Consider the following 120,338-nt stretch of genomic DNA (forward strand, 5'->3'; position numbering starts at 1 on the left):
CCGCAGCGTCTCCTGCAGCTCCAGCAGCTCCAGCAGGAGGTCAGAGGCTAGGACCCCACTGAAGTTCTTGGGCCCCAGGAGCAGGGAGTCGTAGTGGTAGCTGGGCCGGTTGGGAGCCGTCAAGATCACCTGGTTGGTTCGGAGGAAGGGGCCAAAATGCTGGTCGTGGAAAGCCTTCTCGCTCCGGGCTTGGCTGCTGGGGGCCGACCACAGCTCCACTGGGTCCGTGGTCAGTTCCACAAAGGCCAGGCCTCCTGACAAGGCCAATACCACGGCGATGGACACCAACAGGATGGTCAGCGGCCATGAGGCCACCCATGTGCCCCAGTTCTGGAAGCACTGGCTAAGGATGACGTTGGTGGAGAGGCTGAGTTTGTCAGACAGGCTCATGCCTGCCTTGGGGTCTGGCGTCTTGTCCTTGCCACAGGAGGAGGCCAGGCGGGTACCCACCAGGAAGGTGGTAAGCAGGGCAAAAGCAGAGCAGAGGATGATGACAAGGGCCAGCCCACCTTCCAGCCCGCCCAGGTAGAAGGTGGAGTCCAGTGCCTGGGGCTGGGGGATGGTGGGGCAGGACGCAGCACAGTCCTGGCAGGAGCAGGCCACCGTGCCATTGCCCTGGGACTCGTTGCAGGGCCTGATCTCCCCGGTCAGAGCCTGCATCCCACTCCCTAGGGCCTGGCCGGGCTCCATCAGGTGGAAGGTGATGTCCAGGGGAGCCAGGCCATTCGAAGTGTCCCCCTGGAAATTGAGCCAGCGCTGAGCATTGCAGAGGGTGGAGCCGTAAACGCCACACATGGTGCCCACGGCCAGCGTGGCAGCCGCAGGGATGCGCACCCGGCTGCAAGAGTCGTAGGTCTGCTGGGCAAAGGTGTCCTGGTAGAAGGCCTCATAGGCCACCACAGCCTGGGGCCGGCCACCCCCGCCCCCAGCCACGCGGGTCACGTTGATGAAGAGACTTTGGTTGGGGCTGCAGGTGTTTTGGCAGTGCAGGTTCACAAAGTTGTCGGAGCAGGTGGGGCAGCGGGTGAGGAGGGCCTTGGTGACCGCCAGGCTCGTCTCCAGGGACAGCAGCTGCTTGGGGGAGCAGCAGGCATAGGTGGTGGTGCCCGTGTAGAGGCGGGGGCAGATGCGCTGTAGGAGGGTCAGGTGCTCACCAGTGACACGGGGGGCGGGCGTGTTGGACAGGCAGGACACATTAGACAGAGGCGCCAGTCCCCCAGACAGCTCTGGGTTCTTCCCACACTCGTCGTAGAAAGCGCAGTAGCCAGGCTGGTGGATGGGTGTGTACAGCTCACTCTGGGCCTGCGGGGCGGGATGACATCACTGCAGGCCCCGGCGCCAGGCAGCGCTTCGGGAGCCTCTGGGCAGTGGGGGCAGGTGCAGGGTGCCCAGCGGGAGGCCCCGGCAGGGGCAGGGTGTCTCCACGGTATCTGGGGGCCATGGGTGACAGGCACCGCCAGGCCTTCATCCTGAGGAAGGGGGTCACTGAAGAGGGGGAGGGGGCCGGACGGTCACATCGGACGATAAGGGGACAGGTGGGGAGAGTGGGATGGGCTGGAGGCGGCTCTGTAGTCCTGCTGAGACACGGTGGCCCGGGCCAGGCTGGGAACTGAGTCCAGGTGGCCCTGTGCCCTTGGGGCGGTGTTGCTTCGAAGGTGGCTGCCATTGCCCGAGCTGCAGCCCACACCCGGGGGCCCAGGGCCCCTCTCAGATGTTCTGTGCAGAGCTTTCCCTGCTCTCATCTGCTTGGGGCAGAAAGCCTTCACCCATCCTCCCAGACTTGGGAGTCACAGAGCAACCTGAGGTAAGAGCCCCCAGAGCTCCCCCAGGAACTAAAGGCTCACCAGGTGATCCCCCCGAGCCCACCCCAATAGCCTTCCAGGACTGGACCCTCCCTGACCCCTCTGCTGGCCACCTCAGGCCAGGACGCCCACGGCGCACCGGTGATGGGAGGCACTCCGTCATCCCCAGGCCCCAACTCTTGGGTCCACCTAAGCCATGACCTGGGGATGTGGGCCACCCAGGACCCCGCCCCGCACCCCTTTCGGGAGCACCGAGACTCACCACGTGCAGGAGCAGTGCCCATAGCAGCCAGCCCCTCAGGCCAGTGTCCGCCATCCCTGTGCAGGGAAGGGGTCCGAGGGCAGTGGGCCCAGGCCACAGGGACAGCCGGGGACAGCTAAGCTCTGGCTCTTGGGGACACAGAGTGCGTGCCTAGGCAGCTCATGTACTTAAACTGGGGGTGCGCAGCAAGGCAGCCTCCCCATGAGGGACAGCCTGGCCTGACTTGTCTGGGACCAATGGGGCTGAGCCCCACACCTCCCGTGGCTGCCAGCTAGTTAATGATCCACCTTCTCTGTCCTGGCTTTGTCTCACCCTCTTGATGAGCCTCCTGGTGACATTGTCCTGGCTTTGTCTCACCCTCTCAATGAGCCTCCTGGTGACATGCGGTGGGGGAGGGGTCTCCCCTTCACCTACTTCCTGAATCGAGAACTGGCCCTCCACGCCCCCACGCTCCCACCCCGCCCAAGTGCAGACCGCCCAGCCTCAGAGCCCCTCTGTGCCTGGCCCCCTCCTGGGACCAGGCCAGCTCCTGGGACACACCTTGCACTGCCAACCTTAGCAACTGTTGTTAATTAATATTAACAGCCTGATAACAGAGGGGGTAGTTAGAGGTGGAGTGACCAGTGACAATCATCCTCCTCTGGGTGGAGGGGGAAGTTCAGTTTCCCAAGGCCTGACAGTGCACAGAGATCCCAGATGCAAAAGCCTCCTCCGCCTGCCCGGCTCCTCTGCCCCGTCCCCCTCCCTCCTGTCCCTGGGCCAGGCCTGTCCCCGCCAACCCTGCAGGAGCACAGTGTCCCGGGGAGCCCCACGCAAACAACACAGGTGCACCGTACTCACCTTCTGCTCCCTCCCTCGGGCTCTCCCTATCACCAGGTGGACCAGACCTTGGCCCCCACGGCAAGGCTGAGCTGATAAGCGAGTCTGTGCGAGCACCTCCTGTGTGGCCGCCTACTGGAGACAGCTGCAGGAAGAGCGTGCTATCTGCCGTGTGGACCCTAGCCTGACTCAGAGGAACCACCCCAGATGTGCCAGGGAAGACAGAAGCCGAGAGGGGCTCAGGCCCACCCCTAAGCCCTGAGTGAGCTGCAGGTGGGGACAAGAGTCAAGGGCCCAGGGCTGTCACGTGTGCAGTGGCCACTGTCCAGTCCCCTGCCCCTGTCCACCTGGCTGGCCAATGCTGAGACGCCAGCCCCCATTTGGGATTCCTGCCTCTGCTCCTGGGTGTCTGCCCCCATAACAGAGCCTGAGTCAAAGATTTCACTGCAAACAGTTTATCACAGGGTGGCCCCAGATGTACCAGCAGGGGCACGGGACGGCCAGGGAATGGAAGGAAGACTGTGTGGTCTCCAGGGTCTTCCCTGGCATACCTCCAGGCTGACAGCAGAAGACCAAGGTGCTCCCCACAATCCATGCACTTCCCGCTGGGCTGTGTCCTGTCACCCACAGGTCCAGCTCCTGGAGCCAGAGGCCAGGAGGTCCCAGTGCGTCATGACTGTACCTTAGTATCTGGTTTCTGTGTTCATGCCCAACAGTATTTCCTCGGTTTTGCATTGATTCAAACCGAGATCCTAGAGATGAGATCAGTGCCAAAAGGCACCCGCTTTATGCGGTAGGTGCACACCCCTGCGCTCTTCCCTTAGGCTAACAGGAAGCACATCAAAAATCTTAGCGTGTCCAGTGAAGGGTTCAGATGATTAACACCCCCCCCGCCCCCGCCAGGACTAAAATGCTTTCCTACTGTGGTGCTCAGCAGCCCCCGGCACGGCACCTGGCTGGGTGTGCGTGTAGTGCTCTGACCAGCCCAGGCGGCCATGGTGACCCCCTGGGCTGCCAGCCGACACATTGAGATTTGGGGTCACCTGGGGCACCCCTCATCATCCCTGTTGTCACATCTTGATGCTATTTGCTTCTTTGCTCTCCCAGCCTGCTCAGGACCTGTGATCCAATTCTGGCCAGTGTGAAAGCTTCCTTTAAAAAAACAATAATAAGGGGATCCCTGGGTGGCACAGCGGTTTGGCGCCTGCCTTTGGCCCAGGGCGCGATCCTGGAGCCCCAGGATTGAATCCCACATTGGGCTCCCGGTACATGGAGCCTGCTTCTCCCTCTGCCTGTGTCTCTGCCTCTCTCTCTCTCTCTCTCTCTCTCTCTGTGACTATCATAAATAAATAAAAATTAAAAAAAAATAAGTGTCAGTTTTTGGAGCAGTCTGCTCTTTACAGAAAAACTGGGCAAAAAGTATAGGAGTTCCCAGATACCCCTTCACGTCCCCACAGCCCCCGTTACTAACCTCCTGCATGAGTGGGGCACATTTGCCGCAATCGATAAGCCAGTGTTGACACATTAAGTGAAGTCCACGGTTTATGTGAGAGTTCACGTTTGGTGTCATATATTCTACAGGATTTACAAACATGGAATGCCACATAACCATTTCGTATCGTAACCACGATACCATTTTAGTATCATATGGAATAGTGTCTCTGCCTAAAACTCTTGTGCTCTACCCTATCCATCCTTCCCTCTTCCCAAACCCCTGACAACCCACAGCTCCTTGGGCAGATGTTATTTTGTGTGGTGAATACACACAACACAAAGCTTACCATCTTTACCATTTTTCTGTGCACAGTCCAGCATGTTAAGTACATTGACACTGCTGCACTGACATCACCACCATCCATCCTCTAAATAGGAAACTCCGTACCTGCTAAACCCCAATTCCCCGGCCCCCCACGCCCAGCACTCCACGTATGTCACATTAGTACAATCACACGTCTTTCTTGTGACAGGCTTATTTCATGGGACATAATGTCCTCACGCTTCATCCCTGTTGGAGTAGGTGTCAGGAGGCCGAGCTTCTCTGAGCCTGAACGATTCTTCAGTGTGTGGACAGACCACATGTTGCTTACCCATCCATCCCCTGATGGATGCCATGGTGCTTCCACTTTTGGCTGCTGTGAATCATGTTATGAACATGGGTGGGCAGCACGTCTTCCAAATCCTGCTTCAGTCTTTGGGGTATGTTTCTAGACATGCAATTGCTGGGTCATATGGCAATTCTGTTTCAAACTTTTTGAGGAACCAGCATACTGGCTCCTACAGAGTCTGCGCCCTCTCACACCCCTGCCAGCAGTGCACTTCCACACGTAGTTTGCCGCTGTTTCAACGGCAGCCGTCTGGGTGGGTGCACGGTGCCAGCTTATCGACGTTTTGATCCGCAGTTCCCCGATGATCAACGACACTGAACATCTTTCATGGGCTCATTGGCCATTTGTACATCTTCCTTGGACACAGGTCTACTTAAGATCTTTGCCCATTTTGAAATCAGACCGGGTGTTTTGTTTGTTTCTTGTTGTTGTGTTCAGGAGTTGTCTACAAAGTCTGGATATTAATCTTTTATTAGATATGTGGTTTGCAAATATTTTTTCTCATTTCTGTAGGTTGCCTTTTTATGCTGTTGACAGTGACCTTTGATACACAAAATTTTTTAATTTTCATGAAGTCAAATTTGCCGATTTCCTAACTGTACCTTTGATGTCATTCATAGCCAATGACTCACAAACGCCATGTCACAAAGCTTTTGTCCTGGTTTCTTCTAAGAGTTTTATAGTTGTAGTTCTTTTTTTAAAAGTAGGCCCCATGCCCAATGTGAGGCTTGAACTCACTCCCAATCTTGAGATTGAGAGTTGCATGCTCCACCAACTGAGACAGTTGGGCACCCCTATAATCTATGATCCAGTTTGAGCTAATTTTTATATACGGTGTTAGTAGGGGTCCAACTTCATTATTTCACAAAGTGGATATCTACTATTCCAAACATTTCATGAAAAGACTATCTTCTCTCCATTAAATGGTCTTGGTACCCTTGTCAAAAGTCATTTCACCATATATGCAAGGATTTGGTTAGGAGCAGTTTATTCGGGATCCCTGGGTGGCGCAGCGGTTTGGCGCCTGCCTTTGGCCCAGGGCGTGATCCTGGAGACCCGGGATCGAATCCCACGTCGGGCTCCCGGTGCATGGAGCCTGCTTCTCCCTCTGCCTGTGTCTCTGCCTCTCTCTCTCTCTCTCTCTCTGTGACTATCATAAATAAATAAAAATTAAAAAAAAAATTAAAAAAAAAAAAGGAGCAGTTTATTCTGTGCCATCCCACTGGTCCATATAACCATCTTATGCAAGCACCACTGTCTTGATTACTGCATTTTTTTAAGGAGTGGGGGAGACTAAATGGGCTCCACACTCAGCATGGAGCCTGATGTGGGGATCAATCTCATGACCCCTAAGATCATGATCTGAGCCAAAATCAAGAGTCAGATGCTTAACCAATGGAGTCTCTGATTACTATATATTCATGGTAAATTCTGAAGTCAAGAAATGTGATATCTTCCAACTTTGTTCTTTTTCAAGTATTTTTTGTTTATATTTGTTTGTTTTTTACTTTTAGATCCCTTGAAATTCCAATATGAATTTTAGGATAGATTTTTTTTTCCATTTCTGCAAAAAGTGACATTAAAGGATTGCATTAAAACAATGGCTCACTTTGGATAATAACAATACCAACTATTTTGACCCATCCATGAACATAGGGTTCTGTTCCAGTTATGTCTCCTTTCTTTTAGCAATGTTTTCTCATTTTCAGTGTATAGATCTTTCACTTCCTCTGTGAGGTTAATTCCTAAGTATTTATTCATTTTGATGCTATTACAAATGGAATTTCCCCCTTAATTTCCTTATCAGTTTGTTCATTGTTCTTGTATAGAAATGCAACCAATGGGTGGCAATGGGTGCATGGGTGGCTCAGTCAGTGAAGCATCTGCCTTCAGATCTCAAGCGTCATGATCTCAAGGTCCTGGGATTGAGCCCCATGGTGGGCTCCCTGCTCAGTGGGGAGCCTGCTTCTTCCTCTGCCCCTCCCCCACATCTTTTTTTTTTTTTTAAAGAAATGGAACTGATTTGCATGTGTTGACTCTGCAACTTTGCAAATTTGTTTATTTGTTCTAATAGGTATTTTTGGGAAACTCTTTAAGGTTTTTTTGTCTGTTTGTATATTTGTTTGTTTGTTTTTAACATACAAGACCATATCATCTACAAAGAGCATTTTGCTTCTTCCTTTCCAATCTGGATGCTTTTTTTCTTTCCCCCAGTCACTCTGGCTGGGGCTTCCAGTATCCAGCTTCATGGAAGCAGTGATGTGGGCCTCCCTGTCTCACACCCCTGAGTGTGACATTTGCTGGGGGTTGTTTGTATGTGATTTTTATTATGTTGAGGTATTCCTTCTACTCCATCTTTGAGTGTTCTTTTTTTTCTTTTTATCATGAAAGCATGTTGGATTTTGTCAAATGCTTTTTCTCCATCAATTGAGATGATTATGTGGGCTTCCCCTATATTTTGTGATGTGGCCTATTATGCCAATTGACCTTTGTATATTGAACCATCCTTGCATTTGTTGAATAGTCATGGTATTTAATCCTGTTAATATGAGCTGAACTCTGCTAGTATTTTGTTGAGGATTTTTGCATCAATATTCACAAGGGATATACACCTGTAGTTTCTTTTCTTGTAGGGTCTTTGGCATCAGGGAAATGCTGGCTTCTTAAAATTGAGCTAAATATGTTCTCTCCTATTCAATTTTTAGGACAAGTTTGAGGAGTATTTATGTTAATTGCTCTTTAAATGTTTGATAGAATTCATTTGTGAAGCCCTCAGGACCAGAGCCTTCATTTGTTGGGAGATTTTTTTTTAATGTTTCCAGCTCCTTGCTAGTGTAGCTATTGAGATTGCCTATTCTCTCCTGATTCAGTCTTTTTTTTTTTTTAAGATTTTATTTATTTATTCTTGAGAGACACAGAGAGAGAGAGAGGCAGAGACACAGGCAGAGGGAGAAGCAGGTTCCATGCAGGAAGCCTGATGTGGGACTCCATCCTGGGACTTGGGATCACACTCTGAGCTGAAGGCAAACACCCAACTGCTGTGCCACCCAGGCATCCCTCTCCTGATTCAGTCTTAGTAGGTTTTGTGTTTCTAGGAATTTGTCCATTTTATCTGGGCTCTTCAATTTGTTGTCATACAATTGTTCATTTTGCTTTCTTATAACACTTCATATCTGTAGAACTGGCAGGGCAGCCAGGTGGCTCAGTGGTTTAGCACTGCCTTCAGCCCAGGGTCTGATCCTGGAGGCCCGGGATCGAGACCCATGTCAGGCTCCCTGCATGGAGCCTGCTTCTCCCTCTGCCTGTGTCTCTGGCGCTCTCTCTCTCTCTCTTTCTCTCTCTCTCTGTGTCTCCCATAAATAAAATATTTAAAAAAAAGAACTGACAGTAATGCTCTCATCTTCATTTCTGATTGTAGTCATTGGAGGCTTCTCACTCTCTCTCTCTTTTTTTTTTTCTTAGCCCATCCAGCTACAAGTTTGTCAATTTTGTTGATCTTTTCAAGAACCAACCTTAGGGTTCATTCATTTTCTGAACTGTTTTCCTACTATTTCATTATCTCTACTCTAATCTTTATTATATCCTTCCTCTGGCTAACTTTGAGTTGCGTTTGTTCCTCTTTTTCTAGTTCCTTAAGCTGTAAAGTTAGGATGATGATTTGAGCTTTTTAAAAAAATGTAAACATTTAGAGTTATAAATTTCCCCTTTAGCAACTGCTTTCACTGCATTCCCTAGGTTTTAGTATGCTTGTTTTTATTTTATCTTAAAGTATTTTTTCTTTTCTTTCTTTCTTTCTTTCTTTCTTTCTTTCTTTCTTTCTTTCTTTCTTTCTTTCTTTCTTTGATTTTATTTATTCATGAGAGGCAGAGAGAGGGGCAGAGACATAGGCAGAGGGAAAAGTATGCGGGACTCAATCCCAAGACCCCGGGATCATGACCTGAGCCAAAGGCAGATGCTCAACCACTGAGCCACTGAGCCACAGGTGCCTCTTTTTCTTTCTTTCTTATCTTTTCTTTTGAGAGGGAAGAGGGCAGGCAGAGGGAGAGAATCTCAAGAAGACTCCCCACTGAGGGCAGAGCCCAATGGAGGGCTTGATCCCACAACCCTGAGATCACAACCTGAGCTGAAACCAAGAGTCAGACACTCAGCTGACTGTGCCCCCACCTCCATACCCCAATCTTTAAGTAGCTTTTTGTCCTTATTTTCTGAATTCCTGTCTTCTGTGTTTAGATTTTATTTTATACTGACATTTTTAAATTCCTCTCTCATTTCCTTTTGTGTATATTCTATAGCCATTTTCTCTGTGGTTACCATGGGAATTACATTTAACATTCTAAAGTTATAATAACACTCTGACTTGAATTTATGCCAGATTAATTTCAATAATATACAAAATCTCTGCTTCTTTACAGCTCTACCTCCTTCTTTTTCAGTTGCTGATATCACAAAATTACACCTTTATACATCATGTGCCCCAAAACATAAGCTTATCATTCTTTACAATGCCTTAATCTATTAAATTATGCGGAAAACAAGGGTGACAAAATATATAGTAGTACTAAATATATAGTACTAGCTTTTCTGCTAATAACTGTTATTTAACTTAAATTTATTAGCCTATTAAATCATGTATAAAACAAAAAGTGAAAGTACAAAGCATTGTTATAATGAAATAGCTTTTATAATTACCCCTATTTCCCTTTATTGAAATCTTTATTTCTCCATATGGCTTTAAGTTACTGTCTAGTGACCTCACTTCACTTTGCAGAACTCCACTGAACATTTCTCATCAGGCAGATCTAGTGGTTACAAACTCCATTAGGGTTTATCTGAGGATGTCTTAATCTCTCCCTTACTTTTTAAGGACAGTTTTTCCAGATATTGATTATTGTTCATAACTTTTTTCTTTTAGCATTTTAAAAAGATTGTATTTATTTGAGAGAGACAGAGAGACAGCATGAGTAGAGAGAGGGAGAAGCAGACTCTGTGCTGGTCAGGGAGCCCAACAACATGGGACTTGATCCCAGGACCCTGAGATCATGACCTGAGCTGAAGGCAGACGCTTAACCTACTGAGCCACGCAGGTGCCCCTCTTTTTGCATTTTGAATATAACAGCCCACTGTCTTCTGGCCTCCAGTTTCTGATAGAAAATTTGCTGGTAATCTTTTTGAGGATCCCTTGTGTGTGAAGATTTGCTTCTATCTTGCTGCTTTCAAGATGATCTCTTGGGCTTTTGTAAATTTGATTGTAATGTGTGGTGTGTGTCTCTTAATGGAGTTCACTGAGTTTCTTGGATGTTAATATTCATTCCTTTCACATGTTTGGGAAGTTTCCAGTCATTATTTCTTCAAATATTCTCTTTACACCTCTCTTTCTTCTGCTTCTGGGACTCCCATAATGAGTGTCAGTTTGCTTGCTGATGACCTAGAAGTCCTTTAGGGTCTATTTTCTTTCTCTGCCTCAGACTCAGTAAGTCCCATTGTCCTGTCTTCAAGTTCACTGACCCTTCTGCCTGCTTAAATCTGCCTTGAATTCCATTAGTGCATTTTTCATTCCAATTACTGTACTTTTCAGCTCCAGAATTATTTTTGGGGGGTTCTCTATTTCTTTATTGGTATTTCCATTTTGTTCACACAATACTCTCTTGATTTTTCTCTGCATCTTCCGTTAGTTCTCTGACAGTTGTTTTGAAGTATTTGCTTAGTAAGTTTGCTGTTAGGTCTTTTTCAGAGACAGTTTCCGTTTATTTTTTCCCCTTTAAATACTTTCCTGTTTCTTTGTATGCCTTGCAATTTTTGTTATTGTTGCACACTGGAAATTCAAAACTAGTAATGAAATAACTGGAAATCAGTTTCTTTCCCTTCCACAGGGTTTGTTGGTTTTGTTATTCTTTTTATTGGGGTTTGTTTGATTGATTGTTGTAGGCTGTCTCTGTGCCAAGGGTCAACCTGAGGCATGAATGTAATGTCTGCTCACATCTTTTCTGAGCCCTTCCCTGGACATGTGCACAGTCACTTTCTAATTTCCCTGTAAATTCACGTGTTTTTGAATGTCCTAATTCTTAAAGTCTAGCTCCTAAAAGGGGAAAAAGCAAAAAAAAAAAAAAAAAAAGGAAATGAGGGAGGGTGGCTCAGTGGTTGAGCATCTGCCTTTGGCTCAGGGTGTGATCCCGGGGTCCTGGGATCGAGTCCCATATCAGGGTCCCCACAGAGAGCTTGCTTCTCTCTCTGCCTGTGTCTGTGCCTCTCTGTGTTTCTCATGAATAAATAAATAAAACCTTTATTTAAAAAATGAAGTTGAGGAATAAAGGGCCCCGGTAGAGGCCCCCACCTCTAAATTCACTGGTAGTCACTTCAGCTGGACAGGAGAGGCTTGCCACAATAACTGGCCACCTGCCTCTGTGTCTGTACCTCTGTGATCAAAAGCGGCAATAGCCATCTGAGCAGAGATCCCTGATATCTGGACGACAATGTTCTTTTTCCTCACTGTGGCTCCCACAAGCTGCGTGCAAGCTGCTCCACGACTGTGTGCCTGCCAGGATTCTAGGAGTGCAAGATGGCTAGATGCTACTGTGCTAAGAGCTGAAATTAACCAATTTTTTAAAAAAGATTTTATTTATTTATTCATGAGAGACACAGAGAAGGAGGCTGAGACACAGGCAGAGGGAGAAGCAGGCTCCCTGCAGGGAGCCCAATGTGGGACCTGATTCCAGGACCCCAGGATCACGCCCTGGGCCAAAGGTAGGTACTAAACCACTGAGGCCCCAGGGCGTCCCTGAAATTAACCAAATTAACCACAAATGTCCTCTGGCAGTTGCAAGCCTTCAACCAACTCCAGAGTACACAACAGTTACATCAAAAAGACTCTACCAGTGCAGTTGTCCAGGTTGGGAGACAGATTCCCGGTGCTTCCAACTGCACTATCTTCCCCAAATCCCCTTTCCCAACATGAAGGCTTTTGTTTTCCTCATGATAGGGTATTGTATGCAGTTGGCATGGTACTCTAGCCTTCCTCTCTTTTCACAGCCCAACACATAGATGGATGTCTGGAGCTGTATCAACCATCTTGTGGTCCTGAGGCATCAAACATGAAGAAAGTGACAAGATGCACGAGATCACAGAGGGAGTGACATCAGCAAAGTGGTGGACTAGGAATCCTCAATCTCTTCTTTCCCCACAGAAACATTAAAAAAAAAAAAAACAAAAAAACAAAAATGACAACAACAGCAAGCAGAGTTAGGGTGCCTGGGTGGCTCCATCAGTTAGGCATTGGCTCTTGATTTCAGCTCAGGTCATGTTCCCAGGGTTGTCAAGTTGAGCTCATGCTCAGCATGGAGTCTGCTTAGATTCTCTCCCCATCTGTCCCTCCTTCCCCCCAAAAAACAAGTAGAACTCTCAGAACCAACTTCATAGGAGCTCTGGAAAAATAGTCAAATGTCTACAGCAAAAAGCAAAGGCTCAACCTAGAAAAATCCATCTTCAAAACAGTGGGAACATTTTGTGGTGTTTTTATTCCACAAAACTTTATCTAAGGTGCAGAGGAGAGGCTTGGAAAGTTAGGACATTCAAAAGCAGCTATGTATACAGGGGTATTTAGAAAGCCCCATGCAAAAAAGAAGAAGAAAGAAAGAAAGAAAGAAAGAAAGAAAGAAAGAAAGAGAGAAAGAAAAAGAAAGAAAGAAGCCCCATGCATACCCAACAAAAGACATACTCAGAAAAGACCTGCAAAGACCTGAAGCTTTCACCCTGGCTAATCCTGAGGCTCAGAGCAAGCCTCACTCACTGAACCAAACTGAAGAGGATGGGAAAGAAGGGTTTGTTGTTTCTTTGTTTTCCTGTGTGTATATGTGTGAGTGTACTCACACGCACATTTGGTTTGTTTCTTTAGTTCTTGGTATTCAAGGAAACCTCTGCCAAATATTAGCTGAACAGGAGATAAAGGAGCAGGGACTTCAGTAAGCACACACAAGGAACAGTCTTTGCAAAGATAAATACTTATGAAAATATGAAAATTAACAGACTGCTGCAGCCTTCAAACAAAAAGCAAATGCTGGAAAAGAATAATCTTATTTCCATATTTACCACCTTATAATAGTCAAATGTCCTGTTCTCAACAACAAAATGTACACAAAGAAACAAGAAAATATGCCCATTCAAAGGAACAAAAATAACTTGATACAAACCATCCTCAAGGAAGCCCACAGACTAAGACTTAGAGCAATCATCTAAAATATATTCCAATGAGAAAGGAAAAAGATACAAAGACTAAAGGAAGCCAAGAAAACCGCATATGAATAAAATGATGTTATCAACAAAAGATAGAAAAGAAATTCCAGAGCTGAGAAGTACAACCCCCGGAATGGAAACTTCACTACAGGGCTTAACAGCATGTATAAGCAGGCAGAACAAAGAATCTGTGAGCTCAAAGACAGAACAACTGAAACAATCAAGTCGCGAGGAACAGAAATTAAAGAAAAAAAAACATGAAAAAAAAATGAACAGAGTCTAAGAGGCTTTAGAACACCACTGAGTAAAGTGATATGTGTATCACGGGAGTCGAGGAAGGAGAGGGGGCCAGAAAGATTATTCAAAGGAATAATGACTGAACACTTCCCCAGTTCAATGAAGAATGTGAACGTATCAATCCAAGAAGCTCAATGAATTTCAAGTAGGATAAATAGACATAATGAAAACACAATATACCAAAACTTATGGGAAACCAGTGCACAGAGAAAGTTTTATAGCTATAAATGCATATCTGAAAAAAAAAGATCTCAAAAGAAAAATAAAGAAGGATATCAAATCAAAAACAGTTGTACACCTTATGAAACTAGAAAAATAAGAATAAATAAAACTCAAAACTGGCAGAAGGAAGGAAATAATAAAGATTAGAGCAGAAACAAGACCGGGAACAGAAAACAGTAGGAAAAAAAAATCAATGAAATCGAGTTAGTTCTTCAAAAAGAACAGCAAAATTGATACTTTAGGTAGACTAAGAAAAACAGAAAGAGAAGACTGAAACAGTTAAATCAAAAATGAGAGAAGACATTACAACAAATTTTAGACAAATAAAATGGGCAACATAAGGATACCAGAAACAGATTAGATGACCTCCCTGAATAGAGAAGTTCATAGAGACACAGATCCTGCCAGATTGAATCACGAAGAAACAAAAAATCTGAACAAATCTACAACTACTAAAGAGATTGAATCAGTAATCAAAGCTCTTCCAACAAAGAAAAACCCAGGACCAGATGGCTTTACGTTGAATTCTAACAAATATTTAAAGAAGAATTATCACCAATCCTACTTAAACTCTTCCAACAAATCGAAGAGGAGAAAATACTTTCTAACTCATTCCATGAGGCCAGTGTTACCTTGATAACAAAGCCAGACAATGACATCATAAGAAAGGAACATTATGCCAACATCCCTTATAAACACAGATGCAAAAGTCATGAACAAAACACTAGCAAACTAAAGCCAATAGCACATTAAGAGGATTTTATGGGGACGCCTGGGTGGCTCAGAGGTTGAGCGTCTGCTTTCGGCTCAGGGCGTGGTCCCGGGGTTCAAGGATCGAGTCACACATTGGGCTCCCTGCATGGAGACTGCTTCTCCCTCTGCCTGTGTCTCTGCTTCTCTCTGTGTCTCTCATGAATAAATAAATAAAAAATTTTAAAAAGAGGATTTTACGTCATGACCTAGTGGAATGCACAGGTGGTTCAACAGAAGAAAATCAATCAGTATAACATATCACGCTAATAAAATAAAGGGAAAAAGTTATCTCAATTGATGCATACAACATATTTGACAGAATCAAAGACCCTTTTATCATTAAAAACACTAGGAATTTGGGACACCTGGATGGCTCAGTCCGTTAGGCATCTGACTCTTGATTTCGGCTCAGGTCATGCTCTCAGGGTTGTGAGATCGAGCCTCGTGTTGGGCTCCATGCTCAGAGCAGAGTCTCTTCAAGATTCTTCCCCCCCTCCCTCTCTCTCTCCCCTCCTCCCCCTACTCTCTCTTAAATAAATAAATAAATAAATGTAAAAAAAAAAAAGAAAGAAACCCAATCTACACACTAGAAAGAGAAGGGAACTTCAACATGATAGAAGACATCTATGAAAATCCCACAGCAATCATCATACTGAGTGGTGATAGTCTGGGAGTTTCACCCTGAGATCAGAAACAAGACAAGGATGCTGTTCAGCCCTGCGATTTGCCATGGTACTGGATGTTTCAGCCAGATTGGGGAAATAATATGAACAGAAGGCATCCAAACTAGAGAAAATGAAGTAAAACTCTCTCTATACACAGATGACATGAGCCTATATATAGAAAATCTCAAAGAATCTACAAGAAAGTTACCAAGCCAATAAACGAATTCAGTGAAGTTGTGTAAAATATCAATCAGTTGCATTTTTATACACTAACAATAAACACATTAAGAAAATTCCATTTGCGGGATCCCTGGGTGGCGCAGCGGTTTAGCGCCTGCCTTTGGCCCAGGGCGCGATCCTGGAGACCCGGGATCGAATCCCACATCGGGCTCCCGGTGCATGGAGCCTGCTTCTCCCTCTGCCTGTGTCTCTGCCTCTCTCTCTCTCTCTCTCTCTCTTTCTCTCTCTCTCTGTGTGTGACTATCATAAATAAATTTAAAAAAATAAATAAAAATTCCATTTGCAATAGCATCAAAGAGCATAAAATAGGAATAAATTCAAGGAGGTAAATGACTTACACACTGAGAACTACAAAACATCACTGGAAGAAATGAAAGAAGGCACAAATGATGGAAAGACATTTTATGTTCCTGGACTGGAAGACGTAATATTGTTAAAATGTCCAGACTATCCAAAGCGATCTACAATCTCAAAGCAATTCCCATCAGAATTCCAAGGATGCAGGATGCCTGGGTGGCTCAGTGGTTGGGCGTCTGCCTTCTGGCTCAGGGTGTGATCCTGGAGTCGCGGGATCGAGTCCCACACTGGGCTCCCTGCATGGAGTCTGCTTCTCCCTCTGCCTGTGTCTCTGCCTCCTTTTCTCTCTGTGTCTCTCATGAATAAATAAATAAAATATTAAAAAAAAAGAATTGCAAGGATGCTTTTGCAGAAATGCATTGGAAATCCAAGGGCTCCCCAGTATCCAAGGAATCTCGACAAACAAAAACAAAGTTGGAAAACTCACACTTCCTGTTTCAATAATTACTGCACAGTTATCAACACAAGTGTTTTACTGGAAGGACAGACATACAGACCAGGGACAGGCTTTTCAACACATAGTGATGGGAAAACTGGAAAAAGAATGAGGTTGGACCCTTACCTCTCAACCACACACAAAAACTAACCCAAAATGGATCAAAGATCTAAATGAAAGATGTAAAACTATAAAACTCTGGAAGAAAACTTATGGGGTAGTCTTTTTTTGGGGGAGGGGTAGTCTTTAAAAAAAAGATTTTATTTATTTATTCATTAAAGACACAAAGAGAGAGAGAGGCAGAGACACAGGCAGAGGGAGGAACAGGCTCCCTGCAGTGAGCCCAATATGGGACTCGATCCCGGGACTCTGGGATCACCCCCTGAGCCGAAGGCAGCCGCTCAACCGCTGAGCCACCTGGGCGTCCTAGGGGGTAGTCGTTCTGATGTTGAATTAGGAATGGTTTCTACGCTAGGATGTCAAAAGCAAAGGCAAAAGAAAAAATAAATAAAGGATCCCTGGGTGGCTCAGCAGTTTGGCATCTGCCTTTGGCCCAGGGTGCAATCCTGGAGTCCTGGGATCCAGTCCCACATCGGGCTCCCGGCACGGAGCCTGCTTCTCCCTCTGCCTGTGTCTCTGCCTCTCTCTCTCTCTATGTCTATCATAAATAAATAAATGAATGAATGAATAAATAAATAAATAAATCTTAAAACTAAATAAATAAATAAATAAATTAGAATTTATCGGCACTTTGTGCATCAGAGGACACCATCAAGAGTGAAAAGGTAATCTGCAATATGGGAGGAAATATTTGCAAAACACGTATCTGATAAGGGATCAATCCACAGTATATAAGGAGGACCCACAATTCAATAGCCAAACAACATACTCAATTTAAAAACTGGCAAAAGACTTGAACAGACTTCCTGCTGGAGAAGACACACAGAAGGCCAGTTGGCTGGGAAGAGATGGTCAGCATGTTAGTCACTAGCATAATGCAAATCAAACCACATGGCAACTGGGCCTTGCTCGCCCATCAGCCAGGCTGTTACCAAAACAATGGACAATACCCAGCATCATCTGGGAGCCGGTGCCCTGCTGGTGAGAGCTCGTCCTTAGAAGATTAAACAGCACTCGAGGGCATTATTCACAACAGCGCAGAGCTGGAAATGAGCAGGTGCCCGACACCAGACAGGGGGTAACACAGCCGACCCGTACCACGGACCACCACCCAGCCACAGAACAGGACGTTCTGACACCTGCTACCACACGGATGGACCTCAGACACGACACTGGGTGGAATGAGCCAGACACGGGAGGACACACCGTGTGGCCCCACTACACGAGGCCCCCAGCACGTCAAATCCACGGTGGGTGGCGGGCGGGGGGGGCGGGGAGCGGTTGCTGGGGAGCGGGGAACTGGTGTTTTGGAGTTTCAGTTCAGGGAGAAAGTTCTGGACATGGATGGGGGTAGGACCACACAGCAACGTGAATGTCCTTACCGATACATTTTATTTTCTATATGGTGGTGGTGGTGGTGGGGGCAGACTTTGGGGCGCTAATGGCACAGATGGTCCGCAGCCTTCCTGACGCCTAAGAAAGGAGCCACACCTCACATCTGCCAGTCGCCTGGCTTCTTACTGCAGCTGTGCACACCCCAAGGCCATGGGCCCCAAGACCACCGCCCCCTCCCGCCTGGCTGCCAGCGTACCCACAACTGTTGCTCTGCGGGCTTCAACCTCCTCGGCCAGGACTCTTCCTGTGGGGCCTGCTCTGGCCATTGGTTTCAAAGGCATCCCTGGCTTCTGCCCAGTACACGTAGGTGGCACCCATCCCCTGCCATCACCTGACTCATCTCCACTCCTCCCTCAAGAGCATATTGTGCCAAGAACCACTGTCCTACAGAAGCCTCTCCTAAGCCCACCGTTCTGCTCACTGCTGTCGGTGTGCCCGACCATGTACCCTCCTCCAGCTCCACTGCGACCCCACCAAGGCCCCTCTGGGTTTTCCCCAACCCTGCCTGCCCTTCACCATTCATGCCAGATCCTCCATCCGTGGGGGGATGGCACGGACTTCAACCACCACCTCCCGCCCGAGGGCTGCCCCTGCTCCAGCCATCACGGTGCTTGGCCTGTTGCCTTCTGTGTGTTTGGCTCCTGGAGGCCAAGTTGCTGGTTCCAGGGGGCAGGGACGCTTAGCACTTGGAAGGGTCCAGTCTATACAGTTCAGTGCACATGGCAGATGGCTTGTCCCTGGAGCTCAGCAGTGGTCAGGACTGGCCGCTGCACAAGCCCGGATGCTTGGGCTGTCTGGCCTTTCGTTCCTGGCGGGGCAGCCACCAGGGTCTTGGAGCCTGCTACTCCAGGCCACTGCTGAAGTGGGCAGGCAGGGCCTGCAGGCCCACAGAGACGACGACCCTGGCCTGCGGCCCACAGAGGCCAGCCGTCTGCTGTACAGAACCCCTCTATGGACAGGACCCCCGGGCCCTCTCAAGGGCTCCCTTAAGGGAGCAGGTGGGCAGCCCAGACCATCTGTCCCTCACTGCTGCCTCCGCAGGCACCTCTGACCCACCTCCAGGACCCAGCTAAACACCTTAGATGTCCATACACTGAGAAGTGGGTAAGGAAGCCAGGCCACCAAGCGGGGGATAGGAGGCGGCTGTGGGGAACAGGGACAGGCGTTCAGGCCAAGTGGGGACTGAGTCTGGAAAGCTGAGCCTGGATGCTTATCCTCTGCTCCTCACATTCTTACCAGCCATGTGAGCTGGGGGGTGTCTTCGCAGAAGCCTGTCCCCGGTGGTCCCTCTGGGCACCGCTTCTGCACTTCCTAACCTAGGTCCAAGGAGTCGGACGCTGAGCTGTAGGAGCCAAAGGAGCCTCGAGAAGAGGTGTGAAGCATGATCCCCAGGTGGGGGGGGGGGGGGGAACAGCCCCTGTGCAGGGAGCAGGTGAGGGTAGGAAGGGATGGGCCTCTGACTTCACCTGAAACCCGACAGCCTTGGCAACCAATCCCAGCCAAGGGCAGCCCCGGTGTCTGCCCTGAGTCATGGAGGCGACAAACAGGGTGCGTCCAATATGTTGTGTCAGGGGACAGAGTCCATCCTGGTCAGTACATCCTTTTCTTCCACTTTTAACTGGAAATAGTGAAGAGCCTCAGGCCTCAGGGCCATTCAGGAAAGAGCTTCACCCTTTCCGAGTCCCAGCTAGGCCAGGACTGCACTTGGCACAGCCCCTGCCTCCAGACCGCTCAGACCACAGAGATGTGCTCCATGGGGTCAAGGCAGTATTAAGGACACACAGAAGAGGGTGCCCAGCCCAGGCAGGGAGCCAAGACAGCTTCCAGGTGTAGCGAAGGAGCAGGTCACCCATCCAGATTTCAACCTCAAACGAGTAACTGAATAACTTTTTAGTGTCTCACAGACATCGCTTGGGACATACTTATGCTAACAAGTGACACCATTCATCATTGCTCCTTGCAGATGATCAGGCTCAGAGAAGGGATGGGACAGGGCCAAGCCAAGTTCTCACCTTAGGTTCCAGAGTGGTGCCCACAGGTCTGAGCACCTGCCCACTCTGTCCCTTAGCTGGTGGCACTAGCCTGGCTCTGTTGGGGCCTCAGCTTCCTGGTCTGTAGAATGTGATAGAGCAACACCCCCCAGGAGAACCACAGGCCCCGACCAAGACCTGCTGGCTGACACCTACATTGCAGGGACAGGCCCCTGTGACTGGAGTGTGCTCTTAAGTCTGAGGGCCACTGTGTGCAGAGCCACCCCCAGGGGCGGTGGCGGGGGGGTGGGGTTGTAGGTGGGCTCATGGGGGAACAGATGCCGAGCCCTAATGCCTGGCCTGTCCCCAGTGGATGAGCAATGCTTCCTTCTCCAGGTGTGAGCAGCTGTGATCCACACCTGTGACGTGCTGCCCCAGCCGAGGCAGGACCTCCGGACGTTCCCCCCAGTGTTTGGTGGGGCACCTCCCTGATAGCCACTGCCCCTGGAGACCAAAGTGCCTCAAGCAACAAATTCCCCTGAGTCACTGATCCTCAGCAGATGGGGGAGTTAGCAGCAGTCGGAAATGCACCTGAGCGGCTTGTGCTCTGGGTCCAGAGGTTTCTAGGAACACGATGTTCCCCCACCGTTATCACTGTGGCGGCCTAGCTATCTGATCAGGGTGCTCCTCAGCCTGAAAACCACCTGCTCGTTTACCTTTTGAATTTTTAACAAACGACTGTGTTTATCTCTGAAATAAGTCCATTTTGCAGCCTTTACCTGTTTTGTTGACGACCACTTTTGGTTCTTTTCATCCTCAGCCAGGCCGGGCCCCTCCCACCAGGAGGACGTGTGGATGCTGTTCCCTGGCTATGGTCACCTTCCAGCCCTCTTGCTCCCGCTGGGTGCCTGCACCTGGCAGCCCCACAAGTGTGCAGTCCACAGCTTGGGTGCCTCACGGCCAAATGTCACGTGCCTGCCTTAACAGCAGCACCCACTCAGGCTTCAGCCGGGACACAGGGAGGACATGGTCACCGCCAGCCTTCCCATGGGGAGCCTTATGCTGCGCGCCCCTACCAGGCTCACCCCACCCCACCCCTTCCAGCCCAGGGCAGGGCCGGTCTGGCCCGTCTGGACATGGATCTGACGGACAAGTCCAGCCCCCGAGGGCCTCAGTTTCCCCCTACATAAATTAAGTGGACACGAGGCAGGGGTCTATTCCCAGGGTGGGGTGGGAACTGAATGAGGTATCTGGGCCCTGGACACCTCTCTGCAGGGCCAGGGCACAGGGACACAGGAGCCTCTCCACTGCCCTGGTCAGTTCAGACCACACCAGGTGCCAGGGCCTGTTGTAGCTCAGGGAGGGGCACGCAGGCAAGGCCCAGTTCCCCAGATGGCACCCGTCCCGTGCTGTGACAGTGCCAGCTACTGCTCTGCGGTGGTGGATAGCAGGGCCAGTACTGACGTCTACATCCTGCCCTGTGAGCTCAATGCTGCAAGATCTCCTCTGGGCCTCAGCCCCCCCACCCAGAAATGTGGGTCACGTTCCTCCAGGGTTTGCTGAGGAGGATGGGTCCACGGCCCCAGCTCCATTCCCAGGCAGGGACAAAGGTCCAGACCAGTTCCCTTGGGCCCCAACTCTCCTGTGTCTGGATCTGGGCTAGTTCTGGGCCATGAGCACATGGAGGTGGCAGGGTGAGAGGGACTAGAACCACAGGGAGAAGCTAGCAGAGCCTCTCAGAGCAGACGGCCCCTGGTTATCCAGGGGCCCCCTGTCCTCATGGCCAGGCCTCAGCTCCTCACCTGCCTCACACAGCAGGTGGGATAGTCGAGGCCTGCTAGAACCCCAGTGACCTACCTGGGCTTGCTCACAGAGCCCTGCCAGAGCAACCCTGGTGCAAACCCCCGGTACCCAGAAATCCTCAACCATGGGGAGGAGACGTTGAGGCACTACCACACCCAAACAGCAAGTGCAGCCATAGCCTCCTCCACCCACAAGTCCTCTCCCAACCAGCCTGGCCTCACAACACCCATAAGCAGGTGCCAGGAATACTAGGACATGGCGCCATCGAGATCCTGCCTTCCCACAGCAGCAGGAGCTGGGATGTGCTAGGCCCCCTGGCTCAAGGGAGGGCACCCAACAGCTAGTACGTGCATCCCACCACCACCCGTGTGCCTAGTGGAGTGGGGCAGGAGCTCAGGGGACGGCTGGCTCTCCTGGCGGCTCTCCTGGCTCTCGGGCGGAGACTGAGACTGAATTTACATCACACCCAATGAAGTGGAAGGCCCATCTTCTCTGAGCTTCAGGGGAGGGAGGCCTTGGGCGCGGCAAGGGGCTGGGCCAGGCCCAGAAGAGTTGCTGCAGTGCCTCATGGCTGACCTCTGCTGGCCAGGCGGGCATCACGCACACAGCCAGCAGAAAGCCAGGCACCAACTCCCAGAAGCAGTTTAATTCCCCAGATCTCCAGGGACAGACATCCCTTTCTACTTGCAGGAAGCACAAGGCAGGATGGCTGGAATCTAGTCCATTAGGAAGCAGAAGGCCAGCCTAGCAGCACCACAGGTCGGCCCCAGAATCCAGTCCGGCCAGGGTGGGAAGCCAGTGTCCGCACCCCGCACAGCGCTCAGCCCTGGAAAGGGCCTGGGACACAGTGAGGCTGCCCAGATGACTTCAGGAAGGCACGGCTGTGGGTCTGCGTCTCTCTTTTCTGTGCCTGAAGCTGCGCAGGGGATTCTGGGTCTTGGCTTTCTGCAGGGCAAAGTTGCAGGTTAGCCGAGGGCATCGGATATCTGTCCGCCTGAACGGAGAAACGCTCAGGGAAGTAAGAAGTGGGGCCTCTCAGCAAGACCCTGCAGGCCACAAGCCAAGGACAGAGGCCGCCATGGTCACTGTCCATGGCCCTCTAGGCTCCTGCCTTCCTCCTCCTCCCACCCCCTGGAGTGGAGAGTGGGCAGGGCTGACAAAGAAGCAGACCGCCCTATGGTCCTGAAACTGTCTGAGGAGGCCCGGGGCGTGTCTGGCCTCCACGACTTGGACCTGCAGCCCAAGAGTTTAGGGCCGGGTCTCGGGGCCTCTCTCCTCCCTCCCATGGGCAAGGTGATGACGAAGGAGGAGGGGAGCCCTGAGGCGTGGCCGAGGCTGCAGGGGACATACCTTGACCTTCTTAGAGGCCAGTTTCTTCCGCTTCTTGTGAGGGCGGACGAGACCACGCAGAGCAGGAGGAACTGGAGAGACACACAGACTGAGCGGCGGCCAGCACCCCTTGCCACCCACACCCCCTGCAGCGGGCGCCCTGAGCGCAGCAAGGTAACCCCACCCCAGAACGGCCACCCCTGAGGTAAGGCTGCGGAGACCTTAACTAAGTCACTCCCCTGCCGAATTTAACTTGTAAAAACAACGTGGCAATAAAAAAAAAAAAACCTTGCGTTTTTTAATGGAAAAGGTTACCCCTAAAACAAAACAAAAGCTTCCACGTAACTTGGGTCATATATGGTCCATGATAACAAACCCAGCGCACCCTGGGGGCCTCTCCCCACGGCCTTCCTACACCCACCTGGCCACATGATCACTGCACCTGTTGCACCCCCCCACCCCCAGCCTCACTTATACCTGACCCTGATAGGGTCTGCACACCCTGCCTTCGCCCTCTCCCAACTCACCCCAAACCCCAGGCCCCCAGCCTCACACTCCTACCAAACACTTGGCTCCTATAAGACAGAGAACGGGGTTCCCCGACCCCATGAGATTGAGAGGCCTATTTTCTCCCTGCTGCCTGCCTGCAGCTCACTTGGTGACTGGCCTCATGCCCCCAGCACGGGCAGCACCACCTACTGCCCACGACCCTCCGCTGTACCCATGTGCCTCCTCCCCACAGGCCAGGTGCCACAGCAGGCCCACCTGGCCTCACTGCTGACTGCCTGCAGCAAGGGGGTCTCCCACCTCCACAGATCCAGGGAGTGCATGCCCACCAGTTTAAGCTATGTATGTTAGCAGACTCGTTTGCATCTGTGTCAGCCCACTCGCTCACCCAGGTAGTCAGGGACGTGGCCCAGGTGAGGCTTCACTATGGCAGGGTGCAAGGGCAGGTCATGCCGCAGCAACTGCAGGTCCCGGGGGTTGTCCTCAAAGTACGTCTGCAGGAGAGATGGGCACACATGGGGTCAGCCTGCCTCCTGTGGCTCCACAGAGGGCCTTTGGGTGGGCACGTTGTGCATCTCCCGCCTCCCTAAGGCGCCCTGTCTGGGAGCACACTGCCCTTCCCATGGCAGCTGTGACCCACATGGATGCAGGGCCTTTGCCTAGGGCATCCCAGGGGCACTCTCCCCACAGCAATGCGTCCCAGGAACCAACTCCATGGCAGTGATTCTGTGTCCCCTGTAGACTCTGAGCTTCACCTTGAGCCTCTCTGAGTGCAGAAGCTCCTCCTTGATCTCCTTCAACCTCGCCTCTCGAATGGCCTGTTTGGTCACTGAACGCATGGCATCCTGGGCGTAAACGACAAAAGTCAGGGTGGGGTGGGGGCAACAGTGGGGTGCTGCCCACTGGGTGCTCAGCGGCAGGGGTCTGACCCGGGTCCCAGAAAGACTGGCCCCCCGCTCCACCCCTGCCCGAGACTCCGCTCACCCGGCAGCGATAGCGGAAACCCTCAATCTCCTCCATGCGGAACTGGTAGGGAAGCAGGACGGGGGCTCTGTTCTCTGTGGAGAGCATGGCAGTGAGAGAGCCCTGAAAAGCAGGCCTACCAGAGCCCCCCAGCCCACGCCTTCCCTGTGAGGAGCACACACAGTGAGATGCCCAGGGTAACTGCCCCAGCCACAATGTCCTGCCCCTGGTCCATGGTCCCTTGGGTGCCTGTCACAGCAGCCCCAGAACCTGCCCACCTCCCCAGTTCCTCCCCCATGGTCACTCTGACTGTAAGGGCACCAAGACAACAGCCGAAGGCAGCAAAGAGTACCAGCATCTGCAGTCAGAACTGCCCCCAGCAGACACAGCCACACACTAGGACGCTCACCGTTCACGACAAACCAGCGTCTCAACGTAGAAGCACCCCTCGTGCTCCCGCCAAGCAGTGCCCCCAGCCCCCTTCTGCACAAGCCCGCAGGTGTCCTTCCTGGACCCCCAACACAGGCACGAACGAGGCCCCTTTGGGGAGCCTCCTGGCTGGTCGGCAGCCCCACCTACACCTCTTCTGCCAGCCACTGCTCACCGCTTGGAATGGTGACAGCTATGCTGCTGTGGCATAACTGCTGGGAGGCCTGGGGGGCACCCGGATCTAAGCCCGGCAACTTAGAAGTCAGAGGCCCCCAAGATCCCCACAAGATCCTTTCCTGAGGCACCACCAATCCCGTCCCCATCTGTCAAATCCCACTCCCCTCCCCTGGCCCTTCTGCCCCTTGACTCTGGGCCTCAGCTTGCTCATCTGTGGGGACACTCCCTGCCGCCCTAGGGTGGGAGGAGGATGGAGGAGAGAGGAGACACACAGCAGGGCTGAGCAAGGGGTGCCGCCATCACCACCGCTGGGTCTAAAGCGTTGCAGGAAGAGCGCTGAGTGCTTACCTCCACTAAGAAGCTCCTCGATCGTGTCCAGGTGGGACTGCTCAGTTGGTAGCACGAAGGTCAAAACCATGCCAGGGTTGTTGGCACGTGCCGTCCTGCAAGAACAGATGACCCAGCCTGAACCTCTGGCCTGAAGCCCATGGTCCCCGCGCCTGCACACCACGCCCCCGCTCTCCCACCTGCCAGCTCGATGAATGTAGGCCTCAGGGGTGGGAGGCAGGTCAAAGTTGAGAACAGAAGACACATGGTGGAAGTCTATGCCCCGGGCCACGCCTGCCTCCGGATCAGAGGCCCTGTGAGGAGATGTCCCAACGTCAGATTGAACCCCTCCCTCCAGGTTGCAACCTCAAGCCATTTAATCAGCAAAATCACTCAATAAAGCCTTACACAAGACTAGAAGACTCTGATAGTTTGGAACCCTGAAACCCGGGCCACTTAGTAACCATTGAACAAGGGTGGCCAAATGATTGCCCTGATGCCAGTGCTGGGGGGGGAGCAGAACCCACTGCACACGAGACAACCCCAGATCCATTCCTGGCCAGACGGCCTGCTAGGCAGAGACTGGAACTCCCGATCCCTTGGGAAACCTTCCTCCTTATGGGTCAGAGCTGCACGTGCAGGACGGTTCACCAACAATCTACTACACTTGGCCCTTCCCATTGCCCCAGAGCGCATGCATGCACACCCTTCACTATCCTCTAGACCCTGGCAACAGAGCGAGGGCTCCGTGGGCCATGGTCAGCAGCCAGGCCCCAGCACCAGACTCCTTGCTCAGGACACTGGTTTCACCACCTTCTGAAAGGCTGAGAAAACAGGTCTCCCTGCAGTGCACCACGAAAGGGAAACACCAGCACTCACCTGGCCCCCCGGGATCCTCGGCCCCGACGCCTGCCCTTGACTAGGGATCCCAGGACTTCAGCATCAGTCGCTATGACACAGTCATAGAAACCCTGGTTGAACTGTGAAATAATGTGGCACCTACAGCCCAAGAGCAGAGAAAGGATCAGCCCCCAAAGCCAGCTGAAGGGCCCTCCGACCCCCAACATCATCACGACTGTATTCTGACTCTTCCTTTTCCAGTTCTGCTTCTGTTTCACCTTTAGGCCTCAGCGCCTCAGCTGAAGACAATGTGACAGCAGGAATCTCAGAGCTGTGACACAGAAAGCCAATGAGAAGCACTCAAGCCCAACCCACAGGCTGGGCTCTACCTCCCACTTTAGACACAGGAGCAGCCCCTGTGTCTCTCCTTCTCAGTCCCCTGCTTCAGTGCTTCTCAGCCAAAGCGCCAGAGCGGACAAACCTGGAACACAGTGGGAGCTCTCCGTTGAGCACGCACGCCGGGATGCTGAACTGCTCCAGGAAGAGGCGCAACCGATAGCTCCGCTCCAGGGTGTTGACAAAGAGCAGGCACTTGCCACGAATCAACGACAGCTTGAGCAAGGCGTACAGCAACAGGAACTTGTCTTCCTCTGTCTCGCAGACCACCTGGAACTGCCGCAACTGGTCTGGCCCGGGCAGCTGGGACTCCTGCAGCTTGAGAGTGACCTACAGGAGGTAGGTGCCCCGAGGTCAGGGAAGAGGAAAAAACAGAACTGCCAGCTGCTGGTCCAAGCCAGGGCACAAACGTGCGAGGGCAGAGCACCTGGTGTCCCCTCCGACCAGGTGATGTGAGGACTCAATGTACCCTGACTGTGGTGTACAGAGAATGTACAGTTACAACATGCTGGGGGCCCAGAACAGAAAGAAACACATGATAAGCAACTGCAGTGAGGAGGAGAGTCCCAAGGCAGCAATCTCTCAGGACTCAAGCTCACGTACAGCGAGAGCTCTGACTGTGCTGCTCAAAGCAGCCTTTCTGACTCTTGAGGGTCCCAATTCAGGCCTTTATGTAAAGAAGCATTGTTTGAACCACTACCTACAAATATCTGCAAATACGCAGTGACCGTAAGAAGACGGCACTGTAGATGGCCACCAGTTTCCAGAACCTCCAAAACATGAGCAACTACCCCACCCGAAATACCAAAGAACTCCTTGGAAAGTTAACAATCACAGGCCAGTGGCTCCAGATGCTCCCACAGTGCCCTTACCGGATTATGAAGTACCAGCTCCTTGAGTGCTTGCACATCCTCGTTAAAAGTAGCTGACATCAAAAAAGCCTGGTAAATCCGAGGCAAGTGACTAGAAAAAAAACAGCCTGTCAGATCCCAGCCCTAGGCCCTGGTGTCTACTCACAGCCCCACACACCTCTTCCTTACCAGAGAAGACCTTTGAGTTCTTCCTCAAAGCCAAAGGAGAAAAGAAGGTCAGCCTCGTCCAGCACCAGCAGCTCCAGGGAGTCTCGCAGGACCAAACTATCCTGCTGCAGGTGGTTTAAAATGCGAGACGGGGTCCCCACCACGATGTCAGGCTTCTCCATCAGCACAGCTCTGCAAGCAGCAGACACCTCCGTGTTGGGAAGCAGACAGCAACTCATGCCCCCACCACCACCGCAGGCTGGCCGCGCCTCCTGCTGCACGGAACCCAGCAAACCTGATCCCGCATCCCCATCCCGCATCCCCGTGCAGGTCATCCCTCTAGGGCTCTGTGGCTCTCACCCACCGCTGAGAGGCTGAGTCTTCAGCAGCTGAGACATCAGCCACCCGGATGTCTCGAGCGCAGTAGGAAGCCAGCTGCTGAATCATGGATCGGGCCTGCCGTGCCAGCTCTTTGGTGGGCACCAGGACAAGCCCTCTTACAGCCTGCTCCACCGCAAAGCCTGTCTGCAAGAGCACCAACGACAGACTTCAGCCAGCCAGCCAGCGACCTCAGGGCCACCTGACCCAACCGCGGGGTCTTCCGCTCCACCACCCTGCTGTGCTCTGACCAGCCCCTCGCTCACCTCCGCGCAGCCCAGAACGGAACGAAGGGTGGAACAGAGGGCCCCTCCCCCAGCACCGCCCGTCAGGGGGCACGGCTCGGCGGCGACCCGGGGATGCACGGACTGCAGCCGGAGCGCTCGGGGGTGCGGCTCACGCTCCGAGAGGGGGCGTGTCCGCCCTTTACAGCCGGAAAACACAGGGCAGCGCTCACGTCGCGGCCGCGGCGCCCGGAGCAGGGCCAGAGCGCGGAGCACACACACCGCACCCCGGGGCGGCCTTCGGGGGCCCGGAGCCCCCGTCCCTCCCCCCGGTCGCCCCACGAGCGCCCCGCCCCCACCCACCGCCTTCCGCTGGAGCAGCAGCTGCAGCGCAGGAATGGCGTAGGCGGCCGTCTTCCCCGAGCCGGTGCGCGCCCGGGCCAGCAGGTCCTTCCCCTCCAGGGCCAGCGGGATGGCCTTCTCCTGGATCAGCGTGGGTCGCGACCAGCCCAGGTCGGCGACGGCCTAGAAGACACGACGCGCGGCTCAGGCGGCGCCCCGCCCCCAGGCTCGTGGGCCCGGCAGCTCGTCCCTCCCGGTACCTGCAGCAGCCGTGGGTCGAGGCCCATGTGCTCGAAGCCCACCGCCTCTGGGTCCGCCATGCTACGGCTCTGCGGGGCCGGTGCGTACGCAAGGCAGGAAGGGGCCGACGGCGAGCGGCGCAACCACCAATCAGCGTCCCGGGAGCCGCCCCCCGGAAGTGCTGTCGCCCGGCTTCCGGCGTCCGGGCGGGCATCTGCGGCTGCAGTGGTTCGCGGGGTCCGGGGTCGGTCTGTGCGTGCCGCGCTCAGCCGCTGCCAGCGGCTCCTTCGCCAGCCTGGCCGTCGGAGCTGCGCCGGCTCTGCCCATCTTGCTCGGCCCGGCGGACAGTGCAGACACCTGGGACGGACCGACCGACCGATCCTACCCCCGGGGCCCAGCCGGAGACCCCCGCCCCCCGCAGCCTGACAGCCTCGGTGCAGCCCCCCCCACCTCCGCCCTGAGCCGTCCCTACCCCGGAGCCCAGCCTGAGACCCCCCGCAGCCTGACAGCCTCAGTGCAGCCCCCCCACTCCGCCCTGACCCGTCCCTACCCCTGGAGCCCAGCCCGAGACTCCCCCCACCCCCAGCCTGACAGCCTCGGTGCAGCGCCCCAACTCCGCCTTGACCGGTCCCTATCCCAGGGGCCCAGACCAAGGCGCAGCTCATCCTCATCCTCCCTGTGTTTACTCTAACAAGGAAATCAAAAACCATTGTATAGACATTCAAAGAAACTTAAGTCAGTTATCGTTGGACTGTTCTACACCATCCAGAATTACAACATAAGGAACATGTAGTTTTAAAAATACTTTAAGAATATTAATGACAGGGACGCCTGGGTGGCTCAGCGGTTGAGCATCTTGCCTTTGGCTCAGGGCCTGATCCAGCAGTCCCAGGATTGAGTCCCACATCTGGCTCCCTGGGTGCAGCCTGCTTCTCCCTCTGCCTGTGTCTCTGCCTCTCTCTGTGTCTCATGAATAAATGAATAAAATATATTTTTAAAAATGTTAATGATAAAACCTAGAAGACAAACTTCCAGATCGTTTTGTGAGTAAAAGTAGGTACATACAGGAAACGGTATAGGACACACGTATGAAAAAAAAAAAGCGCTAGTTCTGTAGGTCAAATAAGCAATGTTATTAAATATAAATAAAACCATGAAATAAAAAGTCAAGAGCGGTCAAGTTTAATACCACACAAGGGCAGAAGGGCAGGATACCAAGATGCTCCAGTTCCATCCTAGGAGCTGAGAAACAACTACTGTATCTCCTCAAAGGATGCCCCACCGGTGGCCTACATGGCCGACCTCTGGGAGTGGCCCAGCGACCGCCCAGCTGTTCCCCCACCCATGGATGCCTGGCAGCTGGCAGCCTGGGCCTGCCTGCTGATGTCCCCCGCAAAGGCCAAGGGCCTTTCCTCCACCTCCCTCCGTGCCTCCCCTCTGCCCGCAGCCTCTTACTTCATCTCAAACACAGCTACTACAACACATTTTATTTCACTGGAAAAATCTGTATGAAGAACCAAATGTGGTTCCTGTGAAGAAAACATTTAGCACAGCTTAAATAAAAGTTAGGAAGGTGGGAGGGTAGGAGGGCCCTGCCTGTGCTGGCTCTGGCACTACCTCGCTCTGGGGCCCAGTGATTGAAATCCCAGTGTCCCAGGGAAGTCTCGGCCCTCACAGTAGGCCTTGGGAGCACCTGTCAGGTGTGAGCCCTGCTGTGGCCCTTAGCTAAAACGTATGGATACACAGAATGCAGACAAGGCTGCAATGCTGGTCATACACAGGCAGGAGCACTTCAACCAGGAAGTAAAATATATATAATTTATCAAAAAATAGTTCTAATATATAGAAAAACATCTCAATCCTCCGAGGCCTCTGCCCTTCTTAACATTCACAAAGCCACTGAGCTAACCCAGGACTAGCGAGGGACAGTGAGGCAGGGCCTCCCCGGTGGGGCATTTCAGCCGCCTACCGCCTAAGTAAACAAAAAGAAGTTAAAGGAAGGGCAGAGGATTTTTCACTTGCTCTTTTTTGTGACAGGATGGAGTGGAATCACTGGAGGTGAGAGGCAAGACTTAGTCCCAGGGCAGTTTTGACTCTGAACAGGCCCCAAAACAGACCTCTGAAAACCCGGACCAATGTCCTGGGTCCTCGTGAACCAGTGTGAACGAGTGGCTGATGTGAATGCTTTGTTGTCATGGAACCAATGTGGCTTATATACTGTTTTCATTTTTTTTCCCTCAAAATCCAGGTGGATAAGGTATCAGGTGGGGAAAGTACCAAGTAATTGAGGTGATGGGGAGAGATCATATGGAGAGGATACTACACCAGCTTCTTGGCCTCAAAGAAGCTTTTCAGGTGACGCATCTGCCAGATTCCAGTGAGGAGGAGGATGGCTGTCTGAGCAATGGACCACCACAAGACCCTCTGGTTGGTGCTCTCACTGGTGAGACGGAAGCGCTCTTCACGATACTGCGTGGGACAACAAGCCAGGATTAATATGCAAGAAAAATGGTTCCCACTGTCATGAGACCCCTCCCTCCTGCATAGAATTCGACTTTGGGACCAAATGCCTGCTGAAACGCTGCCCCAGGCTCCCCAGGCAGCACCCCAGGAGAGGGATGTGCTGCCCCTCCAGGAGCTGCGCTCTCCTCACACTGTCCACCCCAGTCTCAGTGGCTGAGCTCCTGGGAAGGGCATGCCCTATGCAGACACTTCCAGCAGGCACAAAGGTCAACTGCCACGTCTCCGTACAGTGATATGTGCTCACCCTCTGGTAATCCTGCTCCTTCTGGATCTGTTCCACTTGATCCAACAGCTGGCGAGCTCGGAGCTGGAGCTCGGTCAGTTTGTCCTTGGCAGCGATCTCAGGGTAGTTGTTGGCATGCTCCCCAACCTGGATGTCCAGGTGCACGCGCTACAAAGAAAGGGGGTTGGAGCCCCAAAGCCCTGAGGTCAGAAGCCCTCCGACTCTCGGTTCTGGGCTAGGGAACCTACTCCACCCCTGGCTGTGGGACAGAAGTGCAACACCTGTCTCTTTGATTGTCCCTGGTCACAAAGGGTCACAAGTGACGGTGGCCATTCACTCAAAACTTGGTGGAATCGGGGACAGCTTCGGGATGTGGCCGGAGAGGCCCTTCTCTTACCAGTCTGCCGCCAGCAAAGAGAGCCATCCTGGTGGAATTGGAGTGCAGGCAGATCTGATGGTCGCCGGGCATGTGGGAAGTGAAGGTGAAGCGGCCCTCGGAGCCATACTGTCGGGACAGCACCACCTGCAACGGAGCACACCGTGACAGGCGCTCGCTGCCCTGTGCCCACACGTCTCCCGGAGCTGCTCCGACCCCGCACGTGCCCCGGAGCGGAGCCGCCCTGTCCCTGCGCGTCCCTGGCCCCGCAGGTCCCCCGGAGCTGCGCGGACCGCTGCCCTACCTTGCCCTCGGGGTCCTTCACCTCCACGTGCATGCCCAGGCCGGGGGTCGAGGGCAGGAAGACCTCCTTCTGCTTGTCCCACATCTGCGTGCGGTAGTTCCCTGCGGAGCACACACAGCCGTCACGACCCGCCTGCTCCGGCCGGCTCCCACTCTCCGCGGGGCGCCGCGGCCGCGTCTGGGAGACACGCAGGCCCTGTCCTCCCTCGCCCCGCCTGACCGATGACCATGGTCTCGTCGGGGATTTCCTCGATGAAGCAGCGCTTCTCGGTCTCGCCGATGTGGAAGTAGAGTCCCCGGGCGCCAGCTGCGCACAGCGCGAGCAGCAGCAGCGCCGGTCGCCCCATCGCCCGCCGCCACCCGCCAGACACCTGCCAACGCGCGCCCGAGGCCCGTCGCGCATGCGCGCGCCTGAGCCCCGGTCCAGGAGACGCAGCTGGGCCAGGCGCTGAGTGCGCATGCGCTCTGGCGGCCGCTCTGCGTCCGTCTCGCTCCGCGCGTCTTCCAGGCCCGCAGCTCTGCCGAGAGGAGAGTGCGCATGCGGGGGACGCCCGGGGCTCCTTTCCGCTTTCCCGGAGCGATGCTTTGCCCGACACCTACCTACGCGTTTCCTCCGCCCTGCGCGCGTGCGCAAGCCTCTGCCCGGCTTCCCGGAGAGGCCGCGCAGCCAGCGTCGGGGCGAGCGTGTGCGGGTTCGTTCGCGCCCCGCCCCTCCGCGGCCCGGACCTGGTGGGACTTCACTCTGGACCCGGGTCGCGGGGGCAGAGTGTCCCAAGCGGGAGAAGGAAGGGCATGGGGGAGGGGTCCAGCACTGGGGTAGGAGTCTGGGGACGAGGGAGCCCGCGCGGGAGGCGGGCCGGGGAGCGGCCTGAACTGGTGGGGCTGTGACCGCCGGGCGTGACCTGCGACCCTGCGATTGTGCTGGGCTTTTCCTAACACTTGCGTGCGTGGAGGGCACTCCCGGGGCGGGGGGTGCCAGGGACAGCGCTGACCTCCACGAAGATGCGTGGAGCGGGGACAGATGCGACAAGGGTCCCTTCGTCGTTTCAGTGGACACCGCGGGCCTCGCGGCTTTCCGGCCAGCTGTCGGGCTGCCTCCGCCCCGTGCCCCAGGTGAGGCCTGCGAAAGCCCTGGCGCCGCGCTCGACGCTGCTCTTTCTCCCATAAGCGCTGGGACGGAGCCAGAACAGCATCCTGGCCAATAAAGGCCGTTCCAGACGCAGCAATTCTGAGGACCCAAAGCCTCCGTTTACAGCTGTCTCCTCCAGAAGCTGGAAATGGGGGTCTGGCATAGAGCCCCTTGATTTTAAATATGGGCGTTTAGCTCAGTTGCATCTACTGGGATGGACAACAGTCTGGCCTCATTCTGCATCTTATCTCCGTTCCAACCTGGGGTACCGTCTGGGGTTAAGGGACCTGACCTGCATGCTGTTGCGGCTTCCCCAACCCTATCCCTCCGCCCCCCCCCCCGCCCCTCCATGAACAAACTGGTGCAAAAGGAGACTGAAAATCTGAGCTAAGAAATGGAGGGAGAGTTCGGAAAACAATGAGTGGGGTCAGGTGGCGTGTTTGCAGGGCGTGGTCACACCACCTCTCCTCTGGGGCACAGGGAGCCGAACAACAAACCAGAACATCATTGCTGGCCATAGAATCACAGCAGAGCACGGGTGAAGCTTTGCTTTAAATTTCTCATAATTTCCAAAAACAGTGAATAGTTAGAATGAACTTTCATATACTCATCACCCGCCTTCAACAAAAATCAACTTTTGTCAGCCTTGTTTCATTTCAGCATGTTTTCCCTAAAGTATATTAAAGTGTATTTTTTTCTGCATATACATCATTTTGCCTATAAATACTTGAGTATCTGTAACGGATGAGGACTTTTAAAAATACCATATTCATGGGGCACCTGGGTGGCTCAGTGGTTGAGCATCTGCCTTTGGCTCAGGTCGTGACCTCAGGTCCTGGGATCAAGTCCTGCATCAAGCCTGCTTCTCCCTCTGCCTGTCTCTGCCTCTCTCCCTGTCACTCGTGAATACATCTTTAAAAAAAATTTAATACCATATTAACATCCAATGAGGTTAAGTAATTCTTTGATGTCCCCTAATACTTAGCATATGTAGTTTCTCCCATCGTCTCAGACTTTAGATTGTTTAATCGGTGCAAGTAAGGTAAATTCACTGGTTCAGGGACATAACTCCTAAATCTCCATGGTTGATGACCACAGTGCCGTTTCTTACTGAAGCAGCTAGACCCCTGGGCCAGAATCCTCTACATTCTGGATTGGGCAGATTGTATCTTCACGTGTCATTTCACATGTGTGTCTGTCCCTGCAGTATCTTGTAAACCATTAGATCCAGAACCAGGGAGGATTTGCAGTAAAACTAAACGTGTCTGCATATGTTGCAATCATTACCCCTTAACGTTCAGATCATAAGATTTCCAAGCTCTTTGTGCCCTTTTAACACAACCCCAGTAGTCTTAAGTGGTTTCCTGGTTTTCTATTTTGTACACTGCCTGCCCTACACACAAAATCTGCCATTTACGGGGTGCCTGGGTGGCTCGGTGGCTGAAGCACCTGCCTTCAGCTCGGGTCATGATCTCAGAGCCCCAGGATCAAAGCCCTGCATTGGCTCCCTGCTCAGCAGGGAGTTTGCTTCTCCCTCTGACTCTGCTGCTCCCTGTGCTCATGCTCTTCCTCTAATCTCTTTTTTTTAAAGATCTGCCATTTATCCAAGGAATCCTGATTCACTTTGGTGAGAAATGGTATTTATACTTTTAGTTGTTTTTTTTTTGAGAGAACCCTAAAATTTGTCCTAATTGATGGGTAATCTTAAAGAGATTGCATTACCCACAGTAGAAAATCTACATTAGGTCATCTAAATCCCCAGGCCTGAAAACTTTTCCCCTCAACAGTGGTGAGTAATTTCTGTCAACATTTTCCTAAGCCAGTTGCCCCTTCACTCAATATCACTGAGCAGCTATTATTGTGTCTTTGTTCTAAACTCTGGGGACGCAATGGTGAACAAGACAAAAATCCTTGTCCTCATGGGTTTATTTTGATTACTGCCCTTCAATACAATATAGCATGTCAGATTGAGATAGGTGGTGTCAAGGAGGAAAATGCAGCAGGGAAGAGGTTAGGGACTGTAGTGGGTTGAATGGTGCCCACCCCCAAAAGACTTATCATGTGTTGAAATCTCTGGAACCTGTGAATGTGACCTTACTTGGAGTCTTTCCAAATGTAATCAAGGACCAGATGCAATAATCCTGGATTATCCACGTGGGCCCTAAACCCAGTGACCAGTGTCTATCACAGAGACACCCACACACCCATAGGATGACTGGTATAAAAACCAAAAAGAAGGGGCAGCCCTGGTGGTGCAGCAGTCTGGTGCCGCCTGCACCCCGGGGTGTGATCCTGGAGACCCAGGATCAAGTCCCACATCGGGCTTCCTGCATGGAGCCTGCTTCTCCCTCTACCTGTGTCTCTGCCTCTCTCTCGCTATGAATAAATAAATAAATCTTAAAAAAAAAAAATGAAAATAAGGATTGGTGAGGATGTGGAGAATTAAAACCTCATTAACTGTGCGCAGCATCATACATGGTACAACCACTATGGGAAAGAACATGGGTGTACCAGAAATTAAAACTAAAACTACCATATGACCCAACAGTCCCATTCTGGGTAGATCTCTAAAAGCACTGAAGAAGAAAAAAAAAGTTAAAAACAGTGAAGATAGGACCTTTAAAAGACACAAAAGCACTATTCACAGTGGTCAAGAGTAGAAGCCACCCAAATGTCCATTGATGGATGAGCAGATGAGAAGTAAACAAAAGTGGCATATACACATCACTGATCATTCAGCCTTCAAATGAGAAGGAAATCCTGCAGTGCCACAGCATGAATGGACCTTGGGGACATGATGCTCAGTGAAATAAGCCGGTCACAAAATACATACTGTATGATTCCACTTACAAGAGGGTAAATAAAGGGGGGGGAAGGAGGTAGAGAGGGAAGGAAGGTAGGGGAGGGGTAGGGAGAAGGGGAGTTGTCTAATGGATAGTTTCAGATTTGTAAGATGAAAACAGTTCTGGAGATCTGTTCCACAACATAATGTCACTGAACTGTACACTTAGAAGAGAGAGATGTACAGATAAAAGGACATGGCCATGGGATCACAGAGGTAGACATTACAGAGTAAGTCGGAGAAAGACAAATGGGAATTCACTCCTGTGTGGCATCTATAAAGCAAAGGAACAAACAAAACAGACGCAGATTCAGACACGGGAAGCAAGCTGTTGGTTACCAGAGGTGGTGGAAGCGGCTGGGAGCGGGCACAACAGGTGAAGGGGATTAAGAGGCACCTATTTTTCAGCGATAAATGTTGATGTACGGCACAGGGAGCACAGGCAGCGACCCCCTCATAGCTTCGCATGACAACAGAAGGTAACTAGACTATCGCGGGGATGGGTTTTTTTTGTTTTGTTTTTTTCTTTTAAGATTTTATTTAAGAGAGACAGAGAGGGGGGAGAAGGGGTAGGGAGAGGGAGAAGCAGACTTCCTGCTGAGCAGGGATCTGGGCCAGGACCTGGGGCTCCCTCCCGGGACCCTGAGATCATGACCTGCGCCGAAGGCAGAAGCTCAAGCAACTGAGCCACCCAGGCGCCCCTGCAGGGCTCCATTTCCTAATGTATAAAAATATCAAGTCATCATGGTATACACCTGAAATTAATGCTACACTCTTAAGGCAATTGTACTTCAATCAAAAAAAAAAAGAAGATAATCACCCAGTTTTTTGTTTTTTTTTTTAAGATTTATTCAAAGAGACAGAGAGAGAGAGAGAGAGAGAGAGAGAGAGAGGCAGAGACACAGGCAGAGGGAGAAGCAGGCTCCATGCAGGGAACCCGATGTGGGACTCGATCCCGGGTCTCCAGGATCACATCCCGGGCTGCAGGAGGCACTAAACCGCTGCGCCACCAGGGCTGCCCTCACCCAGTATTTTTAAAAAGCTAAAGCCAGGGTCCCTGGTTGGCTCCGCGGTTTAGCGCCGCCTTTGGCCCGGGGTGTGATCCTGGAAACCTGGGATCGAGTCCCGCGTTGGGCTCCCTGCATGGAGCTTGCTTCTCCCTCTGCCCGTGTCTCTGCCTCTCTGTCTCTCATGAATAAATAAAATCTTTTAAGAAAGGAAATAAATAGTAACCAGAATGTAAGTAAGTTGGCACCCTCGCATCTTGCTGGTGGGGACGTGATGCGGCCGTGGCAGGCGCTGGAAAACCCAGCTAGGGCTCCCCTCCCAGGTACACACACAGTAGGGGTGGACACCCGTCCCGCACCCCACGGGTGCTTGTGGGCCAACCTCACCGCAGCACCAGGCACAAAAGCTCAAACATGCAAACGACCCCAACAGGGAATGGGCACAGGAGCGGCAGAGGAGCCACAGGACGGACTACTCTCTGCTAGTAGAAACGAATGGCAATCAGGTCGCCCGGGGACTCAGCGATTGCACGTCCGCCTTCAGCCCAGGGCGTGACCTCCGGGTCCTGGGTTCGAGTTCCGCGTCGGGCTCCTGCATGGAGCCTGCGTCTCCCGCTGCCTGTGTCTCTGCCTCTCTGTCTGGTTAATAAATAAAATCTTTAAAAAAGAAAACAAAAAAGGGAATCCTGACTCCTGCTCCAACGTGGACCCACCTTCAGCACATGCTCAGTGAAACAAGCTCCGAGACAGGAACCGCACCACCGCACCCGCACGAGGCCCAGGGACAGGAGTAGCGAAGGGTGCTGGGAGCGGTTACCGCTCGGACGGTCCCCACTGGCCCCCCATCCCCAGGAATACCCCGACCCCACGGTCGCCCAGCTGCCCGCGCACAGCTCTCTTCCTTCCTCACGGGAACGACCTCCGGAGGGAAGCCGCACTCGCACACGCACTCGCCACTCCTCCCCCGGCGGCCACCCGGCATCGGGGCCGCAGAGACCCACCCGCCCACTGCAGGCCCCGGGCCCACGCCACGACCACGCCGGCGCTGCTCTGTGACGTCAGGCCACGCCCGAACGGCCGGGGCGGACCTTCTTCTCCAGGGGCGGGACTGCGTGCTGACGCCACACGCCGGGGCGGGATCAAGAGTTTGGTGCCCCGGAGTGGGGTGTCGGCGCCTCATTCGGGTGGAGCCGAGCCGGGGACAGGTAAGCGCGCGCTGCCGCTGGGCCTGGGCTGGTGCGGGAGGACCCGCGCCCTCGGGCAGGAGGCGGGGTGTGTGGCAGAGGGCGAGGGCGCCGCAGCCTCGTTGTCGCAGGCGCCGCGGTGACAGGGAGTGAAGCCGGATGGAGCAGAGCTGACGGCGGGAGGTGGGCGGGACGGGGCCTGATGGACGACCATGGCAGCCAATGGGACGGCGAGGGCCGTCTGACGGGCGGAGATTGGCGGGCGCTGGCGCGCGCAGACGTCGCGGGGGGCGCGCAGTGGCGCGCTATTGGCTGTGTGGGGCGTGGGGCGGGCCTCGCGGCGGATGTGAGGGAACGGGCGCCGCGGCCAGGGTGACCCCCAAGGTCGGGGAGGCGTCACACGGGAGCCGCCCGGCGCCGTCCTCTGCCGGCTCGGAAGGGTGGCGCGCCCTTGATGGAGCGGCCGCGGGCCGCGGGCCGTGGGGCCTGCTCCGCCCGCCGCCGCCCTGGCTGCGCGCCCCGGGAGACGCCCTTGAGAAGACCGAGGGCAGCACCACGAGGACTCAGTATTCCTCCGGACTCAGAACTCCCCCGTACCCCATTTTCTCCTTATGATCCTGGGGAGACGCCCTTGAGCACACCACCCGCAGCACCCCACGGACTTAGTACCTCTTCGGACTCAGGACTACTCTTTACTCCTTCACCCTGTGGTCCTGGGGGGATAACCTTGAGGGCAGCACCCCCAGGACTTAGTACCTCTCCGGACTCAGTACTACTCTTTACTACTACTTCACCCTGTGGTCCTGGGGGGACAACCTTGAGCATTCAACCTGAAGCACCCCCAGGACTAAGTCCCTCTCCGGACTCAGTACTGCTCTTTACCATTCCTTCACCCTGTGGTCCTGGGGGGACAACCTTGAGCACACCACCTGCAGCACCCCAAGGACTTAGTACCTCTCCGGACTCAGTACTACTCTTTACCACTCCTTCATCCTGTGATCCAGGGGGGACGACCTTGAGCATACAACCTTCAGTACCCCGAGGACTCAGTACCTCCTCTCTTCCCTGTGGTCATGGGGGATCGCCCTTGAGCACACCACCAACAGGACCCCAAGGACTCAATACTCCTGGACTCAGTACTCCTCCGTACTCCTCCTTCATCCTGTGGTCCCAGGGGGACATTCTTGAGTACACCACCCACAGTGCCCCAAGGACTCAGTACTCCTCCAGACTCAGTACGTCTTACTCCTCCCTGCAGCCCTGGGGAGATGCCCTTGAGCACACCACCCGCAGCACCCTGGGGACTCAGTACCCATCCAGACCCAGTATTCCTTTCCCTCTTCCCTGTGATCTTGGGTATATGCCCTTGAACTCACCATCTGTAGGACTCCAGAGACTTAATACCCATCCTTCTCTCTGTGGTCCTGGACACCACCCAGTCTCAGTACTCCTCCCTAGCCCTCCTTCTCCCAGACGTCCTGGGAGGATGCCTTTGAGCACACCAAACCCAGAGTCCCTTGAACTGTCTACTTCTCCAGACTCAGTACTTCTTCTTACCCCTCCTTCTCCCAGTGGTCCTGGAGGGATGCCCTTGAGTACAACACCCACAGCGCCCTGTGGACTGTCTACTCCTCTAGACTCAGTACTCTTCCTTTTCCCTCCTCTTAGACATCCTAGGAAGACGCCCTTGAGCACACCACCCACAGAGGCCCATGGACTGTCTACTCCTCCAGACTCAGTACTCCTTCTTACCTCTCTTTCTCCTAGACATCATAGGAGGACGCCCTTGAGCACACCACCCACAGAGCAGTGTGGACTGTCTACTCCCCCAGACTCGTACTCCTCTTTACCCCTCCTCCCAGTGGTCCTGGGGGTACACCCTTGAGCACAGCACCCGTAGTGCCCTGTGGACTACTTCTCCAGGTTCAGTACCCCTGCGGCATACCATGGAATCAGTACCCATCTTTCTCCCTTACCTCATACCCATTCTTCTCCTTGCAGTCCTGGGGTGATACCTTTGAGCACACCACTCGTACCGCCCTGGGGACTCATTACCTCTCCAGACTCAGTACTCCACCTTACCCATCCTTACTCTGTTCCTGGGGAGACACCTTTAAACACAGCATCCACAGCACCACATGGATCCCCTACTCCCCCAGACTCTGTACTCCTTCTTACTTCTCCTTCTCCCTGTAGTCCTGGGGGGGACACCTTTGAACACACCACCCCGGAGATTCAGTACACCTTTGGACTCAGTACTCCTCCTTACCCATCCTCCCTGTGGTCCTGGGGAGACACCCTTGAGGAGACCACCCACTGCACTCCATTGGCTCCATACCCCTCCTCCTCCCTGTGGTCCTGGGGAGACACCCTTTAGCACACCAACTGCACCACCCTAGGGACTCAATACTGCTCTAGACTCAGTACTCCTCCTTACCCATCTTTTTCCCTGCAGTCCTGGGGAGATGCCCTTCAGCCCACCACCTGCACCATCCCAGGGACTTAGTACCCATCCTTCTCCCTGTGGTCCTAGGGAGACACCCTTGAGCAGACCACCCACAGCACCCCATAGACTCTGTACCCATTCTTCTTCCTTTTGTCCTGAAGGGATGCCCTTGAGTACACCACTTGCAGCAGCCCGTGAACTCACTACCTCTCCAGACCCAGTGTTTCTCTGTATTCATTCTCTCTCTGGTGCTGGGGGGATACTCTTGAGCACACCATCTGTAGCACCTAGGGTACTTAGTACCCCTTCAGATTTAGTATTTCTCTGTATCCATCCTTCTATCTGTTCTCCTAGGGAGACATCCTTGAGTGGACCACCCATAGCACCCCAGGGACTCACTAGGCTCAGTACTTCTTTCTACCCATCTTTCTCCATGCACTACTGGGGTGACACCCTTGAGCACACCACCCCATGTACTCAGTTCCCTTCCAGACTCGGTACCCAACCTTACCCACTTTTCTACTTGTGATCCTGGAGTGATACCCTTGAATGTACCACCTACAGCACCCTGTGGACTAAGTACCCTTCTGGACTCAGTATCCGCTTTACTCATCCTCCCTGTGTGCCTGGGGAGACAACCTTGAATGCACCACCTGCAGTACTCCAGACTCAGGACCTCTCTGGACTGAGGACTTCACCTTACCCGTTCTTCTCCCTGTGGTCCTGGGGAGACGCCTTTGAACGGACCACCAATAGCATCCTGTGGACTCAGTATCCCTCAGACTCAATACTCCTCCTTACTCATTCTCCCTGTGCTCCTGGGGGGATGCCCTTGAGCACATCACCCACAGTACCCCATGGACTCAGTACCCATCCTTCTCCCTGGGATCCCTTGAGCAGACAACCCACAGCACCCTGTGGACTCAGTACTTCTCCAGACTAACTACTTCTTTGTATTCATCCTTCTCCCTGTGGTCCTGGGGAGATGCCCTTGAGCAGACCACCCTCAGTATCCCATGGGCTTGGTACTCCTCCAGACTCAGTACCCCACTTCATATATCCTTCAACCTCTGCTTTTGAGGAGATGCCCTTGAGTGGGCCACCCACAGCCTTTCATGGACTCAGTTCCCCTCCAGACTGAGTACCCTCCCTTACCCATCCCTCTCTCTCCGTTCCTGGGGGGGACACCCTTGAGCAGACCACCCACAATAGCTCATGCTCAGTACCCCTTCAGACTCAGTATCCTGCATACTCATCTTTCTCCCTGCGCTCTGGGGAAGACACTCTTGAGCAGAGGATCCACAGCACCTTGTGAACTCAGTACTCCTCTGCACCCACTACCCCACCTTACCCATCCTTCCTGCGCTCCCAGGGGGACACCCTTGAGCATATTTAATCTCCACAGCACTCTGTGTACTCAGTACCCCTCCGTAACCTGGACCCTGCCATATCCATTCTTCTCCCTGCACTCCTAGGTTGATAACCTTAAAAATATTTAATGTTCAGATCATGCTGTGTATTCAGTACTCTTCTGGACTCAGCACCCTGCCTCACCCATCCTTCTCCCTGAGGTCCTGGGGTGACATGCTTAAGTGTACCACCATGCAGCACCTGTGTACTCAGTACTCCTCCATCCTCACCACCCCATGTACCCATTCTCTCTGCACTCTTGGAGTGACGCCCCTAAGTATATTTAGTCTCCACAGCACTTTGTGTACTTAGTACTTCTCCGTACTCAGTACCCCACGATTCCCATCCTTCTCCTTGGCGCTTCTGGGGAGACACCCTTGAACAGACCACCCTGCATCACCCCCCATACTTGTCCTTTTTCTGGAGGTTGATGGCCTGTGATGAGATGAGGCACATTTCTTGTAGTAGCACACCACTAGTGTACCTCTTCTGCCTCACAGAGCTGCCAGACAGAAGTGTAAGTTGTGTTTCAAGACTCAGTAGAATCTGGGGGCATCGGCGTTGGTGGTGTAGGGGTGAGCATAGCTGCCTTCCAAAATGCAGTAGAGAAGTGGTAGTTGCAGAATAGAGGACAGATGAATCCAAGGCCTGAGGAGTGCCCTCTGTTTTGGTTTCTGTGTGCCGTGTCCTGCAGTCCCGTACTGTGAAGCAGGGACTGGAGGCATACTTCCAGGCTCACTGCTCCAAGCAGCTTCAGGACCAGTGACCTGGAATGAAGCCTTGTTCATGGCAGAACAGTGTGACAATCAAACAGTAGCAGTAGGTGTGACAGTCAAACTACAGTGTTTTCATGTGGACATGCTTTATGTGAAAGTACCCAGTACAGTTCTAGCTTTGCAAATTAGCCAAGGACTGGATCTTGGAAAGCTGGAGAAAGATCAGAGTTTCCGATAATTGAGAGCACTTTCCACATTTCAGTTTTTTTCATTTGCAAAACTTTTGAGATACAACTCGTGTGCTGTGCCATTCACTCACTTAAAATGTACAATTAAGGCAGCCCCGGTGGCTCAGTGGTTTAGCGCCGCCTTCGGCCCAGGGCCTGATCCTGGAGACCCGGGATCGAGTCCCATGTTGGGCTCCCTGCATGGAACCTGCTTCTCCTTCTGCCAGTGTCTCTGCCTCTCTTTCTCTCTCTCTGTCTGTCATGAATAAATAAATAAAATCTTTAAAAAGTAAAATAAAATAAAATGTACAATTAGGTTGCCTGAGTGGCTCACTAGGTGAAGCATCTACCTTCAGCTCAGGTCATGATCCCGGAGTCCTGGGATCTAGCCCCGCATCAGGCTCCCTGCTCCGTGGGGTGCCTGCTACTCCCTCTCCTTCTGCCTGCTGCTCCTCTGTTTGGGCTTTCTCTCTGTCAAAATAATAAATAAAATATTATTTAAAAAAATAGAATACACAAAGGATTTGTAGGGTATTCACACTTATACAGCCATTGCCACAGTTCAGTTACTTTTAAAAACTAATTTCAGGGGATCCCTGGGTGGCGCAGCGGTTTAGTGCCTGCCTTTGGCCCAGGGCACGATCCTGGAGACCCGGAATCGAATCCCACATCAGGCTCCCGGTGCATGGAGCCTGCTTCTCCCTCTGCCTATGTCTCTGCCTCTCTCTCTCTCCCTGTGTGACTATCATAAATAAATAAAAATAAAAAAAACTAATTTCAGAAGCATGAATTTCTGTGGGTCTCATTTAAATTTGCAGTTTATTAACTACCAAACCTTTACCATGTTTATTGTATGTATATTATACCTACACAATTGTGTACTTGTGTACATATTGATCTACTTTTAACCGATCTCACTCCTCTTTGCCCCATTAAAAAAAATACCGTACTATCTACTTTTTAAATTTTTAGATAGTTTACTTTGGGATAACTGCAGCTATTGATATTTATTTTGATAACTGTACATATAAATTTATCATATGCAGTTACAACAGATAGTGCAGAGAGATCCCAGCACCCCTTTACCTGGTTTCCTCAAATGGTAACATTTTGCAGAAACTAAAGTATGGTATCACAGCCAGGTACTGGCATTGGTACCAGCCAAGATACAGAATATTTCCCTCATCACAAGGATCTCTCCTGTTGCCTTTTTATAGCCACATATTCTTTCCTCCTGCCTCCATCTTATTAGCTCCTGGCAGCCACTAATCTGCTCTCCATTTCTCTGATTTTGGCAAATGATGTGTGTTATAGAAAGAGAATCGTAAGGCACATAACTGTTTGGGATTGGCTTTTTCCACTCCTCATAATATTCTGAAGATGAATGCAGCTTTCTGCCTGCATCAGTAGCTCTTTTTTATGCCTCCAGGCCAAGAATACACCACCACCCATTAAAGGACATTGAGTTGTTTCCATTCTTGGACTATTACAAATAAGGCTCCTAGAAACATTCATATGCAGGTTTTTATGTGAACATAAGTTTTTCTCTCTCTGGGATAAATGCCTAGGAGTGCAATGACGAGGTCATTCGGTGGCTGCATGTCTGGTCCTTTAAGAAATAGCCAAAATTTCTATGGTGGCTGTGCCATTTTACTCTCCCACGGGGAATGTATTCACGATCCACTTTCTCTACATCCTTGACAGCATTTCGTAATGTCACTATTTTTTTTTTTTAATTTTAGCCATTCTAATAGCTGTGTAGCGATGTCTCGTGGTTTCAGTTTGCATTTCCCTGATGGCTAGTGATGTTGAACACATTTTTGTGTGCTTATTTGCCATCTGTATAGTGTCGTGTTATTTTGCACATTTGGTCTCTTGCCCATTTTATGATATGTATGTTTTTTAATGTTGAGTTTTGAGAATTCTTTATATATTTTAGGCCTTTGTTGAATATGTGGTTTGCAAATATTTTCTCCTCTTTTGTAGCTTGTCATCTCCTTAAGATGTTTTGCAGGGCAAAAGTTTTTAATTTTGATGAAGTCCAGTTTATCAATTTTTGTCTTTTATGGATTGTGCTTTTAGCATCAAGTTTAAGAACTCTGCTAGTAAAAAAAAAAAAAAAAGAACTCTGCTAGTTCTAGTTCCTGAAGATTTCTTGTTATGTTCTTTTCTATAAGTTTCATGGTTTTTTGTTGCACATGTAAATCTGACTCTTCTTGAGTTAATTTCCTTATAAGGTATTAAGTTAGTTTGAGATGTGTTTGTTTTGTTTTGAGAGGAGGTTGCCAATGAATATCCAGCCTATGCTATTTGTTGAAAAGATTATTCTTCTTCCATTGAATTGCTTTTGCATTTTTGTCCGAAATCAGTTGTGTTTGTATGGGTCTATTTCAGAGTTCTCTATTCTGTTACTAGAATTTTTGTTCATCTTACCATCAATACCACACAATCTTGATTACTGCAACTACATAATTTTGAAGTCAAGTAGGTTGGTTCTTCCCACTTTACTCTCTCTCTTCAAAATTGTTTTAGCTAATCTAGTTCCTTTGCCTTCTAAAAATTTTAGAATAATTTTAATCTCTATCTACAAAAAATAAGTTATTGGAGTTTTGATAAGAATTGTATTATACTGGTATATCAGTTTGGTGATAATCAATATCTTGACCACGTTCAGTGTTACAATCTATGAACACGGTATGTTTCTCCACTTATTTAGATTTTTAAATTTTTTCATCAGTGTTTTGTAGTTTTCAGCCTACCTGCACATGTTTTGTTGGACTTAAAACTAAATATTTCTTTTTAAAGTTTTTCGGTTTTCATGTGTTTGGTAATAGCATATAGAAATACTGTTGATTTTTATATGTTTATCTTGTATTCTCTGACCTGCTGAATTCATTTATTCTGTGAGGAGTTTTGTAGATTCCTTGAGGTTTTATATAAAGACAATCATGTCATCTGCAGATAGAAGTAGTAGAAGTAGTTTCCTTTCTTAATCTCTGACCTGTAGGCTTTTCAGTTCCTTTTCTTGCCTTTTTGTTCTGGCAACAATTCTCAGTACTGTGTTGAATAGTAGACATGAGAGTAGACAGACATCCTAATGTTGCTGCCAGTTTTAGAAAGAAGTCTCTTTCAGTCTCTTTTTCAATTTCTTTAGTATGTTAGCGGGATGTTTTTGTGGTGCTCTGTATCAAGTCGACATCCCTCTCTACTCCTAGCTTTCTGAGGGTTTTTATCATGAGTGGGTGTTGAATTTTGCCAAATGCTTTGTTAGCATCTATTGATATGATCATGTGATTTTTCTTCTCTAGCTTGTCAATATGGTGGATTACATTGTTGTTTTTTTTCTTGAGTAGTGAACAAACCTTGCCTCCCTGGAATAAATTTCACTAAAGTATAATTGTGTCTGTGTATTGCTTAATTCTATTTGCTGAATTTTTGTTGTTATTTTTGAATTGGTGTCTTATATTTTCTGGAATAGTTTGTGTAGGATTGGAATTAATCTTTAAACATATGGTATGATTCCCTAGTGAAATCATCTGCACCTGAAAATTACTTTTTTGAGATTTTAATTGCATATTAAATTTCTTTAATAGTTGTGGAATTATAAAGTTACCTATTTCAAGTTGGGTCAGTTGTGACAGTTTGTACTTCTGTTGAGTTCCTCTATATCCTTGTTCATCTTACATCTAGCTGCTCTATCCCTTGTTGAAAGAGGGCACTTGAAGTCTCTAATTGTGAGTTTCCTCTTTTCCCTTTTATTAGTTTGGTTAATATATTTTGCACTTACGTTGTTTGATGTATATCCAGGATTAGAATTATCTTCTTAGTGGATTGATCTATTATCATTATATAATGTCTCTGTCTTGTATTTTTTTTTTTTTTGCTATTGTGTCTACTTTATCTGATAATACTGCACTTTTGCTTTTCTTTGATTAATGTTTGCATGATATATAATTTTTCACCTTTTGGCTTTCAGTCTTTATCATTTTGTTGGAATTGAGTTTACTATAGATTTGCATATAGTTGGATCCTTTTTTATCCACTTTGCCAATCTTTGTTTTCTATTTGGTATATTTAGATCCTTTATACTTAAATGATTGTTTATATTAGGAGTTAAATGTCTTTCTTTGTTTTCTGTTTTTTCTTTGTTGTCTTTTTCATGACTTCTTACAGAGTATTTGAACATATGTTAAAACCTTTTATTTATATATAGTGATTTTGAGTATGTGTCTTTGAATAGCCTTTTTAGTGGTTGTGTATAATAGTATGTGTATATATGTGTGTGTGACTTATTATAGTTTATTGGTGTCATCATTATATCAGTTCGAGGGAAGTGTAGAAACCATACCTCCATTTACATCTCTTTATCCTCCCTCATTTATCTTAAATATTATCTCTACATATGTTTAGAACCATATCAAACATGTTGCAATTTTTGCCTCATCTATCACACATAATTAGAAGATTCAAGAGGAGAAGGAAATATTTACCCATTTTTATTCCTCTTTATTTCATGATATAAGATTCCTTATTTTATCATTTCATTTCTGTTCAGAGAATTTCATTTAGCCATTTATTTAAGGAAAGTCTGCTGGAGGCATATTCTGTTAGTTTTTCTTCATCTTTTCATTCCCAAAGGCTATTTTCATTGGATTCTGGGTTCACAGTGATGCCTTCAGCACTTGGAAGAGTGTCCTGCCACTTTCTCTTGGCCTCCAGTTTCTGGTGAGAGATATGCCCTTCAAATTGTTTGTAGTTTTCAGGTTTGATTATGGAGTGTCTTACAGTGGGTTTCTTTGGGTTTATTCTTTTTTGGGGTTCACTCAGTTTCTCAAATCTGTAGGTTTTTGTCATTTGCCAAATTTGAGAAGGTTTTGCCATTATTTCTTTGAATAGTTTTTCAGCTCCTACCTCTTCCTTTTTCTCTTGAGATTCTTTTTTTTTTTTTTTTAAGATTTTATTTATTTATTCACGAGAGACACACAGAGAGGCAGAGACACAGGCAGAGGGAGAAGCAGGCTCCACGCAGGGAGCCTGATGCAGGACTTGATCCTGGGACTCCAGGACCACGCCCTGGGCCAAAGGCAGGCGCTAAACTGCTGAGCCACCCAAGGATCCCCTTCTCTTGAGATTCTGATGACATTTTCACATCATTGATAACATGGCATTCATATTCATCATGAAATCTTGTGTTACGGTCCCATGTGTCATTTTTCTTTTCAGTGTGTATTCCCTGTTGTCAACTTGGATAATTTTTTTGTTCTATCTTTGTTCACTGAGTTTTTTCTTTCCTTTTCATTTTGCAGTTTAGCCCATCCATCAATTTTATTTTGGTGGTTGTATTTTTCAGCTCTGAATTTCCATTTGGTTCTTTTTTATGTCCTTCATTTCTTTGTTGTGTTTTTTTTTTTTAAGATTTATTTATTTATTCATGAGAGACACAATCTGAGAGAGGCAGAGACATAGAGGGAGAAGCAGGCTCCTCTGAGACGCCTAGGTGGCTCAATAGTTGAGCATCTGCCTTCGGTTCAGGGAGTGATCCCGGAGTCCTGGGATCGAGTCCCACATCGAGCTCCCTGCGTAGAGCCTGCTTCTCCCTCTGCCTGTGTCTGCTTCTCTCTCTGTGTGTGTCTTTCATGAATAAATAGATAAAATCTTTTTTAAAAAAGAGAGAGCAGGGGCAGCCCCGGTGGCGCAGTGGTTTAGCACCGCCTGCAGCCCAGGGTGTGATCCTGGAGACCCAGGATCGAGTCCCACGTCAGGCTCCCTGCGTGGAGCCTGCTTCTCCCTCTGCCTGTGTCTCTGCCTCTCTCTCTCTCTCTCTCTGAATAAATAAATAAATCTTTTTTTAAAATTAATTAATTAAAAAAGAGAGAGAGAGGGAGAGAGAGCAGCAGGCTCCTCGCAGGGAGCCTGATGACAGGACTTGATACCGGATCCAGGGATCACGACCCGAGCCGAAGGCAGGTGCCCAACCACTGAGCCACCCAGAAATCCCTTTGTTGAGGTTTAAAAAAAAATTTTTTTTTTACTTGTTTGCGAGCATGTTCATAGTTGCTCAAGGATGCATTTTGAAGCTGGCTCCTTTAAACTTTTTGCTAGATAATTCTAACATTTCTGCCTTCTTGGTGCCTATAGATTGTCCTTGTTTGTTTGTTTTGATTGAGATCATCCTGGTTCTTGATGTGGTGAGTGATCTTTGGTTAGGTCTTGGACATTTTGCGTGTTACATTGAGACTCTGAATCGTAAATACCTGAACACAGCAGAATAGGCTTTTGCTGACGCTGCTGGAGGTCAGCAGGTGCTGCCTGGTTATACTGGGCAGGGGTGGAATCCAGGCTCTCCACCCAGCCTCCTTGGTATCTGTGGGGAGGGACTCCTTGGTATTGCTGTGTGGGCATAAGTTCTCCATTAAGCCTTTGTGATTCAGCACTGCCGGGGAGGGGAACGGTACCACCCTGTTACTGCTGGGCACAGTGGAATGCCAGCTTCCTCCTGGCTTCCACTGAGCTTGTGGAGGTCCCCTGCGGGGATGGAAGTCCCTGATCTTCTCTGACACCACCATATGGGGTAGAGGTGGGCCACAGTGTTTTCTGTGGGGTTGGCTGCAGGCTACAATAGAGCAATTATTGTCCAAAAATGTTCTCTCTTGCTCTGCAACCCATTCCTGGTCCTTTGACCAGAGAGATCAGGCTTTGTTTGCAGCTTTGTCTATGTTAGCATGTCTGGGTTACCAGTTTCTTTGGTACCTAGTCTGGAATATATGAAGCAGAAAGAAAATTGAGGACTTGATGGTGTGTCTTTTTGGTCCCCAGATGTCTTCCCAGTCTGCCTCCTCTCACTCCACCTTTCTGTCTTTTGTTTGGTTTGAATGCAACGTCTTATTTCTTTAGCTGCATTTAGTGGGAAACAGGAGTCCTGTATGTGCCTTTGGGTTTTTCCTAAGATTTATTTATTTTAGGGGGAGGAGCAGAGGGAGCAGGAAAGAGAAACCCCAAGCAGACCCCGCACTGGGTGCAGATCCTGATATGGGGCTCAATCTCACGACCCTGAAATCATGGCCTGAGAGGAAACTGAGAGTCAGGTGCTTAACTGACTGAGCCACCCAGGCGCCCCTTGTATGTGCCTTTAAACTTTTTAGTAAATACTGACAGATGGCCTTCTTTCTATAAATACTTCATAATTTATACCCTGATCAACACCCTTGAAGAATACCTGTGTAGCTATGCCCCTGAGCACAGTCACAGTCTGGGCAAGGATGGGTCAGCCTCAGACCTACGCACTGAAGCTTGCTGGGGGTTCTGACTTTGAGGTGGAAGTCCCTCCCAGTAATCTGGTCAGCTACCCACTCTACATTAATTTACGTTTAGTTTTACCTAAGCCTTTTAAGAACTATCATTAATTGGTCTTTTTCTCCTGCTGGTGAGTAGTAATTCATTCATCATAGAACACTCGCAAAGCCTTCAAAGTGCTTTCATATTTGTACCATAATCACAAGAAGTGAGAGGAGGGAGCAGGAGTGATTGTTGCCTTCACTTTCTGGCAAAGGAACCTGAACACAGAGCCAGTGACTTGTCTGAGGATCACGCAGGAACTTAGAGTCACTCTGCCTGTTTGCCCTGCACTCAACCATCCTTTCTACCTAGTAATGGCAAAATACTTCTGCAGTTTGAAAGTGATCCTCACTACCTGCCTTTCCTTCAGTATATGCTTGATGAGGCGTCACAAGTGAAAGACATGGAATTCTTCGAGATTCTCAGCCAGTAAGGGGAGAGCTCCTACTTGTGCTTTCTCTGTCCGTGTTTTTGTATCACTGCCAGAAGTACCGTAACTGCAGCCATGGAAGTAACAGCTATAGGTATGTAGCAAATATTGCTTTCTTGGTTCGTCCCAAGAATCTCAATGAGTCTGAAACCGTAAAAGAAAAAGAGAAAGAAGAATGTCTTCAAGATGAGTTGTTGTTCTTTTGAAATGGTTGTCAGGCAACAAACACATACTGGAAACAGTCACTCTGTTCCTCAGACTCATTTCCTGAGGAGCTGCCTCGGCTGTTTTTGCTAGACCCTGCCTGTGTACTTGCACCTCTGCCTCGCTGACGTGACCTTGATAGCATCAGGAGGCAGTTTATCTAGCATTCTGTGTATGGGGAGGTGGCCTTGGGTAAAGTGCGTGCCCAACTTGGGAAGGGCCAGGCACAGATAAAGTCTCATTTTATGTCAGCATATAGTTTCCTAAGGGCAGTATACCAAATCCTTTTTTTTTTTTTTATACCAAATCCTTAATAACAAATTTTTCCTTGGTTTCTGCTTACCTTAAATGTACTTTTTCTCAAATGTACGGATCTATACCTGTATCTACATGAAATTAACAGGTTACAAATAGTGTCATTTGTGTACTTTACTGATGCAAATAGATTCACTTTTATTTTTTCTGAGACTTTATTTTTAAACAACTTCTTTGATACAATTCACATATGATACAATTCACCCACTTAAATTTCACAATTGGGTGTTTCCCCAGTAGACTAGAGGGTTGTGCAGCAGTCATCATAATCTGGTTGTAGGGCATCTCCATCCTCCTCCAAAGAAAATCCACACCCATTCATAGACATGTGTCCTCTCCTCTCTGCTCCCAGCCCCTCACAGCTACCAGTAGGCTCTGTAGAGATTGACCTGTTCTGAACATTTTATTTGAGTGTAATCATATAACCTGTTGTTTTTTGTGGATGGCATTCTTCACTTAACACTCTGAAGGTTCATCTGTGTCACGGCACGCGTCCATATTGCATCCTTTTTTATTATCAACGACCGTCACATTGTATGGCTATTATAGCACCTTCCGTACACCTTCCATCAGTTGAAGGACATCTGGGCTGTTGCCATGTTTTGGCAGTGATGGAAAATGCTACTGTGAACATTTACATACAAAGGTTTACATAGACATAGGTTGTCGTTTCTCTTGGTCATGTACCTAGGAGTGGAATTGCTGAGTCATATGGCAGCTCTGTGTTTAACCCCATGTTCCCCGGCGGCCACACCAGCTTGCATTCCGACCAGCAGTACGCGAGGGCTCTGGTTTCTCTACGGCCTCCACAGCACCTGTTTTCTCTTTGATCATGTCTAGTCTCGTGGGCATCAAGTGGTATCTTACCATTTTGATTTGAAGTTCCGGAATTAATAATGATTTTGAACGCCTTTTAACATGTTTGTTGGCCATTTGAGTATATTCTTGGGAAAAACGTCTACTCATGTCCTATGGTGGTTGTTTGATTTGGTTATTTTTCTCTTTACTGTTGACTTAGAAGACAGTTTTTAAGTGTATTCAATCATGTGATTTGTGAATGTTTTTCCTATTCAGTGTTTGTGTTTTTTTTTTTTTTTTAAAGATTTTATTTATTTATTCATAGAGACACAGCTAGAGAGAGAGGCAAAGACACAGGCAGAGGGAGAAGCAGGCTCCATGCAAGGAGCCCGACGTGGGACTCGATCCTGGGTCTCCAGGATCACTCCCTGGGCTGCAGGCGGTGCTAAACTGCTGCACCACCGGGGCTGCCCTGTTTGTGTTTTTCTTGATGGTGCCTGTGATGATGCACAAAGGTTTTTATTTTGGAAGTTCCCATTTGTTCATTTGTTTGTACTTCTGGTACTCTTCGCTGAGTCAGGACGACAAAGATTTACAACATTGTAACTCAGGAGGTATAAAAGTTACGAGTATTACAGTTTTTTTAGCTCTTGCATTTAGGTCTCTGTTCCATTTTGAGTTAACTTTCTAGATGGTTTGAGATAGGGGTTCAGTTTCATGCTCTTATCTGTGTACTGTGTTTGTCCCAACACCATCTGTTGAAAAGTGTACTTTCTGGCACCTTTGTCAAATGGAAATATTCATCCAAAACAGAGTCAGAACACTTGGACTTTTGGGATAACCCAGAGTTTTCATGAAAGTGAACAATTAACTGTCCCAAACGATGCACTATTCTCACAGTGACTCTGGAATTGGAAGGACGGAATCTGGTTCTTCCACATCTGGAATGGTAAACCTAGTGTCTGCTCGGAGCTGTCAGAGCATGAACATCCTGGGGTGGAGCCGCCTGCTGACGAGCAGTCTTTCTGACGAGTCATCTAAAGGGAAGTTTGACAGTTGCCATCTATCCTGGTGACCATCTGGGCAGCCCTAAGCTGTGTGTCACACTCAGTGATTGCACAGCAGCTAGATAACATGGGTCATTTGCAGTGTCATGTTGGAAGGACCGCTTTTGGCAGAACAGAAGAAATGAGCAGTTTTGTGGTTGTCAGTGTGGTACCTGTGTCACTGGGCATCACAGCTGCTGAATAATGACAGTTAGTGGAGGTGAAACTACGGTGTTCTGGGAGGAGAGCCCAATGCAGAGACCGTGGCGTGGCTCAGGAGGCCCAGATGACGGTGACGCTGGAGGGAGGCACAGGTGGTTTCCTCTGTGCCTCCATATTAAAGTGATGGTGGTGGTGTTTGCAGCCGCGCAGTGGAGAGACGCCTGGGGAGGGACAGGGCAGGTGGCCATGACTCCAAGGTGGAAATGGCACAGGCTGAGATCGCCTTCTGTGGCCACATTTGAGACTTGCAGCCTGCCTGTCTTGACCCTGTATGGGGCAATTTTTCATTTATTGTTTAGTTGGTTTTCAGAGCACCTGCTCTGCTTTTTCCTTTTGTTGGCCTGTCTTTTCCAAGCAGCAGGGCAGGCAGGCGCCATGCCCTGTGTCCGAGACCTTGTGTGTGTATTCTTGGCATGTCCGGGCCAAAAGGAACAGTTCCTGTAAACGGTACACAGAGGGGCAGCCGGGTGGCTCAGCAGTTTAGCACTGCCTTCGGCCTGGGGCCTGATCCCGGAGACCAGGGACCGAGTCCCGCGTTGGGCTCCCTGCAGGGAGCCTGCTTCTCCCTCTGCCTGTGTCTGTGCCTCTCTCTCTGTGTGTCTCTCATGAATAGATAAATAAAATCTTAAAAGAAAAACAACAACAACAACAACAACCTGTACACCGGGTAGTTTATACAACAGTTACTTTGGGGGAATTCTCAGCACGTTTCAAGGCTTAGATCTCCTTCAGGTAGATGTGGAGGTGGGTGTGATTCCAGCCAGGGTGCCTGCTTTGAGGCACAAGCGTGAGCAAGGCGTTAGGCCAGCGCACACGGCAGCTCGGGGCAGAGGGCTGTGGTGTAAGCCCTGCACCCCTCCTGGGGTCCCTGGGCAGCCAGGATTCTCAGGGAAGGGGAGCAGTGCGGTGTCCGTATCACTCTGGACATGGGCCCTGCCCACGGGCACACATGGCTGGAAGTGGTTCTAGATACTCTGGGAGCAGTCTGAACTCTTGCATGGTCTGGTGGCCGCAGCTGCTGCTTTTATAACTCGGCTGTGTTTGATAGAGGTATGTGTTATATTTAGTAAAATTATGACTATCGGGCACAAGGTCCACTCAGCTCAGAAGCAAATGAGTGCCCCTCCCCCTGCGCATTCCCTTCCTTCTTGCCCTGGCCTCTCCCTTCCTCTCCAGAACTGGAAGCTGGGCTTTGCCTCCTGGCCCTGCCAACCTTAGGGACTTTCTCTCAAGAAAGGATCTCCAGCCAGGAAAGCGGTCTGCAAACAGAAGGGCCGGCACCCTCCTCCTGCAGGTTTTCAGGGTTCATGCGGAGTCCCAGTGTGTTGCGGGGCAAGTAGACATTCCTGTCACGACCTGTGCGTGGACTTGCCTTCGGAGCCTTGGTTCGAGCACCTCCCCGCTCCGCAGGCCCCCCTGAACTCCACGGGGCTTGTGAAGTGTGGCCACGCGTGCGGTGGTGTCGGAGCCTGGCTGCCCACACTCTCTGCACTCTCCACCTCGCTCCTCACTCTTCCTCTGGGCTCCTTTGAGCTTCCCCCCTACCTGTGATTCCTTCTGATTCTTCGGCTTAGGTTGCCTCCTCCCACCACGGCTAGATCCTTCCTCGAGGCCTGAACACCTCAGCCTTCCCAGTGCTCTCCTTCCAGAGGTTTCCTTGGCACTTTGGTGCTTCTCCGGTAGTCAGTGCTTTCTCCGCAGTGTTGTTTATATATTTGTTTTCTCTTCTGCATGATGATAAATTCTTTGAGCGTGAACAAGATACTTAGCAGTTTCTCTAGGTTCCAGAACACCATGAGTCTAGTAGGTACGCAGTAGTTTCAGGATAGGTTAGAAATGTCTTTCGCACTAAATTACCCCTATTGCCTTTTCTATCCCTGTGCGTACTCATGCAGACTTGAAGTGTCCCATGCTTCTCATTGGCATCACATTCCTCCAGTGAGGTGGAAGCTGTGTCCTCGAGCATGGGCCCCGAACGTAGAAGACGGGTTTGGGGTGACCTGCACACGGTGTTTTGCTCTCCGCCCATGCTCACAGCCACAAGCATCTCCGCCAGCCTCGGTCTGCATGGATTTTCCCCGTCTGATAGAATGCCCTTGCTAACTTTTCTTCTTTTTTGTGCAGACAGTCGTGAGAGACGTCAGGACAAGAATGTTTCACTTAAGGACTTGTGCTGCTAAGTTGAGGCCGTTGACGGCCTCCCAGACTGTGAAGACATTTTCACAAAACAGACCAGCAGCAGCTAGGACGTTGGGGCAGATTCGCTGCTTTACCTCCCCCGTTGCTGCTGAGCCCTTCCTCAGCGGGACTAGTTCCAACTATGTGGAAGAAATGTACTATGCTTGGTTGGAAAACCCCAAAAGTGTACACAAGGTAAGGCTCCCAGGAGGGGATGTCTTCATGTGTTTGGAGTCTTGGCCTGGTGTTGGCTGGCCGTCCAGGTAAGTACGTGTGTCCTGAGGAACCTTCTGGAAGGCGGGCCGGCCGACAGGCGGCGAAAACCCCACCTGGCAGAGTCCTTTGCATCAGCAGGCAGCTTGGCTGTCAGCCAGGCCCAACAGTGACCGCCTCTGTGGAGGAGCACTCCCCTCTTATTGGACATGCTGCACACTTGAAACCCTTACCCTGGAACAGAAGGCCTGTTTGACCTGCAGGGGTCGGGCACCCTGAAGAGGCTTGGGCACCACTGCCAGCCCACCCCCCCAAGGATGCCATGAGGTACAGACGCCCAAGACGGGAAGGAAACAGAAGCCACAACCCTGCAGGCTGCTCCTCCAACACTCCATCCTCTCATCCTGAGAAGGCCTTATAATGATCGCATGCAAATGCTGTGTAATTGGCATTTTCAAGCAGTATTCTCATGTTTTATCTCCTGTGTTTGAAAATGAATCCTGCGCAGGCTTCTCTGTAACTCATCTCTGTCACCTGTAAGGCAACCCGTCGAGAATCCCTGTGTACACGTGTTTGCTTGATACAGGGCATGCCCAGTGATGGCCGAACTTCTTCATAGAATTCTGGCCAGTGATATTTATGGGTTTTGATGGTTGTTCCTGGTTCCCGGCCTCCTTGCAGGAACTGGAGGGTGGGTCCCCAAGTTGCAATGTGTACCCCGTTTGCAGACCGTGGAAGGCTTGCCTGAGACCGTACGTGTGAGGTGCGTGACACTTAAGGTTGGATACGTTTGTGTGACTGCCAGAGCCACTGGCCCTGTTTTGTCCTGATCTGAGCCTCATTGCTTGGCAGAGGAGGATATGCAGCTGGGTGCTTCCCCATTCCCTTGGCAACCTGAGGGCCACATGGCTCTCTGAGCAGGTGAGACCTGGTTTCCTGTGAGAGTAGATCTTTCCCTGACCAGAGGCATCCTGCAAGTGGCCCTGCCTAGATGCTGGCCATCAGAAGCTCTGAAGACAGGCGCTGTGCTGGGCACTCTGAAATAAAGCTAGCCAGAGGCTGTGGGTTCACGCTGTCCTCTTATGCCCAGGCCTATCCCTTGGCCTTCCTCTCCCCAAACATGACCTCTTTGTGGAACCAACCACATCTGAAGTTACAACCACACCTTGTACACACAGTGCCAGGAGCGTCTGTGCCAGAGGGTGGCAGTGGGGAAGCGCCCTGTGACTCTGGTGCAGAACTCAGAAAAGGGGCTAACACTGTCACCATGGCTCCTGCCAGAAACTTTACAAGGAGGCTTTTATGGGGACCTGATCGTAAACCGTGGTACATAAATGGGGCCGATTTCCTTGAAAAGGTTTTTTTTCCTATTCGCTGGGTTTAGTACTGTTGTTATTATTAGCATTCATATTAGTATCGTTACTCTTCTTTGGAGGAGAATCCAAGACGCAGTGCATGTACTGTGGACCATAGGGGAGGGTCGTCTGACTTCATTCCCACTCCTGGGGAGGACAGCACAGTGACAGGTCCACTGACAGGCCAGGTACCGCAGGCCAGGGAGGAATCCAGGGTGGGGACTGGTCCATGGGTTCTGCTGGTCTGTCCGAACACCCCACAGGGATGCTACCAAGCAGATGTGCAGGATCTCACAGAGCGACTTGCTGGTTTAATATGGGAATCCACGACAGTTGACATCTTTGGGACAGATTTTACATGCTTGTGTCTGTTACTGGGATTCTCCAGGGGACATCGCATCTTCTACAGAGGGGCGGGGTGGCATAAATCAGTGGGCGTGCCTCTCGTCTGCAGTCCCAGCCACGGGGAATCAACTGCCTCTCCAAATTGGGATAGGCCTCATACCTGACATGTCCGTGTTTTTTCAGAGACACAATCCAGAGCTTGTGTCAGATTTCAGAGGTATCTGGGACTCAGGGAAGTCCTTCAAAATAATTGACTTTATTAAGAATGCTTTCTTTGTGGTCATGTATTAGAACACATAGTTCAAGCAGAAATGAAAAACTAGCTTTAGAGATTGAGATCAATTGGTGTTTTGATCCCCCAGGTGGGTGTGGGTGTGTGGTATGGGCTCCTGGCCCCTAGTGCTGGTCCTGTCCCTTCTCTCCACCACCGGCATAGAACTTGTTCACATCCGGCAGAAACAGAACAAAATTTAGCGTCTCTCTGCCCTGCCCTGCTGCGCTCAGCTTTCCAATTACTTTTTATGATATTTTCAAACATAGAGTAGAGAGGAGGGTCTACAGTGAGCCTCTGTGAGGAGACCCACGTCCAACCTCCACAGCACTCTGCAGCTTGCCAGTTCTCAAAAACCTCTTCCTGCCCCACTCTTTTTTGCTTGGTAGTTTTTTCAGGGTGAGGGCCCAGAGGAATATTTCAAACCAATCCAAGTGTGCGTCATTTCGGTACAACTCTGATGAACGGGAAGGTTTCCTTCACCACACCTGATGAAGGTAACAAAGTGACTCTGTACCATCTACTTCTCATCCTCTGCCAGCTGTGGTTACTGTAAAGCATAGATCCTTGTTTTTAAAGACCACTTCTATCTTTTTAAATGTTTGAGATGGTGAAAATTATTTGTGGTAAAGTAATTGAGCAGTTCAGAGCTGCAAGCCCCTCTGGCTCCTGGCGCCCAGGTTGGCCACTGCAGGTGTCCCCTCCCCATCATCACCTGCCATCTTAAACATCTTGTCAGGCATAGCTCAGCGCTGGACCCCCATAGGGACCCTCAGCTGCTGGCTGTGGTGTCAACACAAGAAGCCTCCCTCCGTAGGGTCTCCTTAGGCCGTGTTGGGAACAAATCAGGTGGCGGCGTCTCATTTTCATTTACATCTTAGAAACACTTAGAGTCAAAGCCAGATTGCCCCGCCGGTGTTTAGGATAGATGGGCGTTGGGCACTGCTGGGCCTCATGTGTGTGCAGAGGCACGCACCCACCCGCGGGCTGAGCGTGGCGGCAGCCCCGCTGGGGAGGACCCAGGAGTTGGAGGGAGGGCTGTCTCTGCCATCCTCCAGCCTCAGAGCTCACTTCCCATGCCAGGCCTTCACAGTGGCCTCAGCCCAGTTCTTAAATACTGTCTTCCACCTCTCCTTCAACACACCCATTTTTTTATGCCATCCATGGGTCATTCCACATTCAGTCCCTCCTCCAGGAGCTTGGCTGTGCCACCCTCCTGGCCAGGGCAGCTCTGTGTCTTCCTTCAGTGCCTCTGAGACACAATCCTGTCGTTTTATGTAAGGGAACCAGATAGGTAGAGCAAAAAATAAACGGTCCCCAATTCATCGTGGCACATGCCTTTTCACCCTGCAGTTTTGAAAGTGCCCTGGCTGTGCTTGGAGACCCTGTGCCTGCCTCAGGGGAGAGACACACCTAGGTTGTAGGTCTGTGGGGTGCCTTGTGGGATTTCTGTGATGTTGAGCAGCAGTGACATTGGCCCTTGATGACACTCGGCTCCCGACCTCAGAAGGCACCTCAGCCACAGTGACTTTGCTTATGAAGTCAGCCAAATAGGCGGAGTACCTTCTGGGGTCTTCCCTTGCACAGTTTGGGTAGGGAGATAAAAGGAGATAAGATGAGCATGTCGGAAGAGTACCAGGACTGTCCTGTGGGAGCACGGTGGCCAGGGGCTGCTGGGGGAGGTGCTGGCCCAGTGTCCTTGTGAGTGCAGGCTGGCCCGCCACCTCTCGGGCCTGAGTGATGAGTGGTCTGAAGGTCTGGGGGCTCTTGGTTCTGGTTCCGCCACCCTCAGGGCTTGGAAAGGAGGCCCCTCCTTTAAGTGATTGTGACTCCCAGACTCGGACACTCTTGGAACCTGCAAGGGCTGTGCTGCAGGCCAGGGACTGGGCTGCCAACCTTGGTCTTGGGCCCTACCTAGGAGTGGCGGTCACTGTGGACTCCACGGGGAGAGCTGAGGCAGCGTTCCTTTGCTCGTGGGCGGGGGGCTGCTGATATTTTGCTTGCACGCTCTTACAGGGAGAAGTTAGCTGAGGTCGTCTGCAGACATGCCCTCACCTGTGCTGTGCTTTGAGTGCAGCTGCATCACTCAGACTGAGCTTAAGTTCCCTTGGTTTCTGTGACTGAGGGATACCCCAGCAGGAACCCCCAATTTTAGCCATTTCCAGTGTAAACGGTTCCCGGGTGACTGGTCAGGCAGGCCCAGACCCCAGTGCACTGCCTGCCCCTGCCCCCCAGAGCCTCATGGCGGCACCTTGGGGCAGGCACATCAGTGTCTTCAGGGAAGGCTGGCAGCCAGCAGGTGGCATGAATAGGGCACATCAGGCGGGTGTGGGGGCTGTCCACGCAGCTTTTTCATGCCCAGCGGGGACACGGGACACACAGCAACATGCGGTGGCTGGGCTGCTGTGCACAGTAACCTGGCTGCTGAGGAGACAGTGCAGAGCTGCCAGCATGCCTTCCACGGCAGAAGAGCCTGTGTGCGGGGAGTGGGATGAGGAGGACAGGAGCCCCACAGCAGCACCTGGTGGCCACCCGCAGCCTGAGGAGCCACTGCCCATCCATCAGGTTGGCTGAATTAGCCTGAATCAGCCACTGCGTTTCAGGATGGCAGCTAGTCACTTGTTGCCCCGACTTTCACATTGGCAGCAGTTAAGAAACATTGCTAATACGGGGACTTAAACAACACGCTTGTTTGTCAGGGTGCTGGGATCCAACCCAGACCCAGGGTCAGTAGTTCATCAGCCCTGGGCTGGTCCATTACAGAGGCTGCCTCACCCACTCCCCCAGCTGGTTTTAGGTCAGGGTGCTTGGCAGGGCGCCAGCAGAGAGCGGTGGTGGCATTGGGTGACAAGGTGTGCTGGACCAAGGTGTGTGGAGCAAGTGGGCAGGGCCCAGGTGGAGCAGCATCTGGAGGGGCCTTTGGGCAGGAGGAAATGGTGTCAGCCCAGAGGCATGGGATTGGGTGGCTAGAGTCACCATCAGTAACCCCGGGATTGAGTGTTGATCCCCAGCTTCTGGAAGAAATCCAAGTGTCCTGTGGCTGCTTTTCAAAGTGTAAGAAGGTGTGCAAGTACAGGGGCATCTCCATCCCACTTGCAGGTGAGGGTCTGGCACACACAGAGCTGAAGCAGCTTCCCTGGGCCTCACCACCACGGTGGACTGGGCTCGCTGTGTGTGCAGCCCTTACGCCCTAGCTCACGCTGGCTGCCCTGTCAGACACACTGCAGGGGCCTTCCCGGCAGGTGAACGCACCACCCCTCCGAAGCTGGAGCGCACCAACGGTCTCTGATGGAAGCATTGCAGCCAGGAACTTGGCCCCAAAGCGCCTGTGATCTGTTGACAATAAATAACTGAAGGCAGAGTCCACTTGCCTTACTGACCTGCTCACTGACCAGCTCACACCCATGTGCCCTGGTGAGTGGCCCCATCTCACCAGCGTCAGCACCTTTCCCAGGTGAGGTGGAGCCTCTAGATTCTGGAGGCCACAGGTGTCAGCAGCTGACCTCCCCCCCCACCTGACACCACAGCTAACTTGTCAGGCTGTTTCCATGTGAGGGAGTCCCAGCTGTCTGAATTTAGCTCAGGTGTGTTGAGCACCTACTGTGTGCAGAGCCCAGAGTAACTTCCTTAGGATGTTGCAGAGGAAAGGGGACGTGTGCGGCCATCAGATGGCTTCCTCTGCTTAGGGCAGAGAGGGCTGGTGGCTGGGGGGAGAGCCCGTCATGGTTACGGGAGGTCTGGGAGGTTGAGGGAGCAAGGGGGCAATGGCTTTAGGAACAGAGCTTCCACTTCATATGTATGTTATGGGGGAATGCTTTCATTTACCTAAAATTGAAAATAAGATTTCTGGTTTTATTTCTACCAGAATATTCCACTTATTTACACTCAAAGTCTACCACGTTCTGATGAGGTCATATCAGCAGTAAATGATGGTCTTAGCCCCACTCATGGGGGGCAGGGATGGCAGGCCCGCGTGTCTACTGATGGCTGTCCCCTCTTCCTGCATGGCTCCTGTCCCGGGCTCCCTATACCAACTGTCCTTTTGGCACCAGTCCCCGGGTACCATCTTCTCTGCCCTGTGTCTGCTCTGACATCCCACGCTCACGCATTTTCCTGCCATTCGTGAGAGGGGATGCCCTTCATGGTTGTGCACTTGTCCCCAAACCCAAAAGCAGATGGCGTCGAACCAAGGGGTTGAACTTCTGAGTGCCCTGTTCACCTGTCATGGAGCACTGCTCACACCCATCGTATGTGCCTTTGGGAAGATGGTTCTTGCATAAGCAGAACGTCACTGGAACCCTCCAGTCTTGCCAGGCAGAAATGCTGGCCTCCTGTGGGCAAGCTCCTTCCTTCGTCCTCGCTCTAGGCCACCACTCCCTCTCCCGCAGCAGACAGAGGACTGAGTGTCCATCAGTGGCCACAGGTAGGCTTGAAGGTGGGCAAGGGGACAGAGAATTTCCTCTGTGGGTTACTTGTGTGCCAGAGGCAGGTGGACAGGTTGGAGGCTGGGGCGACCCTCAGCGTGTGTGTCTGGTGGCTGCATGGCAGGGGCTGCTCCAGCGTGCCTTGTGTCGGTCGCCCTTGGAGGAGGTGATGAGCCTGTAGCTGTGCAGCAGGGCTGACACAGAAGGCCACCCTCTGGGCCCAAGGACTGCCACCCAGATGGCAGCCAGGCTCGGCTTTGCTGGTTTGTTGTGGGTGTTCTAGATGCACTCTTAGACTGTGCTGTGAAATCAGTCCCGCTTAGCCGGTCCCTGTGCTTCCTCCCTTTTACTTCTGCTTTATCGCTAGAGTTACTGCCAGAGTCAGGGGTCACCATACTATAGGATCAGTGTGTCCAGACAAAAGGAATGAGTGGCTTGGAGAGGAACCCTAACGCGGTGTGCACATGCACACAGGGTTTTTCTCAACAAGAAGCCCGGGGCCACTCACCCTCCATGACACAATGACCTCACACCGCCAGTCTCAAGGAGCAGGTGGCTGGGGGCAGGCATCCTCTTCTGGAAGCTTCTTCCTCATAGAGTGGAAGGGCTCCCCTACCAAGCACTGCAGCCTCGTGTGTCGGGACTGCTGGCACTCAGTGTGACAGGCGATAAGCACGTGGATCTAGAAAACCTGCTGCCAACGGGCGTGCCAGTGAGGGCTGCACTCATCAGCCAGGAAGCCCTCTCCGTGTTCAGGGGACTGGGGGCAGGGGAGAGAGGGAGAAGGTGGGAAGAGCAAGGGAGAGAAGGGGGGGGAGAGAGGGAAGCAAGGCTCCTTAGGGAACTGAAACCACTGGAGGGATGAGAGCAGCTCTTTGGGGTGGTGAAGCCTACAACTACAACGTGACGTCCACTTTCAGAGACTACTTTGTTAATCAGCTTTTTTGAGGTCTGACTTATATTGAAATGCACCCATTTTAAGTTTTAGCATGGTGGGTGTGCCAGTGCCTGCAGCCGTGCCACCCCAGACACCCATTTGCAGAGGTCCTCAGGCTTTTGTATCACTGCGTGGGAGAGCCTCCTGGTCTGGGTGTCTGGGGGGGAAGAGGCTCGCCGCTGCTGTAAGGACAGGTCACGTCAGGGCAGGTGCCCAGCCTGGCCGGGCACCGGGGCAAGTGACGGGAAGGGCGGACACTGCATTCCAGTGTGTTCCTCCCTGCTAGCTCCCCCTTTGCAGGACTGGTGTGAACCAGTTTCTTCCAACTGCCTCCAGCGCTGGCAGGGTTTGCCGCTATGCATGCATTTGTCCCAGCCAATTGAAAATCACCTGGAGTTTTATTCTGAGCACAAAAGAAGGTCAGAGAGAGGAGGCCTGATAGTAGCGATTGCCCCCCTTCCCCGGAGGGGAGGGCAGGCTGGACAAAGCCCCTGCTGCCTTTGTCTTCTGACTCTGCGCTCTGCGTCCACTGCTGGAGAGGCCTTTCTGCATTTCCTTGGCAGGGTGGGCAGCTGAGCAATGCTGTCTAGGCTGCCCACTGACCATGTCCCTGTGGCCTGGCTGTCCTGGCACTCAGGGCAGCAGGCTATGGCTCTTGCCTCACTGTTACCTTGGAGGGGCTCCTTCTGGGCCAGGCCCTCGGTCACTGGAGGCCTGGGTGGCAGCCAGGGTGAACCCTGGTCCAGAGCCACTCCCCAGCTGCAGGGGCTCGCTCACATGTGCTAGAAAGCCCCACGGATCAGAAGTATGTGGAGCGTCCAGCAGGTCAGCTCCTTGTGTCCTTTTACTGAACCAACCAGGTGGGAGCAGGGAGGCAGCCTTACCTTCCCTAGGGAGACAATACTCAGGTGGCCCCTGTTTCCCTCCAGAGATGAAGGCAGCTGCCTTCCCTGGTGGACATGCTGCCTCTCACCTGTCCGGGTGTCAGCAGCACCAGTTTGACAGAGAGGGGTGAGAGGTTGGCCCCGGGCCCCGGAGTCCCAGATTGCAGAGAGGCCCCCTCCCCACTCTGCTGTCAGTTTTCGTGGGAGGAGAGGGTTCACAGCGGCATTAAGGCAGGTGCCAGGGGAGAGCCCCACATCTCTCTCCCATCAGCTGGCACACTGCAAATTAGCCAGAAAGGCAAAAACAGTAATATCTGGACTAATTAGTACAAATATCTTAAAATTGTTGACATATAAAATCACATAAAGTGTACAGTTTGGCGTTGGACAGCCATCCTGCTAAGGGCTTGAATTTTTTTTTATTACCTTTTTGGAATCCAAAAGTAATTGTGTACATATAGTAGAATGATTTAAATATTCTGCAAAGCTTCATCAGAAGCAGTGGTAAGGAAAAGCCAGTGCTCCCCACATGAGGCAGTGCTCCAGGCCTCCCCTGGTGATGAGCTTATGACCAGTCATTCAGGGGGCCATGGACTCAGGTACGGCTATGTCCTGAACAGCCCTGGATGCAGCCTGCCTGAGAAAGCCAGAGGACCATGAGGACCTGCGCCGTGGCGTCAGTCTGCACATGGACAACCCACACGATGCCTGTCAAGCCCCAGCCCAGCTCCTTTGGACAGTGTCTGATAGCTCCTCCTGAGAAGGCGAGCACAGAAGTCCAGCGACATTTGTCAGGAGTCTAAATCAGCTTATTGACAGAAGAACCTCAGAAACTGAGGAAAGAACATTTTCATGTCTCTGAACTTGCTGAGTTTCAATAGTGTTCTTTTTTCCAAAGGAATTTTATTAAGCCTTTATTTCTCTGAGCTCTGAAATTTTTTTAATCTCTTATCCATGTATGAGATGATAAACCATCATAGCTCACGACATTTCTGTAAGTTGCAAATTAAGCATCCAAGCACAGAACACCCGAGAACAGAAGGACATAGTAAAAGAGATCATGTTCACCCAGAGGAAATCGGGGCAGCAGTCCTGCCGGGGAAATTCTTGTTGCCTACAGTTACATTCTAAGTGTCTTTAACCACTTGCTTTGATCTTTACGACAGACCTTTGAGGAGTATAGATGTGTGTCCTCTTATGATGACCGAGCACAGAAAGTTAGGTGACTCGCCCATATGTCGGGGCTGAGAGGCCCTGGTTCTGTCTGTGACTACGCCCACCTCCAGGGGTCACTAAGGAAGCATGGCAAGCTTCCAGATACGGGTCTTGGATGCCTTACAAGGCACCTCCAGGACTGTGCCCAGCCTCTGGGTCTGGAGAGACCCTTGGAATGCTCAGTCCCTCTTAGGTGGTCCTGTCAGGACATCTGCACATCAGGGCCAGGAGCACTGGTCTTCCAGACGACTGGGCCCAGGCCAGATGGGGTGGGAAGGACTCTGCCACGGAGGCAGTTGGCAGGCCATGTCATGCAGCAGAGCTGTGCAACCATGGGCCTTTGGGGGTTTGATGGAAGGGCAGTGTCACGTCCTCTATGTCTTAGGCATCCCAAGGGAATAATGGAAGCAGGGCCCCATCCTTTAGGGGTGGAATCAGGCCATCGGCCCAGCCAGCCTGCTGGTGGGCAGATACAGTCAGGACATGACCTGCCTGCCAAGAATGCTGCTCTTTGGGGCTAAAAGTGGGTCCTACATCCTAGGTGACCCATGGGGTAACACAAGTTCCTTCTTTGTCTTTAGTCATGGGACATTTTTTTCCGAAACACCAATGCTGGAGCGCCCCCAGGCACTGCCTACCAGAGCCCACTTCCCCTGAGCCCAGGCTCCCTGTCTGCAATGGCCCGAGCACAACCCCTGGTGGAAGCCCAGCCCAACGTGGACAAGCTGGTGGAGGATCACCTGGCGGTGCAGTCTCTCATCAGAGCCTACCAGGTAAGGTGGTGCTGGCCAGCTGGCGGTACATCAGTGACAGAGGGTGCCCCGACTAAAATGTCATATAACCTGCACCCCCAGCAACCATGGGCACACCCTCCCTGTCCAGGAGCCTGGGGAGACAAAAATGAAATCTGCCAGACTTTCTGACCCTGCTTGAGCACATTCTCTGCCACCTGTAGCACCTGCCCTGCAAAGAGCTCCTTATGTCTTTCCATAAGTCGACAAGAAAAATTTGTGGGCAGGGAAAGACAGTCATTGCTGGGGTGTCAAGGGGGCTGCCGGTCACCAGGAGGGATCAGTGACCAGAAGGGCGCTCCCCCTTCTCAATCGCCAGCACTCAGATATGACAAGAGAAAATGAACCCATAGAGTTCAGGATGGAAGCAGGGCCCATGGATGTGTGTGAGAGACGGATGAAGGGCAGGGCGGTCTCCAGGAGGGTTCCAGTTAGCAGTTCACACCATTGGAGGGCTGCTGGACAGGACAAGTGGGGCTCCCCCGACCTTTCTCTGCCTGCTGGGGAACAACCCAGAATTCAGACCCGAACACCTGTTCTGAGAGTAGCTCTGAGGGCAGGAGGAACAATCAGGCCTGCGGGGCCACTTCTGGGGCCCCCTGCCACCTCCTCTCCCATGGATCACACAGAGTTCTCTCTTTCCTGGACACATTTCCAGGAGACGCCACAGGTCGGGGCAGGTGGCACAGGGCAGGGTGGTGGGTCGTGGTGAGGAGACACACTCCAAGCTCCGTGGCCCACACGGCCATGTGTTCTGGAGCGTTATTCAGGGGGCATTTCTGCAGGAAGGAGGTGCATTGGGTGGCTTCTGACTGTGGCCTACCTCATGTAGCCTCAGTAACTCCACGCAGTCCCAGGTCCCCCTCAGCAGCTGTGCCTTCTCAAATGGCTAACAAACAATTGTGGGTAAAAGCCAGCACCTAAAGCTGGGAGGGACTTACTTCCTCCTTTTGCTTCTTAGGCAGTTCAGGTCAGATGCCGAAGCCCCTGCACCCCCACGGCGGACGGGAGGCATCCCCGCCACTCCCTTCCTTGGGGGTGCTGACGTCCTAAGCTGCATGACCCCACGCAGGTGTGAGCCTCCAGCATGTCCCACTTCATGTATCCAGGGAAACTGCGAGGATGCCCAGAACTGGGTCCTCTTGAGCTGCCTGGTGTACTGTGACCTGAGCTCATCTCTTTTTATAAGCACAAGAGTGCTTTTACAGTAAAATATTCAAAGGCTTTTTTTTTTTTAACTAATTTTGTTACTTTGGGTTCAAGTCTGACCAAGTGTAACTTTTCCCCCCCACAGCCCGCGGGTCCTGCTTAACAACTGCTTGTGTTATTGCTTCCAGGTCAGGGGTCACCACATTGCAAAACTTGATCCTCTCGGAATTAGTTGTGTAAATTTTGATGATGCTCCGGTAACTGTTTCTTCAAACGTGGGTGAGAATTAATCTGTAAATGCTAATTTAATGTAATTTTACTTTTTTTTACCCCTTCCCTCTTTTTTTTCTCCTGTCCTTTTGTGTGTGTCCCCTCCCTCGCTGGCCCGTTCGTAGATACGAGGGCACCATGTAGCGCAGCTGGACCCCCTGGGGATTTTGGACGCCGATCTGGACTCGTCCGTGCCCGCTGACATTATCTCATCCACAGACAAACTTGGTGAGGGTCTGGGAGCGGCCAGCGCTGCGCTGCTTAGCTGCTCTGTGTCACGGCTGTGACAGCCAGGATGTCCTCAGATGGAAGGGAAAGGCTCTTAAGTTTCCTTCGTTATGATCACTTGAAATTTAGCATGTTTGGGGCAAGTTACTTTTATCCCAGCTTTCAGCCAGGCTGTATGAGCTCAATTGTCGAAGCCTCAAAATTGGAGAGTAAAACTGGGGGCACACAAGGTTTGTGGCCGAGATATAAAGGTGACCTCCCTGGGTAGGTGGGTCACATGACATTCCAGGCATCCACTCTGGTGGCTTGGTACCCAAATCCCAGTGCGGCGCGGCCTGTGCCCCAACAAGGCCTGCCTTTAACAGGCAAAAGGCCAAAGTGCGCTGTGCACTGGGTGTCAATTCGTAAGCGCTGGTGATCACACTGAGGAAGGAAACTTTGGAAGGCATCCCAGCACACAGGGAGGTACGTGGCATGCAGGCAGTTGCTGTCACGCATCCCCACTGCCGCCGTGCAGCACAGGGGCGCGGCCAGGCTCACCCCACAGCTGCTTTCTCAAGTTAATCTGCTCTCAGTCACTGTGCCGCTAACCTGTGCTGAGATAACTGATCTGGAGATGGCCAAGTGTCCAGCAGACACCCCATGCATGCTAATGAAACTGACAATTGCCTACCTGCCTAATGCTGTTCTTTGCGAGGGGATGGACCTCGCCTCCTCCAGTGATGGTCTCTAACACTCAGGGACGCCCCAGCACCTGGTTGGCATCGCTAGGCTGTGGCAGGGGTGGTCAGGCTCAAGCCAGGTAAGGCTAGGTTTCAGATGGCATTGCTCCAGGGCCAGTGTTAGCTAGCAGTCTTGCTGCCCTGTTCACTGGAGAAACACTGCTGGGTGGTCCAGGGCTGCCTCCCCTTTTCGTCCTTACCACACAGCCCCAGCAGCACCAAGGCCCCACACAACCTGTGCCTGGCTGTCCTGCAGCCCCTCGGCGGCCCATCCATGTGTTGAAGGCAGGGCAGAGCCCCCACCTGGACAGCTGTAGCCCTAGGGCCTCTCTGGAGAAGGCTCCAAGGCTAGTGCTCCCATACACAGTGAAGCATTGTACGTACGGGAAAAGAGTACAGGAGGTAGGGGTCGCTCTTTGCCACCCAAAACTGCATCACCCCAGTGGCATACATGGTCACCAATTTCTTGGTATTAAAATGGATGTTTTTTCATGGTTCTCAGCTTTCATGAGAACTTCAGGGGAGGGGAGTGCAAAGCTTTGCTCTGTCCCACATGAGACTGGGCAGGGCAGAGCCACAGCCCACAGGCACCGGCAGAGGTTGCTTAGAGCCCGGCTGGTCTGTTAGAGGGGGACACCTGGCGGCACTCCAGCATCTCCAACCCAGCGCTGCTTGAGGGCAGAGGCAGGAGTGGGGCAGGGCCTCCATCATTCTTCCCAGTGCTTTCCTGGCCACCGTGATCCCTTCCATCCCCTCCTAGAGTAGTGTCCCCAAGGATTTGTACTTCTTTGGGGATCAGCCTCACCACAGTAAGGGTGAAAGGGTCAGAGGACATGATGCCTTAGGAGGGCCACACAGAGGTGGCCTCAGAGCCCCCCCGGCTCACTTGGGACAGAGATGCTGCCCCTTCTGGCCCAGGGCCTTTCAGAACCACCAGGAGAAAGTCAGGGAGTAGCCCCTGCTTTGCAGAGGAAAGTGCATTTCATCCTGAGAATTTGAAATAGTTGTGATGAATTATTTTTTTAGATGTAAGAAATGGAAATAGTGAATTTGCTGGAAAATTAGTTTGAAGTGTATCTCACCTCTGGTGCATGCAAGTCTTTGGGAAAATAGCTGGTCCAACCCGACCGCTGCTCATGGGCCTGGTCACTTCTGGGTGTTTCCATACCCCTCACCTCCTCTGGGCCACGGGCCTGGCCTCAGAGGTGGCTTCCCAGGTGGGACCTTGGGCCCTTTCCAGGACCAGCTGTGTGCCTGCATCTCCTCATCTGTAAAGCTATTTCAGAATTAAACTCCGTAGAACAGTGCCTGGAGCTTCCTAAGCTCCATGAAGGTCTGAGTTAGTGCAGTCATTAACAGTCTTTAGAGATACGAAGCTGCCATGTTCTCTGGTAACGAGATAAATCCAGAAACCGAGGGATGGAGCAAGCAGCACAGGGTCACACCAGAGTTGGTGGTGGTGAGGGAGCCCGGGAGCTGGGGCCAGAGCAGAGTGGCCTGCATGTTCCGTATGGAGCCTAGGTCCCTCTCATGCCCCCTCTGTGCTGACCTCCCCTTCTCCCTGTGGATACAAGCACAATTTCTCTATCCTCATGTGGGGAAACCGGGCTTGGGAGATCCTCACTCCCCGTAAGTCTGAGAGCATGTTGTGCTGCTGGAGAAGCACGTGAGTGGAGGGACAGCGGTGCGTGGACGTGAGCCTTGGGCACAGGCAGCAGGCTGTCTTCCAGGGGTGCTAATGCTGGTCTACAGTGGGCTTATGTCCACTCCCAGTTTTTTAAATAAGGTAGATTGTATAAAATCATTTCTGTTCAGCTCTTGACTTTTGACTAGTTTTGAGAAGGTTAGGAATTACTGGCCCAGGGTCCCTACCCTAATGTCACACACATTCTCCTGGCCCCCAAAGTGGCAGGGAAAGATGATTCCCAGGCAGGCTCTTACTGCACACCGAGTCGGCAGGTGTGTGACACTCCTGGGCAGCCAGGGTGGCTGGGATCACCAGCAGATGTGGCATGTGCATGGAATATAACTGCCCATGAACAAAAAACATTGTTGAGGTGTGATTATTTTAATGAAGATTTTACATTTAAGCTAACGTTAGTACAATCTCTCAGCAGGTCCATAATTGGGTGGATGATGACTAGGAATAGGGTACCGTTTCCCTGGGTGTGTTGTGTTGGGTTCCAGATGGGCCCAGAAACGCATCTTCATCTGTACCAGGCTATACCGTCAACCCCACACCTGTGGAGGAGGGTGGGGAGCTCGACATAAGATGCCTGAGCACACATTCCACCTTGACTTCCTCAGGAGGTATGGACAGGATTGGGTTTTCTAGTGAGGCCTTTCTGGTTGACCCTAAGTTAGGGTCAGGGTGCATCTGTTGATGGAAAGATCCAGAGTCCTATGGGGTTAGGGTCATTGCCGTCTTCATTACAGATAAACTGGATGAAAGCACACCTGTGTCCTGTGCGGACATGCAGCACTTGCTTTGTTCAGGTGGGGAGGCAGCTGGGCCACCCTTGACTCGTCTGGGATGTGCAGCAAAGTCCCACTGACCTGCGTTCTGTGTCTTGCTTTCAAATTCAGCGCATGAATTAGACTCCAACGTCAGAGTGCCGGCGCCTGTGCTCCTGGGTAGATACGCAGTGTGATTGCTCATGGAGACAGAGGTGGTGGGGTTTACTGTAATGTGAGATTTAAATGTAATTAAAGGGGAACTTGAACAAATTCTGTAGATCACAGGGAGGAAACTGATGCTTCTACTGTTTGCCCTCAGTGTTTGCACGCAGCCAGTTGTAGGAAACAAGCTTGAGCTTAAATCCAGGCCCACTTTGGAGGTCCTGCGGGCTCAGCGCCAGAGCAGCGCAGGAGAGCCCATGCGGCCATCAAGCGAGCCCCATGAGCTTTTTGGTTTCCCGGTGCATGCAGGTGAGGTCTGTGCTGCGGCTGAGGAGTGTACAGTAGCAGAACTGCGTCTGAATAAAAAATACTTCACATACCTTCATTAAAAATACTTTACGCTAAAGCACACCATCATCTGAAGTCACCTGAGCTGTCAGGGTCATCACATCACAGGCCACTGTAGCACATAGGATAATAGTGAAAAGTTTAGAATAGTGCAAGAATTACCAAAATGTAACACAGAGACAGTAAGTGAGCAAATGCTGTGGAGAAGTGGGGCCGATGGGCGTGCTGGATGCAGGGTTGCCACAAATTTGTAAATCGCTAAAATTTGTAAGAAAAACAAACAAACAAAAACCCAACAAAAACTCAATATCTGTGAAGGACGACGAAGCAAGGCGTGCCTGTCATTAAAAAGCCAATTCAGAAGTCCAAAATCATGGCAACACTTTGAGCACATCAGTGGATTAGCTCATTCCAGCGTGGCAGGGGCTGGAGTCTCGTCCCTGACCCTGTGTGTCACCAGGCCACTTCTCCCTGGATGGCTGGGGAAAATAGCTAAAAATAGAATTGGTTTTTAGCCCACTTTCTTAATTTCAGAGCAGTAGAGAGCAGTGCACTTGACACCTCTGGGCTGCCATATGCAGTGCCACCAAACACCTGAGTGAAGCGCTGGGGACCAGGCCAGCATGCCATGCACAGGGGTCCTCCTGGATGCCCATGTGTACCTGGGGGCAGCATGGCTGGACCACAGCCACCTCATGTCTGTAGCAGTGCCGTGCACTCACCAGGGAGTAACATGCAGGCCGTGGGGATCCCTCTGTGCTTTCTGGGGTGACGGCCAGAACACCCCTGTCCTTTTCACTCACCTTTAGTCTATGTCTTTTATTCATGTTTCATTTTAAAACTACAAGGAAGTACAGACAAAAAGGCTTCACATAATCAGTACGCAGAGTGAACAGATGTAAACATTTCAAGACCTTTCACATGTTGCCTGTGGATTTTTTAACACATAGGGCACGCTTGCATTCCTTTTGGGGCGGGACATGGTCCTCCGTCTTCATTCTGAGGCTCGAAAGAAAAACAGGAAGATTCTTTATTCTTGCCCTTGAGCACAGCATCCACACTTCTCTGCCAAACTTGGTTGATATGTTGTCTAAGAGCCACTGGCTCCACAGTCTTTGCTGGGTGCTGCTGTCCTCATGGGTGAGGAGGAGGGCTTGCCTACCCAAGCAAGGGGGCCTGCCTCCTCTGACTCGGATCTCTTGCTCTCAACCTCTGAGGCAGTGTGTGCTTGCCTTCTTCTGCCCTCCCAGGGCAGGCAGCAGCTGCAGGGACAGTGAGCATGCCCCAACCACTCAGCTATCAACCCTTGTGTGCCCCGTCACCAAGAACCTCCCGGCCCCAGCCCCTGGGCTCACATTCCTGGGAGAGCAGGGCCAGGGGAAGGACGGTGCTAGCATGTGTCCAAATGAACACCTTGGCTTTCAGCAATGGCCTGGAAAGCATCCAGGAATGGTACAGTGCCCTGAAAAGCTTGCAGCAGGAGGACCAAGGGCAGCCCTCGGGGGTTCTGTGCAGCCAAGCTCCCTCCCAGTTCTGCACTGTCACTGAGGGGAGACCAAGGACCCACCTCTGTCCTTTAGACCTCATCAGAACCTGAGGTTTAGGGTGTAGTTCGTTGCTCCGGTTCTGAGGATGGTCTGCTAGCAATTAGGCCTTTTCATTTTGTGTTCCCTGGTTTTCTCACCCGAAGTGGGCGGAGTGGGGTGGGTTGGTTTCCCAGCAGAGCTCTGTGTCAGTGCCTTCCTCAGGACAGGGAAGCCAGGTGGTCTTTCTCGTATCGGGAAACAGCATGTCCCTCCTTTAGGCTCCCCTCATTCCAGCTGTTCCCGAGCAGCTCCCACCCTAACCCCAGTCTCTGTCAGCCCCTGAGCCCACTCTGTTCCCTTTCAGTGTCTGTCTGTGTGGCAGTGTCTGTGCCCCCCGCCCCCATGACCGCGGTGACGGTGCAGGGTTGGGATGTCTGGGTGTTTAACTAACTCTCGCTGTCTTTTTCCTTCTGCGCTCACCCACGCCACCCACTCTGCCTCTCAGACCTTGCAGTGTTCAAGGAACGACTCCGAATGCTAACAGTAGGAGGTAGGAAAATAATGCGCCTTTCACCTTTCTGGAGCTGAGGACTTCATTGGAACAGGGATGTGCAACTTTTCCCAGCATGTGATTGGGGGAAAGTTGACTGTTGATTGTACTGAAGTGCATTGTCCTGTCATTCATCTGTCACCCAGCAGGAAGAGCCACTTCTGTGTCATTTCCGTTTCTGTCCATTCTCACCTGCCATGTGTCTCACCACCGCTTCGCTAAGCTCATCTCTAGTGCAGGTGTTTGGATCTCCTGCCGGGCTGGTGGGCGCCCCAAGGCCACACAGCATTCTGCATGTCAGCTCACCCTCTCCACCTTCTGCGCTGTGCCTTTGACTGGGCTCCGGATTCTCTCAGATTCTGCTTCCTGGGCAGTTTGACGAGTTCTCTTTGATCCTCCTGTGTTTGAAGGACAACTTGACAACAATTGATAAAAACTTATTTCCCTAAGTAAGGAATCCTCAGTGACCTGGGGTTCTGGGCAAAGTACTTTTGAGGAATTCAGAGTGAAGTGCTGAGGCCATCTGCCTGTTGTCATTACCCTGGTGGCCAGTCTTCCCTCCATGCCCTGTGGCCCTAAGAAGTTCTCTTTTTCCTCCATCTTACCATAGCTGTGAGACCCCAGTTTTGATGATACTTTTTGTTTTGAGATCATCGTAGATTCATATGCAGTTGGAACAACTCACAGGGAAACCCGTGCCTCATGCCTAGCAGCTGGTCCCCTGGTGTAACATCTTGCAAAGATAGCACATCGATAGCACAGGGGCACCTCATCACCGGAGGGGGGGTGGAGCTTCCTGAGCCACACCTACTTCCCCTGCATCCTGTTCCCATTTAACCCCTGGCAGACCTATCCTGGGCCCCATTTCTATAATTCCTCAGTGAAAGAATATTCTGCAGTGGAATCACAGTATGTAACATTTTGTAATCAGCAGTTTTTAGTCAACGTGATTTTTCTGGAGTTTGAGCCCAGGAGGCGTTTTAACACTGGTTTATCCCTTCTTGCTGGCCAGGACTCCCTGCCATGGGTGTCCCACACTTGTTTCCAGTCTTCATTTGGAAGACCTTTGTATTATTCCCATTCTTTGGCTAGTACCATCTTTTGCTGAACAAAATTTTAAATTCTGATGATGTCTAGTTTGTCGCTTTTCCCTTTTATGGATTGTGCTTTTGTAGTGAAGCTGAAGATCCCAAAAATTTTCTCTTGTGTATTTTTTTTAAGATTTATTTATATTTATTTATTTTAGAGAGAGAATGATTGGGGGAGGGGCAGAGGCAGAAGGAGAGACCATCTTAAGCAGACTCCACACCTAACACAGAGCCCAATGCAGGGCTGGATCTCACAACCTGGAGGTTATGACCTGAGCCAAAGTCAAGAGTTGGCCACTTAACCTTCTGAGCCAACCAGGCATCCCTCTTATGTATTTTTTAAATGATTTCTCTGGTTTTCCATTTTACATTTAAATCTATGATCCTTTTAGAGTTAATTTCTGTATAAAACCTGAAGTTTAGGTCAAGGTTGTTTTTTGCTTTTGTTTTTTGCTTATGGATGTCCAGTTGCCCAACACCTGGAAGGTTTGTGTTCCTTCTGGTTTTTTTGTTTGTTTAAGATTTTATTTATTTATTCATGAGAGACACAGAGAAGAGAGAGGCAGAGACATAGGCAGAGAGAGAAACAGGCTCCATGCAGGGAGCCCGATGTGGGAATCGATCCTGGGACGCCAGGACCATGCCCCTGGGCCAAAGACAGATGCTCAACCACTGAGTGAACACAGGATCCCCTGTGTTCCTTCTACTGAACTGCTTTCTCACTTTTGTCAAAAATCAGTTGGACTGACTTGCACCGGTGTGTTCCTGGATTCTCGATCATTTTCTATAGTCTGTGTCTTTTCTTTAACCACTTTCACTCTCTGTTACCATAGCTACCGAGCTTCATTTTCCTGCTTCAGAACTGTTGTGGCTGTTGTAGGGCCTTTCTCTTTCCAGACAAATTTGAGAAAAGGTTTGTTTGTGTTTACAAAACAACTTGCTGACATTTTGGTAACAATGGTGCTAAACCTCCAGATCAGTTTAAGAGAATTGGCATGTTCACTCCATTGCTTCTGTTCTCAATCCATGAACATAGTATGCCTCTCCATTTATTTAGATCTGTTTTGATTGCTTTCATCAGCTTTTTGTAGTTTTAGTTTATAAGCTCTGTACATGCTTTGTTAATGTTTATACCCAGATTCTTTTTCTTTTTAATTGTAGTGTCAATGTATCATTACTAATATCTAGAAATACAGTTGATATTTGTATTTATGTTGTATCCTGTGGCCTTACTGAGCTGACTTATTCGAGGACTTTTTTTTTAGTAGATTCCTTAGGATTTTCTGTGTAGATAATCATGTCATCTGACAAGAGGAACAATTGTTTCTTCCTTTCTAACCTGTGTGCCTTGTATTTCCTTTTCATGCCTAATTGTCTTGGCTAGAACTTTTAGCACTGTGCTGAGTAAGAGTGCTGAGAATGTACATCTTTGCCTCATTTCTGATCTCGGGGGAAAACTCTCAGTCTTTCATCACCAAGTATAATATTAGCTGTAGATTTTTTATAGATGTTCTTTATCAAGTTGAAGTTCCCTTCTATTCCTTTGCTAATTTTTATTTTGAAGAAGTGTGAATTTTTTTTGTATCTGTTGATACAGTTGTGTGATTTTTCTTCTTTATCCTGATAGTATGGCAGATTACACTGATTGATTTTCAGATATTGAACCAGCCTTGTATCGTTGGAATTAACTTCACTTGGTTGTGGTGCGTAATTCTTTTTAAATATTACTGCAACTACATTTTCTTTCATCTATATTAATGAGGGATATTGGTCTGTAATTTTCTTTTTTCAACCATCTTTGCCATTCATATCAGGGAAGTTCTAACTTCATAAAATGAGGTTTTTTTTTTCTTTTCTGTTTTCTTTTTATTTATTTTATTTTATTTTTTTAGAAATTTATTTATTTATTCATAAGAGATACACAGAGAGGCAGAGACACAGGCAGAGGAAGAAGCAGGCTCCTTGCAGGGAGCCTAATATGGGACTCAATCCCGGATCCTGTGATCTTGCCCTGAGCCGAAGGCAGATGCTCAACCGCTGAGCCACCCAGGCATCCCTCTGTTTTCTATTTTGAGAGAGATTTTGTAGAGCTGGTGTTAACTCTTCTTTTAAGCATTTGGTAGGTTCTCCAACAAAACCATGTGGGTTTGGAGATTCCTTTTTCAGAAGCTTTTTATTTATGAATTCAGTATCTTTAATAGTTGTAGAGCCATTGCAGATTATCTGTTTCATACTGGGTGAGTAGTGGCAGTTTGTATTGTTCTAGGAATGGTTCGTGTCATCTGAGTTGTCAAATGTGTATATATAGAGAGTTGTCCATAGTATTCCCTTAGTATCTTGTTGACCCTGCAGGGGGTCTGTATTGCCATCCTGTTTTGTTCCTGATATTGGTAATTTGTCTCTTTTTCTTTGTTAGTCTTGTTAGAGATTTGTTAGTGTTACTGATCTTTTCAGAGAACCAGCTCCTTGTTTCATTGATTTTTCTCTATTTTGGTGCTTACAGTTTCAATAGATTTCTGCTCTTTATTATTTCCTTACTTCTGCTTTCTGCATGGTTTTTCCCTCCCATTTATTAGGGTCTTGTGGTGAGAGCTTAGATTATTAATTTGGGGTTTTCCTCTGTTTTTTTTTTTTTTTTTTTTTTTTATTTATTTAGACACAAAGAGAGAAGAGGAGAGAGGGGAGGAAGAGAGAGCACGCACGGGGCAGAGGGAGAGGGAGAATCCCAAGCAGATTCCAGCTGAGCTTAGAGCCTGACACGGGGCCCAATCTCACAACCCTGAGAACATGACCTGAGCCGAAGTGAAGAGTCAGACACTTAACTGACTGAGCCATTTGGATACCTTGAGACATTTCTTCTCTTGTGATGTGTATAACTGCTATAAATTTCCCTCGGGGAACTGCTTTAGCTGTTCCACAAAGTTTGGTATGTTGTATTTTCATTTTCATGCAGTTCAGTGTATTGGTATCTCCTTTAATACTTCTTCTGTGACCATGGATTATTTAGGAGTGTGTTTCATTTCCAATAATTTGGAGATATTCCTTATGTCTTTCTATTATTGATTTCTTATTACTCTGATTAGAGAGTGCACTCTGTGATTTCAATTCTGCTAAACTTGTTGAGGATTTTTTATGGCCCAGTGAATTATCTGTCTTGGTTTATGTTTCATGGGCACTTGGAAGAATGTATATTCTGTTACTTTTGGGTGAAGTGTTCTGTAAACACCCATCGGTACCAAATTGATGGGATTTTATTGTTTTTTGTTTGCTTTTAACTGATGGTTGTTGAGTCCTTCTACATCCTTGGCGATTTTTCTATTTACTTTTTCAATGAGTTACTGAGAGAAGAGTTGAAGTCTCCAACTGTACCTATGGGTTTCTCTGTTTCTTCTTTCTATCCTCAATTTTTGGTTTACAAACTTTGTAGCTTCATCACTGGGTGCATGTACAGTTGGGCTTGCTGTGTCTTCTAGATGGATTCATCTATTTTCATCATGTAATGCCCCCTGTGTCTAGTAATTTTCTTTGCTCTGATATCTGCTTTATCTGATAATAATCAAGCCACCTCTGCTTTTGATTGTGTTTATATGATGTATCTTTCCATCCTTTTACTTTTAGTCTGCCTATGTCATTATATTTGAAGGGAGTTTCTTATAGACAACCATATAGTTGGGTCTTTTTTTTTTTAATCCACTCTGCCAACCTTTGTCTTCTAATTGGCATATTTAGATTATTTACATCTAATGTAATTATTGATATGCTAGGGCTTAAGTCTAACATCTAGTGTTTTATTTGTCCTCTTTTTCATTTCTCTGCCTTTTTCCTGACTTTATCTAGGTTTTGAAGCCTATATTTTAGAATTCTGATTTTACTTACATATAGTATTTTTGGTCATATCTTTGTGATTTTAGTAGTTTTCAGTCTCTTTCAGATATCCATAAATCCAATTTATCACAATCTACTGGTGTCCTTGTGTGATGAGTTCAAATGATATATAGAAAGTATACCTCTCTATATATCCCTTTACCCTCTTCATTTAAAATAAAATTATTTTAAATACTTTCTGTACATGTTTAGAACTGTAGACAGCATCATAAGTTTGGCCTCAACTGTCAACTGTAAGTTAGAAGACCCAAGGGGAAGGGAAGTCTGCTTTATTAACCCATACTTTTTATTCCATGTTCTGTCTTCCGCCCTAGTGGCTAAGATCCCCTCAGATGTCATTTCATTTCTTTGGAGAGAACTTTCTGTAGCCATTCCTGTAGGTGACAGACTCTCTGTTCCCTGCAACTGAGAATGCCTCCATTTCCCTTTCGTTCCTAAAAGGTGTCGTCCCTGGACACAGTTCTTTTTTTTTTTTTTTTTTTTAAAGATTATATTTATTTATGCGGGGGGGGGGGGGGCAGAGACACAGGCAGAGGGAGAAGCAGGGTCCGTGCAGGGAGCCCAACACAGGACTCGATCCCGGGTATCCAGGATCACACCCTGGGCTGAAGGCGGCGCTAAACCGCTGAGCCACCCGAGCTGCCCCCTGGACACAGTTCTGGGGAGACAGCTCTTCTCTTGCGCTCTGGGAAAGTGTTCTGCCCCTGCCCTGCCCCCTGGTTCTTGATGAGAAATCCTCTCTCCTTCGAGTGGCTTCTCCCTCATTTTATTCTGGCTGCTTTCAAGATTTTTTTCTTTGTCTTTAATTTTGAGAAGCGCAGTTATGCTGTGTTTTGGCATGGTTGTACTTGGGTTTCTCCTGTAGGTTCTTGCTGCCGCTTTTTTTTTTTAAGATTTTATTTATTTATGAGAGACACAGAGAGAGAGAGGCAGAGAAACACAGGCAGAGGGAGAAGCAAGCTCCATGTAGGGAGCCCGATGTGGGACTTGATCCCGGAACTCCAGGATCACACCCTGAGCCAAAGGCAGATGCTCAAGCACTGAGCCACCCAGGCATCCCATCACTGCTTCTTTGATCTGTGGGTGGAAGTCTCTGGCCATATGTGGGGCATTTCAGCCATGATTTTCCAGGTCCCTTTCTCGGCGTCCCTCTGTCTCCTCCCCTTCTGGGTTTGTGGGCGCAAAGTCTTTTGTTTATGCTACATGTCCCCGAAGCTTTCTTCATTTATCTCTGTTTTTCAGATTGGTTCATCTCTATGGTTCTGTCCTCAAAGTCCCTGTCCTCCAACCCTCGCCTCTGCCCTCCAGCCTATATGTCCGACTTTATTTCAGTTGGTTACGTTTTCCATTTCAGACTTTACCATTTGTTTTTTTTCTGCATCTTCAGTTTTTGTAGACTTAGCTTCCCACTGTCCCTGTCACATTGTCCCTGAGGACAGCTCCTGGAGAACCCCAAGTAGGTAGTTCCAGCATCCGTGCTACTGGGAGCTGGCGTGGTGTCTCTTGGTTATCTTACCTCATTCAGTCAGAGATATTCCTGGTTCTTGTTGTCAGGGATTCTTTTATTGAAGCCAGGACACTTGGGTATTAGCAGACTTGGAATCATACTCTGATCTCTGTTACAGCAGGCCCCATCTGAACACTGCTGTGACAGGGAGGAGCCATGGTCCCCATGGACATCCACTGTTGCTGGAATGGGCAAGTGGGCCAGTGTATCACCTCCTGAAGGGAACAAAGTCTGGGCTCCTTGTTGGGCTTTCCCTGAAAGCCCAGGATGGGGCTGGATGTTGGAGGGCATCGCAGCCTGTGGGGGTGCGTCTGGACTGCAGTGTGTGCTGGGGTTTTGGGTAGTATGAATGGTCATTGTGTGAGTTCTCTGCCCTGCTTGGCTGTCCCGCTCCTGACCCAAGCTTTTGTTGGGGCTTTTTTGGTCTGCATCTGGAGGAGTTCTCACGTTGCTTTTTCTTTGCTACAAGTCTGGGATATGGAAGCCTGGAAGGAAATCTGGGGACCTCACTGGCTGGTCAGCCTTCTTCACCTTCTGGCATTGTCTTATGTTTGTTTTACCCACTATGTCTGGGCTTTGTAGTTACATTTAGTGGGGAATAGATAGGAATATGTCAGCTCACCTTTTTGAACACGGGTGTCTAAGATTCAGTTTCTCATGTGACTAAAGAATGTAGAAGCATGGCCGGCCATTTGGAGGCTCATCAGGGCAGCCCAAGAGTAGTTAGCACAGGGTGACCAGGGCAAAGAGCCATATGCATGTCGAGGCTGGGGGCTCTTCCCACTCAAAGGTCCTGACAAGCTGAAGTTCTCTGGATCAGAGCATTCCCGGCAATGTGCACACCTGGTGTTCTCATCAGCTAGGAAAAATGCCCCCCATATGATTCTGGCTGCCATCCCTTAATACCACGAGCTGGGCACTGAGCACCTGGAGCCTCACCAGACCTATGCGGTGGACCGTTCTCATTCTGGATAGAATGGCAGCAGGAAACCGCTGCGTGTGTTTACGCAAGCCACCACTGCCTTCACTGCCCCCATATGAAAAAGCCAGGTTGCTTTTGTTTCAGTAAAGCAGAAAGGGGTTTAGAAAAGACTTTTAAGCAGAAAGGGGTTTAGAAAAGAGTTCTAAGACTTTAAAAATGTGTGCCAAAATGTTAAATGCATGCAGACTGTGGTCCCCACGGCAGCTTGGATGGGATCACCTAGGGATTCCTGGCCCCCACGTGACCAGGGAGTCAGCGCTGGGGTGAGGCCTGGAAATGTGCGCTTCTACAAGCTTCCAGCGGTTCAGACACACAGCTGTGTCTGCCTGCAGCAGCCCGAGTCCCACTCCCGGCACTTCTCCCAGTGACTCTTAGTTAGGCAGGAACAAGGACTGTGTGACCTTGCACAGCCGGGTGTCCCAGGCTGTGGCATTCTGGCGTCCAGCTTGTTGGTGTGAAGTGGCGCCTCTGCCTCCTCCCACACACATTAGCTTTCAGAGCTGGCGGGAGCCCAGCCTCCTGTATTGCCCAACAGCCCTTCCAGTCTCTTTCTCGACAGTCACTGTGACATGAAACAAGCACCTCATGCCTGAGGAAGAGTCCTTCCTTCACGTTTCTGTCAGTTGGAAATACGCTCTCAGCTGAGTTGCCTTGCCTAGCCGGCACTGCGGGACATGCTAGGGATTAGTCAGGCGATCTGTGTGAGCGGGGCCCTGGGGGGTGCCTGCTGCCTACCGTGTGCAGGATGGGTGCAAAATGGATGCCAACGGATGGTTGGGAGAAGGGGGCGGGCACTGTGGGTCCAGGCTGGCCGCGTTCCCTGCCTCAGGCCCCCAGCTCCCGGTCACTTCCTCACACAGGACGCTGGGCCTGTTCTACACCAGTTCCTCAGTTTCCACTTGAAATTCCTCCTTAACTACTGCCTATTTGCTTTCCGGTTAACTTACCCAGTGCCTTTTCAAGTCAAAATTGGTGTCTCTGGGACCTTGAAATACATTTTCTTCTAAATCATGAATAGTTGGTGCCCTGGACTAATACACATAATATGAATTTTATTCTCATTTAGCTGTGATGCTAGTAATATTCTCAGCTTCTGTTTGTTGCTAAAATTTGTGTTTCTGACTGTAAAATATTACTAATTTTCACCTATATCAGAGGTTTTTATGATTTTTCCTCTTTTCTTTTCTCTCCTCCGGGGAGTCCCTTCCCCTTTCCATAAACTGTGGTCCCCTCGTGGCTGTGCCCGTCTCTCCTCGCCCTGCAGGGTTCTACGGCCTGGACGAGTCCGATCTGGACAAGGTCTTCCACCTGCCCACCACCACGTTCATTGGGGGGCAGGAGTCAGCACTTCCTCTGCGGGAGATCATCCGGCGGCTGGAGGTAAGGGGACAGAAACCTCATGTACTTGTTTTTCACCTGTGTTGGCAGGAGGCCTCCAGACTAGGTGGTTCTTTGTCTTGGTTCTCTGGTTTCCTTCTCAGTGTAAGAGAGAGGGGAACATTTTTTTCATTTGGTAGATAAAAAATTCATGCTTTTTATTTTTACCGTCAGTGATAGCAGAGATAAAGCATTTCTGTGCACATCAATCTCAGTGGGAGCTCACTTCAGGTGTGCGAGGTCCCCCAGAACCCGCATTCTGCCGTCAGGGACCAGGTTTGGGCCCCAGGCTGCCCAGTGTCTCTGCCCCCAGAGGTCTGTCTGCTTGCACCACACTTCTGGTGTTTTCTTCTTTTCCTTCTCCTTTCCGGCCGTGGTTGGCACAGAGCCTGCTGGTTGCCGCACACGCACCACAGCTACACAGGGGTCTACTGCCACCTGCCAGTCTTTGTCTAGCCCCTCATCTGTACAGGGTGTGGGGGGTCCGTGCCTGTGCTGCCCATTAAGATAGATAAAGGAGGGGCAGCCCCGGTGGCACAGTGGCTTGCACCGCCTGCAGCCTGGGGTGTGATCCTGGAGACCTGGGATCGAGTCCCATGTCGAGCTTCCTGCATGGAGCCTGCTTCTCTCTCTGCTTGTGTCTCTGCCTCTCTTTCTCTCTGTGTCTCTCATGAATAAATAAATAAAATCTTTAAATAAATAAATAAATAAATAAATAAATAAATAAATAAATAAATAAATAAGATGAAGGAAACAAGTACTCTGGAACAAGGCTCCTCAGAGTGGATCATGCAGTTACCTGGGGCACTGCCTGGCATGCACGCTCTGGATCGTGGGTGGCACCTGGTGTCCCTGGCAAGCCCCAGCTGCACGACACCCAATAGTAGGGCTCTCCACGCCAGGCACCAGCACTACTGCTTGTACCCAGCCCTATGACTCAGTTGTGATAAAGGGGATCTTACTCCAGCCAGTGGGATCTGATCAGAATGCTCCCATGGGTGGTACCACATGTGGCTGTGACTGTGACAATCTAGAAAGGTCTAAGTGTCTATTGATGACATTGTCTTTAACTTGTGACTTGCATCCTGTGGTGTCAATATTTCAGCTTGGCCTTCATCACTTCTAGGCTGTAAGGGGAAAATGTTGACACTGTGACCTGGTGCAACATGAGGGTGTGGACACAGGGAGAGGTGTGGGCGTCAGGCAAGAGCGGGGAGGAATGGACGTGTCAGGGAAGGGTGGGGAGGGGTGTGTGTGTCAGGGAGGGGTGGGGAGGGATGGGCAGGATTAGCCAAGGGGGTCCTCTGGGTCTACACTGAGCCTTACCACTGCCTGCAGTGTCTGGATCCACTCCGTCCAGGAGTGGCCCCCAGCCCCATGCGGTCCTTGAGTTCTGGAAGCATGCAGAATACCTGAGGGACTTAGATCTTGAGGAGATAACTAGTATTGATACCTTGATCAGACACAGGCTGAGAATTAATTCCTGTCTGTTAGAAAAATTTAAATGTCACAGATGGTTATGTTCTGTTTCTCTGGGACATTACTGACTGGGGGCTCCCCTGGCTCAGACCTCAGAAACTGCACCCCTTGGAGACTAGTCCTTCTCCAGATGAGCCTGTCTGTGGGCCTAGGCCATGTGGGCCCCACCCCGTAGGTGTCCCAGGCACCTGGGCCAGTCTGTTTGTGGAAAGCAGAGATTGGGGCAGTCTTCGTAAGGGCTGGCATGGTGCTCCTGCCCCCTTCCCTTCCCACACGTCTCCAGAGGGGAGCCCAGCCCTCCTCCTGAGCCATGTTTCTAGGGGTGTGCAGAGCCCTGTGCTTGACCTCCTCAGCCTTGAGTCCCGGTGGCCCCGACCCCCAGCATTAGGAAGGGCAAAGCCCTCTGCTGTCACTTGCAGCCCAGGAGGTGGGCTCTTGCTATGTGAGACCTTGGCCACTGCCCCTCTTGACCCCAGGGTGCCCACATGCCAACCCGTGAGCCATGCTCATGGCTTCCAGGTGTCGGGGCACACTTGCCAGCAATGGTGTGGAGGTTCACACACATGTGTGCACACTGGGCTGCTGGCATGAGCTGCCAGGACCACAGGCTGGCCCGGGACACTGTGGCCTCTGAAAAGTTCTGGACAGAGGAACTGAGAACCGGCCCCTGAAAACGCTCGGCCTTTTCTCCTGGGGATTGAGCCAAGACTAGGAAAAACAACACGTGATCCAGGGCCCAGTCATCACGCATCCAAGTTAATAGCTAAACTCATGCTGATGGTGATCGACACAAGAGAGTTGCTAGTTTTTTTTTCTAGCTTTTAAGGCGTTCAGGTCAGGGAAATAGTGTTCCCTGGGAGTAAGGGGTGTGGGTCTCCCTCCCCATCCTCCCCTGCGTCCTCTTCCCTCCCTCTCCCTCCCCCACCCTCCACTTTCCTCCCTTCTCTCCCTCCTCCTCCCTCCCTCCTCTTTCCCCGCCAGACCTCCCCCGCCTCACCTTGCAGGTCACATTCAAGCCCCAAGAAAGACCTGTGTTAAGCTGAAGGAGGAGGTTCCTGTCAACAGGCACCCTGGTGGGGCCTTCGGACCCGTTTTGGGGCTCAAGTGGATCTGCATACCATGAAGCAGAAGCAGGGACTAATGCTGACTCTGACGTCAGAGAAATTGTCCCAGCCCACCCCATCCCTGGGCTTCATGGACTGGGTTTATCACCTGAGCCCTTCCTCTCCTGGCCAGGGTGATGGTGCCTGTAGTGCTTGCCCATTCTTGGCTCAGAGAGTCCTTCCTTTGTTTCCTAATCATGGTGCTATGTGCACAGATGCCCACCCTGCTCTGAAGGCAGGAGGAATGGTCCAGGGTGATAGGTGGCTCCATGCCTGTCATGGAAACCAGCAGAGCCTTGCGCCCTCAGCTGGGACAGTGTGGCTGCTAGAGGTGTTTTAGGGTCTATAGAATCTCCCTACTGCCATGCCAAGGTGCTTCCTTCTTTAACTCCTGTGCTGATTTGGGATGGCTGGCGGGTGGAGGGAGCAGAGGGGTCCTGGTCACCTGCCTCAGGAAAATGTAAACCCCCCCAGGCTGGGCCCTCCTGTGCCTTCATGTCCTCTGTTCCACTCTGGTTTCCTTTCCACTGAGCCCATGCTTCATCCTTCCCAGCTGTAATGTGAGCGCCGTGGATGGACACCCTGCTCTATTCCCAACCCTGTGTGTCGTGATGTGTGCAGTCACGCTTCTGTAGGACCCAGCCTTCCCAGGAAGGGTCAGTTGTTAAAATCTAAACACCTGTGAATCTTCAGTGACTGCTGAGCTCTGTCACCCACTGCCACACAGTCCCTTCTTTCTCGTGGTGCTGGCCCCATGGTTCTTGCTGGCCCCTTCCTGCTCACTGGCTCAGTGTGACGTGAAGGATGCATCTCGTGGCCCTGCTAGAAGTGAGAGGATGGTGTGGGCCTGGACCTGGCACCGCCCTCCAGCCGTGCGTCTCTGCCCCGGGCCCAGCCAGATCTGCTGCCTTCAAAGGGAGGCCCCTGTTTCTGCCAACCTTCTGGCTGAGGAGGCAGTGGACAGCCTCAGGCGAGCAGCCCTTGACAGGGTGTGTGTGCGTGTGTGTGACACAGATGGCCTACTGTCAGCACATTGGGGTGGAGTTCATGTTCATCAACGACCTGGAGCAGTGCCAGTGGATCCGCCAAAAGTTTGAGACGCCTGGAATCATGCAGTTCACCAATGAGGAGAAGCGGACGCTGCTGGCCAGGCTCGTGCGGTCCACCAGGTGCGGGCTGTCCCCTCTGCCCATGGGGGGAGGGGCGGGGCCACAGCCCCTGTGAGTGGCACTGGCCCCAGTGACGTGGCGGTCCCTGGCCAGGTTTGAGGATTTCCTGCAGCGAAAGTGGTCATCTGAGAAGCGCTTCGGTCTAGAAGGGTGCGAGGTGTTGATCCCTGCGCTCAAGACCATCATCGACAAGTCCAGTGAGAACGGGGTGGACTACGTGATCATGGGGATGCCCCACAGGTATGCACGCGCCCCCAGTGGCCTTCCCCACGGCCCCACCACCACCACCCTCTGGGGCTCCAGCCCACTGGGCATAGCAGAGGCAGAGGGCTGAGGGCCCCCCACAGCCCATGGCCTTTGTTTTCCACCTTCCCTCCTCCGCTGCTGTGGCATCGGGCTCACCTGCCTCTGTGTTCCAGGGGGCGGCTGAATGTCCTTGCCAATGTCATCAGGAAGGAGCTGGAGCAGATTTTCTGCCAGTTTGATTCGAAGCTGGAGGCAGCTGATGAGGTGAGGCACCTGTTTTCTTTCAGAACATCCAGCACAGGTCAGCCACTGGAGACCCTCAGCTCCACTTGTCACTCAGAACAGCCCTCCCTTTCCTGGGGGCCGGGGCTTCCACACCATACACAGGTGGCCAGTGGCCAGGTGGCCCCCACAGCCCTCCCACTGGGGGCAAGGATGTGCCCCTCCTCCCAGAGCCATGGGGGGAGCCATCCCGGGAAACACCTTCCCACCACGCCTTCGGGAATGGGGTTCTGGGATAGAAGTGGCACAGAGCAGAGCCATTGTGAAGCCTAAGCATCTCCCACTGAGGATAAAGACCCTGTGTCTGTGTGTCAGGGTTCTGGGGACGTGAAGTACCACCTGGGCATGTACCACCGGCGGATCAACCGTGTGACCGACAGGAACATCACCCTGTCGCTGGTAGCGAACCCTTCCCACCTCGAGGCTGCCGACCCGGTGGTGATGGGCAAGACGAAGGCCGAGCAGTTTTACTGCGGGGACACGGAGGGGAAGAAGGTAAGGCCGCAGGGATCAGCCAGGACAACCCTGAGGCCACAGTGTCCAGGATGGGCTCTGAGCCCATCATGTCTCCCACCTCAGGTTTCTGCAGTTTAACAACGTATTCTGGACAGACTTTGGAGGAATTCTAGATCGCGATACAGCCATGCTGCCAGAGGTGCCCCCTCCTGGGTTGAAGCAGCAGAGACAGGCAGGGATGCGGCGGGGGGGGGGGGGGGTGGCCAATCCCATCCTCACACCCCCGGTGAAGCTGGGCTTGCAGGAAAAAACTTACTCTGGAGGTGAAAGGCAGAGGTGAGGTGGAGGTAGACTGGGGGGTGCTGTGGGCAGAGCGGGGCATGCTGGCCGAGGGGTGCCCTTAGAGGAGGCCAACTTTTTAGGGCTGGTACCAAGCATTAGCTTACCGGTTCTATAATTTAAAATACTGTAAGTCTGCTAGACTGCGCTCGGAGGGTGACACAGGAAGCTGCCATCAGCAGCAATCGGTGTGGGCTAGGCGTGGTGTCGGGGACAGGAAGTGGGTCCTGTGCTGCAGGCACTCCTGCCCTCACAGAGAAAGGGCACGGACCGCGGGGAAGATGTCAAGGTGTGAAGGTCAAACTCCAAAGAAGGGCGGGCCTCCTGTGCAGCCTCTGGGAGCAGCACCGACACAGTGGCCAAGGTTAGCCATCATCCTGTCATCCTTGGCGAGGACACTGGCCTGGGCATTTGGAGCTAGGCAGGGGAAGGAGATTGCAGGAAAGTCTGTGCAATGTCTTCATTTGTGAGTGACAGACAAAAAGCCCCTCAAGCAGCACTCACCCAGAGTGCTAGACACGTCCTGGAAAGCAGTGAATAACTAGGTGAGGGCCAAAGAGAACATTTGAACTGCTCCGGATGCTGGCACGGATCAGTCCTGCTGTGAGCTGCAAAGTCAGGAGAGGCTGGTCAGCCCCGGTGCTCCCCAGGCCCTTGTTTTAGGGAGGGCTCTTCCTAGTGCACGCTGCCCACCCCTTGAGGACCCACCCCTCCGTGGGAGCCACTCCAGCCCTTGCCCACCCTCAGCCATGGATCCAGACCCCACACCCCTTCATGCCTGTTCTCGCTGCTCGTCTGAAACCCCCAGCAATTAGCTGATTTCTGCTAAACGGAATTTAGGGATCTGGAGCTGTTAACCTACCTTTCTCATTTAAGAAAACATCTTTATCCTCTGTCCACGTAACCAGGGTTGTTGCATAACCTGGGACAGGATGGGGCCTGACCTGGTTTGGCCCCTGGGGTGTTCATGGGGAAGCAGCCCACCCAGAGACTTGCTCCTGCCAAGGTCTAGATCGGGCACTGGGGTGCTGTCAGACGCAAGGAGCGGCAGCCAGCACCGCACTGAGAGCCTCGGGGGACAGCCTTGCTGCCTGGCAAGGGCCCCAGCGGCTTCCCCAGGAGACCTGGACAGGAGGCTCTCCCCGAAGCACCCAACAGCGGGAGGCTGAGTATGTGCAGAGAAGGCGTTGGCTGGACTCCCTGTGACCTTCCTACGTGCCTCTGAGGATGCCCCTGAACAAACCTGTCCTAGCAAACATCCCTGCATCCAGAGGCAGGACACAAAGGGTGCTATTGAGTAGATCTAGATTTTGTCCCCTAAGAGGACATCGTAGACTTTCCCTTCCTGGCGGGACACACGAAAGCATCCAAGGGAGCAGTAGCTGTGTTTCACAGCGTAGGAAGTATTTGTGGATGTGGAGGGAGGAGCACACAGAACAGGGTCGGGTTGCACTCAGGAGCATTGCCGTTATGCTGCATACACAGTCACTGAGAGACACCTGTATGTGCAGCCTGGTCTCACCTGTTGTCCCTGCTGAAGGAAGCAGGCTCCTGGAGAAGTATCTCCTTCCAGGCCACGGGGCCGCTCAGCATAAGGCTGAAGGCTCTACCGTGCCAGAGAGCCGCCGTCCAGATGGCAAAGTCAATCTGATGAGTCAGTTACAGCAATTGAATAAGCTAGAAACCCCTAAGCACACATGAATACAAATAAAAGGCAAGAAGGAGAGGGTCTTGCAGATCGCCACTAGATACATGTGAGAGTGACACCTGGTAGCGCCCTAGAGAGGCCACTGCAGCTGCTGGGCAGGGCTTGGTGAGGAGCGGGACCCAGAGGTTCTCAGATGCTGCTGCTGTTCTCCTGACTGAGGGGAACAGTGAGTGGAAGGGAGACACAAAGCCAACTCCCTGCCCAGGCGACCACAAGGACACAAGCTGGCGTGGGTCAGGCCAACTGGGGTATCTCCCAGGATGGAGTGTACTGAGCCTGGTCATGAAGGATGCTGGAGCCCAAGGCTTGTCCAGGTGGTGGAGACAGGAGAGGCAATGAACTACTCCCAGTCAGAGCCCCCCAGAGTTGCTCTCCTGGTGGGAGGGTCCCACAGGCTATGCCAGCGTGACATCCACGGGCTCTGCAGCAGACAGTGGCAGAGTGGCAGGTGTGCAGATGGAGCGGGTCAGGACCCAGGAGGGGCTTGGGGGTCTTGTTCTCCTCCCACTTTGTTTCTAAGTTTGACAGGTTTTCAAAATGCATTCATTTTTGAAAAGCACATTGTGACTTAGTCTCTGGTATGCCCTGTAGCCATGATGGTCGGGACTGTGTTGGATTTCGGGTTTCCTTTGCATGTCTGCAGGTCATGTCCATCCTTCTACATGGAGACGCTGCCTTTGCCGGCCAAGGCATTGTGTACGAGACCTTCCACCTGAGTGACCTGCCCTCTTATACGACTCACGGCACCGTCCACGTGGTCGTCAACAATCAGGTAACTGAGGCTCCTCCTGAGGGCACCCTGTGCTCACGTCATCTTACTTAGAATGACATGCCTCGATTATTTAGGACAGTTGTTCTCTGATCATGTACGTGTGTCTTTTATGAAAGATGTGGGCAACACAAAAGATATCTTTCTAAAAAGGAGAGATTTTGATGACGTTATTCAAGATCATGATACTACTTTAGAATATATTATTTCAGCCCCACGAGGGCATATAGATGGCGGTTCATATTGAAGAAACTGAGGTTCTTCAGTATGCTCCTTTCTTACTCATCTCATTATTTTCTCATGTTCTTATGTACTTTTAAAATATTAATTTTGAAGATTTTATTTGAGAGAGAGGGAGAGCACAAGCAGGGAGAGGGAAAGCAGACTCCTGGGCTCGATCCCAGGACTGCAAGATCATGACCTGAGCTGAAAGTAGATAGATGCTCAACCACTGAGCCACCCAGGTACCCCTGAAAATATTAATTTTAGTGTAAATATCTGTCATTGATTGTTTCATAAAACAGACATTGCCATGTTGTTAGACTTTTAGGATTCTCATTTTGCACTGTTTTAAGTAATGCCATGATGAACACTCCTGTAAGGGAATATTTCGGCCGTTCTTACATAATCCTGATGTGTCTGTTACTTCTGGCGGCTGTACCCAAGGGTGCCTGTCGCCAGCTCCTGTGAACTGTCCTGTGACAGATACTGAGGCCTTTGCATGTAGGTGCTGTGCTAGGTTCCAGCAGAGTGAGGGCATGCTCCCTGCCGCCTCAGAGCTGGGGTCCAATGTGGGGTGGGGGCCTACGGATGCTGGTCGGGCAGCACGTTTCCCAGAGGATTTAATATATGTATGTATGTATGTGTGTGTTTATATATATTTATATGTGTGTGTGTATGTATATATATTTTTTATTTACTTATTTATATTTTAATTTTTTTAAGATTTTATTTTATTATTATTATTTTTTTTTTTTTTTTTTTAATTTATGATAGTCACAGAGAGAGAGAGAGGAGGAGACACAGGCAGAGGGAGAAGCAGGCTCCATGCACCAGGAGCCCGACGTGGGATTCGATCCCGGGTCTCCAGGATCGTGCCCTGGGCCAAAGGCAGGCGCCAAACCGCTGCGCCACCCAGGGATCCCAGGATTTTATTTTATTATTTATTCGTGAGAGACACAGAGGCAGACGCACAGGCAGAGGGAGAAGCAGGCTCCATATAGGGAGCCTGATGCGGGACTTGATCCCGGGACTCCAGGATCACGCCCTGGGCCAAAGGCAGGCACTAAACCATTGAGCCACCCAGGGATCCCCAGATTTGATCTTTAAATGCAAACTGACAGTCAGGTAGACAAATGATGGGGCCTTGGGATCCAGGCAGGGAAGGAGTCTCTGTGTCCAGAGGAAGGAACGGGGCCATCGGCCAGCTCCCTTGGGGCCCTCCATGCATCGGGAGGCTGCTGGAAGGACCAGAGTGAGGGAGTGGCAAGATAGTTTCATTTCCAAAGGTGATTTTTTCTATCTGCAGAGGGTGTAGAGGAACAGGGGACGATTGCACTGTCCCAGCAGGGCGCAGAGAGGGAGCCAGGAGAATGCAAACATCAAAGCAGACATGGTGGCCCTTCTGCCATAAGGCAGGAGAGCTCAAAATCTGCACGGTCAGGCACGTCATCAGGTACCAACATAACGTGCAGTGTGATCACAGCTGTCACTCATCAAGCACCTGCTGTGTGCCAGGCACCAGGCTAGGCGCTCACATTAGCCAATACCGAAGCCACCCGAGCCCTGGGCAGGATCTTTCCCATTCTCCAGAAGAGAGCCTGGAGCAGAGAGTGAATGAAGAGCTTGCTTGAGAGTCAGCATTCGATCTGCTTTCTTTCAAAGAACAGTATCAGAAAGAATTTTGAAAAAAAGCCAAAAACACAGAAAGGTCTAGAAACCAAACAAAAAACCTGTCACTACAAGACTCCTTGCTTGTGGGCTGAGCCTGCAGTGCTAACAGGAGAACTCTCCTCACTCTGGAGGAGTGGCAGCAGAGGTGAGTCAGAGTCATTGGAAGCCTAAGACACAGGGTAACTTAGAATTTCCCGAGAGCAGTTTCCAGGCTGGGGTGAGCTCCGTCCCAGGAGACCGTAAAAGATAACCTCTTCAGGATCCTGGCAAATAGAGCTGCCAGGCACCTGCAACATTTTGTGCCAGTCCAGTTGTGAGAGGCGTCCGCAGGCAACAACACGTAGTCTAGAGTGTAGACACAGGAATGGCTCCACACGGTAGAGTCCAGCGGTGCTAGTGCGCACTCCTCCAGGCTGGGACAGATACACATGGGCACCTGCCGCCCTCTCCCCACCTGCCGCCACAGTGACAGGTGAATGGAGCCCTGCAGTACTGGCTCCCCTGGCGACACCCCTTGGCGCACATCTGTGTTTGTGGGGTCTTTTCCTCCGGTCGCTGCATGGCACTCAGTTGCACGGTCGCTCGCCACAGTGGGTGGGAATTTGGAGCATTCCCAACTTTGGCAGTTAGGATTGAAGTCAGCGTAAAGTTTCATAGACAAATGATGGCTTGTCTATCTGTTTCTCACTCTGCACGTACCTGTTGCTGGGACTACTGGGTGCACACACCCTAACGGTCTGATAGACTTTACCAGAACCGGCCTATTTCCCAGAACTCCTGCAGCCTGCAGTGTCGCGTGCGGCTCACTCTTCCTTCTCCTAAAGGCTGAAGACGGGAGGTGTTGTTTCTGGTGCGTACCAGCCACCATGAATTCTCTGCAGGAGGGGTTAGGGGGAGGCTGCTGGTTTTATTGCTAAAACTACAGAGTTTTGGACACGAGTCCCTTATATCAGAGATGTGTTTGCAAAGATTTCCTTCCATTTCGTGCCTTATCTTTGTTCTCCTACCTTTCACTTTAACAAACCCAGAGGTATTTGATGTCGGTGAAGTCCAGTTTATGATTTTCTTTCTCTTGTGGATCATGTGTTTTATGTCAGATCTAAAGAAAGTTTGCCTGACTGAGGAAGTTTTATAGTTTCATATTTTGTGTGTAAGTCTGGGTTGTATTTGGGGTTTGGGGATGGGTGTACGTATCTCTTGTTTCGGGGCAATCTGTGGAAAGGACTGTTTTTGCTGGAAGTGAATTGAGCACGTGTCTGCAGACCCGTCCTCTCTGCTTCCTGCCAACACTGTGCCCCCTGGACAACTGTGGTACTGCCATTCAGTGGCCCGAATCCTCCAACTTCATTATTTACAGTTGTTCTCACAGTTCTGTTACTAGTTTTTTCATCAAATTTTATAATCAGCTTGTCGATTTCCACCAAAAAAACTCCACTAATATTTTGAGTAGAAGTATGTGGAGTCAGTACGTCAGTTTGGGAAGAATTGCAGCCTTCGCAATACTGAGCCTTCTAACCTGAGAATACAGCAAGTCTCTGCATTATTTTTATTTTTATTTTTTTGTTCCTCTCATAGGTATTTTGTAGTTCTCAGCATACAGATCCTGCATGTCTTTTGTGAGACTTGCTTCTAAATATTAATTGATTGGGGGCTATGATAAATGATACTTCTTTAAAATTTCCATTTCTGATTGTTGTCAGGATATAGAAATAGAATTCAGTTTTGCATTTTGTACCCCACAGCCTTGTTAAGCTCACTTTTCTAATCTGTTTGTGATACCATGGAATCTCTATGAACAGTCACATCTCCACAAGAGAAGGTTCTGTTTCTTCCTTTCCAGTGCTTGTACATAAATGCCTTGTGTTCCCCTTTCTCACCACAGGGCCCACACAGTTCAGACACGGGAGAGTGGACATCCCTCCCTTGTTCCCCATTTAAGAGGAAAGCATCCGTTTTTGGTGATTCACCGAGGTCCTTGCTGCAGGTGCTCTGTCTGCATCCTTGCAGGCTCAGAGAGCTCCCTCCTGTTCCTGATTCATGGATGGAATTTATCACAAACGGATGGTAGTTTTTGTCAGATGCTTTACTATGTCTGTTAAGATGATCCTGTGCTTTGCTGGTGGCGGATCCCATCCTGAGTGTGGACTCTTGTGTCTGTAACTCATGTGTTCTTGTCACATCTGCCTGGTTTTGGTGTCAGGGTCGTGCTGACCTGGTTAGGTTAAGTTGGGGACTGCTCCCTCCTCCTCGGTTTTCCAGACAAGTCTGTGTAGGACTGGGGTCACCTCCTCTGTAAACACTCCGTGCAGCCTTGCAGGAGGAGACCTCTGGGCCTGGAGTTTGCTCTACAGGAAGACTTCCCTTTGTCTTCCATTCCTAGAAGCTCTGTGTGAGGTGCCTTGGCATGGATGTCTTTGGGTTCAGCCTGTTAAGGGTTTGCTCAGCTCTTCTCTGTTTGTTGTAACAGCTTTATTGAAATGTAACTCACACACTGCACCCTTGGTCTACTTACAGCGTGGTCCACTTACAGCATACAGTGGAACAGACAGTGCGGCTCCTGCCACAATCGTAGAACATTTTATCGTGTTCTATCCATGAAATTCTGTGTCCGTTAGCTGTCACGCCCCTACCCCTCCTCCTCAGCCCTAAGCAGCTGTCAGTCATACTGTTATCAGGACTTCATCCCTGTGATGGCCATGCAATACCTAGTATATGGCTCTGGCAAGTCTAATTCACCCATTTATCAGGGGAGGAACATTTGAATTATTTATACCTTTTGGCTGTTATACGTGATGCTGCTCTGGGCCCAGGTTTCCATATGGCATGTAACCCAGAGTGGAATTGTGGGGTCACCTGGTAGCTCTGCATACCCTTAGACCCACCAGATTGTTTTCCAAGGTTGTTGTACCATATGACCTTTTGTCAGTGATATCTGAGAGTTCCAGTTGTCCCACCTCTTCATGGACACTAGCTCGTCTCCCTTCTATCTTAGCCATCAAAGTGGGTGTGAACTGGTTTCAGTTTGCATTTCCCTAATGACTAATGATGTCCATCATCTGCAAATGTGTTTGTTGGCACTTTGTATGTCTTCTTTGGAGAAATATTTACAACAATCTTCTGCCTGTTTTTAAACTGGATTGTCTTTTTATCATTGAATTGTGAGAATTCTTTATATATTGTGGATACAAGCCCTTGATCAGGTATGTGATTTGCAAATATTTTCTCTCTATGGAGTTTTCACTCTCTTGATGTTTTTGAAGCACAAAAGTTTCATTTTCTTGCTCCTATGTTTTCCTCAAAGCTCTTTGCATCTATGACCCACTGGAGTTAATTTCTGCATGTGGGGCAAGGAAGGAGTTTGTTACACACGGACACCATCGGCGGAGAAAATTATCTTTCCCCCACCCAGGTGACTCGGCATCATTCAGCTTCTCAAACCTGTAAATTTATAGCTTTTGACACATTTGGGGGATTTTCAAACATGATGTATTTTTTTAACCACCTTCACCCCTTTTACCCACGCATCCCACCCCTCACCTCTGGCAACCACCTATATGTTTTCTGTATCTATGAGTTTGGGTTTTGTCTTGTTTTAGGTTTCACATACAAATGAGATCATGTGATATTTGTCTTTGAGTTATTTCACTTAGTGTGATGCCCTCAAGATCCATACATGTGTCACAGATGGCAAGAATTCCTCTTTGATTTCTGAATAATGCTCCATTGTGTATATATATACCATGTCTTTACCCATCCTCCACTGATAAATACCTGGGTTGTGTCTGTGTCTGGGCTATTGCAGATAATGCTGCAGTAATGGTGCATGTATCCTCTTGGAGTTAGTGATGTTGTGTTCTTAGGATAAATACTCAGAAGTGGGATTACTGGGTCACGTGGTTTTCCTATTTTTCACTTTCTGAGGACCCTCCATACTGATTTCCACAGTGACTACACCAGTTTGCATTCCTACCCACAATGCACGAGGGCTTCCCTTTCTCTGCATCCTTACCAACACCTGTTGTTTCCTGTGTTGTTCTTTTGAGCCATCCAGACAGGTGAGAGGTGGGATCTCACTGTGGTTTTGAGCATTTCCCTGATGACAAGTGATGTGGAGCATATTTCCATGTGCTTGTTGGCCATCTGCATGTCTTTGGAAGAGTGTCTATTCAGGCCCTCTGCCTATTTTTTTAATTAGATTATTTGGCTCTTGCTGAGTTGTATCAGTTCTTCGTATATTTTGAATATGAATCCCTAATCAGACATAAAATTTGTGGTTATTTTCTCCAATCCCATGAGTTGCCTTTTCATTGTTAATGGTTTCCGTTGCTGTGCAGAAGCTTTTTAGTTTGACATAGTCCCACTGGTTTATCTTTGCTTTTGGTGTCAGATCCCTAAACTCACAAAGACTGATCTCCAGGAATTACTGCCTGTGTTTTCTTCTAGGAGTAAAAGGTCTCACATTCTGGCTTTCATCCATTTTGAGTTTATGTTTGTTTTTTTTTGTTGTTGTTGTTGTTTTAATTTTTATTTATTTATGATAGTCACACAGAGAGAGAGAGAGGCAGAGACATAGGCAGAGGGAGAAGCAGGCTCCATGCACCGGGAACCCGACGTGGGATTCGATCCCGGGTCTCCAGGATCGCGCCCTGGGCCAAAGGCAGGCACCAAACTGCTGCACCACTCAGGGATCCCCTTGAGTTTATGTTTGTGTATGGAGTAAGAACGTGGTCTTCTGCATGTGGCTGTTCAGTTTTCCCAAAATCATTTGTTGAAGAGACTGTCCTTTCCTCACTATATAGTTTGGGCTCCTTTGTAGGCATGGGTTTGTTTCTGGGCTCTGTTCTGTACCATTGGTCTATTCTGTTTTTATGCCAGCACCATAGTGTCTGGATCACTACAGCTTTGGCAGCGTGGTTTGAAATCAGGCAGTATGACACCTGCAGCTTTATTCTTCTTTCGGGATACTGCTGTGGCTATTTGTGGTCTGTGGTTCCATGTAAATTTCAGGGTTGATTGCTCTATTTCTGTGAAAAGTGCCCCTGGTATTTTGATAGGTAATTTTTCCAGTCCATGAGCATGGTATGTCTTTCCATTTCTTTGTGTTGTCTTCCATTTCTTTCATCAACATATTGGAGTTTTCAGAGGACAGGTCTCTCACCTCCTCAACTACATTTATTCCTACAGACGATATTTCTTATTTCAGATACTTACTCAGCCCCACCCCTCTGTTTCTGAGTCTCCAGTGGTGCCAACGTCAGACCTGTTGCCAGCTTCACATTCCCTGATGCTTTGTTCATGGTGTTCTTCAGTCTCTCCATTTTTTGGGATTCGGAGTGACCTCAAGGTCATAGATTCTTTCCTCTCTATTGTACTGTAGAGACCTCCATTCAGGTTGTTTCCACCAGTTTTTTGTTTGTTTTTTAGAGAGAGCACGAGCAGGGTGGAGAGGCAGTGGGAGAAGAAGGGAGACCATCTCAGGCAGACTCATATACTCAGCGCAGAGCCTGACACAGGGTTCGATCCCACAACCAGAGCTGAAATAAGAGTGGGAAAAAAAAAAAAAAAGAGTGGGACACTTTACCAACTGAGCCACCCAGGCATGCCAGTTTTTTTAATTTTTAATTTTTCAGTTCTAAACTTTTGACTTCATTCTCATTTCTTCTTTGTCTTTGCTGAGAATTTTTATTTTTTCATGCGTTTCATGCATGTTCATAATTTTCATCAAAGCATTTTTATGACATCTTTTTAATGTCTTTGTCAGATAATTCTAACATCTGTGTCATCTTGGTGTTAGCTTCTGATGATCACTTTTTCTCATTCAAGCTAGGTTGTTGGTTTTCAAATGAAACCAGGACATCTTGGATTTTGTGTTGAGATTCCGATCTTACTTAAATCTTTTGTTAGAGCCCCTGGGGGGCTCAGTGGGTGAAATCTCTGCTTTTGACTCAGATCATGGTCTCAGGGTCCTAGGATGGAGTCCCTTGTTGGGCTCCCTGCTCAGCGGGGCGTCTGCTCCTCCCTCTGCCCTCGCCCCTGAGTGCGCATGCTTGCTCTCTCTCTCTCTCCTTCTCTCTCTGTCTCAAATAAATAACTAGAATCTTAAACACACACACACCTTAAAAATATTTTTTTAATGTATATATTTTATATATATATTTATATATATTTATATGTATAAATATATATTTATATATAAACTCAGTATCTTTAATAAATGTAGGACTATCCAGGTTATGAGTTTGTTCTCAAGTGGCTGTGGTGACTTCTTTCATTTAAGTTGTAGAATTTATGGTCCTAGAGTTTGGAAGTTTACTGGAATCTGTACTGATATCCCTTCTCTCATTCCTGATACTGATAATTCATATCTTTTCTCTTTTTTTCTTAGTTGGTCTAGCTGTAGATTTGTTGTTGCTTTCCAAGGATCAGCTTTGGGTTCATTGCATTTTCTGTGTGCTCCTGTTTTTCTGGTTTATTGATTTCTACTCCTTGTTATCCCTTCCCTTCTGCTTGCTTTGGATTTAATTTAGCCTCCTCTTCCTGGTTTCTTAGATCACTGACTTGAAACTTTCCTTCTTTGCAATATAAATGTTTAATAACATTCCAATTTAAGAACCTCATTAAACAGATACAGTGTAGGTCAGCCATGGGTTTGTCAAACTTCTTATGAAAGATTGTGAAGGATTTTGGTTGCACTTAAGTGAGACCGTGTCCAGGGGAGAGTGTCATAGGATGGCATAGCGTCTGGAAACTACCCCACCAGGAATGACCCAGGAAGCTGGAAGACCTCTAAAAGCCTGAGAGCTGTTTTCATCAAAACCAATGATTCATGTAGCAAGAATGTGATGGCAGAGTCAGCACCAATGGATAGCAACTACTAGAAACCAGGTCTCGGTTGAGTGACCAGAAGAGCTTTGAGCAATCAGATTTGTTCCAGCCAGGGTCCAGCTGCAGGGTGAAGGAGACAGGGCTCTAGCCAGGGATGGCAAGAGTTAACCATTTGACTTCGGGGTCTCTGGCTCTCAAACCTGCAGTTCCACTTAGTGGGGTATTCCCACTGGAGCACTCACTACCAGATGTTTGCTGAGAGATGTCTTTAAAGACATCGCTGATGCTCTAAGACCAGAAATAAAAATTTTCATCACTAGATCAACAGGGAGCTGGTTAAATAGTCTATGGTGTACCCATATGTGTGTTACAAAGCACATGAAAGTTAATATATATAAAATGCTCAGAATAGTGCCTGGTGCGTAAATAGCCACGGTGTGAGTTAACTGTAGTGATTAACGCGGTGCAGTGAAACTATTTAAAAGACTGGGGTCTGTGTACTGTTGAAATGGTCTACGAGATGGATTCCATAGGGAGAAAGTAGCGGGCAGAGTGTGTACACACCCATCTCCCTGTGTCTGTGTGTGTGCACACCCATGCTCTGCACCCGTGCTTGCAGAGCACACCTCTGTCTCCTCATGCGTGTGCGTACATCCATATGTGCTTGAAGACACAGATGCTGATAACTGTTGTGGGTCCTGAGGCAGAGGGCGGCTGGTGGACTCAGGTCAAAACCTGTCAAAGCAGTTCACTTCCAGCGAGGTTCTATAAGCAACATGCAAATTGTGGTCACGAACTCATAGTTCCCCACATTCATCTCCCTGAATGAGGAGACCCAGGTGGGTGATGAGATTGTTCAAGACGTGTTCATCAGAATTCTCCCTGGTACATCATTTGTTAATGTTTTCATTGGTTTCTGATCATTTCTAATCTTCTCTTTAGTCAATGTGATAAAGGAGATTGTAAAAACCATGGGAATTCCCAGACATCTTTAGGAGCTGTGGTTTTGCTCATGTTTTCTTCAGTCTCTTCATTGATATTTTGATGCCACAGATCATGACACAGTGTGACACCAGGTCAGTAAGATATGTAGTGAGAGATGAAGTGGCTGTTTTCCTGATGCTCTTGTTTCTCTATGGATGTATCTACGATTTGACCAGAAATTCTCTCCTGAGGAAGCCATCAGATGCTAAATGCTTTTCTATGTTTGTCAAAACCATAATGGTACTGCTTACAAAAGTAGAAAATAAGCCATATGTCTGACAGTAGAAGTCTTGGCATATATTTCGGCAAAACCATAGGAAGCAGTGCTATATAATCATCAAAACATTTAATACCATGGAGACAGAGTCACAGTTTGGTGAAAGGCAGTGTGGGGCCCTCACTTGCCACTGGCTGGAACTTGAATGGCACACTAGCAACAGAAGAGAAGCTTGCTGGCATTTGCAGACATCCACAGGCTCGCAGCCTGTGGCTCAGCGTTCCCTTCCTGGGAGTGAACGCAAGTGAGCTCCGTATTTGCTGGAGCAGACCTGTGTGGGAACGTGTCCACCACCAGTAAAATGGACAGATGCCAATGCTATGAAAATCAAGAAAGGTGGGGAGTCTTCCAGATGAAAGGGAAACAAGAGAGGGCACAGAGTGGGGGCGTGTGTGTGTGGAGTCTGGGACATGGAATTGATTAGGCTGCTCAGGGAACATCCCTGTTTTAGCAAATGGGGACTACCTACGTCCTGTGTCGCACGCGTGTGGAGGGAGGGAGCATGGATGGTAAAAGACAAAAGGCAACAAATGCCAAATCTGAGTAAAGAGTGTATGGGAGTTATTTGTGTTATTCTTTCAACTTTCTCCACTCTGAAATTGTATCAAAATTGTAAAGTTGGGACAAGCCTAAGAGGATAGTCGCTGCAGCAGAAGCAGGTCATGTTGGCACAGAGGTTTGGAGGCGCTCATGTGTGACCACTATGGTATTGTCACACTGTGCGTGTGAGGCATTTCCTAGAAGTCAATAGAGATATAGGTCATAGAAATACAAATATAGACAAAGTAAGGATGATCATGAAAGCTTTAAATTTTCCTTTCAAAGAAAACAGTGCTGATGGGGATCCCTGGGTGGCTCAGCAGTTTAGTGCCTGCCTTTGGCCCAGGGCGTGATCCTGGAGTCCCGGGAACGAGTCCCACGTCAGGCTCCCTGCATGGAGCCAGCTTCTCCCTCTGCCTGTGTGTGTGTGTGTGTGTGTGTGTGTGTGTCTCTGTCTCTCATGAATAAATAAAATCTTGAAAGAAAGAAGAAAAAAGAAAGAAGAAAGAAAGAAAGAAAGAAAAAAGAAAGAAAAAGAGAAAAAGAAAGAAAAGGAAAGGAAAGGAAGGAAGGAAGGAAGAAAGAAAGAAAGAAGAAAGAAAGAAAAGAAAGACAGACAAAATAGTGCTTACAGTGTTAAATGAAGAAACTGCTGGGTTATAGACCAGCCTCTGAAATTTTTAATATATATTAGCTGTATATGTGCAAAGAAAGACATCAAGGTGTTTACCCTGTACCTGGTGGAAAGATATGTAACTTTGTTTAAATTAACTTTAATTTTTTAATCCTGTTTTCCAAACTCTATGTGTTGAACATATGAAGTTTATTCGCAGAATAGGAAACAACAAAACAGTTTTTAATAAACCACCTGAGTAGCCATTTGGGGACCAAGTAGGGCAGGTGCAGCCAGGAGGCAGCTAAGACAGTGGTGCTCCACCCACCCCACCCAGCCTAACCCCGCCTAGCCCCACCTGTCTGACCCGGCCCCGCTGGGCCAGTGGAGTGCCACCCACCTTGCCCAGCCCCGCCCAGCAGTGTGTCTCTTGCAGATCGGCTTCACCACTGACCCACGCATGGCCCGCTCCTCACCCTACCCCACTGACGTGGCCCGCGTCGTGAATGCGCCCATTTTCCACGTGAACTCGGACGACCCAGAGGCTGTCATGTATGTGTGCAAGGTGGCGGCCGAGTGGCGGAGCACCTTCCATAAGGACGTGGTAGTGGACCTGGTGAGCAACCTCCATCTGTGTCTGGGAGAGGAGCAGTGGGCTCCCACTCGCGGCAGACCCGCCCACATCCTAGGGCCCTGCCGGGAAGGAAGGTAGTTCAGGTCTTGTGTCAGGGTGTCCTCAGGTCACTGGTTTCATCTCCTGTGGTGGCGACTCTGGCATAAAGGAGATTTCAGCAGGACCCGAATTGTAGAGGAGGGACAACAGGGCGCACGGTGCAGGAGAGCAGGCTGGTGCTGGTGGGTCTCTGATGCCAACATGTCTGGGCTGTGTCCAGGTGTGTTATCGGCGCAACGGCCACAACGAGATGGATGAGCCCATGTTCACGCAGCCACTCATGTACAAGCAGATCCGCAAGCAGAAGCCCGTGCTGCAGAAGTATGCAGAGCTGCTGGTGTCCCAGGGTGTGGTCAACCAGCCGGAGTACGAGGTAAGTCCCCGGTTCCAATCCAGGAGGGGTGGACAGAGACCAGGCAGGGACAGGGCATCTGACCTCAAGCAGGTCTGCAGCCCCTAGACACAAAGCAGATGCTAGGGATAAAGATGAGAACACAGCAGGCTTCTGGCAGGCCTCAGAGCCGTCGTACACATGGGGGGCCAGCAGAGTCAGGTGCGCTGTGGTGGGGTACCCTATGCAGAGCGCCCCTAATGGCTGTGCTATGCCTGACCCCACAGGAGGAGATCTCCAAGTATGATAAGATCTGCGAGGAGGCCTTCACCAGGTCCAAGGACGAGAAGATCTTGCACATCAAGCACTGGCTGGACTCCCCCTGGCCCGGTGAGTGAAGAGCATCGCCTTTGCCCCTCTCCTCCACCCCCACCACACCCCTGTGGGCTACAGTTGGTTTCTAGAAGAGTGGCGGCCATATGTCAGCTTGTCTCCCTGTCCTAGGCTTCTTCACCCTGGACGGACAGCCAAGGAGCATGACCTGCCCCTCCACAGGCCTGACGGAGGACATTCTGACACACATTGGGAACGTGGCCAGTTCCGTGCCCGTGGAGAACTTCACCATTCATGGAGGTGAGGACGCCCACTGACCTGTGGAAGTGTTGGGCCATGTCCGTGGACTTCTCTCCAGCACGGGACTGGCTCAGCATGGTCCTCCACCCCCGTGACAGAGGAAAGGGTGGGCCGTCACAGCTGCTGGCCAGGCCGAAGGAGCTACTGCTCTTGTCCCCCGCTGGTATGCCCGGTGGCTGCTGAGCACCCTGTCTGTGCAGGGCTGAGCCGGATCTTGAAGACCCGCGGGGAGATGGTGAAGAACAGGACCGTGGACTGGGCTCTGGCGGAGTACATGGCTTTCGGGTCCCTCCTGAAGGAGGGCATCCATATCCGGCTAAGCGGCCAGGATGTGGAGCGAGGCACCTTTAGGTAATTCTCTCAGGGTTCTTTTGGCACCAAAAGGGAGGGCTCTGGTGTTTCTCTAGAGAAGAAAATCCTGTGTCGGCCTGCAAGCACTCTTCCCCTGCTCAGACGTTGACACTTCTGTGGAGAAGTGGCCACTGCAGCAAGTAGCTGCCTCTTGGGTCTGTGTGTCAGGGCACAGCACAGGTGCTCCCACCTTCTAATCTGTGCTGTTGTGCCACAGCCACCGCCACCACGTGCTCCACGACCAGAATGTGGACAAGAAGACCTGCATTCCCATGAACCACCTCTGGCCCAACCAGGCCCCCTACACCGTGTGCAACAGCTCTCTCTCTGAGTACGGGGTCCTGGGTGAGTGCCCCAGCCCACAAGCCCTCCTTCCACCACCGTAGCCCACAGTAGCCCACAGTAGCCCCCTCCCCGCCCGCCAGCTGACTCAGGCCTCCTCGTTCCACAGGCTTCGAGCTGGGCTTTGCCATGGCCAGCCCTAATGCCCTGGTCCTCTGGGAGGCCCAGTTTGGTGACTTCCACAACACGGCCCAGTGCATCATAGACCAGTTCATCTGCCCAGGACAGGCCAAGTGGGTGCGACAGAATGGCATTGTGCTGCTGCTCCCCCATGGCATGGAGGGCATGGTGAGCCCCCCAGCCCTCCCCACCAAGCCTAGGACTCTGGCCCCAGAAGTTGGCATGGTGCAGTCCGGTCTGCCTCCATCCCCAGGAGCAGGTGTCCGGTCCTGCTCCCCTCCCCGCCCCTGCCGTGGGTCTGTGGGGACTCTCCTCACTGCAGAGGCCCTGTGGGACACCATCTCAGGACTGGGGTTTGGAAACCTTCCCGACGTGGAAGTGCCCATCCAACCTCTTGGGGAGGGGAAAAAGTTGAAATGCCAGCGGGTCTATGCGACTCAGCGTATTTCAGACCAGAAATGACCAGAGTTTGTGAAGGAAGAGATGTGGCAAGTATATCTCCCCCTTCTGCAGAGCTCCCAAACCATAATTTGTGTTCCGGTTCCAGGGCCCGGAACATTCCTCCGCCCGGCCAGAGCGGTTCCTGCAGATGTGCAATGATGACCCAGACGTCCTGCCGGTGAGCAGAGCGGTCACGCCACAGGCACCGCTGCTTTGCACCCAGGCCTCATGGGGGTGACGGGAGGGCAGTTCCTGCTGGCCCCCCCAAAAGTGCGAGTCTCCTTTGTGCTGCTGCGTGACAAGCGACTGCATTGGGTTCAGGCAGATGACTTAGAGGAAAGAACGTGGAGCCCTCTGGGCTGGCTTCAGTAGAGCTTTAAGACTTGGAACAAAGTAACTGGGAGTTGGTTCCCCTTTTTTATTTTTATTTTTTTTTAAGATTTTATTTATTCCTGAGAGACACAGAGAGGCAGAGACGTAGGCAGAGGGAGAAACAGGGACCCTGCAAGGAGCCTGATGCGTGACTCGATCCCAGGACTCCGGGATCACGCCCTGAGCCAAAGACAGATGCTCCACCACTGAGCCACCCCCGTGCCCCTAGGGAGTTGGTTTCTAAGGTGAACCGGACATGGCTGTAGGTAGAACCAAGGTCCAGGCGTGGCCGAGGTCTCCAGAGGAGTGGAGGGTATAGTGGACAGAGCAAGGGCAGGAGAGCCCTGAGGCTGGGGCTTCTGCCCCCAAGTCCCACGGTAGGTGCTCAGTGCTGCCTGGCCTCTGGCCTCTCCCTCGAGCTGCAGAACCTGGAAGAAGCCAACTTTGACATAAACCAGCTGTATGATTGCAACTGGGTTGTCGTCAACTGCTCCACCCCTGGCAACTTCTTCCATGTGCTGCGTCGTCAGATTCTCCTGCCCTTCCGGAAGCCGGTCAGTTGTGGGGGACCCTGCTCAGAGGCCTGGCCTACAGAGTCCAAGCCCCCGTTTATTGGGAAGAGGGACGTGTGAGCGGGTAGTAGAAGAGGGGGTGAGCCCTAGAAGGGTCCCAACCAGCAGACTCCTGGGCAGGGTGTTGAAGGGTGAGTAGAAGTGTGTGTGTGAAGGGACCCTGGGTCGAGACAGCCCTGGTTCTGGGTGGGGACCCTGAAGAGAGGTGGGGGCTCTTTGCTGGGTACAGGGAAGTGGCACTGGGGCTCAGAGCAGACTGGAAGAGGTCCCAGAGGAGTACACACATGGCTGAATGGGAAGCAGCAGCATCCCAGCAGCTCCTGCCCGCAGAGCTGGGGGTGGGGCACAGTACCAGGTCCCCAGCCTGGGGATGAGTCGGGGCCGTCCTCGCCATGCCTTCCAGAATCTGTGGGGCCTTATCCATCACAGCCTATGCTACTCTGTTCCAGCTAATCATCTTCACCCCCAAGTCTCTGCTGCGGCACCCTGAGGCCAGAACCAGCTTTGATGAGATGCTCTCAGGTGGGTGTGAGGCTTGGGACCTGTACATGACAGTCTCACTGTGGCCCTTGCCACATCGTTGGTCATCGGATAAAGACCAGTGAACACAACAGGCCACAAATTGGAGCTTGCTTGTGAGTTGCTCACCGGGTCTGCAGTCTTCACCTGGGCATGCCCCAGGCCTCCTGTAGAGGCAGGAAGCAAGTCTGAACTCATTTCCCCTGCTGCTTGGCCGCTGCTCCTGGGGGACATGCAGCGAGGCCCACAGCGTTGAGATCCCACCCTGATGGCAGGCAGTGGACACAGCATGGAGCAGGCCCCCCATCCCCAGGCTCACCTGGCCGGGGGTGCCTCCTAAATCTCCAATTAGGGTGAAGCCCTGCTTGGTTGGTTTGTGTTCCCATTTATCGTTATTATGGTGAAATACACATAAAATTTAAACGTAAGTGTTTCCGCATGTGCAGCTCATGAGACTTAAGCATGCTCACAGCTGTGTGGCCACCTCCAGAGATCCTCCATCCCACTTACTGTCTCTGGTCTAGCCATGAGAGGCCTCTCAAGTAAGTACAGGCAGGAGGGCAACAGGTGTCGCTGTGTCTCCAGGTCCACTCACATCACAGCAGGTGTCAGGACCCCTTTCAGGTTTAAGGCTGAATGCTACTCCAATGTGCGGACGAAACACTCGTGTTACCTGTTTATCTGTCAGTGGACATCGGTCGCTTCCACTTGGGAGTGATTGTGATTGATGCTGCCGTGAGCTGGGTGTGTAGATACCTTTGGAGAACTCACGTTTGGTCCCTTTGAGCATATCCCCAGGGGTGGCACTGCGGGATCCTACAGTGGTTCTGTTTTTAGGTCATTGAGGAACCTCTGTGTGGTTTTCCCCAGCAGCTGTGCCTTTTGACATCCCTACCCACACTCTGGAGGTCTCCAGCTTCTCCATGTCCACACTGGCTCTTGGTGTGTGTTTATCATGGCCATGCTACTGCCCGTGAAGCCATACCTTGTGGTTTTAACTTGTGTTTCCCTGCTGACAGTGATGGCGAGCCTCCTCTCGTGTGTCTGCTGGCTGGCTAGGTATCTGCTTCAGAGAAGCATCTCTTCTGTCCTTTGCCTGATTTCTTTGGATTCTTTGTGTTGGTGTTGATATTTAGAAGTTCTTTCTATAAGCTGGATACTAATCTGACATCAGAGAGCTTACAGCTGTTTTCTCATTTTTGTGTGTTGCCTCTTTTTTTTTTTTTTTTTTTTTTTTTTTTAAGATTTTATTTATTCTGGGCAGCCCTGGAGCCCTGGTAGCTCAGCGGTTTTGTGCCGCCTTCAGCCCAGGGCCTGATCCTGGAGACCTGGGATTGAGTCCCACGTCGGGCTCCCTGCATGGAGCCTGCTTCTCCCTCTGCCTGTCTCTCTCTCTCTCTCTCTCTGTGTGTGTGTGTGTGTCTCATGAATAAATAAATAAAATCTTTTAAAAAAATTATTTATTCTAAAGAGAGCTGGGGGACGAGGGAGGGTTAGAGGGAGAGGGAGCAGCAGACTCCTTGCTGAGCAGCAAGCCCGATGTGGGGCTCAATCCCAGGACTCTGAGATCATGACCTGAGCCAAAGTCAGACACTAAACCAGCTAAGCCACCCAAGCGCCCCCCTGTGTATTGTCTCTTGAAGTCTCTTTTTCTGTTTACACCCAGATGATCACTGTTACATCCAGGGTTCTGAAGTGTTTGCTCTCTTTTCTTCTAAGAGTGTTATTATTGTAGTTCCTGTGTTGAAGTCCTTAGCGTATTTTGGATTAACTTTTCTGTGGTGTACTAGTCCTTTGCATGTGGATGTCCAGTTTTCCCAACGTTCTTTGCAAAGACTCCTTTTCCTTCCCTACTGAATGGTCTTGGCTCCCTCGTCACAAAGATGTCGTGTGTGCTGGGCTTACTTCTGGGCTTCCTGTCCCAGTCGGCAAGCTGGGGCCTCACTGATCCGGGCACTGTAGCTCTGTGCTGGCTTCTGACATCAGAAACCGTGCTCCTCTGTTGTAAGATCATTCTGGCTCTTCAGGGGCCTTTACGAATCCATGCGTGTTAGGAAGGATTTCTCTGTCTCTGCAGAAGACATCACTCGGGTTCTGGTAGGATCGAATGTGTAGGTCACTCTGAGGACTACCGACGTTGTAACAGCAGCAGGCTTGCCCGCCCGTGAACACAATGTGCACGCCTTCCCTCTCTTGATCCTTAAGTATTTTATTCCTTTTGATGCCATTGCAAATGGAGTTTCTTATTCACATTTGGGTGGTTTGTTGTTAGTGTGCAGAAATGCCTCTGAGCTCTGAATGTGGATTTTTTTTTGATTTGCAACTTTGCTGAGTTCATCTCTTCTAATTTGGGGGTTTTCTACATACAATATCATGTCATCCACACACAGATAATTTTATCTCTTCTTTTACAAGTTAGAGGCCTTTTCTCTTCCTTCTCCCCAACTGCTCTGGCTGGGGCTTCTGGTACCAGGCTGCATGGGAGCAGTGACATGGGTCTCCCTGTCTCGCACCCCTGAGCATTACGTTCATGGTGGGCCTTTCAGATCTGACCTGTATTGCGTGGGGGAAGTGTCCTTCTGTAGCACGAACATGCGTGTGTTGTGTGCATATCACCAAGTGAGACCCATTTCTGGATGCTACTTCCTGAAGGCAGCTGGTTATGGGGCCCAGCCCAGCAATGGGAATCTGGGTATTTGTCCAGTTGTGTGGAAGTCTTCAGGATTTGTAAACTTGTGGAGAGTCTGAGCAGAGTGATCAGACTGTCGTACGGGGCATCCGGGATGGGCTGTTCGGAAGAAGGAACTGGTGTGCCTACTGTGCACTGCACGTGACGTGCTCCTCAGGGCTCTCTCGGTCACATCCGAGGCTGGTGTTTGCGAGGAGCTATGTACTCTGGCATCAGCCCTGGTCACAGCCCTGCCTGGGGGACCCCGCCCATGCAGGGCAGCAGTGGGAGGGTCCCAGGTGTTCTCCACCAGGTCCTGAGAGAACCCCCGGCTGCGGGGATCCTCTCGTAGGAACGCACTTCCAGCGGGTCATCCCCGAAGATGGCCTCGCAGCCCAGAACCCGGAGAACGTCAAGAGACTTCTGTTCTGTACGGGCAAGGTGTACTACGACCTCACCCGCGAGCGGAAGGCGCGAGACATGGCAGAGCAAGTGGCCATCACCAGGATTGAACAGGTGAGGGCAGGTGTGCTGGCGTCCCCCGGGTTATCAGGGGCCCCTGAATGTGCCCCTCCTGACCAGACCCCGCACTCTCTCCCCGCAGCTGTCCCCGTTCCCCTTTGACCTCCTGCTGCGGGAGGTACAGAAGTACCCCAATGCCGAGCTGGCCTGGTGCCAGGAGGAGCACAAGAACCAAGGCTACTATGACTACGTGAAGCCCAGGCTGCGGACGACCATCAGCCGCGCCAAGCCCGTGTGGTGAGTGGGGCCTTGGGAGAGCAGCGGGGACTGGGTCCTCCGTGGTTCTGCCATCACCTCCTCCGTGACCCCTGCCGACACCCCTGCAGGTATGCAGGCCGGGACCCAGCCGCTGCTCCAGCCACCGGCAACAAGAAGACCCACCTCACGGAGCTGCAGCGTCTCCTGGACACGGCCTTCGACCTGGACGCCTTTAAGAACTTTTCATAGACGCCACGTGGGCCGCGTGGGCCACTGCCCTCCACAGCCACGGCCGCCCCCGCTTCTCAACTAAAGAATAGTGCCTCAGCGCTGCCCACACCTCTGCCCTTCCACTGCACCGCACACCCCCCTCGCTTACCAGTTAGGCTGCCATCCCCCGTGTGCTTGGCTGCCCCCTCAGGCGCTATGACTTCTGTCCAGCTGTGCATCCTCTGCGGAGGCCACGGGGAGCAGGAGGAGGAGAGGGAGTCCCTGCAGGTGTCCTGAGAGGGTCAGCTGCACCCCAGCCCCCACCCCCGCAGGACCAGCCTCACATGGCCTCCCCAGGTATCGGCGGTCCTTGTCACCCAGCAAGGGGGCTGCTGCACCTGGACCCAGGTGGCTGCCTCTTCACCTCCAGCCCCAGGGCCCTCAGAAGGAACTGTCGCAGGTGGGCTGAGCTCTGGCAAGGCGGCTGGGGGCGGCTGGCAGGAGGGGGCCTACCCCCGGCCTGGCACAGAGAGGGCAGGTCCGCTCTCTGCAGTGTCCACTTCTGTCCCTCAAGATGGTTCCGGGCCATGCGTGGGGGCCATGCATGCTTCACCCACCTGGGGCCAGGTGGCACCAGGTGTGCAGGGTACACGGCCAAGCCAAGGTGCAGCTGCCCCCCACCTCCCACCACCCACCCAGCCCACTCCTATGTCCATTTCCCCCGACACCGTGGAGACAGAAGCATTCTTTTCTGTGCTGTGTCACAGCTGGTCAGGAGAGGAGAGGAGGGCCAGGGCTGTGGGGGCAGCTCCCCTCACCCATCACAGGAACAGATCTGATTTATTTATTTTGGTTAAAAAAAAAAAGAACAAAAACAACTTTGCATTGCATTTGGCTTGTCCCATAAACGAAATTCTCCTCGGGCCTGTCTGCGTGTCCTTCTTTTCTGTCCTCCCTCGGAAGAGACCCACCGAGGCCTCCCCACCCTGCCTGGGAAGCAGCTCCTCACTGCTTGGCCATGTATCATGGGTGAGAGCTGTGCCTGTGCACCTGCTTCTTGAGCCTCTGCTGCTCCCAGGGCCCCTCCCCTCACCACCTAGAGCCATGCTCCATGGTCTGCACCTGGGCCCTGAGCCAGTGTGCCTCTAAAGGCCTATGTAGCTCCTTTGGCCTCTGCGGAGAAGCAACTATGCCAGCAGGGCCCCCAGGTCCCAGTGTCCCAGCTCCAAGAGGCAGCTCAGGGGAAGGCCTGGGTGTGGACATGGGGCTGATGTGTGCCGTAACCTGTAAGTCCCTGCTTGTAATCTCCACCACATCCTGCATGCTCCCTGCAGCTGGCCCAAGGGTCCTGCAGCCCTACTGGGACAATGGCCACCCACAAGCAGACCTGGGCAGGGGGTCCGGGGAACACGAGCAACACGCCTGTGACTGACGCAGTTGACTGGCTGGATTAGGGCCAGAAAGGGCAAAAATGAAGCAGGAGCCCCTTCTCTGGAGACCCCTGGCTGTGCTGGGTGCTGCCATGTGGTCTGGAGTGTGGTCTGGAGAGGCTGTGCCAGGAGCAGGAACACTCAGCCCTCCCAGGTTAGCTCGTCTGCTAAGCCTGCGGTCCTCTCTGCCCCGTGATCGCACAAAGGAAGAAGCTTCACGTCTGGGCAAACATCCCGCGTGCTCAGCTGCGGTGTCAGGGAGGATAAGTGTGTGCAAGCACACGTGAGTGCCTGTGAACATGAGCATACTTTGTGCACATGAGTGTCCCTGGGTGTGCTGAGGGGGTTGTCTGGGTTTTATTGGATGGAGAGGAACTTTCAACACTCAGCCAGCTTGAAAGTGGGAGAGAGCCAGCCAACTGCTGGCGGAGGTGAAGCCCCAGCAGGCTCCAGCCCCAGTACAGGTGCGCCTGGGCCAGGGCAGGGCCTGGGGGTGGCACAGGAGGGTAGGTATTATGTGGCGTGCCCACTCACTGGGCTGATTCCATCTACTCCAGTGGAAAGAGAGGTAATTGGAATCTGTGTCGAACCTATTTCTGCCTGAAATTAGCTGGGGCAGTGAGCTCCCCGTCAAGGGAGCGTTCAGTTGGGACTTCTTGAACAGAATGGGAAGCCATCCGGAGTGAACTACACCTGTCTCGCTTCCCATCTCAGGCCCCGCTGTACCCACGAGGCCACACAAGGCCCAGAATATCCCCAAGTGACCGCTGAGCAAGTGCCTGCAAGGGCCAGGACACGGTCGCCCCACCTCCCAGCCCCTCTCCCACTGCCTCCCCAGGCCCTTTCTATAATGAGATCTAAGTGACACATGACATGGGTTTTGGGTGTATAACGTAGTGACTCAGTGTTTGTACATTCTGCAGAATCATGGCCAAGTAGCTCACCTAACTGACACATACTTTAAGATTGACTCTCTTGAAACTTTCACATATGCAATACAGTATCATTAACCACAACTGCCAGGCTGCACACTGGACTCCAGGACTTACTGTGTGATTAGAAATGTACACCATTGACCCCCTGCCCCCAGGGCCACCTCCCCACCCCAATAACCCTCCCATCACTGCCCCCAGCCTCTGCTAACCCCTGGCCACCTGGCTTGGGAGGGGCTGGGATGGCCATCTGGCCTCAGACCCTCCCTCTCCCTGTCCACCCAGCCTAGAGCTTGGCCGCAGCCCAGGGTCCCCCTGGCCCTGGTGGCCCTTGGCCCAGACACAGAGCATGCCCCCATGTCCCTTCCCTGCCCCCATTCTGCTCTGACCTTCAGGGGAATGCCCCAGAGAACTGGTGTCCTGCTGACACCCAGGCCAGGTGTGGCCATCTGAGGGAGTGCCCCAGGCTGGACAGTCCCTGCCACAGGTCCCCTGCTTCACTCAGGAATGAGTGGTGTGCTGTGAACTGCAGGAATTCTGTAGACTCTCCTTGTCTAGTCCAGAAGTTCCACTCTATGACTATTTTTCTGAGAGTCTATATCATAAACAGGTGTTGAATTTTGTCAAATGCTTTACCAGCAACGATTGATGTAATCATGTGGTATTTTTCCATTAGTCTGTTACATGTGAGCATTCAAGCAGCCATGGGTCCCTCTTGATCGTGATGTATAATTCCTTTTATTCATTGTCAAGTCCTATCTGATAATAATTTGCTAAGGATTTCCTTCTAGATTCATGAGGGATATTGGTCTGTAGTTGTGTGTGTTCTGTGTTCTTTATCCATCTTGCTGAAGGTTCATCAATGTTATTGATCTTTTCAAGGAATCAGATTTTTTTCATGAGTTTTCTCTAGTTTTTCTGTTTTCAGTTTCACTGATTTCCAGTCTTTATTTAATTCTTCTAATTGCTTTTGGTTTCTTTTGCTCTTCTTTTTCTAGATACTTGGGTGGAGTGTAGGTCATTAAATAGAGATTTTATTTATTTATTCATAGAGATGCAGAGAGAGAGAGAGAGAGAGAGAGAGGCAGAGACACAAGCAGAGGGAGAAACAGGCTCCATGCAGGGAGCCCGATGTGGGACTTGATCCCAGGACCCCTGGATTGCACCATGAGAAATGTTCCTCTCTGGCTTGTAATTCTCTTTGCTCTGACATCTACTTTATCTGATAACGATAGAACTGTCTCTGCTTTTCTTTGATTAATATTTGCATGTATATGTATATCTTTATCTTTTTCCATCCTTTTACTTTCAACCTGCCTATATGTGATTTTTAAGTGAGAGTCTTGTAGGCAGCATGTATTTTTTATCCAGTTTTCCAATCTCTTTTAATTGGTATATTTAGACCATTTACACTTAGTGTAATTGTTACCATGTCAGAGTATAAGTATGCCATATAATTTTTGTTTTCTGTTTATTCTTTCTAATTTTAATCTCCATCCTCGTTCCTCTGCCTTTCTAGGAGTTACACATTTTTTATAATTCCATTTTTATTTATGGTGTTTTTGACCATTGGTATTTGTCTATGGTGTAGCTTTTTGTAGTTGCTCTAGGTATGACATTATGTATACAGAACTTATCACAGTCTATTGGTGTCATAATTTTAACAGTTCAAGTAAAGTGCAGAAAACATACCTTCTTGTACATTCCTTTGCCCTTTAAAATATAATTGCCCTAAACATTTTCTCAATGTCATCTAGAACCACATCAGACAGTCTTGTAGGTCTGCTCCACCACCAAAGATAATTTAGAAGACCCAGTTCTATTTTATTTAACAACACATTTTGGGGATCCGTGGGTGGCTCAGCAGTTTAGTGCCTGACTTCAGCCCAGGGCGTGGTCCTCGGGTCCCTGGATTGAGCCCTGCATCGGGCTCCCTGCATGGAGCCTGTTTCTCCTTCTGCCTGTGTCTCTGCCTCTCTCTCTCATGAATAAATAAACAAAATCTTTTATAAAAAATGTTTTGCTGTCTGTGTCGTTTATTCCTTTCTGATGTTCAAAGATGGTTTATCATTTCCTTTCTGTTAGTGAATGTGTTTTAGCTATTCTTTTAGGGTAGGTCTACTAGTAACAAATTCTCTTGTCCTACATCTAAGAATGAATCAGCCACCTTGTAATTCCTGAAGGACACTTTGGATGTCCTGGATATCCAAAATAGAGGATAGAGCTGGATAGAGAATTAAATAGATAGATAGATCTGGATAGAGAATAGATAGATAGATAGATAGATAGATAGATAGATAGATAGATAGATAGAGCTGGATAGAGAATTCTCAGTTAACAGTTCTTTGCTTTTAGAATTTGGAAAAGGTGGGCAGCCCTGGTGGTGCAGCCCTGGTGGTTTAGTGCTGCCTGCAGCCCAGGGCATGATCCTGGAGACCCGGGATCGAGTCCCAAGTCGGGCTCCCCCTGCATGGAGCCTGCTTCTCCCTCTGCTTGTGTCTCTGCCTCTCTCTCTCTCTCTCTCTCTCTCTCTGCATCTCTATGAATAAATAAAATCTTTAAAAAAAAAGAATTTGATAAAGGTGCCACTTTCTTCTGGCCTTCCTGTTTTTTTTTAATATTTTATTTATTTATTCATGAGAGATACAGAGAGAGACAGAGAAGCACAGACACAAGCAGAGGGAGAAGCAGACTCCACGGAGGGAGCCCAACTCGGGAATCGATCCTGGATCCCCAGGATCACGCCCTGGGCCAAAGGCAGTGCTAAACTGCTGACCCACCGGGGCTGCCCTCCTCCCTGGTTTCTGATGAGAAATCTCTTGTTTTAACTGTCCTGCATGGAATAATGTGTATTAGAATTCAATTCTTAGAGGTTTGCTTATGATGTGTCTTGGCTTGGTTTCTTTGGATTTACCCACTTTTGATTTGCTTACCTTGAATCTGTATGTATCCACCTTTTATTGTATTTGGGATGTTTTCAGCCACTTTCCTTAGATGCCTTTCCAGCTGTCCTTTCACCTCTACCTCCAGGACTCTGATAAACTAAGATGTTAGACCTTTTGTTATAGTGCCACAAGACCCTGGGCTCTGTTTTATTTTGTTTTTTCCCAACAATTTTCTCTCTGTTGTTCAGTTTGGGTAATTTCTGTTGTTGTTCCTTCCAGCTGTCTGATCTTCTGACCTGTCCATTCTGCCAGTGAGCCCACCCATGGAGTTTTTAAATTTCAGTTACTGCATTCTTTACTTCTAAATGTTCCATTTGAAAAAATAAATAAATAAAAAATAAATGTTCCATTTGGTTCTTCTTTATATCTTCTATTATTGAGGCATTCTGTTTTTTATATTTGTCCTGAGAGTATTCACAAGTGCCTGTTGAAGCGTGCTCTTATGGCTGCTTAAAATCTTTGTCAGAGGGCAGCCTGGGTGGCTCAGCGGTTTAGCGCCACCTTCAGCTTGGGTTGTGATCCTGGAGTCCTGGGAGTCTCACGTCGGGCTCCCTGCATGGAGCCTGCTTCTCCCTCTGCCTATGTCTCTGCCTCTCTCTCTCTCTGTCTCTCATGAATAAATAAATAAAATCTTTTTAAAAAATTAAAATCTTTGTCAGATAATTCTAACATTTCTCTCACTTTGGTGTTAGCATCTATTGATTATCTTCATAAATTTAGTTTGATATCTTCCTAAGTTTTGGTATAAGTGATTTCTTTTCTTGAAAACTGGACATTTGAGTATTATGAGACTCTGGATTTTTATTTTAAGTGGCATCTTCTCACTCCATTTCAGTGGGAGATGGGATAATACCATGGCAGGTGTTCCCCATTTGGCCTCCTTTCCGTGGGGGAGGCCTCCTAATTGCGGTTGCTGGTGTAGGAGTTCCTGTTCCCCACTGGGCCTCCACTCTCACCTCCATGGCAGGGAGTGGAGGGGCATGAGCATCTGGTGACTGTATTCACATGGCCTCCCCTGGAGTTTGTGCTACCACAGAGAGTGGTAAAGTGCTCCTCTAAAACCAGCTCACTGGGGGGCAGTGCTCCCACACTTAAGCCAGCTAAGGATGGAGGTCTAGGCTCCCCAATCAGCCTTTGCTTGGGTAGTGGTGTTGCCTGGGGTAGGGGTGTTATTGTCTCAAAGTTTTCTGTCCTGCTTGGCTGCGCCTTTCTTGGTCCTGTGGCTAGACAGCTGGCTCTTCCAGGAGCCCCATGGTCTGCACATGTTGGTGTTTCTGGGTTGCCAGCTCCTCCAGCACCCAGTCTGGGAAACATCAAGGAAAAGAAAACTTGGAGGACTTACTGAGTGGTCATTCCTTGGGTTCTGAGGTCCATAGTCTGTCTGCCTTCTTTCCTCTTTTCAGAGACTTCTTGCGTTGTGTTTATATGTAATGTCTAAGGCTTTTGTTGTCCTTAGCAGAACAGGGAAAGCACATCTCCATCTTCCTGGAAGTCAGAGTCTCCATCAATAAGTGTTAAGATGGGATCCCTGGGTGGCGCAGCGGTTTGGCGCTTGCCTTTGGCCCAGGGCGCGATCCTGGAGACCTGGGATCAAATCCCACGTCGGGCTCCCGGTGCATGGAGCCTGCTTCTCCCTCTGCCTATGTCTCTGCCTCTCTCTCTCTCTCTCTGTGACTATCATAAATTAATTAATTAATTAATTAATTAATTAATTTTAAAAATTAAAAAAAATAAGTGTTAAGAGTACAAATTTGTCCTGAGCCACTGACCCAGAGGAAATAAGGGAATAAGCTGTGTAAAAATCTGGGAACAGAGCAAAGGAGTGAAAAGACAAGGAGTCGGAGAGGTTGGGGTCAGTGGATGGCCCGTGTGGCCCAAGCATGGTGAGCACAGAGCGTCCCTGAGATGAAGGCAGGGGGCACTGGGTCGAGCGTGTAGCCACGAGCTCTGAGAAGAGGCACACCACAGGCAGAGCTCCTCTTCAAAGGGCTCACTGCTGACCGAGGGATGGGCAAAGATGGACGACCATGGCCAGGCTCGCACCGAATCCCAGGGAGGCACTCATCACCAGTGCTGTTCAACATTGTATGGAAGCCCCACACAGGGCAACAGGGCAAGAAAATGAAATAAAAGACATCCAGATTGGAAGGGAAGAAGTAAAACTATCTCCATTTAGATGATGTGATCTCTCACAAAATCCACTTTCAAAACTAGTAGAAGTACAGAATGAAGCAAGCTGGGTTGCAGGATACAAGATCATTACCTAAGAATCTGTGTATTTCTAGACCATAGCAATGGACAGAATGAAAATGAAATTGAAATCTCATGTACAGCATCAGAAGTGATAAAATGCTCAGGAATAATTACCAAAAAAGTGTGAAATGTATATTCTGAAAACTATGAACTATAATTGACACACACACACACACACACACACACACAGAGAGAGAGAGAAAAACACCTAATCACATGAAGCACATCCCATGTTCATGGATCAAGAGGCAGAAGACCATTAAGATGGCATTGCTCTCAAAACTGATCTGCAGGGCACTGGGTGACTCAGTAGTTGAGCATCTGTCTTCAACCATATAATGGAATATTATTCAGCCATGAAAGAGGAATGTGGCACGAACCCTCCACACCACATCTGGCTGAACCTGGGAAATATTAAGTGAAGCAGGGGGATACAAAGGACCACCTGCTGGGTGATTCCACATGCACGAAGTGTCCAGAACAGGGAAACCCACAGGGACAGAAAGTGGAAAGCTGGTTGCCAGGCACTGCAGGAGGTTGAGGATGGCTGCCAGGGCAGGACCTGCAGGAAGAGTGGGATCAGCAGGCCTGGGGTAGGACCCAGAGTCCCACTGTGCACATGCATATGCCAAGGCAGACTCAGAACGAGAATTGCATGGCTCAGGTCAGCCTGGCTTCAGGGAAGGCCAGGATGGCAGTGGATGGGCCCCAGGGCCACAGGAGCCACAGCAAAGTACAGTGGGCACAGAGCAGCACCAAGGACTGAGCCTGGGCTGGCCATTGTCCAGGAGGTAGAGGGGACAGCAAGTCTAGAGACAGGACAGGTAGCCACAGGGAGACAGGCTGTCCTGAAGGGTGGTGAACCTGGGTGTCAGGTGCAGTTGCTGATGGACCTGATTGGCGGGGGGTGGGGGGGACATCTGAGGCTGTGAGCCCCAGAGGAAGCAGGTGCAGGAATGAGATACCACAAAGCAGGGTGCCCAACACCACAGAAGTTCCTCTCTCCCAGCCTGGAGACCTACACCTGAATCCAAGTGTGGTAGGGCTGCACATCCTCCCAGAGGCCCTGGAGAAGGTCCTCCCTGTATTCCCAGCTTCCGCGGCTGCATCGCTGTTTGTGGGTCTGTCTCTAAAGTCCCCTAGCCTCTCTGGGATGCCCCAGGCCCCCCTGGTAATCCTTTCCCAGTCCGTAGCCACAGGATTTGTCCTATGAAGTGACGTTCACAGGCTCTAGGGATGAGGGAGGGAGGAAGGACCCCAGTCAGGGGCAGAAAGGTAAGCTGAGCACCCAGGTGCAGGGTTAGGGCAGGTGGACAAGTGGCCTATGTCCGAATTTACCAAGAACGAGTGGCACTGTAGACAGTGCCCAGGGCCACTGCAGCCAGTGGTTGGGAAGGGAAACCGAGCTGGCCACAGAGGCAAGTGCCCAGCTGCTTCTGCAAATGAGGGACCTTTTTGAGGGCCCAGTAACAGAACCACAGGGAAGGAGTGAATGCCACGTGGAAACGGGCCATGGTTGCCACCGGTGGTTCTGCTTTGGTGGGAGTGTGTCCTGTGTTGGAGGTGTTCTGGGGACAGTGTGGGCCGTGCCCTTCTCTCCTAGCCCACCAGCATTGCTGAAGCATCAGGCTACAGTGCCGGCCTGTGGGTATGGGAGTCCCCTGGCCAGCAGTGACCTGACTTTTGCCCTCACCTTCCAGATGTCTGCTCCTACCTATTCCCAACGGTTGGGGACTTTGGAAATGTCTGGAGGTGGGGGCAACAGTGAGGGTCCCATTGGTTACAAGCCAACCAGAGATGGGCTTGGAGGGTCCCCCAGGAGACCAGGCCGGCCAGTAGAGCAGCCCTGGGAGACACAAAAAAGCTGGGGGGGGGCGGTGGAGGTGCAGGCGGGTGACCCCCACCCCCGGGACTCAGGAGGAGGTAGGAGGCCCATGGTGCTGGTCCGTCTCCATGTGAGTGGCTTCCGTTGCTCTTGTAGAATTGCGCACAATGCAGGAAGGATGGACGGCAAAGATAGTTTTTGTTCTGCTGGTGAGATAGCAGTAAAGTTTATTCTTTTTGCTTATTTTTGTTACGCGAACATGTATTACTGCGGTGGCAAAGAATATTAAAATTTTGTTCTGGGGCAGCCCTGGTGGCTCAGCGGTTTAGCGCTGCCTGCAGCCCGCGGTGTGATCCTGGAAACCCTGGATCCAGTCCCATGTCAGGTTCCCTGCAGAGAGCATGCTTCTCCCTCTGCCTGTGTCTCTGCCTCTCTCTCTGTGTGTGTCTCTCATGAATGAGTAAATAAAACCTTAAAAAATAAATAAATAAATAAATAAATAAATAAATAAATAAATAAATAAATAAATTTTGTTCTGAAAACATACAATTTCCTAAGTTTGGCGGTGGGGTCTGCGCTGGAGCCTGGTTGGGGGCTGGGGTGAGTGGGGCCCTGAAGGCCTGGGCGCCTGCAGGTTGGCAGGTTCTCTCCAAAGGGCTCTCAAGTATCCAGGATTGTTGATGTAGAGCAGGGAGTGCAGAGGGCCGGTCCCTAGGCTGCTGCCCCATCGCAGTGACTGTCCTCATCACAGTGACCATCATGTGGGCCCCGGGACTAGCATCCCGACCTCCCAATCCCCCCGCCTCCGGGGCCCGGTAGATCCTGGAGGAGAAGCTAGGCCACCCTGCACCCCGAGCCCGTCCGACAGGGGCTCCCCGTGTGGCCCTCAGCACAGCCTTGGGGACCCCAAAACCCCATGGCGCCCCCTGCCCGACTGTTTGGGGTCCCTGCTGCCGAAGATGCAGCTCATCACACACCTGTGGAGAAGGTGGGCCGTCAGCAGTATTTGAAAGGATTTTAGATCGTTTATAGGATCGTTTATACACGTTCACAGATGACACGATCTTGTCCCGATTGGGGGCATTTCCTTCCTGCCCCTGGAGAGACACTTCCTGAGCTGCTGCCAGGCCCTACACACTCCTTGATGTGTGCCCTCGAGCTTCGCCGGCTTGGTGTCACTGCGGGAGCCCTGGCTGCCCCCATGCCCCCCCCCTGCCCTGGTGCTGCCCCCTTGGACACTGCCCCAGATGCCTCCCAAATACCAGGGCAACCCCCCTGGGTCCCCAGGGTGCCACACTGGGGAGCCCACCCCCTGTGGCCTGCACTCAGCCTGCCACGTCCAGCCTGCCTTACGAGCTGGGGCCTGGGATCCCTGGTCTCCTCTGACCCTTCCCCCAGCCAGGCTTCTGCAGTTCTCCAATCCAGGCCAGCTCTGGAGGCTACCCCCTGTGTGGCTTTGTCTTGAGTAGATCCAGGTAAAAACTTTATGGTTGTCACTTCCACTTAGGCGGGGAGGAGGGGCTCTGCGTCCTTTCTTGGACATCTCGCCAGGGGCACAGACATTATTGGGTCCCACACAGGGTCATGCTGACTTGGTCCTTTGGGCCAGGTGGTGTCTGATGGGCATCTTTCTTGTAAAGGTACTTTCCTTTTTTTTTCTTTTTTCTTTTAAGATTTCATTTATTTATTTGACAAAGAGAGCGTGAGCGGGGGGAGGAGCAGAGAGAGAAGCAGACTCCCCACCCAGCCAGGAGCCAGACCCAGGGCTGGATCCCAGGACCCCAGGACCATGACCTGAGCCAAAGGCAGACACTTAGCCACCGAGGGGCCCACTTAAGATACTATCCTATGCTCGTAATGAACTGTAGCCTGGAGGAAGATCTTGGCACCATAAATATTTTCTTTCTTTTCTTTCTTTTCGTTCTTTCTTTTCTTTTTTTTTTTTTTTTTAAGATTTTATTTATTTATTCATGAGAGACAGAGAGAGACACTGGCAGAGGGAGAAGCAGGCTCCATGCAGGGAGCCCGACGTGGGACTAGATCCCGGGGCTCCAGGATCACGCCCTGGGCTCAAG

At 50.7% G+C, this 120,338-nt stretch overlaps 4 protein-coding genes and 1 long non-coding RNA gene across 8 annotated transcripts in view; 2 read left to right on the plus strand and 3 right to left on the minus strand.

Annotated features, from left to right (window-relative positions):
• NPC1L1 (NPC1 like intracellular cholesterol transporter 1) overlaps positions 1-2,973 on the minus strand; it is a 17,321-nt gene extending 14,348 nt beyond the window's left edge. The window contains exons 1-3 of the mRNA XM_077849929.1: positions 2,905-2,973; positions 2,065-2,120; positions 1-1,302 (exon numbers count right to left, since the gene is read on the minus strand). The exon at positions 1-1,302 is cut by the window's left edge and continues 224 nt beyond it. Of these exons, the coding sequence (XP_077706055.1) occupies positions 1-1,302; positions 2,065-2,118 (1,356 nt within the window). The 5' untranslated portion in view covers positions 2,119-2,120; positions 2,905-2,973. The remainder of the gene's footprint in view (positions 1,303-2,064; positions 2,121-2,904) is intronic.
• A 19,130-nt stretch (positions 2,974-22,103) lies between these two features.
• On the minus strand, positions 22,104-28,823 carry DDX56 (DEAD-box helicase 56). Its single transcript, XM_077849934.1, has 14 exons — positions 28,664-28,823; positions 28,425-28,586; positions 27,824-27,984; positions 27,481-27,651; positions 27,313-27,403; positions 26,526-26,770; positions 26,084-26,203; positions 25,405-25,518; positions 25,226-25,320; positions 24,293-24,366; positions 24,064-24,153; positions 23,697-23,802; positions 22,823-22,893; positions 22,104-22,417 (listed from the first exon to the last, which is right to left on the minus strand). The coding sequence occupies exons 1-14, from the start codon at positions 28,721-28,723 to the stop codon at positions 22,340-22,342; spliced, it is 1,638 nt and encodes a 545-aa protein (XP_077706060.1). The 5' UTR covers positions 28,724-28,823; the 3' UTR covers positions 22,104-22,339.
• A 1,292-nt stretch (positions 28,824-30,115) lies between these two features.
• TMED4 (transmembrane p24 trafficking protein 4) lies at positions 30,116-32,623 on the minus strand. The gene is given in 6 exon segments (XM_077849935.1): positions 30,116-31,112; positions 31,411-31,557; positions 31,787-31,912; positions 32,070-32,170; positions 32,289-32,431; positions 32,433-32,623. Coding segments are annotated over 6 exon segments (843 nt in total). The 5' UTR covers positions 32,609-32,623; the 3' UTR covers positions 30,116-30,962.
• Positions 32,498-33,903, plus strand: LOC144284840 (uncharacterized). Its single transcript, XR_013353261.1, has 2 exons — positions 32,498-32,797; positions 33,119-33,903. It is a non-coding gene; the product is annotated as an uncharacterized LOC144284840 (long non-coding RNA).
• A 4,217-nt stretch (positions 33,904-38,120) lies between these two features.
• OGDH (oxoglutarate dehydrogenase) lies at positions 38,121-109,801 on the plus strand. Of its 4 annotated transcripts, none has more exons than XM_077849930.1 (24): positions 38,121-38,251; positions 55,504-55,752; positions 65,783-65,974; positions 67,330-67,420; positions 73,360-73,404; positions 82,131-82,246; positions 85,840-85,994; positions 86,088-86,234; positions 86,414-86,504; positions 86,838-87,017; positions 89,669-89,797; positions 101,363-101,542; positions 101,820-101,972; positions 102,218-102,320; positions 102,435-102,563; positions 102,764-102,914; positions 103,132-103,259; positions 103,366-103,544; positions 103,924-103,995; positions 104,615-104,743; positions 105,211-105,283; positions 108,301-108,464; positions 108,553-108,707; positions 108,797-109,801. In XM_077849930.1, the coding sequence occupies exons 2-24, from the start codon at positions 55,531-55,533 to the stop codon at positions 108,915-108,917; spliced, it is 3,105 nt and encodes a 1,034-aa protein (XP_077706056.1). In that variant the 5' UTR covers positions 38,121-38,251; positions 55,504-55,530; the 3' UTR covers positions 108,918-109,801. The 4 variants fall into 4 exon arrangements, with proteins under 4 accessions (XP_077706056.1, XP_077706059.1, XP_077706058.1 ...); XM_077849933.1 differs by lacking the exon at positions 67,330-67,420 and adding an exon at positions 67,537-67,639; XM_077849932.1 differs by lacking the exon at positions 73,360-73,404.
• The last annotated feature ends 10,537 nt before the right edge of the window (positions 109,802-120,338 follow it).

Source organism: Canis aureus, chromosome 15 (genome assembly GCF_053574225.1).
Source record: "Canis aureus isolate CA01 chromosome 15, VMU_Caureus_v.1.0, whole genome shotgun sequence".
NCBI lineage: Eukaryota > Metazoa > Chordata > Mammalia > Carnivora > Canidae > Canis > Canis aureus.

Coding starts and splice junctions, on each gene's coding strand:
- DDX56 (XM_077849934.1), bottom strand. CDS start 28,723: ATGGCGGACCCAGAGGCGGTGGGCTTCGAGCACATGGGCCTCGACCCA. Junction 24,367..25,225: donor CGAGGAGCTTCTTAGTGGAG/GTAAGCACTCAG, acceptor TGCTCTCCACAG/AGAACAGAGCCCCCGTCCTG. Junction 23,803..24,063: donor TGCACTCAGAGAGGCTCAAG/GTGAAGCTCAGA, acceptor TCTCTCCTGCAG/ACGTACTTTGAGGACAACCC.
- OGDH (XM_077849933.1), top strand. CDS start 55,531: ATGTTTCACTTAAGGACTTGTGCTGCTAAGTTGAGGCCGTTGACGGCC. Junction 67,640..73,359: donor CTCATCCACAGACAAACTTG/GTGAGGGTCTGG, acceptor TCTGCCTCTCAG/ACCTTGCAGTGTTCAAGGAA. Junction 104,744..105,210: donor TCCTGCCCTTCCGGAAGCCG/GTCAGTTGTGGG, acceptor ACTCTGTTCCAG/CTAATCATCTTCACCCCCAA.